At 38.7% G+C, this 144,179-nt stretch overlaps 1 protein-coding gene across 4 annotated transcripts; it reads right to left on the bottom strand.

The window, feature by feature from the left end:
• Positions 1-99,441: 99,441 nt before the first annotated feature.
• Positions 99,442-143,291, bottom strand: PPM1A (protein phosphatase, Mg2+/Mn2+ dependent 1A). 4 transcript variants are annotated; one of them, XM_029238916.1, is made up of 6 exons: positions 143,211-143,291; positions 109,497-110,350; positions 107,064-107,181; positions 102,771-102,879; positions 101,289-101,346; positions 99,442-100,338 (listed from the first exon to the last, which is right to left on the bottom strand). In XM_029238916.1, exons 2-6 carry the CDS (start codon positions 110,328-110,330, stop codon positions 100,309-100,311), a joined length of 1,149 nt encoding a protein of 382 aa, XP_029094749.1. In that variant the 5' UTR covers positions 110,331-110,350; positions 143,211-143,291; the 3' UTR covers positions 99,442-100,308. The 4 variants fall into 4 exon arrangements, with proteins under 4 accessions (XP_029094749.1, XP_029094748.1, XP_029094747.1 ...); XM_029238915.1 differs by having other exon boundaries at positions 143,182-143,211; XM_029238914.1 differs by lacking the exon at positions 143,211-143,291 and adding an exon at positions 142,397-142,707.
• Positions 143,292-144,179: the final 888 nt, after the last annotated feature.

Genomic DNA, 144,179 nt, shown 5'->3' with positions numbered 1-144,179 from the left:
AATGTGTTTTTTATAAGATTACCCCTCAGAGATGTTCCATGAAAAAAAAAAGACTTCTGTGGTCAGATAAGCTTGGGAAACATATATCTTTCCTCAGAGATTAAAAATGCATATTAGACTATAAAAGATTTTAAGATGTCCCAGAGTAAGGAACTTATATTTTAAAATATAAGTTTAATCTAGCACTTCTGAAACAATTTAGACTACATTATTTAGCTCATATTAACATCCCAAGGAACTAGTGTTCTATAAAACACATTCTGGAAAATGTTATACTAAGTTGTTTAGTTAGTCATTTCCAGACAGTTTCTCTCAATTTACATTCCTTGTGTCCTAAAAATTGTTTTAAAATCCAAAAGGGTTTCTTGGATTTCTGAATAATCTAATTCTACAATGGAGAAGAGTGAAATAATTCTTCAGCTTCATATTTCTTTTTTTTATTGTGATAAAAAACATATAACAAAATTTAATGTCTTAAACATTTTTAAGTGCACAGTTCAGTAGTGTCAAGTATATTCACATTTTTGTGAAACAGGTCTCCAGAACTTTCTCATCTTGCAAATATGAAACACTATACCCATTAAACAAGAGCTCCCCTTCCCCACCCCACCCAGCCCCTGGTAACCATAATTCTACTTTTTGTTTCTATGATTTTGACTTCTTTAGACACCATATATAATTGGAATCATACAGTATTTCTTTTTGTGACTGGTTTATTTCGCTTAGCATGATGTCTTCAAGGTTCATGCATGTTGTAGCATATGACAGGATTTCCTTCATTTTTCAAGATGAATAATATCCCATTGTATGTATGTATCACATTTTGTTTATCCACTGAGGTTGATTCCACCTCTTGGCTATTGTGAATGGTGCTATGAACATGGGTGTGCAAATATCTCTTTAAAGCCCTGCTTTCAGTTCTTTTGGATATAAACCCAAAAGTGTGATTTTTCAATCGTAAGATAGTTCTATTCTTAATTTTTTGAAGTACTATAGTGGTTGTGCTATTCTATATTCCCACCGATAGTGCACAAGGGTTCCAATTTTTCCATATCCTCACTAACACTTGTTAATTTTCTGGGTTGTTGGTTTTGTTTTTTGGGTTTTTTTGATAGTAGCTGTCCATCAGAGTACCATGTACTGGTTACCAATCCCAGGTGAGAACTCTAAACACTTCTCCCTATTGCATCTAGGTATCAGAGACACCACAGAAAACAACACAGTAAAGCGATGGATGGAACAACACTTTACTTACATAGAGGAGAGATGGAGCAAGACTAGCTTCAGTAGTGGACATTGGTCCCCCATGGCCAGCAGGTCTTTCCTGGCAGCCCACACAAGGCAGTTTGCCTACATGGACCCCTCTCATGTTGGCAGAAAGGACCCTGACCCTTCCCATGTGAAGTCTGAAATACTATATAAAAGCTGGGGGTGAGCCTGAGGGCCTTTGACATACAATTAAGCAAAACAAAAGCATACTTGACTGAGTACGAAACAGAGAAAGATATTCTCGCACAAGGTGATAAGCCCAGCACAGGCTGTGTGGGCTCTTTATCTCTTGGTTAAAAAGTGTTCTAGGTCCAGGTAATCCCCTTCAACTCTTCCACATAGCTCTAGTATTTACTTCCATATTTCTAAATAATGCTTATATTAGGCTGAATCATAAGAAATTGAGATTTTTGTAGGTGAAAAGTGGTTAACATCAACAATTTCAGATGGTTCAACTTAATACTAATATTTCTGGGGTTTACAGTTCTGAACATTGTCTACTGACTTTCCACTATGGAGAGAAAGGATTTAGATTTACTACAACACCCCCCCGCCACCACACACACACATGCTCACTTCTCCCCCATCCTTCCCATATAGTTATAGCACAACTGGTGGTTAAGAGTTCACATTATTACCCTATGTAAATATTACTCACGTTTGAGCCTTACACTGTACTGTGATTTCACTTCTTTTCTTGCTTAACTTTATTTTCCCCTGAAATTTAATTGCCTCATTTTAAACTTTGCTCAGTTTTCTATATACCTGTCATAATTCATCCACAAACTTCCTGATGTGATTCTTAAATTTCTCTCAGTAATGTAAGGTAATCTGTCAATTTTCTTTTGCTTGCATACCTGTCTAGAAACTCTCCATCTCTCTGATGTCATGAATGAATTTTTAGAAACGTTTTATTCTACTCCTGGTTGCTTATCTCTATTTTTTCTGAATTTCTTTTCTGTTTGCTTTGGTCTTTGTCTTCCATGTTAGAAGTCTTCCTCAGGGACTTCCCTGGTGGTCCAGTGGTAAAGAATCTGCCTTACAATGCAAGGGATTTGGGTTCAATCCCTGGTCAGGGAACTAAGATCCCACATGCCCCAGGGCAACTAAGCCCGCGCGCCACAACTGCTGAGCTCGTGCGCCTCAAGTAGAGCCTGCGTGCCACAAACTACAGAGCCCACGTGCCCTGCAGCCTGTGTGCCACAACTAGAGAAGGGGAAAAAAAAAACCCGCACGCCGCCACAGCTAGAGAGAAGCCTGTGCGCCACAACGAAAGATCCAGCATGCCTCAGTGAAGATCCCACGTGCCTCAGCTAAGCCCTGATGCAGCCAAAAAATAAACAAAATAAATAAATAATAATAAGTCTTTAAAAATAAATAACAGAAAGCCCAGAAATAGATAAAAATTGATTAAAAAATAAAAAAAGTCTTCCTCAAATGTCTAGCAACACTTAGCTGTCTTTTCCTAGTTAATAGCGAGGTACTGAAAAGCTAATTAGAAGGTTTAAGTGTCAGCTGTTGGGCCTCCCCATAGTGTGATTGAAGGAGACTGATGGTTTCACTGGAGCACTCAAATGTCAGCATTCATGAATGTTTTGCTTGGGTCAGTCAGTTTCCGCGGAGAGGATTCCTCCAATCTCCTCCCCGGGGGTCCAATCCTGGCTGCCAGCATTTAGAAACCTTTACACAAGGAAGGAAATGGAGGAATTCCAATGTTCAGAATAGAAATTTTCATGTAATTTATCTTTAAGGTATAGTTCTTCCCCCTGCTCTCAACCATACCTATTGTTTCTGAGCACAGGATGTCTCTGATTCATCGTTTCTCGAGAGTAAACCTCCTGCCTTCTGCTGGGATGGGGAAAGAGTAGTGGAAAAAAATCAGCTGGATGTGCAGGGTAGGAAAAAAGATCTGGAGACTAACTGCTCCTGATACAGATTTACAGTCAATCTGCTTCCAGCCACCCCCCACCCCCCGGCCATCAGAGGTACCCGGCACCTCTATGCCTTGACCTTGCCTGAGTGTTGCATTATGAATCAGCTTGCTTCTTATTACATTCCCACCCCACACTGGAAATTAGGCTTCAGTTTCTCCATTCACTAAGTACGTTGCTACTCATTTATCCTCCTTTCACCTTCTAAGTTCATCAATCGGTGAATATGAATAAATATTTATGGTGATAAGAAAAAGTGTTCTGGGCCCATGGCTCATTCTTATATGGCTGAGTGGGAGTCAAAAGACTACATGCACAAGACTGTCTTTTCCAACAGTAGCCACCCTGATGGATGTGAGGTGATATCTCATTGTGGTTTTGGTTTGCATTTCTCTGATGATTTGTAATGTTGAGCATCTTTTCGTGTATTTGTTGGCCATTTGTATATCATCTTTGAAGAAATGTCTATTCAAGTCCTTTTCCCATTTTTAAATTAGATTACTTGATTTTTGTTGTTGTTGAGTTGTAGGAATTCTTTATATTAACCATTTATCAGATATGTGATTTGAAAATATTTTCTCCCACTCCAATGTTGATTGTGTCCTTTGATATAAAAGGTATTAAGTTTGATGTACTACCATTTGTCTAATTTTGCTTTTGTTTTCTGCTTTTGGTGTCATGTCCAAGAAATCCATTGTCATAAATCTTTTCTGCTAGGTTTTCTTTTAGGAGTTTTATAGTTTTGAGTCTTACATTTAGGTCTTTAATTTGTTTTGAGTTAATATTTGTATATGATATAAGATAAAGGTCCAGCTTTATGTTTTTCAGTGAATATCCAGTTTTCCTGACACCATTTTTTGAAGAGACTGTCCTTTACTCATTGAGTAGTCTTGGCACTCTTGTCAAGGATCATTTGACCATATTCACGAGAGTTTATATTGGGGCTATTCTATTCCATAGGTCTATTTGTGTATCTTTATGTCAGTATCATACTTTTGAATACTGTAGTTTTGTAATATGTTTTGAAATCTGAAAGTGTGAGTCCTCCAATATTGTTCTTTTTCAAAATTGTTTTGGCTATTCAGGGTCCCTTGCGATTCCATATGAGTTTTAGGATGAATTTTTCTATTTCTACAACAATTAGGATTTTGATGGGGAGTGAGTTGAATCTGTAGACTGCTTTGGGTATTATGGGTATTTTAATAATATTGTCTTCCAATCCATGAACATGGGGTATCTTTCCATTTATTTGTGTCTTTAATTTCTTTCATCAATAATTTGTAGTTTTCAGTATACAAGTCTTTTGACTCTTTGGTTAGGTTTATTCCTAAGTATTTTATTCATTTTGATGCTATTATAAATGGAATTATTTTTTAAATTTCCCTTTTGGATTATTCATTCTCGATTAGAAAACAACTGACTTTTGTGTATTTATTTTCTATCCTGCATTCCTTTATTCTAAAAGTTTCTGTGGCTTCTATAGGTTTTTCTACATATAAATTCATGTCCTATATGAACAGAGATAATTTTGCTGCTTCCTTTCCAATTTGAATGTCTTTTACTTCTTTCTCTTGCCTAATTACTCTGGCTGGGACTTCCAATGCTATACTGAATAAAAGTGGCAAGAGCAGTTCTCCTTATTACTGATTTTAGAGGAAAAGATTTCAGTTTTTCACCATTGCGTTTGATGTTAGTTGTGGGCTTTTCATATACAGCTTTTCTTATGTTGAAGTAATTTCCTTGTATTCCTAGTTTTGGTGAGTGTTTTTATCATAAAAGGGTGTTGAATTTTGTCAAATACTTTTTCTGCATCACTTGAAATGATCATGTGCTTTTTATCCTTCATTCTATCCATGTGCTGTGTCACATTTATTGATTTGTGGGTGTTGAACCATCCTTGCATTTCACAAATAAATTCCACTTGGTCGTGGTATAGAATCCTAATGTGCTGTTAAATTCAGATTGTTAGTATTTTGTTGAGGATTTTTGCATAAATAGTCAGCAGGGAATTGGTATGTAGTTTTCTTTTCTTGAAGTGGAAAGGTACCAGGCTAATGCTGGCCTCATAAAATGAGTCTGAAAATATTTCCTCTTCTTCAGTTTTTTGGAAGAGTTTCAGGATTGGTGTTAATTTTTCTTTAAATGTTTGGTAAAATTCTACAGGGAAGTCATCAGGTCCTGGAATTTTCTTTCTTGAGAGGTTTTTGACTACTGATTCAATCTCCTTACTAGTTATTAGTCTGTTCAGATTTTCTATGTCTTCATGATTCTGTCTTGGCAGAATTTTTTTCTTAATCTAACTAAGGGCTTATCAATTTTGTTTAACTTTTCAAAAAAACAATTATTAGTTTCATTGACTTTTTTCCTATTGTTTTTCTGTTCTCTGTTTCATTGCTCTCTGCTCTAATCTTTAATATTTCCTTCTTTCTGCTTGCTTGGGGGCCTTTAGTTTGTTCTTTTTCTAGTTTCTTGACTTGTAATATTGGGTTGTTCATTTGAGATCTTTCTTCTTTTTTATTATTTATTTTTTACTGAGTTATAATTAACATACAATATTATATTAGTTTGAGTTGCACAACGTAGTTATTTGATATGTTTATACATTTTGAAATGATCACCACAATAAGACCAGTTACCATCTGCCACCATACAAAGCTGTTACAGTATTATTGACTATATTTCCTATGTGTACATTATATCCCTGTGACTTATTTATTTTATAGGTGGAAGTTTGTACTTCTTAATCCCCTTTGCCTATTTTGTCCATTTCCTTTACCCCCTCCCTTCTGACAACCACCAGTTTGGATCTATAAGTCTGTTTCTGGTTTGTTTTGTTTGTTTATTTTTTTTAGCTTCCACATAGAAGTGAAATCATACAGTATTTTTTTTCTCTGTCTGACTTATTTCACTAAGCATAATATCCTCCAGGTTCATCCATGTTGCCACAAATGTCAAGATTCCATTCTTTTTCATGGCTGAATAATATTCCTGTGTATGTGTGTATCTATCTATCTATCTACCATCATCTATCTATCTATCTATACCACATCTTCATCATAGATTCATGGACACTTGGGTTGCTTCCATATCTTGGCTATTGTAAATAGTGCTGCAATGAACATAGGAGTACATATATCTTTCCAAATTAGTATTTTCATTTTCTTTGGATGAATATCCAGAGGTGGAATTGCTGGATTTTGTGGTAGTTCTATTTTTAGCTTTTTGAGGATTTTTATTCTTTTCTAAAGTAGGCATTTACAGCTATAAATTTCCATCTTAGCACTGCTTTTGCTGAATTTCATAAGTTTTGTATGTTGTGTGTTTTTGTTTTCATTTGTCTCAAGGTTTTTTCTAATTTCTCTTGTGACTTCTTCTTTGACTCATTGGTTTTTTAAGAGTATGTTGTTTAATTTCCACATATTTCTGGATTTTTCTGTTTTCCTTCTGCTATCAATTTCTAGTTTTATTCCATTGCGATCAGAAGATACTTTGTTTGATTTCAGTCTTTTTGAATTGTTAAGACATGTTTTGTGGCTTAAAATGTGGACTATCCTAGAGAGTGTTCCATGTGTACTTGAGAAAAACATGTATTCTGCTATTGTTGGGCGAAGTGTTCTATATGTGTCTGTTAGGTCCAGTTGGTCTGTAGTATTGTTCAAGGCCTCTATTTCCTTATTTATCTTCAATCTGGTTGTTCTATCCTTTATTGAAAATGGGGTATTGAAGTCTCCTACTGTTATTGTGTTGCTGTCTATTTCTTCTTTCAGTTTTGTCAAAGTTTGATGTTTAAACTGGCCAGTTAGGAATCATATTATTAACATAATATGAAACCATATATAATCTATTAAAGTATTAAAAAACAGAAACATCTTAGAAACATTTCCCTCCACTCTTCTGTAGCTTTTTGAAAGAGATTGCCTTGCTTAAGTTAAAGTCACAGTGATTTTTCAGGGCCTTAAATACAGCAGTAGAACCTGGTCTTAAAGATAATTTCTAAATTTTACCTCCTTTATATCATTTTTCTGGATCAACCTGGTCATTTATGATGGCTCAGTCCAGAGGTAAATTTATGGAGAAACTACTGAAGCTTAAGCATTCTTTGACCCCTTCTGATGTGTTCACATAGTTATGCTTTTGTAAAATTTGTAAGATTGAGGCATTTTAACTGTAATCAGTTAAGGCCACTTTTGTGAGGTGGTTTGGAGTAGCCAGTGGCACTTTTAGGATCCAGATGAGGGACAAGTGAGTTGGGGGCACACTTTCTTTGAGTTTAATGGCATATATTTAGGTAGCTTGCAGTTACTTGTGTGTCTAGCTAAGGCATTGTTAGATATCAGAATGGTGTTGGAATGGCTTTCAATATGCTCCTGTGGCCCACTGTGCCTGCTCAGCCAGCAGTGTGACAGAAAAGTGTAAGTCCAGAGTCCACAGCACCAAATGAAGGTGTCCTATGGCACTGTGACAGGTAGTTCACAAGGATGCTGCCTCCTGGTATTATTAACTGAAAGGTAAATTTTTAGCACTAAATGAAAAACAGACTCTCTATGTTTGCTGCAAAATCAAAGATAATCAGCCACCAAATATCAAAGTTTATTAATGAACTTTATTTGATGATAATTTTCTCTAATTATATAAGCATGACAAACTAATATAATAATGGCTCCCCATACATAAATATAACTATTTGTTACATTTATTTAAAAATTCATTTAACCAAAAGGAAAAAATATACTTTTCATACTTTCAAGCTTTAACTTAAAATTTGAGCTTTTTATCCATTTTTAATTGTTACAACCACCTAAATATTAGAAAGACTAAATTTTTTTATTTTAAATATTTCAAAGTTTTAGCCACTTCTCTTGAGGAAAAGGCAATGGATAGAAAGACTCTAAAATTATTTTTGTTTTGTTCCATCTCATTATGGATATAAGGAAATTAAACCGACAGGTTATCATTGCTGGACTTACTTTACTCCATGATTATAAACCAACAACCAATCAAATCTTTAACACAGTTCACTGAAAAGCCAAGAATTTATTAAAAGGAGAAGTACAGGAATGAAAATGAGAAAATTAAAAGTCAAGTTTAAAGTAATCGTTCAAATTCACTTTAAAGAGTTAGATTTTAATCACTTGAAGAAAACTACTAGAGAAGAAAGACTTCTAGGGAACTAATGGTAGACACCAGCTTCTCCTTTTAATTATATTAATTTATTAATTCATTTGCTCACCAACTTATTGTTCAATAAGATACAATATGAAGACCTACTATGTACTGATCACTGTGCTAAATGCTGGGAATGTAGTGGTGAACCAGAAGATATGATCCCTGCCCTTATGGAGCTTTAGCCTCCAGGGATGCTTTATCTGGCAAACTAAGAAACATGCAATGGAGCCTCACAAATTGACTGCAGTTTTAAAGAGCATTTTATTATTTGTTTTTGGAGGAAAAATCTTAGTGTCAAAATGTGAAAGAAGTTCAATTAAGATCATCACTTTGCCTTTCTGAAAAACAAGAAGAGAAACAACTTATTGTTCTATCTACACCATACTTGAGTCAACAATAAGCAGCAGAGAGGCAGCGTGGAGCATGGGCTACAAGAAAATATACATGTGCTTCACTGCATTCCTGCTATTGACTCACTGAATCACCTTTGGCAGCTAAGTCGACAATCAGGCTTACATTTTCTCACTTATAAAATGGAATTATCTATGAAGACTTTTAAGATAGGTGAGATAACATAGGAGTGTTCAGATGAGCCACTTACTTCACACCATTATTGTACATTAGTTTATCATTGATGGTCAATAGGAAAGATAAGGAAACAATATCCTGAAATAAAGTCAAGTTCGATGTGTTGTGTAGGTTCTGGTGTTCTTCATAAGAGACTGGGACTTTTAGCTCACTCTCAGAATATCAGAAATAAAAGTTTTCTAGCTGCCCCATTGTGTTTGGTGGTGATAGGGGGCACTGATCTGAGCCCACTTTCCCCAACAATGGAATCACATCTCCATTATCACACATGCACAGACTTTCAGGCAGCCATATTTCATAGACATGTATTAGAGAGAGCCAAAAGCAAAGAATTAACACCTGCATAAAGGATGCAAACCAGGCCATCACATTAAAGAGTATAAATTGATCAAATGAAAATGTAGTAAATGACAGCCTAATGGTCCTCATTCTGGCTTCCTAATTCTCTGTGCACTAGATGCTTTTATGCACCACTGAAGTAGAGCCATCACAACCTTCAACTAGCCCCAGTTATTCTAATTACAGCCTAATGCTCTCCAAATATGTCTGGCATAAAAGCCTGCATAACTTTACTTTCCTTAATTTTCATGGGTCAGATTGAGCACTTTTAAGAATCTGAACTATGGCGTAAGCTTATAGTACACACAAAATATACATTCTTAAGGAAAATGTGCATTTAAACTGTTTTTGGTATGGTAACCTATCTCTGTATACAGATCAGAATTTGTGAAACTAGAGGAGTTTGAAGATTAATGAGAAAATGTGATTAAACTGTATGAAAACTCTAAGTAAAAGGTATTATTAATTTCCATGTCTTAATATTTTTATTCACCATGGACATGCAGTTTTGTCTTATTAAGACTTGGAAAAAAATGGTCAGATAGTTGTTTCAGTATATATCAGTATAATAATAACAATAGCTAATAAGCACTAATTGCTTTACCTGAGTTAACTCATTTAATCCTGTAACAACTCTAGTCAGAAGATACTTTTATTATCACTATTTTAGAGATGATGAAACCAAAGCATAGAGAAGTTGAGTAAATTGTCTCAGACCATACAACATGTAAGTGGTAGACCTGGGATTTGAACCAAGGCAGTCTGTCTTCAGGTCATATTTTTTAACTACTGTACTAACTGCCCCTATGGGGGATAGAAATGCAAGTCAAAGCCTATTGTACCAATAAGGTTCTTAGACTGTATCTTAGCTCGCAGAATGTCCATGAGGGTCAGAGAGCCAGGTGCGGGGCCATCCAGTCAGGAACAGCATTGAACATCATGCCACAGACCTGGTTCTGTAAAGCCACTTTGTTCTCCCTCGGGGCAGAACATCACACTTGAACTACTAACATCAGCCAAGCTGAATGCATGCTGCTGTTTGAATCTACTCTGGCATCCCCCAGACACTGGATGTAGCCACCACCTCACCAGAATTGATTCTGCCAAGTCCCTCCTTTTTTGCATCCCTAGCCTGCATCCAAGTCCAGCCTTTGTGGCTGATAATGATTACAGAAAATACATCCTGCAAAGACATTACAGGCAATGCATTTGTTTCAGGTGAAGCAATCATGTAAACCTTTGAGAAAGAAAGCAATTTTTGATGGTTGATTATGTGTCACCGCTGAGAGTAATTTAAAGTCACCAAGAACATCTCCATTAATTAGGCACAATCAAGCTGTAGAGATAATGGAAAACAGGAGTGTTTCTTCGAGAATGTATTTTCCATTCAGATCAGCAAAAAGTATATCTGAAAATCCTCAGAGGAAGTGAGTAATCACAGGCAATATCTACTGAGTCTACATCTTTCTTTGCACTATGTTTCCCTTCATATGACGCTAATGGAGAAAAAATAGTTTTTTGTTTAAGTGTAAAGACTAAATAATGATAAATTGGTTGCCTGAAGTGTGGTAAAAAAAAAAAGAAACAAATGGATGTGTGGCATTAACAGAGTTAATTATAGATGCAGATTAAAAGGCAAGATTAAGTAGTGGAAGAAAAGCAGAGAGTCACCTTCGGCCCAGACCCGCCAAGCAGCAGCGGTCAGTCACCTAGCAACAAGTTTCCTATCCCCGCTGTGCTCTTTAATTCAGCAAATCTGCTCAGGATGGCAGGCTGTTCTCCTGACAAAACGCATTATGTAGGAGACGGAGGGATACAAAAATCCACTGTACACAGCACTGTGCTCCCTATTGACCACTGATCCTTTCTCTCAATCCACAAAAGAGGCTCACATAATGCCCTGAAAGGAGAAGAGTCTCCACAGAGAAAACATTTGCTTGTAATTGAGATTGACTACATAATGAAAATGATGTTCTTTTTAAAATTCTGCTTGTTGAGGCCACACTTTTTGTCTCCTGGCACTCAAAACACATCCCCGCTGGGAAAAGGGGCAAACATTGTAAAAACTCAAAACTGTGATTTTTTTTCTTTGCATTGAAAACACCCATTCTATAACAAAATGGCCAGGTCTCTCTCCTTAGAACTTAAACAAGTGATAAGAAGGTAAACAGGAAAACTTCTTTTCAGAGTTTCTGTCACAAATGCTCGCTTTGCTGAAGGCACAGAGGCGATGCATGCTCATTCATTTGCGCAACTAGACAAAAATGGTAGATAGAATTTTGATTTCTTGATTGTGTCCTCTATGAAAAGACCATAAATTGCTGCTCAAAACTCAGTCACCATTGCAAATATGTGGGTTGAAGCACCTATTAAAATCTTAACCTGGCTCAGAGGGAGAGACAGAGACAAGGAGAGGGCAGAATAGCTCATTTCCTTAATCTAGAGGACACCATTAAAGTGACCTGTGTACGGCTTAAGTTGATTTCCTATAAAAAGATTATGTTGGGATCTTTGTGAAGACTGATCCAGCAAAATCAACTGTTTTAAAACTAGATCATTAAATCTATTAATTTTGAAATAATACTGAAATTATTTTTAAATGATTAGCAAACATTAATTTACATGTCTGGGTTCAAAGACTTTATTATACAAAATAAATGACTTTCACAAAAAACAAATGATTTCCCTACACATTATTAAAATTCTCTTACTGGAACATGCATTCAACAAACATTTACAAGGCACCTACCTGTGCCAGGCACTGTTCTAGATGCTGGGGATCCAAAGATGAAACATACAGAATCCCAGCACTCAACAGAAACTGAGGAATATCACACAACTACAGCATGGTGTGAAGGGCATTGGGATAGAGTTTGGCACAGGGTGTAAGGGAGCACCTAGAGTGTTATATGGCCCAGAATGTAGGGGGAGTGAAATGTAGGGGGATGTGTGGTTAGAGATTGTCCAAGTGAAAGAGAAGTTCTTGGCAGAGAGAACCTTGTACAAAGATTCTAAAAAGAGAAAGAGCATGGTGTTTTGAGTGACTGAGAGAAGTTCAATATGGGGGAGGCTGGAGGTGGAGAGGTATTCAAGGACAAGATCACATGTAGCCTCGTGAGCCAGGCTAAGGACTTTTCTTGAAAGGAGTGAGGAAATGTTGATAGATCTTACTCAGGGGTGATTAGATTTGCAGTGACATTCACAGGTAATTTTTTTTGAAGAATAGTTGATTTACAATATTGTGTTAGTTTTAGGTGTACAGCAAAGTGATTCAGATATATGCGTGTGTGTATACATATATGTGTGTCTGTGTGTATGTATATATATATTCTTTTTTTATTCTTTTCCAGTGTAGGTTATTACACAGGTGATTTTTATTTCTTCTTCCTGAGGAAAGCCCTCAGATAATAAAGGAATGCAAATTCCCCATTTTAAGTTACCATTTAGGTTAGATGATGGAGTTCAGATTTTGCTGAAAACTCTGATGGGAAAAGAGGATTGTTGGTTTTATTGAATGGTTGAAAGAGAAAAATAATACTTCAGTTTTCAGGGAATAGTGAGGTAGTGAGCCCTTGATGTTACTGAGGCTGCACCAAGTTGGCACAGAGTGAAACAAAGCAGAAAATACTTAAGGCATTTGTGCATCATTATTTTTTCTTTTTATACATTTATTTATTTATTTTTGGCTGTGCTGGGTCTTCGTTGTTACGTGCGGGCTTCCTCTAGTTGTGGTGAACGGGGCTACTCTCCATTGCGGTGTGCAGGCTTCTCATTGTGGTGGCTTCTCTTGTTGCGGAGCACCGGCTCTAGGCACGCGGGCTTCAGTACTTGTGGCATGCGGGCTCAGTACTTGTGGCTTGCGGGCTCAAGAGCACAGGCTCAGTAGTTGTGGTGCACGAGCTTAGTTGCTCTGTGGCATGTAGGATCTTCCCGGACCAGGGCTTGAACCAGTGTCCCCTGCATTGGCAGGCGGATTCTTAACCACTGCGCCACCAGAGAAGCCCCTGTGCATCATTATTATACTGACTAATACAACTGCATCAGTGACTAAATTAGAGTAACAAAATAGGTAATTTTCTGACTTTCTATCCTTGAAAGTGAAAGCTGTCATGCCCTATGGTAAAAAAATCAAGTGGTATTTTCTACTGTCTTAGTAAATGGACTGAATTGACGGGATGTGTGCACTACGCACCTGGGCTGAAAAGTGGAAGATCATGTAAAACACAAAACAAATCCCAAGAGAACAGTTTATTATCTATATGGAGACATGATTAAAAACATGTCAACACACAGCATAGCAATTGCCTAGTAGTTAGTTGTCATAGGAAGGCAGTACTGTACTGTCTGTAATCATGAGCATCTGCCTGCCCTTTCTACCACCCTCCCATCCTCTCTTCCCACGCTGTCAGGATGCAGTTCTGCCTAGACTAGGCACAAGAGGGCGAGTCCAGTATCCGTATCAGGACCAAAGATGAACCAGTTCTAAATGATGATTTCATATCTCTGCTAGGTGGCACATCCCCATATTTGCCACACTGCTGATGGCACCCAGTACAAGGCCCAGCACCAAGCAGTCCAGGCACAGCATTCCTCGCTTGGATGGTTAGCTAAATTTTTAAGAGGCACGTCAGAACTCAAGAGGTAAAAGATCATGAAGGGTGACAAAATTGAAATACTCAGTGCTATAAGGACAGGAGCCACATTAACAGCAGACCCCAGGCCCTTCCATAAGCAAAGTTGCAACTTTTCTTTGAGGGGATTTTTGGTATATTCTGTGGTATAATTGACCCAGACTTTTTAATTGGCCCTTCCACTATTATATTTCAGCAGAGAGGCTTCTGAGATTAAACAGTTTTCCCATTGGTACTATATATATTCCATTGTTTCAGTAGAAATAAGTAGTTTTGAATATCTACTCACTCATTAAAACTAGGACTAGTTTCTTGAATGGGAAGAGTTAATTTTTACCCTTTGTTGCAGTGAGCAGTGGCTAAACCAGTGCTGATGGGCTTAGCAAACTTCAGCAGTCCCTTCTTCCTCTACCCAAAGCATATCCTTGCAAAAATTTCCTAGTGGGTAATTTGTGAAGTAGCTTTCTTCTTTACCAGGAAGAATCCATTGGGAAAACAGGGCCTCAGCAATGCCCATCAGTTCCCCATAAAAGGTGAATTTAAACTCTCAAATGAAAATGGGTCATATCAAGTCCACATGATGAGCCACAGAGGATTTATGAAATAGAATTATGTCAGAGTCTGTGGAAATGTAAGTTAGGAAGGCTTACTCCAATAGTTTCTTTCAGAGAGTATGCTTAATAACTTTGCACATTTATGTCTAATCAGTTAAACCACATTATCCTCCCTCTTAGCTTTCTCATAGAAGATTATCTGACATTTAGCATTCACCAGTTTTTCTGAAAAGGTTAATAGTTCACCAGCCGAAGTTAGAGCTAAACAGAATTGATCATTCCTAAAACTCTTGGTTGAAATGTGAGGGCTTTGTGTTGACAGCCTAGGGGTTGTAATGAGTCTCCAGTACATTCTTAAGGCTTGTTTCTTTTGCCCTGTGAATGGAGAGAGTAAAATTATAGTCTCTAGGTGTTTTCCACGGTTCTTTCACATGTAGGCTTCCCGACACCAATTAAAGAGATTATGTCATCAAGTGAAAGGAAAGCTATAACTTGTATGTTAATGCTGTGATTACTTGAGACAGGGTCACAGGACCCAATAGCATAGCAGCTGACCTTCAAAAAATTAACTTTGAGCTCAATTCCTAATTAACCTTTTTCAATACAAGAAAGTATAATTTCAGGCCATTGGCCTCCCAAAATATTCACTTTTTCTTGTACTATAAATGTGTTAACGAAAATTAATTAGTAATTGTCAAGAGATTTTTTTTTCCCTTAACGATGTAATCTTTGAGGATGGATTTTTATTTCCACTTAAAGTATTCTATATTCTTAGTGAGCAAAACTGCAGGAAACACACTTATACCTACAATAAACATAGTGTTAAAATAAGTTCATGTTGGTGCACAAAAATGTCAAATAAATATTACATTTTGCCACTGAATAATCAACATTGTGAGATTATCGATCATGTGAACATATGGAAATATGTGTAAATTTTAAAAGATTATATTGAAATCCAAAAATTTCATCACTTTGATTTAATGTTCTCTGTAATTCTTAAAACTTTTCTCTGCTATATAATGGTGTCTTATTCCAGAAATTGCCCTCAGATAAAAGTGTTCTAATTATATTAGCTCTTATTTTAGTCAGACCTGAAATTGATAGCTGATGGACTTCACATTCTTATAATCTCTGATACCCTCTGGCTGAACAAAAGAGAAAGTAACTTTTAAAGTAGTTCTATATAATGAATGGCTGAAGGGTTTGGTACCCTTGGTACCAAAGGGGTATTCTTGGTTTGCCTCTGGAGATTATAAGGCTTCTCTGAATAAATGATTTTTACGTTATTTAGTAATCACTCTCATGACCTCCATATTAAAGTGACATTTATCAAATTTTAAATCAAAATTAGCATTTTTATGCCATAGATTTAGAAAATACTTAAATGCGACTTAAATGTAGGTTCTACTACTCACTCCTTTGGCTGCTTTGAATCCAAATTGTACATAACACAGGCCAAAATGTTGTTTTATTAACAAATTATTCAGAAACTATCCTAGCAACATTTGTATTTTTCTGTTTTACATTTTCCCCAGTTTTTCAATAGCAGCACTTTTTATTGTTAGTTTTGGATAATGCGGCACAAAATCCTGCAATATTTTAATGGAAAGAATTCATAATTATTACCCTTCTTGTTAAAATACCCCAATACTCAGGTCTGAAGTGTATCGTGGTAGAAATAGAGCAATAGCCTTTTTAAAAGAGCCCCACAAAATGCTCTGAAATACACTGGCAAATATGAATTTTTGGTATACTCTTTGCCTTGTGGACAGTGTACAGAGGAGCACACTGCTGTTTTGTTTATCAGTTGTATTTCTCTTGGAGCATTCATACATAGCAGGACTGAAGAGAAGAGCAGGGCCAGTAATGAGACACAATTAATGTCTTGCATAGGTTTCACTCAAATCAGAAAAATGACACCAAGGACACGGTAGTGAGCACAATAGAAAACAGTTGGAGCACAGCTGGAAAAGTTGCTTTGATATATAAGTATGCAATTGGCATTGATCCTTAGGCTTTTAGGATGAAGCAGGGAAAAAAATCTTCCAGCTCTCAATCCAATCTATAAAATAAAGAAACACATGATGTTGGAAAAGCAAACAAAAAGTGCACATTTTTAAAGCAAATTTTATGTAGGTTTAACATTGTTCCAAAAATAAAAAATAATCCTGGATAGGACAGTTCAGGGTCCTTGTAAAATTGTGTGTGTGTGTGTGTGTGTGTGTGTGTGTGTGTTTATGTATGTACTTGTCAGTGGGGGAATTGGGCACAGGAGGAGTTTAACATGGCTGTGAAATGGAATTTTCAATTTCGGGGAACGACAAAATGACTTCTGAAATCACCGTCAACACACTTGTCCCACTCCTGGTGGATTCTTTTGTACTGCTTGATTCCCTTGAATTCATTTTAAAAGGAACAGTGTTATGACAGGATTTGAGATATGCTAAATTAGTCCCATTCTTTACTTGGTGACTAGGGTGACTTAGAGAGAGAGCAAGTAGACAGCTAACACATTATTAACATTTACCCTTTTTTGGTCAGCTGAAATGCATATCAATGCACAAAAGATATTATGTAATTCTAGAAGGGTCAGTTATTAATACATTTTATTAAATCTCAGAAGTTAAATGTGTTAAAATATTTGTAATATAAATGAAATTATTATTGGACTTTAGTCCTCCCCTAGAATTGTCTCCTTGGTACACAAAGGAGATGAGATGCAGGGATTCCTGGGTTCTTTTCTCAGCTCTCATTGAACTCTATTCCACTCTCCAAAATGTCCTGGATTTGGGAGGAAGGCATTGCTCTCAAATTCCCAAAGAGAATGATTTCTTTAAAATATCCAGAAACAACCGCCACTCTCAGTAATTATGCATGCCAGCTGTAGAATGCCACTCCGCATAAACATATACATTTCCACCTTTCCCCATAACCATTCTACTTTCTTGATCCCTTTCACAGCTGCTCACCTATTCGTTAACACAGCTTAAAAGTTTCACTGAATTATTCTCCATCTTATTTAATTCACAAACATTTGATGAACACCTCCTATTCCAGTCCCTCTTCAATCTCTAGTTCGATTTATCCCTTTGAGCAAAGCCCATAACCATTCTGGGCCTCGATCTTTTCATCCTTAAAATAAAATGTTTAAAGTCCCTAGTGATTCTGTACAAACTCTCTTGTAACTCTGTCTTTTTGAAATCTTTTTTTGAAAAAGACAAAGCACACAAAAATAGATATTAACACATATATTTTCAATGTTTTTCTTTATTCACTAATGGATGCCTATGTTCATATAGCAAATCTCACATCAAAAAGGAAACTGCAGATAAAATATCTTCAGGTTTCTAAGTTATAAGTAATAGGAAGTAGATGGTATCACTTAATTCCTATTATTTATAACCTCGTTCCTTTCATTTAGTTAAAACGTATTTGAGGTATCAAAATCCAAGACAATATGGGGAGTTGGATAATCCAGTGAAATTCACTGTAATGAAATTTGATACTTTTACAAAGGTATGCAAAAACCTACACACATGCAAAGGCAAACGTGTGTATGTATGGAACTGAGAATGTGGATGGGTACAATACTTATATATGATTGTGTTTAAAGTAAAAATTGCTGGAAATGTCTGGATAGAAACCCCTTTTATTGGTGCATTATTATTGGTGCATGCCAAGAATGCGTGAAAACATCTGAAGAAAGCATTTAACAAAGGAGTTTGGGGAAAACTCCTTTTACAAATCTTTTAAATCATAGCACTATGAAGTAAGACACTGTGAAGGAGAGAAAGACTCTGGTGAGGAGTGGGGCTTCTATGGTTCGCCTCCGTGGTACACCTCAGGACACAGCCAGGACTGTAATGTCATTCCAGCAGTTCCTGTAGGCTAGCCTCCCAGAGCGCCAGGCTAGGAGCAGTTGGGAGACCAGGGCTCTACAGTGAACACTTAATGAAGACATTCCTGGACCTAGATAGAGCTGTACTGTTTTACAAAGATTTCCTTACAGAGAAAACAAACTCAAACGAGTATTAAGCCAGCACTTCTCTGCGACTCAGTAGCAGAGTAAGAGAAAAAGAGAGAACTGGAATTTTTTAAAACGGCTTTGCAATTATGTTACAATGCAAAGAAAAAAAAAAGGGGCCAGCACACCTTATAGTAAGCATTTAGCTTGACAGTGGGCTCAAGTCTTTCTGTTAAATATTATTGTTGCTGATATTTTTAAAACATCTTTATTGGAGTATAATTGCTTTACAATGGTGTGTTAGTTTCTGCTGTATAACAAAATGAATCAGCTATACGTATACATATATCCCCATATCTCCTCCCTCTTGCGTCTCCCTCCCCACCCTCCCTATCCCACCCCTCTAGGTGGTCACAAAGCACCGAGCTGATCTCCCTGTGCTATGCGGCTACTTCCCACTAGCTATCTATTTTACATTTGGTAGTGTACATATGTCCATGCCACTCTCTTACTTCGTCCCAGCTTACTCTACCCCCTCCTCATGTCCTCAAGTCCATTCTCTACGTCTGCATCTTTATTCCTGTCCTGCCCCTAGGCTCTTCAGAACCTTTTTTTTTTTTTTTAGATTCCATATATATGTGTTGTTGCTGACATCTTAATGAAACCTTGAATGCTAAGTTTATTTGAGCTGCTACTGATTTTTTTTTTCCAGCCGTTAATGTTCAAATAACAAACATCCCTGGGATAGATTTGGGAACAGGGTTTACTCCGCCACCTGCTGGTCATTTAAAAATACTGCTGCTCTCAGGAGCTCGCGGCTAGAACAGCGAGCCTCAGCCCTGGTTTGTGCAAATGCCACGCTGTACGGGAGAAGAATTCACCTGGCCTGGGTGGTGGTGGAAGTAGCACTGGATCTGGCATCAGAAAGCCTGGGGCAGAAGTCGCAGTTTTATCATTTCTTCTATATCCAGCTGCCCAAGCTCCTTCCATAACCAGAGTAGCTCTCCTTCCCTCACTGTGGACGGCTCTACCAAACCCTTAATTTTCTCCTCCCTACGATAGGTGTTGTAAGTCCTGCCTTACACATCTCAAGTGGGAAAATGCTTTTAAAACCGTAAGGCATTATATAATCAAATATATTGGTCAGAATTAGGCGTTGAATTAATATCATACTGCCTGCCATCTATTTCATGTGGGCATCGTCACAAAGCTTTCAAAGTCCAAAATCTAACTGGAGTCACCTTAAGTCACCTCAAGAAAGATGGAAAAATATAAATGCATGTACATATTTGCATGTATACTGAACCAGTTTCCAACTTCAGCAGATCCCCGACCTGTATCATCCTTCCATCTTCCAAAAATACCTATTCCAATTAAAAATGCTGAAAGGTTCCATAATTTGTGCTTTGAACAGAGAAAGTACCAGTAATCATAAAAACAAAATTACCTTCACGACCTTTTCTACTTTTGCTGAATAGTATTCAAAGTTAGCCTTAATGGAGCTCAGGGGAAAAAAACGGAAATACACAAAGCATAACAGCCAAAAGTGAATTGATTAAAATTGCCACACTGAACTCTTTTTTTCTAACAATTTCATGATTTCCTCTCTATGGACTATTATTCTGTTTTTAAAAACCCCAATAAAATTTCCACCATTCACGCTCGTGAGGGACTCTCGTTGAAATTTAATATAAATTCGCAGGTATTCACAAAAGACAGGTCAGGCAAAATCACATCCTCCCCAATTGCTTTATTTCTTCACAGAAATATCCCTTAAAATAGGCTTTTTCATGCTCCTGAGCTGCCCTGCAATCACTCTCACAAAACAAACATAGAATTCTGAACCTAAGCAAGCCACTAAGTCTGCTTCGGGGAGACAATGTCTTCCTTGTCATTGATTTTCCCTTTTTTTTAGAAGAGGAAAGTTTTTTTTTCCCCTCCTATTTGCAGACCACCCATGAACCTTTTTATTTTTCTCTTTTAATCTGAGAAAGGGGAGAAAAGGAGACTCCTTGCCCTTAGCAGTTCTTGGGATTTTCTCCCAAAAGGGTAAGTTAATTATTTTAACCTACTGATGAGGGGTGGCCAGGGCAGTCCGCATGGGTGGGAAGGGGAACAGGTGTTTCAAACACCTGCATTTCTAGGCTTAATTGCTCTGAAATCTTGTAGGCTCTCAACTGCATTCTCCTTTCTTTACAGAGGCTCGGGGGAGGGGTTCATTTGTGGAGTTCTTAACTAATTGTAGCATAAATATGCAACCACTTTGGGTTGAACAAATTATTTTCTTTAAAATGAACTCCAGGTAAATTTAATTAGGAAAAAAGTGATTGACAGGTATTACTCTGAATGCAAGGATTAAAAGCCCTACTGTTGTTAAAAGAAAAAGGCAGAGTCAATTGTCAGCCATGTTCTAGTTGTTATCTTCTCACACCAACAGTTCAGGTAAAGAAAACCCAGATCAATGATTCTGGAATTCTTCATGTTGTGTGACATATCTACCACAATTCCAAAAAGTAAATGTTCTTTTCAGCAGAGTGCATGGAAAAATATGCTTTTAAAAGATGTTGCGATAACCTGTGTACCAAAATGAGTATTTAATGTGGTGTTTTATTTTCAGCTTAAGTGTTTTCATAAACATAACTTGTAATAATTGAATGCCAGGCATACCTTATATATCTTCTCATTTAATCCTCACTCCAGGCCTGTGAGATATTTCCTATTGTGAGCCTCCTTTCACATGTGAAGAAGCTGAAGCATAAGGAGACTAATTAATTTATCCAAGGCCAGTGGTTTGTAGGGATTCCTACTTACGCAGCAAGGCCTAGAGTCTATGACTCCCATTCGTATCATTCATTCACTAGAAGTCAGTCTCCCTACACTGAATAGTTGGTTCTCCAGGAACATTCCCTGTTGATTTCTGAGGGTGGTAAAGATAAGACAGGGATTAGAATTTCAGTGCTGAGCAAAAAGCCCCAAGAGTTCTGTTTTCTAGTCCTGAGTTGTGAGAACAACCCTGGGTCATGCACAATATTATTTTAAAATTGATTTGGAAAGATTCTAAGAAAAGCACAGGACTCCAGGGTGTACCAGGCCTGGAGCCAGGAAATCTTAATTGCAATTCTGACTTGGAAAACCAATTATTTTGGAACTAATCCCCCTGCTCAATGAATAAGTAATCTGTGGTCCAGAGAAATTAAGGGAGATTTGGTCAAACTTTCACAGTGGGGTCAGCGTCAGGTGCAAGATTACAATCCAGAAATACTGCTTCACAGCCTGTGCCTTTTCACCCCCAGTAACCAATTTTTCTTCCTTAGATGAGGATGATTAGACTAATCAATTAGGCCAACAATTTAATGACCTTGCCGTATGACTGACTTCTTGTGTATTGGTGAAAAGGGCACTGAAATGGAAATACAATCTGTTACTGACGTGATGATTCTCATCAGGCAGCAGCTAACACATGCTCACTTGACACAGAAAATCAGGTGTCAACACCGGCTGACTCTGGCAAGTAAACATTCTGGCCTCAGACAAGGGAATCTTAGTTCTTGCTTCCACTTTCCTTTCTGCCTGCCCATTTTCACCTGTATTTTCAGGGTGTGAGGGTATGGAAATAGGAAAGGGGGGATTCCCCACTGGAAACTGCCTGGAACTTCCCTCTTCCTCCTGATGGATCCCAGCCTTACATTAGGCCTGGCTCTACCACCATTTCCCTCCTTGCAGCCTGTTCCCAGTCTCCTTTATGACAATAAAGTCACCTTGGAATGGAGGTCAATAAGCCATTTTAGAATTATGAAAAGGGAGGGGTGCACAACTGCAGCATGGGTAATGTGTCCAAGATTCCTTTTGGACACACTAGGTCTTAAAGCAGGAGGTTATAATGCAGGTTAAATGGGAAATTTCAGAGAAAGCCCTATGTTGCAGGGAAAGGAAACTTATGTGATTGGTTTTATCTCAGGTGAAGGTTAGGTATGTAGAAGGTTGGTGCATAACAAAATTTGAGCATAGAAAATCTCATCCCAACAGCTCCCGGGTTAGTCTTGGAAGGTCCATCCAGGTATTTTGAGTTTCTTAGATCAATAGTCCTTATCACAAGACAGAGTTGTCACCTAATTACCTTTCCCCACACTTGTATTATCTATAGTACTGAGTATTGGATAGCAGCGCTTCTCAAACTTCAGAAGTACACACAAGCCATCTGGGGATCTTGTTAAAGATTCTGATGTAGGATGTTTCAAGGGGGCCTGAGAGTTTGCATTTCTAAGCAATTCTTAGGTGATGGTCTATTGATCTTACTTTGAGTAGCAAGGTGATAGAGTAAATTCAGCTGATTTAAGGAGACAATTCTCTTCTACTTTTAATGAATAAATTTAGGGAAGTCTTAGGGAAGGATTTAAAAAAATATTAATTACACTTTTGTATACCAATGTGTTCTGCTAACATTGTGTGGCTTGACTTGTATTTTTTGAATGTGCACTAGCTGAGAGAATGTGAACTGCAAAATTGGTAAGTCTAACTCACATGCTTAGGAAGTTCTTGTTGACTTCAATGTATAAGTCTGCATTTTAGATGTCTGAAGTGTTTGAGAGAATCAGACATGCTGAATTTATAACTGTAGTTTGAAGCAGCAGAGGGAATTTGAATAACTATGTAAGTGGCATAAAACTTTAGGGGAATTTGATCTTTTAAATTTTAATTAAATATTAGTCAAAGAACTAGACAAAAAAAGAAACATACTTAAATAATTCATAGAGCAAACAAAAATTATAATGAAAATGGGAAAAATATAAAGAATGGAATGAAAACAAAATACTACATATCAGAACTTGTGGGATAAAGCTAAATCGAGAGTTATAAAAAAATTCAGTTTTTAATACTTATGTTAGAACAGACGAAAGGCTGAACATTAGACGTTAGAAAAAGAATAACAGGATAAATTGAGAAAGAAAATAATAATAAAGAGCATAACTTTGTGAAATAGAAAACAAAGAGAATCAACAAAGTCCCAAACTGGCTATTTGAAAAGATGTAAATTACAAATTTCAATAAAGACTGATCAAGTAAAAGATAGAGGATACATATCAATATAAGCAAAATCAGGACTGAAAAGGAAGTACAACCAATGACGCTGCAGAGAGTTATTTTTTAATTATGAGGATATTATGAACTGTTGCAAATACATTTGAAAACCTAGGAGAAATGGACAGATTCTTTAAAAAGCATATATATCATAAAACTGACTCAAGAAAAAATAGAAAACCTGAAAGGTTCTACAAGCATTAAAGAAATTGAATTTAGTGGTTAAAAAGTTCCACAGAGATTATACACCAGACTCCTTCAATTTTAACAGTTTACCAAACATGAAAGGAGTACAGAAAAAAAAGAGGACACTCCCAAACACATATCTAGATGGAAATTCCAGGTGGATTAGAGACTTCAGTGTGAAAGGCAAATCTATAAAGCTTTTAGAAGATGGACATCTTTATGGCATGAGGAACTATTTTTTAAACAAGACACTAACTGCACAGACTGTGGAGGAAAAGATGGGCAAAAAAAGTCAAAATACCATAAGGAGAAAATTTGAGATAACATTTCACACTCCCCAAGTTGGCAAAAATTTAAAAGTATGACCAAACCAAGTGTCTGCAAGAATGTGGAGGAACAGAAACTTCTATATACTGCTTGTGGCAGTGTAGATTGTTAGAACCACTTGGGAAAACAATTTAGCCTTATCTAAAAAAAATTGAAGACATGCATGCCATATGACCCAGCCATTAGATATATACACAAAGGAAAATGGTACATATGTACCAGGAAACATGTACAAGAAAATTTATAGCAGCAAAATCCATAATGGTAAAAAACCTGGAAATAATCCAAATGTTCATCCATAGAGAAAGATATTGTGACATTAGTCATACAGCGGAATATTATACAATATTGAAAATGAATGGACACAACAACATAGATGAATGTCAGGAACACAATGTCACAGAGGAATATAAGGCAGCAGGAAACTTTGTACACACTCCTGTGCCTGGCACTCATCATAGCGGTCCATAATCCGTAAGGCCCGTTTAATCTACCCAGGCTCATATCCTTCCTCACACCACAGTCATCGAATCTGCTAGGCACTGCCTTTTTCATAGTTGCTCCTATGTACCGATCTGTCCTTCTCCCTTGACTTCCCTGGGATCGTCACCTCTCCCGGAGTAGACGCTGCTCTTCAGCCTCAAGGAACCAGCCAAGGTCTCCCAAGCCAGAAATCCGACCCCACAGGAAGCCATTTGTGGCTGCCCCACGTGTCTCCTCGGAAGGTCCACGGAATTTACTGTCAGGACCGTGATGTTTTGTAATGAATCATTCTCCAGGTAACTTTCATCTAGCAGGTACATAGTGAGCTCCCCTTATGTGAGTGAGCCTGTGGGAGGTGCTGCAAAGGCGCAGAGATGAACGTGAAATAGTTCCCAGCCTCCAGTTCTAAACAGTAAGCTATCAAAACCGGGTGGGAAATTAGGCAAAGCTTTGTGGCTGCTCTTAAAATAGACGTAAAGCACCAGGTGGTGAAGTGGTTTGGAATTCACAGACCTGACTTCTAGTCCTGGGTCCATCCCACACACCAGCGGTGTGACCTGGGCCAAGTCATTTTACTTTTCTATGCTTTAGATTCCCTATCTGTAAAGGTATGGTGGTACTACCCGCTTCGTGGGTTGTGGTGGGGACTACACCAGATGATGCAGGATCGTGTGCTGAGGGCACTGTCTGGCACATAGTAAGCATAGGGGCAAACCTATGCTTACTATGTGCCTAGTAGCAGTGAAGACGGCTAGGATTTTAACATGTGGAGATGGTGTAGGCAGGGAAAGTTGCCTCCCTTGAATAGTCCAGTTTGCTGGAGCACAGAGTTGAGGCAAGAGGAGATTGGGGAAGGGGAGTGGCTGGATCTGCTGTGGAGAAAGAGGCTGCATCTGACAAGTGTGTACTTAATCCTGTGGAAGAGGGTATTGGGCAAGGTGACCAACAGGACCATGCTTGGCTCTAAGAAGGCCCTGTGGAGAGAGAGTAGAAGCTGGGAATCTGATTAAAACCATTGAAAATTGTACTCTTTTGGCTGTAGTACAAAAATAATAATGCCCTTAATCATTGAAAATTGTAATAATATTATGTTTATATTTTGCTTCTATAGAAACATAAAAAAGTAAATAAAAATTGATATGAACTTATACTCTATAGCATTAATTGCTATCTAAATAATTCCATTAGTAGTCAAAACTTCCAATAATGTTGATAATCATTTTTATTGCCAAAACTGTATAAGCAAATATTAGAAAATTTTATCACCTAGGAAGCTGTGAGGGTGACTCAGTGCTGTCGGTGACAGACCTGGTTAGCATTTCCCTGACTTTCTTCTCTATTCTGGGAGGTAGGCAGGGGGCTGGTGGATGTTTAAAACAAGGACTTACCATGCTACTTTGAATTGGAAATGCTTTCTTGGTTTTATTTTTAAATTATCATGCAAATAGTAATCATGTAACAAGTTATAGTTATCGTCTAATAGAAACATAGGCACATTGACTTGCTTCATAGTCTTTGCAACATCTTTGAAAACTGTAATGCTCACCCAATCCACTTCAGTGCCCATGCTGGACTAGAAAACCCATGAAAGAGCCTCTAAGCTTTATCAGTCAAAGAAGTAGACAAAGGATCTTCTTCCATCCCATGTACTTTACTCTGGGCCTTTGAGTCTCTTTGTGACCCTGCCAAAAATAAAAATAAGATAAAATAAATATTATGAAATTTGTTCTCTTTGTGATTTTTCTGGCAATTAACACGGAGTCCTCTAGAGTTTAGATGAGATGGGTGGTAGATTCTGTGACTGACAGATTCTCTATGCCATGAATATAGACAACGAAGTTGGAAGATTTCTCTTTCATAACTAAGAAATAAAAAGCCTTTCCTCCCCTTTTCTAAATACCTGACTTTTCCTCCCCAAAATTCTCAAAATTATAGTTAAGTCTCACTCACTGAATTCACAAGTCAATAAACTTAGAAAATGAATTGAATTATTCATTATGATATAACCCACTTAAAAATTAATCATAAGAGAGTAAGTCTTCCCATAAGAAAGCCAATGTTTTTCTTGCATTCTACTTCTGTGGACTACTAAAAATAAATCTGCTTATATGACTCAACTGTAAATTTGTTTTGAAAATCTGAAAGACTGAATTTTGCTAAGTACAGATCTTGCTTATTTCATTTCCTGGGTGTTACCCAGAGAATGTACAAAGAAATATTTGTAACCTACCAGTAAATGCTAGAGAATATGCCAGGAAGTTTGCAATCATATAAGGTATGACAAAGAAAAATATCCCTTCTTAAAAGTGACTTTCAAAAAGAGTTCTTACTTTTACAATGCACTGTGATGCTACAAAAATAAATAAATAATCACCATGGTTTCCTTTCTTTAAAAGAAATAATGTATAGGTATTTCAATTTCCACCATCAAATGCCACAGCTTATGAGATAGTTCAAAATGCAATGCAATTACCTGACTTCCACAAATGCTCCTTTGAAATGGAAATAATGGGAGTTGATCACATTTCCTACTGAGGCAGGATTCCCAATGCTCTATTAATGATAGAAGACCTATTTGTTGCTCTAACTTAAAAACACACACGCAGAGTACAAGAATATGGAAGTGTTATAAACTATGTACAGTCACTGAACAACAATGGGGAATATTTATTGAGGGCGTGCCGTGTGCCTGGCACTGTTCTGAGTACTTCATGTATAAGAACTTCTCTCATTTAATCATAACAACCTGATGAAGTTGGTACTATTATCATCATCTCCATTTTACAGACAAGGAAACTGAGGCGTATGCAAGACAAGTGTTCCAGGTCACAATTCTCTGAGACCCAAACTGCTAACTACTGTGCAGCCCCACATCCCAGAAAGCTCAGGTACAGTGACCAATGTTATTGCCAAATGCTGACCTGGAGTGGACCTTTGCCCAGAGTGGTAATCAATGTCAGTGCTGGCAGAGCAGGAAGAGCTCATTCCATCCTGCCCCTCTTTCTAGACACGTGAGACTCGGAAAGGTGGAGTGAAGGAGCTGGGGCTCCATCTCCTTTCCTCTCGGCCACTCTTTGCTCTACGCCGTACTTCTCTCTGCTTTTTACAAATGTGCTGATTTTATTGGCAGCTACTCTCACAGCTGTGGTTTTGGCAAAGCTAATGGAAGGGGAGCTTTACTATTAAGTCAAAGTTGCAAACTAAGGGTTTCCTAAGTTCAAGTTCCCTATGTCAGGCATTAGTTATCACAGCAGGATCATCGCAGCATGACTGAGCGGCTGCCAGACCTTCTGTTTTGGAGAGTAAGATTGCATCATCAGTTTCTCTGTCCTGGGTATTATTGCATTTAAGATGAGTCAAAACGTTTCCTAAGATGGTCTAAAGCATCTGATTGGCTGTACCACAATTTGGTCTTTTTGTTCATCTGAACATGGCTTAGACCAAAAGAATATATCCTGCCCAATAGCTATTTCTCTCCTCTTTACCATGTGACACAAAAAGTTTCTGGAGAGTGGAGCTAAGCCACCCTCCATTCCTGCATTCAGTTAACAAGTGCTCATGACATCTCTGTTGAACATTAGGCAAGGACTGGCTTTTGACAGTTATGATCCCCACTTTCACAGGATTAAATCTTCCAGGGGAGAGAAACAATCAAACCAGCAAGTACTATAAAGTGTAGTCATAAGAAAGGAAAGTTGAAGGGTTTATGTGAGACCTGAGGAAGGGCATCCAGTTCAGAAGTGGGGGCCAGGGGTTGATGAAGTCTTCTCTGAGGAAAGACCTGAGGCCTGAAGGAAGAATAAGAATTACTCAGAGTGAATGGCCTAAGGAAGGAAAGAGAAAGGTAAGACAGGTAGAGGGAATAGCATGGGAAAGGCTCTGAGGTGAGAGAGAGTATGGCACACCCATGGACCTGGAAGGGGTCCCCAGAGCTATCTGTATTCACTGATTTACATGAAAAAGATTTTATCTTTGTCCAGCTGGGGTTTGGAAATATACAGCCATAATCAAAACCAAGTTACAGGAAACGCTTGCAGGAGATGTGGTAGGAGTCCCCTCTGTTTGTATTACGTTCTGTGAGAGGTGGGGCTCTGTGTGCACAGGAAGGACCATAACACTTTAGGGCTCAAGCAACCTCCAGCTGAGTGCAGCTTAGACATTCTTCTCACTCTCCCTGAGTGATGACTAGCATCTCTTGCCTTAGGTGCAGCCTCTGGCAGTCTCAGAGCGGCCACAGCCTCGTCTGCTGGCCAAGGAGGGTTTCCTGCTCTGTGCATATCTGGGCAGTGGTGACAGCAGTGATTGGAGTGAGAATAAGGTAACACTCAGGTAGCACTTCTGTGGAAATCTAGAGGCTGGAGGCAACAGAGTCCTGGCTCAGGTGGCAAGAGAAAGAGGGTATCACTCCGTTCATGTTATTTGGGAGCTCAAGAGCTTGCTGTGAGACCCCCAAATGGGCAAAAGTAAAAGTAGATTCTCCTCTCTTTATGAGAATAATGGAATAGGGGCATAGCACGTCTTCAGCCCTGCTGGCACCCTGACGCTAGCAGTGGCACCATGGGCAGATGCCAGCCTAGAGGGAGACCTCCGTGGATTTGTTGGATCCTAAGACTGAGTTGTATTTGACTACCAGCAGCAGCAAGGGACCAATGGGACTACTTTGTGGATACCTGTAAGGACCCTGGGATTCTTAGAGGGGACTATGTCAAAGAAGGGTTTTCTATGACCAAGTAGGGAGAAAGGGTCTTGGAGCCACTGAAATTTGGGCACAAATGGGTTTACATCCCTCCTCACCAGCTGGGGAAGGCGGAGATGTGAGTCACATCCAGAAGCCACCACCAGCATGGCTAAACATGATAAACTCTTGGAGATTAGAGGTGGTGTGTGGTTGAATCCTCTGTAGTAATTATTACATGTCTTCCACAAAATTAAGTTTTATAAGTATTTGACAATTTAATGACTGACTGCATGTCTTTCTGTTTGATCTTTCTGGAAGGAAAACCTTGAACCACGAAGGCATGAGAATTATGGTGACACAGAATGAGGTATGCATACCCCTGGGCATGTGTTTGGAGGGAAACTCCCTGGGGCATTAATTTCTCTTAAATATTTTTTGGACAAAAACTAAACATTTGAAGTGATCTGGTAAGTAATTTAAAACATTTTGATTAGAACAGGCATGACTGTATTAAGGAATAGCATATTAAAAAGCACATTGAATCTATTCATACTGTGTAAGTGATATGTGAAACTAAATATAAAACAAAGGTAAAACAAGTGAAAAAAAGATAAAACAAGTGATTTCAAATATCAGACTTACACTAGGACACTTAGAACCTTCACCTCCCCTCCCTCCTCCTGGGGTCTGCATCTTCACTGCCTTTGGCCAATAGAGATACTTGAGTGGAAGAGTCTGAAAAAGCACTGGTGGAGCAGGGAAGAGGGGTCAGGAGATACAAGTTCTAACTTTCTACTTTAATCGTCATCATCATCCATCTTCTCCTTATTAATAAGGATAGTAGCAGCAACAAAAACAACAGCTAGTTTCATCAAATGCTTACTAAGTGCTAAATACTTTTAATTTAAGCTCCAGTTCTACACACACATACATCTTTTGAGGTGTATACTATCAATGTGTCATTTTATCCATTTACCAATGGGACACTGATGCACAGACAGCTGAAGTTACATAAGGACTATGGGATGGAGCTGACTCAAATCCCTGCAGTCTGGCTTCAGACTCCACATTGAGCAATAGGACCTTAAGATGCCGACGAGCTCTGCTGCCCCCTGCTGGGGAAATAGGCTGTTGGTCCTAAGCCAAAGCAATCAGCTTTGGACTGCACCATTGCGGTAGCGGGCAAAAAAACCCAGCCTTAATGGCATCCTTTATACTGGCGATGTCCAATGATCCCATTAGTATTTTCTTGCGGAAAGTGTGAATGTAATACAGTCAGAAATAGGGTAGAAGAGGCAGAGGCAATGAGGAAACAGTTTGAGGGGAAGCAAAGCAGGAAAAAAGAGGCAGTGGGTGATGCGGTCAGAAGTGTCCCCAATGCCCGTGAGCCCCTAGGAGAGATGACCTGGTGGCTGAGTCCCTTGAGAGCTCACACTTGCTCAATCTGCAGCTGTAGCAACGTGCTCTGCTTCTCTGTTAGACCTGGCTGGGCCACCCCTGATACGTCTCCTAGGTTTCCTCACCTCCCGTTCAGTCATCTCTCAGCATGCGAGGTCGTCTGAGGCTCTCTACTTTTTTTCTTTTTTTAACATTTATTTATTTATCCATTTATTTATTTTTGGCTGTGTTGGGTCTTCATCGCTGTGCACACGGGCTTTCTGTAGTTGCGGTGAGCGGGGGCTACTCTTTGTTGCGGTGCACGGGCTTCTCATTGCGGTGGCTTCTCTTTGTTGCGGAGCACGGGCTTTAGGTGCATGGGCGTGCGGGCTTCAGTAGTTGTGGCACGCGGTCTCAGTAGTTGTGGCTGGCGGGGTCTAGAGTGCAGGCTCAGTAGTTGTGGCACAGGGGCTTAGTTGCTCCGTGGCATTTGGGATCCTCCTGGACCAGGGCTCGAACCCGGGTGCCCTGCATTGGCAGGCAGATTCTTAACCACTGCGCCACCAGGGAAGTCCCAGCTCTCTTCTTTTCAGTCTGGAAACCCGACACAATACCAGTTGGGTGTAGGTCCTTGGGCAAATCACTTCCTTCTGGGTCTCAGGTTTCTCTTCAGTAAGTAAGGCAGTTGTGTTTTCAAGCCAGTGTGCTACTGCCCCACTGAGGGCAGTTGGAATGTGCATATGTGCAGGGAAGGGGGCAGGTTGATTGTCACAAAGACTTAGAGGGAGTTCACTGGCATTTAGCACCAGGAACCAGCCATGCTAAACATCTTGCTAAGGCCGTTAGTACCCCTGAGGAACACGGCATGATTCAGAGTCTATATGATTGTTTCTTCTTATAAAAATGCAAGTAAATCCATTTTAAGTTTTGAAGTTCTGTTAAATTATCTTCTTTAGAGTTGAAGGTTAAAATGTTCAAGGGAAGTGAAAAATAGCTTGTGATTTATACAGAACTTTCCAAACAGGAATTTAAATCCTGGGTGATTTCTAAAGGAAACAGCTTTTCTGTGACTGGAGGATTTCTGGCATGTTTCTAATGCCTTCAAGCTCTAAAGATCTAAAACCACGATCACATTAAACACAGATGTCCTGTGAGCCGGAAAGTGTTCTGCTGATAAAACTGTATGGCATAGTTTTCTTGAGTTGTGGGAAAAAGTTTTTTTCTCAAGTCATGGGTACCTGATTTTATTTATCTGCTAGTGAAGACGAATGGAATGTTTGGCAGACTCAGACTGCAGCAGACTACGTTAAGGGCCCTTTCTGCAGGGCCAGCTGCAGTTGCCTTTTTTGGTCTTCCTGGATCATCTGTGAACCTATGACTTAACTGTTAGGTGTTCCTTATTGCCTATGTTATTTTTGTCATATCTGGGTACCATGTGCATTATAATTATCTTAATATTTTTCATCAACTCACTTTTTAAAATCTTGTTTGCCTCCTAAGTATTTTCTGTGAAATGGTGGTTTGATAGGTGATTTATATTTTTCAAATATACTTTAAAATATATGCGTAACTATTAAAAAATTTTAAAATTCATCCATATATTACCTTAAATCATCTTGAATAAGTGTAACCATAATCTATAGCAATAATAAAGAGGAGTTTTTAAAATCCAGATTCTATATAGAAAACATAGGGATTAAAAGAGAATAAATAAACCCGTGTTTGTAAAATGGGTATGTATAAGTTTATGACAGAGTTGACTTAAGCATAAAAGTGAGTGTGTGTGTGTGTGTGTGCGCGTGTGCACGCGCGCGCAATTACATCTAATATTGTGGCCTGATGTGACATTCTGGTACTAACTTCCAAATACTTCTTAATAAGCGGTGAGATACTCAGCCAGCATCACCGCAATGAATTACTTTTGCTATGGCCAAAAGCAAAGAAATTTGACATGTGAGTTAGTTTATTCTGGCTTTTCTAGGGTGGATATATGATTTCTTTTAGGCTGTGGAAACCACTGAAACAGATCCTGTGACAGAGGCAAGGGAATAATTATAATGCTTGGCCATGGACTTGAAGGTGAGGAAGGAGAGAAGTGAGGACATGAGGGGGGTGAGGACGGTTAAACAGGGTTAATAGATTGTGGTCCCAGTGAAGGTGAGTACCAGAGGCCCTGCCTTTTCTGTCTGACCTAAGCGTTTCCAGGAATGGAGACATGAAGTCCAAGTTCCTTTAAGCCTCGCAGTCAAACTCCTATTCTATCCACAGACCCACATTACCGAAAAGAGATTCGCATGTGGCCAAAGACCCCTCCACCAGATAAAGTCATAAGAAGAACTTAGACCTTTCTTCTATTCTTTCAAACATATGGGTTCCTCCATCAGCTATGCCTTCTTCTTCATTACTGAATACAATAATAGCTTCACATGTTGGGAGGACCCTCAGTGAGTCAGAATTCTTAAGTCAAAAGGAAGGATCCAATTTACAGGAAACTAGTGCCAGCTCATCTTCAGGTTGACACTGTCCATAGAGTTTATCGATTTCTCTTGCTTCTTGCAAGTGCCAAGGGGACGGGGATTCTCACCTGCTTTGCTCAGAGTTTGAGCACCAGGGTTTAGCACATAGAAGGTTCTTAATAAGCATTTTTTGAATGAATGAATGAACCTTAGCCTTTCAGTGAAAAGCTTCAGTGAAAAGTGTTGCAAGACAACTGAGAAGAAAATAAGGAAGGCTGGGTCCCTGACATTTGTTGATGGAGAGGCTAGAAGCCCATGAAGGGTGGGGTCAGGAGGCTTTTTCGTGGACTCTGCCACACAGGCCAGAGTGAACCCCATGATATGCACCACGACCCCCTGTGGCCATTCTTGCAGCCCGTTTCAGAGACCTAGAACCTTAGCCCGAGACTGCAGACGCAGTTCCTCTGCCCCTGGTCCTGTAGTTCCCACTGATTTAGACATAAACTGTCTGATGTATAGTTTGTCTGGTCTTCAATCTTAAATGGTCTTTGCAGTTTGAAAATTATAGTGATACCTGGCTATTCAGTGCTCAGACTTCCAGATCCCCTCCCTTTTGCCCCAGGAGCAGCCACAGCTCAGAAACCTAACTCCGTCACCCTGTCTTTCAGGAAGAGTACCCCACTGGTAGTGCTGTCCAATATCATTTTAGTATTTCAATTAAAGTAATTTTTAAAATTTATCTCTAAGAGCGACTTAACTTTTCTAGCCCTGTAAGATTTTCCCCATTTGAAAAAATGTCTAAATCGTAGGAAAAAAGTCGTTTGACAGATATCAAAAGGTAGTGTGTGGATGATTGATTTAGGGTTTGTTAAATAGGCTTACCGCATGGAAATCATGGCCGGGACCCATTTCACACAAAATTAACCAGCAGACGTGGTTCGGTGTCATCCTTAGTGTGTGTGTGCCAACCACTTCTCTAGCCACACAGGGACTTTTTATGGTTGACGACGGGAGAGCGCGTCTCAACTCATCAGCGCACACCTACTGGGCGCGGAGCATCGCAGGCCGGGATAAGTACTTGCGCGATCGTCAACAAGCCCCTGGGAGCCGGCGGCGCGGGATCCACGTCCGCCCCGAGCGTCACGGGGGGCTGGGTGCCAGCAGGTGCGGGGTCAGGTGAAGCCACCGGGAGCCCGCCTGCCCGGCCCGGGAGTTGGATCAGCCGCGGCCATCCAGGCGTCCGGAGCCCTGCTCGCCGCGGGGCCTGGGCGCGGGCAGGCGGCGAACCCCGCACTCCCCGGGCCTCGCGGGCGGGCAGCCTCCTCCCCGTCCTCGAGCCGGGCGGGCAGCTGCGCCCACGCTCGCCGCCTCTCTCGCGCACCCCCGAGCGCCAGGGGCCGCCCGGGGGATTTGTCATCGCGCCCTATATAGCCGCAGACAGCTGCCATCTGTTATGTTTAGTAACAACCCCGCGCCGCTCCCTCTTCCGGTGAATAAGCCTGCCTCGGTCATTAAGCCAGGAAGTTATTTTTTTAAGGACTCTCACTCCCTCTCTCAAGCAGGCTTTGACCCTTACGCAGCGGCTGAGACTTCAGCGTCGAATCCTCCTTTCTCCCTGCCTCCCTGCTGGGAGCAGGAGGCTGGATTCACTGCTGGCCTGGGCGTATCGGCAGGTGCTTCAACAAAAAAGCTGAGAGAGCTCCTCGCTCCATGGGTTCAGTGAAGAGAAAAATCTGTGATGTGTGCACCATTTTAATGCATCACATTTCAGTTCTGCAAATGCGAAGTGTAAATTGGGTTAGAATATGATTGTGAATCAGACCAGACGTCATAATTAATTTATCACCGTGCTCCAGATACATCAGCTAAAATAATATGAATTTAAAGTAACGGTTCCTCTTGCCCTTGTGTTTGTTGGTGAACTCTTAAAGAATATATCCTGGAGAAATAAAGGAACTAAGATTCCAGTCTCTTCTTGTGTTGTCAAAGCATAAATGTAATTAAACATTCTCAACCAAGTTCCTTCCACCAACTGAAATAGAATTTGCCCACTGACACTTTATATCAGCCTATGTCCCACTCTCGTTGACACATCCTGAGCCGCTGATAAACATTGGAGATGAGCTTTTTCATATTTCAGGCATATTTGAGATGCCTAAAGTTCCGGTCCCTCAACTGACTGATTGTTAGAATTTACAAGGGCATTGTCACTCAAAGTGTGGTCTGGGAAGCAACCGCACAGCATCACTTTCAAGATCACTTAGAAATGCAGAATCTCAGGCCCCACCGCAGACCTATGGAATGGGAATCTAAATTTTTAGCAAGACCTCCGCATTAAAGTTTGAGAGGAACTGTTCTTTTTTAAAACCACAAATACCTTTGCCCAAATGTCTATATGTGTTTAGTAAGCAGCAGAGGTGATTCTTATAAGTTGAGTAGTTAGGTTTGGAGGTCACTGGTCTCTAAGGCCTAAGGTTCAGGTGACTTTTATGCTTGTGACATCAGCCAAATTTTTGAATCAGTAAAACTGTTTAAAAGTTTGATACAGGTGAGTTTATCTGTTTGGTTGTCCGTGAATTACAGATACAAGAAGGTTTATGAATTATTTGGTTAAATAACAACACATTTATTGCTCCATTAGGGAAGCTCAAAACTGGGAAGGTGGATTTTCTCCTAGTATAACTGGCTCATTCACTCCCAGACTGAGTGTAGGCATGAGAGAATCTTTTGCTTGGCCATTAAAGCTGCTCCCTTCCCCCACCTCCTATTCAAATGGTCTGACTTTATATATAAAACAGTACCTTTCATTCAGAAGAACACAAAAGTCCTTTATGCTGATGCTCAGCACTGTTTAGGGCTGTGTTAGAGGACTAGGTCTAGTTCTGGACTTCACAATAAAAGAGGGATGTGGAGACCTTGGCAAAGTTTCAGGAGAAATTCCTAAAGGTTATTTTTACAATTCAAAGTGAATCTTCAAATTGTGCGGCATTATCTAGAAAATGGCCATCTGTCCATTGACATAAACAACATGAAATGAGCCTTCACTGCAGCTTGAGAGATTTTTCAGTTTTAGAGAAATAAATATTGTAGGAATGCGTTAGAGAAAAGAATGTCTCTGGACCGCAAGTTCTCAACCTTGGTTACACATTGCAATCAGCTGGGGAGGTTTAAACAATCCCAAAGCCATTTATGCTGGGATCCTTTGGGCGGGACCCAGGCATCAGTATTTATTAAAGCTCCCCAGGTGATTCTGATGTGCAGCCGGGGATGAAAACAGTGCTCCTCCAACTGTAGTGTGCATTGGCACCATCTGGGGATCTTGTTAAACTGCAGATTCTGATTCAATAGGTCTGGGGTCAGCCCAGCTCTTCTGCAATTCTAGCCAGTGCTCAGGTAATGTCCAAGCTTGGTCCATGTGCCAGGCTTTGAGTAGCAAGAAGCTAGAGGCCTTTGAAATTAGACTAAACTCTCTCCCAGGAAGAGTCCATACTCTTATTTTTAGGCCATCTCAGAGTCCCTATGGCTTTATGATATTTGTCAACATGCAAAAGCGATAAGTTCAAGTAGTATATAAACTGATGAAAAGAAAACCAATATCAAGAACACTGCTTTGGATGAAAATCTTTAACAATGATCAGTATCTCCTTGAATGGAAAACTAACGACAGAACTTAAAGGACGGAAATGTTCCTAGCTTTCCTGGACAGCACCACCATGCCTCTTCTCATGTTACGATTTCCTCAAGATGGCTTTGGTAGTAGCAGAGTTGTCATAATGATATCTGGTTGAGTACAGGGGCAGCTGGGGTGCTGGCTTTGCTGTATCTGTGCTGGTAACATCTGGTCCAAAGTAGAGCCATCTCAGAACCTAGAGGTTTCTCTGAGTTCTGGGCATAGGATACCCAGCCATTTTGTCAAAGAGATCCTATTCGGGCTTCCCTGGTGGCACAGTGGTTGAGAGTCCGCCTGCCGATGCAGGGGACACGGGTTTGTGCCCCATTCTGGGAAGATCCCACATGCCGTGGAGCGGCTAGGCCCGTGAGCCATGGCCGCTGAGCCTGCGCGTCCGGGGCCTGTGCTCCTCAACGGGAGAGGCCACAACAGTGAGAGGCCCGCGTACCACAAAAAAAAAAAAAAAAAAAAAAAAAAGAGATCCTATTCAACTGTCAACATGATAGGGCCAGTAAGTAGAGCTAAATTTTAAATTTAAAAAATGTAAACACGTCCAAGTGATATTAATAGCTAACCTAAATGACAGGGCTTTACATGTACTATCTCATTTAGTCCTCTCAACAACCCCTATTTACAAATAAGACAACAGAGCTTGGAGAAGAGCAGACACTTGCCTGAGGCCACACGACTCAAAAGCAGCAGAGACAGTATTGGAACCCACTTCTGCTTGACTCCAGAACCCTCCACATTGAGTTCATCCACGATAACAGATCTAGCTTGCTGTTTGGAATTTTCTATTGGATATTTCTGCCGCTATAAGCAGTGTGTTCATATTTTCCCTAGGCTGTGGACTAAATATTTTTTAAAAGCAGCCTTTTAATTTTTTAATTAGCCTGGTTCCCCAAAGATAAAGCTCTTTAAAGGACAGATATTAATTTAATCCTCTCTGGGTTATTGCTGAAAAAGATCAGTCCAATTGACCCTGACAAAAACTACCTCAGAGGCCTGGAGACAGACAGGCTCTTCGATATCAGTGAGCACAGACAACCGCTGTTACGGGAAGGGGCGTTTTCTTTGCCTTTGATAGCAGGCAGATTTGTTTTTCTTGACAAGACCCTGAGTAAAAAGACTTAATACCCATCTTCAATGTGAATCGAATCGTGTCCTACTGACATTAGATCCTCAGCCCTGGGGAACACCGGGCTGGCCGCTGGGGGGCTGCGTTAGGCAGACTCAATGACCATGAGAGGAAACGGAGCGTGACATCGCCAGAAAGGGCAGGCTCGTCACACGCTCACTGGCCTGCCTCCACCACAGAGCCTCACCAAGGACAAAGTCAGTAAAGGCCCACAGTTCAGATGACGCTTTCCTAAGGACAGTCAGAGTTTCCAAGATATCAACCTAAAACGCAGATTTTGCCTGAGAAGAACAAAAATCTGTCAGCTTTGCGTCAACATGGTAGCAAACAACTTTATACATGACCAACACAACAAAGTATTACTGTCCCGGGCCCGGGCCAAGACAAAGATGGGGGCCTGTTGGCCCACCCCTGGGCCTGCCACCTCCCCCACATGGCTGGAATGGGGACAGCGATGACCACCGTCAGCTGAGTTGGATGTGTGGCCCCAGCTGGGCCAATCAGAGTCCTTCCCTGGAATTTTTTTTAATTAATTAATTTATTTTTGGCTGCATTGGGTCTTCGCCTCTGCTCGTGGGCCCCCTCTAGCTGCGGCGAGCGGGGGCCACTCTTGATTGTGGTGCGCTGGCTTCTCATTGCGGCAGCCCCAGGACCCCCCACCCCCCCGCCGCCGCGGAGCAAGGGCTCCAGACGCGCAGGCCTCAGCAGCTGCGGCACGTGGGCTCTAGAGCACAGGCTCTGTGGTTGTGGCACACGGGCCCAGTCACAACGCGGCATGTGGGATCCTCCCGGACCAGGGCTCGAACCCGTTTTCCCGAACCCGTTTTCCCCTGCGTTGGCAGGCAGGTTCTCAACCACTGCGCCACCAGGGAAGCCCCTGTGGAATTTTTTTTTAAATTTATTTATTTTTGTCTGCGTTGGGTCTTCGTTGCTGCACGTGGGCTTTCTCTAGTTTCGACGAGCGGGGGCTACTCTTCATTGTGGTGCGCAGGCTTCTTGTTATGGTGGCTTCTCTTGTTGCAGAGCACTGGCTCTAGGCACACGGGCTTCAGCAGTTGTAGCACACGGGATCAGTAGTTGTGGCACACGGGCGTAGTTGTTCCGCATGGCGTGTGAGATCTGCCTGGACCAGGGCTCGAACCTGCATCCCCTGCTTTGGCAGGCAGATTCTTAACCACTGCGCCACCAGGGAAGTCCCATTCCCTGGAGTTTTTAAAAGTGGATGCAGGGAAAGGAATCTCTGCCCTCCCAGTGACGAGGAGGGATTGAGACTTAGGAACTGTCAGCAGCGGCTTTGCCTCCCACAGGGAGGAATCTGGTCTGCCCAGCACAGAGGATAAGAAAGGCCAGGGAGAGGTGGGGAGAGTGCTCCTGTGGCCCAGCTACCTTCCTAACCAGCCACAATTTAATTGTTCAACCATAGTTGCCTAACCTAGTTTGGTTAAGTTTCTATCACTTGCCACCAAGAAAGTCCTGACTCATGCCGGGGAAGTGTGTGAAATGTGATGTTAGCCCTCCTCTTCATTTTCAGTGTCCTCTCCTCTAAAATGGACAAGCAGTTCCTTCCTGCAGGGGATACTGGTTTTTTTTTCCCTTCCAAAACCAGCCGGCTGACGGCTCCTTCCCCAAGGATCTGGCCCCCAGCTTTCTGCCATGTGGTTTTAAGAAAAAGGAGAGTTTCAACATTTCTCCTTTGGGGGAAATCTGCATTTTCTTTTTAAGAATGGAAAAAGGGATGCATTTCAGCTCAATAAGCTGATGACTGTAGGTACTTTAGGAGAGAGCAAGCCTTCCAGCTGTTGCTCCCATGACATCAGTGTTGACCCTAGAGGTTTAGTAATGGAAAGGGATGGCATTTATGGAATGTGCCTGACAATGTGTGAGGCACATTTTACAGAATACCCTTTTTCATTAATCCTCACAATCACAGATAAGAACTGCTAGTCCATTTTGTAATGTAGCTGAGAAATATTATGATTTTAACTATTTTCTAATCTTTTACCCATATCCTTTCTCTTACCATTCAGGTATCCATGGGGACTTTCTAAATGCCTTCCCCCTGGGGTGGGATCAGTATCCTAGAAGAAAGAGGGAAATTCTTGGTATTTGAGTTCAATGGTAGATTTTTAAAATCTATAGTAGATTTATCTGACTTTTAAATGTAAGAGCCAGGCACTTGAATAATTTTTCTTTTTTTAATTCTAAAAGCTTGTTTCTCAATACTAAGGGCCAAAGACAAGAGGACCTAGAGTCCAGACTTTAATCTATAAACAGAGTCAGCAAGTTACAGCCTGCAGGGGTAAAGCTTTTGTAAATAAAGTTTTATTGGAACACAGTCACTCCCATTTGTTTATGTATTGTCCATAGCTACTTTTGCACTAGAATAGCAGAGGTGAATGGTTGCAACAGAGACTGTATGGACTGCTAAGCCTAAAATATTCACTCTCTGGTCCTTTTTGGAAAGTTTGCTGACCTCTGCATAAACGATAGAAAAGAGGAAGAACACAAGAAGAAGTGGTGTCTTCTCCCCCAAAAAGAGATAAGGGTTTGACTTGCAGGAGGAAGGAAGAAATTTAAGGATGGGTGACTAGAGCTTAGAGCCTTCTGAGCTCTGGAGAATGGACACAGAGACTACCATCCTAAGCCAAGTCCAAAAGGGGGAGAGATAAAAACCACAGATCAACTTGGAGGAAATTGGAGATCTGGGAACCTTTGCCTGCAGGTGACCACATGAGGGGTCTTGGGGCAGCCTCAACACAGAGTGGTCTACAGAAGCATCTGGAAGTTTCCTACATGTCCCAAAAAGGGCTGGAGGTGACTGAGAGGGCTGGTAGCCTGGATGAAGCCTCTCAGCTTTGACGTGGGAATGCTGTCAACAAATGGAACATACATGTTGGAGACCCCAGCAGGACAAAGGCATCAGCAGAGACAGAGCCAATATCCAAATGCCATCAAGGTCAGAGGCTGTCACATGTCCTGGATGCCCCACTCTGAATGCCAGGATAATTTGGGGGGCCCCTATTTCACCCTTGGAACTCAAACTACTCCTGGAGAGGAGATAGAGAATGGAGTCTTTGACTAAGTGGTTTCCAAAAAGTGCTGAGTGAGCTGTCTGGAGGGTTTATATTTACCTCATTGCTAACAGTATCTTTTAGCTCATCCTTCAGAAGTTCCGACCCAGTGAAATGTCATCAGCAGGGCAATAACACTAACTCATCTCACTCTTGACACTCTTTAGCTGCTGTTGTCTGTATTGCGCTCGTGGTATTTGGTTGCAGTACATCTCTACATACATGACCCCAGGGATATCTTGGGAGAGGGGCAGATCAAGATTGTGAGGGTTGTGGAGGGTATATATGGGTGGAGTGTATGGTCAGGGCATCAGGATGGCAGTTCTCTTGCTCTCAGTGCATCCCCTGCTTGACTAGTCCCTGCTTCACTTATATCCTACTCACCTGACTGACCTTCCCTCTTAATTATAGAGCCTAATCGGTAACTGCCTGTGTGTTTGCCCCTGGCCCCAGCTAGTGATTGTTCTAAGTGTTAGAGGAGAAAGGCTCCACCATGCTAGATTATCAAAGGGAAACATCTGCTCCAGTGAGAATCGTTAACCCAAGTTGCTGTGAGGGATGTGCTCTGCTGGTTTCCCTGGTAACTGATGAGCCAACCTGATGTCAATTCCCCCTATAAATGGTAAGCTTCTACTCCACTACCCTCCCCTCACCAGGAATGCCACGTCCTGCATGCTGTCCGCCATACTCAGTGGGGTGTCGTTCCAGGACTTTGCTTCACGCTTGTAAGATTCCCTATCCAATAAACCATTGATGTCTCTGTCACCATCTCCAGGCACTTTCTTCAGTCTCTCGGCTGGGCAATTACAAGGCTTGCAGGTCTGTGAGGCGCAGCCCAATACTGCTGTAATGGAAATGTTCTATATCTGCAGTGTCAGGCGTGGTTGCTACTCACCACATGCACTTGAACTATGGCTGTGCAACTGAAGAATTGAACTTTTAATTTTATTTCACCTTTATTAAAGTTATAATTTAAATAGCCACAGTACAGGTCTAAGAGATTAAATTATTTCCAGGTATCAAATGTATTAATACCACTTTAAAATTAAAAGGAGTAACTGAAGAAGCCCAGTTTGAGGGTTAGTGGACATGGTGACCTCTGTTTTCTAGTCCCTTCCATCTTTTCTCTGGAGTAAATTCCTGGAGTGTTCCTGGCAGATTCTCCCATGTAATACAGATCAGAGAACCCAAATGAAGAAGCAAAACACAGATTGTTTGACATGAGGATGCCCTAAGAGCTTTTATTTTGATCCTCACAGGCCATCTGGTGCTGGTATAGGAAGATGGACAAAGAGATCTGAGATGAGGAAAAACACATATCAAAAAAGAAACCCAAGGTAAGGAGCAAAGGGTGGAAGGACAGGGTTGGGGCGGGAGGTGATATAACCTCCCCAGCTGCCTGGCTTCCCACTGCCTGGCCCTCGCAGACCCGTCCTGATCAGCCTCCCACACCCCGCTGTACTCGTCTGCCCTCATCCCTTCTTTCCTCCGAGACCGAGCCTGTAATTACTGACACCGGGTGCACGGCTTCCACTCATCTCCTGTGACTGCATCATTCAGGGAGCTATGAGGGGTAATTTGCCAACCTCCATGGAAGCTTCCTTTTAAAAGCAGGATACGCTGGGTGTAATGTTACATCACTAAGAATCCTTGGACAATAGAAAAGGAAATGGAATTTACCCAGGGAACAAAGGAGTCTGCAGCTCACTTTTCTTTAGCCCTAGATAGCCATGTGGAATTGACTGCAGGGCTTTGGGGTACAAAGGCTGTGCCCAGAAGGGGGAAGTGTCTTGTTGCAGAAGTTTGTGGGGTTGGTAGCCCCAAGTGGGGCATTTGCTCCAGTGTGAAACTGAGATTAAGGCAAGGAAAGAAAAGGCTGTGGTTCATGCACTCAGAAGATTGCCCGTGGGGACCACAGAGTGGTTAGGAGCCTTGAAGGCAGACTTCCTGGGTTCATTCTCTGGCTTAACCAGTTAGTAGTAGGGCACCTGCACAGGGCAGGCTCCTTCTCTAAGCCTCAGTTTTTCATCTGAGCAATAGGACGATTGCCATGCTTATGTGATGGTATTATTTTCAGGATTTAAGTGAGATGCTGCAGGCGACGCACTTAGGGTACTACCTGGCTCAGGGCAGGCATACAGTGTCAACCGTTAGGTGGTGCTGGTCTGATTGGCTTTGCCTGGCCCTCTGTGAAATTGTTGTGGGAGAGAGTAGCCATGTTCTTCGGGGCATATCCTTCTAAAACTGTCCTGTTCTGTATCCTGAAGGAGGGAATGATGCATCTGAAGCTGGTTTTATGCATCTCTTGTTTCTGTGGGCCTCCATACAAGTCTCTTTCCTTAGGAAGGTGGCTGAAAAAGACTACTCCCTCCTTTCACATCTTCACATGGTCACAGGGCTGGGATAATGAGGTACAAATCCCAAGGGTCCCTGGCGGGTTCTCTGGTCTTTTCAAGACCAATGCATTTTCCAAAGAGTCAATTCTGGAGGATTCAACAATCCCATTTTATTCATTTATTTTTATTGAAGAATAGTTGATTTACAATATTAGTTTCAGGTGTACAGCATAGTGATTCAGTATTTTTACAGCTTATACTCAATTAAAAGTTATTACAGGGCTTCCCTTGTGGCGCAGTGGTTGAGAGTCCGCCTGCCGATGCAGGGGACACGGGTTCGTGCCCTGGTCCGGGAAGATCCCACATGCCGCGGAGCTGCTGGGCCCGTGAGCCATGGCTGCTGAGCCTGCGCGTCCAGAGCCTGTGCTCCACAACGGGAGTGGCCACAACAGGGAGAGGCCTGCGTACCGCAAAAAAAAAAAAAAAAAGAAAAAAATAATAAGTTATTACAAAATAATGGCTCTAATTCCCTGTGCTATACAATATATCCTTGTTGCTTATCTATTTTATACAGAGTAGTTTGGATCTGTTATTCCCAGGCCTCTAATTTGCTCTTCCCCCTTCTCTCTCCCCTTTTGTAACCATGAGCTTGTTTTCTATGGCTGTGAGACTTAATAATCCTATTTGAGAACTCAGGTCTCCCTGCCACCCAACCCCACCCACCCCTCTGTGGCCTGTGTTGACTTTGAGGAGTTTGTGGGAATGCCAGTTCCCTGGCCATGTTCCTTCTTCTGAAAGGGACTTAGGAAGGATTTAGCTAGTCAAGGACTCAGGACTAAAATGGAGTGGTGGTGTGGGCCTCTGGGAGAAGAGGATGAGAGGGAGCATCAGACACCTGCCCTCAGATGAAAAGGGTGATGATCAGCCACAACCCATCTTCCCTAACTAGCCTGTGAGACTTCACCTAAGCCCCTGGCGACAGATGAAAGCACTACCTACCCTCCACTTAAAAAAGCAAAAATCATGGTCTACAAATTAGAAATTAGACCAAGTTTAGTCATACAGATACAACCCATTCATAGCCCTTGAAAAGTCCCCCTGGCAGGGAGGGGCAGTCACTGCGGATGGCCTTTGCCCCTCTTCCGTTGCTCCTAGTTCCATCCGGGTGAGACCACAGTGCTGGCTTTCGTGCTCCCAAAGGCTGAGAGCCTGACGGAATACACTTCAAAGGCGATTTTTCAAAAGTCTTGCTTATGTGGTGATCTTGAGGTTCTGTGGTGGAAATATTATTTGGCCAATTTGAACTTAAAACCTGAATGGACTTTCCAAGCAGTGTCTGCTTTAAACTGGTACATAAACTATTCCTTGTTATCCATTCAACTCGGCTCACCCTGACCTGGGAAGCATACACCTGAGGCTGAGGGCTCACCCTGCCTGCCTAGCAGTGGGTGGGAGCCCCCATGTGAACCTTCCTCCTGCCATGGGGACCATGAGACTGGCTGTTAAGGCTGGGGACACCCAGGGAAACAGCCACTTGCTGTTCAGGAGGAACCTCCAGCTAACCACTGTGGCTTATGGCTTTGAAGAAGTTGAAGGTGCCACAAAGAACATAGTAAGAGAAGTTCATCTGAATCTACATATTCCAAGACAGACATTGGAGATAGGCCCATGAAAGGGTGGTGTCAGCTGACTTGCTAACAAGCCAGGGATGATGAGGTGATTGGAGAGCTGAGAGCACTCACAGCTTCCTCAAGTCCCAGGTGAGATTCCCGTTAGCCCAGCCAAAGTACTCACCTGGGCTCAGGGCAGCCCTGGGGGAAGAGTTAGCAGCTGTTTGAAGACAGTGGCAGCCTCTGGACGCTGCACCTGCCCTTCTGTCTTCCATTTGCAAAAGCAGCTGCACCTCCACAGACTGGCTGTGCCTGCTCCCCAACCTTTCTTGGTCCAGCAGAACTGGGTGGGACATAAGAATATGCCTGGGAGGCTCCAGTATAGGGCTTTATCTGCTGTTTCCATAGTAACAGCTATCACTTACTGAGCTCTCATTAGGGAGAAGACCCTAATTAAGCAATTGACCTGCATGCTTGACTGAGGGCAGAACTAAAATTCAGCATCAAGTGGACACTGTCACTCTTCACTCCCCTACTCCTCATAACCATGTGCAACATCAGAATGTCAGGAATCAAGTCTTTTCCACATCTTTATCTCCTACACAGATTAGCTCAGGGGCTTGCTTATACTGTTGAAAATGTTAAGTAAAATCCTCCACTAACATGCTGGATATGATCTGAGTCCCTGCCACACTTGCAGATGATCTTGACTTACCCACATGACCTTGCCACCCTAGGTCAGAGGTTGGCACCTGAATCTAAGGCAGCTATCACACAGCCCAACAAGACTCTTGAGAATGGCCACCCAATCAGGTTCTCTCTCTTGGGGAATTTGGATTACAGGTATGTGGAGGGAGTTCATCAGTTGGTAGCAGCACAGTTGTAGAAACAAGTAGAATCACAAATGTGGTGGAATCTTGAAAGTAAACAGCGGTGACTGCCTGTGAGTAAGAGGCTGGAGCTCTTCTGTTCTTGAGTGATGTAACCCTGAGGCTTTATTTGTCTACCGTAAATTACATGCTATATTTAGGAGCATGTTTACTCTTCTGTAACCATCATCCAAATGTATAAATACTCTTAAGAGTTTGGGAACATAAACTAAAATGAAAAACAGCCTAACAGATAGTCTCTTTAAAGAGATAGTCTCTTTGCTGAGCCTGTTGTTTTGAAATTCGGGACAAAGCCAAACACTCCAATACCTGCACCTTTCACCTCCCTTCCCTTCCTCACCCAATTCCATGGTCTCATGTGGTTGACCGGAGTGGGATCTCTGGCCATCCAGGCTGCTACACCTAGACCAGAGGCCACTACCTTGTTCCCCAGACAGGCTGTGGGTTGAGAAACCAAGCTATTTGGATAAGTTGTGTGTCTGGCCAAGGAGGAGCATTCCCAGGTTGCAGTAGATACAGCATGGGGTCTACTGTTTCCCTGTTGTGCCAAACAATAGATGCCATCTAATGTGTAAATGCTTTTGTCACTTCCTAGGTATTTAATTTTTTCCAAATGTGCATTTTTTGGGGTATCATTATAGTTTACTTGTTTTCAGATAATTGGGAATTGAGTATGATCAGTAAATCTACATACATCCATATAAAATGCAAACATGTTTACATGATAGGCATTGTCAAAAAATGTGACATGATAACCAACAATGACTATATTCTAGAAAATAAAGGCTTGGGTTCAGCTAGTAACATGACCAGCTAACAACATAACATGATTTTTGTAGTTACACAAAATCTTTTTCCCTAAATAATTGTGGATTTCAGGATATCCAACCTGGATACAGTTAGAAGAAATAAGATGTCGTGGAGTTTCTGTTAGGATATTTTTATATAAATGTTGCCCAGAAGATACAGTGGTTCCTGAAAATTCTGATCACTGGTTGGTGCATCTGGGTAGGACTTAAAAGTGTGGGGTTGTCAAGAAGCAAGGGATTTCAGAGTCCAGTCAAGATGGAGTATCAGGGACCAGATTTTTCCTTCTACATGAAGGAGTGATGGTGTTTCAGACATTGGACAAGCAGGCAGCAAAGCACAGGAATCCCTGAGAGAAGGGAAATGTAAAACATGAGCCCTGTGAATTCTCCAGCTTCCTGCCTGGGGAGAGACTATGGTGCAGGGAAGGGGAACGAGGTGGTGCCTGGTGACCCCCGCTGTGTTGAGCAGACAGAGTTGGGAGTCCAGGGAAACCAAGGTCACTAGAATTCTCAGGAGAAAGTCTCTGAGAAAACTGAAGAGGAAAAGAGCTCTAGAGATCTGCAGAGGTTCCTGCAAGTCTTTAGCTGAGTTCAAATCAGCAGCACATACCTGTTAGGAAACTATGGGAGGGGACAGAAACCACCCAGCACTGAATATTCAGTAGCACAATTTATGTGACTTCAGTTTGAGGAATTTAAAAAGTATCATTTGGAGGAGGGGTGCTGGGTGGGGAGATACATACCCAGGTGTTTGCAGTGGAAGTGGGAAACCTGTAGGTTATGGTCCAGCTGTGCTGCACCAAGGTGAGCAGGAGCAGGGAACAGCTCCTAAATATAGTAGCTGAGATACATGGAGGTGGAGACTGGTGGAGACAAGATGCTGGAGTAGAAGGACTTGAGCTCAACTCCTCTCATGAAAACACCAAAATCACAACTAACTGCTGAACAACCATTGACAAAAAAACAAACAAAAAACTGGAATCTACCAAAAAAGATATTCTACCTCCAAAGACAAAGAAGAAGACACAACTAGATGATAGGAGGGGCACATTCACGATATAATCAAATCCCATACCTGCCAGGTGGGTGACCCACAAACTGGAAAATAATTATATCGCAGAGGTTCTCTCACAGGAGGGAGAGTTCTGAGCCACACATCAGGCTCCCCAGCCTGGGGGTCTGGCATCGGGAAAAGGAGCCCCAAGAGCATTTGGCTTTGCAGGCCAGAGGGGCTTGAGTGCAAGAGCTCCACAGGGCTGAGGGAAACAGAGACTCCACTCTCAGAGGGCACACACAAGTTTTCATATGCATTAGGACCCAGGGCAAAGCAGTGACTTCATAGGAGCCTGGGCCAGACCTACCTGCGTTTCTTGAAGGGCCTCCTGAAGAAGGCGGGGATCGACTGTGGCTCACTGTGGGGTCAAGGAACTGGTGACAGAGTTCATTGACGTGAGGTCTCCTGGAAGTTGCCATTATGGCACCAAGACCTGGCCCCACCCAACAGCTTGCAGGCTCCAGTACTGGGACACCTCAGGCCAATAACCAACAGGGTGGGAACGCAGCCCCACCCATCAGCAGACAGGCTGCCTAAAGTCATAATGAGCACACAGTTGCCTCTAAACACACCCCTTGATATGGCCCTACCACCAGAGGGCAGGCACCAGAGCCTGCCACCAGGAAGCATGTACAAGCCCCTGGACCAACCTCACCCACAAGGGGCAGACACCAGAAGCAAGAGGAACTACAAACCTGCAGCCTTACAAACACAGAAAGTTAGACAAAATGAGATTGCAGAGAAATATGTTCCAGATGAAGGAACAAGATAAAACCCCAGAAGAACAACTAAGTGAAGTGCAGATAGGCAATCTGCCTGAGAAAGAATTCAGAATAATGATAGTAAAGATGATCAAAATTTTGGAAAAAGAATGGAGGAAAAAAAAAAAAAAAGAATGGAGGCACAGACCGAGAAGATACAAGAAATGTTTAACAAAGAGCTAGAAGAATTAAAGAACAAACAGAGATGAACAATACAATAACTGAGATGAAAAATACACTAGAAGGAATCAATAGCTGAATAAATGAGGCAGAAGAACGAATAAGTGAGCTGGAAGACAGAGTGGTGGAAATCACGGCCACAGAACAAAATAAAGAAAAAGAATAAAAAGAAATAAGGACAGTCTGAGAGACCACTGGGACAACATGAAACGCACCAACATTCACATTATAGGGGGTCCCAGAAGGAGAAGAGAGAAAGGACCTGACAAAACATTTGGAGAGATAATAGCTGAAAACATCCCTAAAATGGGAAAGGAAAAAACACTTAAGTCCAGGAAGCACTGAGTACCATACAGGATAAACCCAAGGAGGAACACACCGAGACACATATTAATCAAGTTGACAAAAATTAAAGACAAAGAGAAAATATTAAAAGCAACAAGGGAAAAGCAACAAATAACATACAGCGGAATCCCCATACAGTTATCAGCTGATTTTTCAGCAGAAACTCTGCAGCCCAGAAGGGAGTGGCATGATGTGTTCAAAGTGATGAAAGCGGAAAACCTACAACCAAGAATACTCTACCCGACAAGGCTCTTGTTCAGATTTGACAGAGAAATCAAAAGCTTTACAGACAAGCAAAAGTTAAGAGAATTCAGCACCACCAGACCAGCTTTGCAACAAATGCTAAAGGACCTTCTCTAAGCAGAAAAGAAAAGGCCACTACTAGAAACAAAATATTACAAATGGAAAAGCTCACCAGTAAAGGCAAACATAAAGCAAAGGTAGGAAATCATCTGCACACAAATATCATATCAAAACCAGCAATCATGAGAAGAGGAGACTACAAATGCAGGATATTGGAAATACATTTGAAATTAAGAGACCAGCAACTTAAAACAATCTTGTTATGTGTAGACGGCTGTATCAAAACTTCATGGTAACTACAAACCAAAACCCTACAATAGATACACACACAAAAAAGAAAAAGCAATCCAAACACAACTCTAAAGATAGTTATCAAATCACAAGAGAAAAGAACAAAAGAGGAAGAGAAGAAAAAAGACCTACAAAAACAAATTCTAAACAATTAACAAAATGGCAGTAAGTACATACATATTGACAATTACCTTAAATGTAAATGGATTAAATGCTCCAGCCAAAAGACCTACACTGGCTGAGTGGATTAAAAAAGAAGACCCATATATATGCTGTCTACAAGAGACCCACTTCAGATCTACAGACACATTACAGACTGAAAGTGAGGGGATGGAAAAAGGTATTTCATGCAAATGGAAATCAAAAGAAAGCTGGAGTAGCAATACTCATATCAGACAAAATAGACTTTAAAATAAAGACTGTTACAAGACACAAATAAGGACAGTACATAATGATCAAGGGATCAGTCTAAGAAGTTATAAGAATCATCAATATATATGCACCCAATATAGGAGTGTCTCAATATGTAAGGCAAATGCTAACAACCATAAAAGAAGAAATCGACAGTAACACAATAATACTGGGGGACTTTAACACCCCCACTTACATCAATGGACAGATCATCCAGACAGAAAATCAATAAGGAAACACAGGCCTTCAATGACACATTAGACCAGATGCACTTAATTGATATTTATAGAACATTCCATCCAAAAGTAGCAGAATACACATTCTTCTTAAGTGCACATGGAACATTCTCCAGGATAGATCACATGCTGGGCCACAAAGCAAATCTCAGTAAATTTAAGAAAATTGAAATCATATCAAGCATCTTTTCCAACCACAATGCTGTGAGATTAGAAATCAAGTACAAGGAAAAAAACTGTGGAAAACACACACACGTGGAGGCTTAACAATACGCTACTAAACAAATGATGGATCACTGAAGAAATCAAAGTGGAAATCAAAAAATACCTAGAGACAAATGACAATGAAAACATGGTGATCCAAAACCTATGGGAGGCAGCAAAAGCCGTTCTAAGACGGAAGTTTATAGCAATACAATCCTCCCTCAAGAAACAAGAAAAATCTCTAATAGACAATCTAACCTTACACTTAAAGGAACTAGAGAAAGAAGAACAAACAAAACCCAAAGTTAGTAGAAGGAAGGAAATCATAGAGACAGCAGAAGCAAGAAGAACTACAACCCTGCAGCCTGTGGAACGAAAACCACATTCACAGAAAGATAAACAAAATGAAAAGACAGATGACTATGTAGGAACAAGAACCAGATGAAGGAACAAGATAAAACCCCAGAAAGTCAATTAAATGAAATGGAGATAGGCAACATTTCAGAAAAAGAATTCAGAATAATGGTAGTGAAGATGATCCAGGACTTCGGAAAAAGAATGGAGGCAAAGATCAAGAAGATGCAAGAAATGTTTAACAAAGACCTAGAAGAATTAAAGAACAAACAGAGATGAATAATACAATAACTGAGATGAAAAATACACTAGAAGGAATCAATAGCAGAATAACTGAGGCAGAAGAATGGATAAGTGACCTGGAAGACAAAATGGTGGAAATCACTGCTGTGGAACAGAATAAAGAAAAAAGAATGAAAAGAAATGAAGACAGTCTAAGAGACCTCTGGGAAAACATTAAATGCACTAACATTCACATTATAGGGGTCCCAGAAGGAGAAAAGAGAGAGAAAGGACCTGAGAAAATATTTGAAGCCATTATAGTCGAAAACTTCCCTAACATGGGAAATGAAATAGCCACCCAAGTCCATGAAGCACAGAGAGTCCCAGGTAGGATAAACCCAAGGAGAAACACACCAAGACACATAGTAATCAAATTGAAAAACTTCAAGACAAAGAAAAATTATTAAAAGCAAGGGAAAACCCACAAATAACATACAAGAGAACTCCCATAAGGTTAACAGCTGATTTCTCAGCAGAAACTCTACAAGCCAGAAGGGAGTGGCACGATATATTTAAAGTGATGAAAGGGAAGAGCCTGCAACCAAGATTACTCTACTTGGCAAGGATCTTATCCAAATTCGACAGAGAAATCAAAAGATTTACAGACAAGCAAAAGCTAAGAGAATTCAGCACCACCAGAGCAGCTCTACAACAAATGGTAAAGGAACTTCTTTAAGTGGGATATACAAGAGAAGAAAAGGACCTACAAAAACAAACCCAAAACAATTAAGAAAATGGTAATAGGAACATACATATCGATAATTACTTTAAATGTGAATGGATTAAACGCTCCAACCAAAATACACAGGCTTGGGCTTCCCTGGTGGCGCAGTTGGGGGTCCACCTGCTGATGCAGGGGACGCGGGTTCGTGCCCCAGTCCGGGAGGATCCCACGTGCCATGGAGTGGCTGGGCCCATGGGCCATGGCCGCTGAGCCTGCGCGTCTGGAGCCTGTGCTCCGCAACGGGAGGGGCCGCAGCAGTGAGAGGCCCGCGTACCACAAAAAAATTTAAAAAAATAAAAAAATACACAGGCTTGCTGAATGGATACAAAAACAAGACCCATATATACGCTGTCTACAAGAGACCCCCTTCAGACCTTGGGACACATACAGACTGAAATAAATCAAAAGAAATCAAAAGAAAGCTGGAGTAGCAATAGTCATATCAGATAAAATAGAATGTAAAATAAAGAATGTTACAAGAGACAAGGAAAGACACTACATAACGATCAAGGAATCAATCCAAGAAGAAGGTATAACAATTATAAACATATATGCCCCCAACATAGGAGCACCTCAATACATAAGGCAAATGCTAACAGCTATAAAAGAGGAAATCAACGGTAGCACAATAATAGTGGGGGACTTTAACAGCTCACTTACACCAAAGGACAGATCATCCAGACAGAAAATTAATAAGGAAACAAAAGCTTTAAATGACACAATAAACCAGATAGATTTAATGGATATTTATAGGACATTCCATCCAAAAACAGCAGATTACACTTTCTTCTCAAGTGCGCATGGAACATTCTCCAGGATAGATCACATCTTGGGCCACAAATCAAACCTCAGTAAGTTTAAGAAAATTGAAATCACTATCAAGCATCTTTTCTGACCACAATGCTATGAGATTAAAAATCAGTTACAGGGAAAAAAGTAAAAAACACAAACACATGAAGGCTAAACAATACATTACTAAATAAGCAAGAGATCACTGAAGAAATCAAAGAGGAAATCAAAAAATACCTAGAGACAAATGACAACAAAAACATGATGATCCAAAACCTATGGGATGCAGCAAAAGCAGTTCTAAGAGGGAAGTTTATATCAAAAGCAATCCTACCTCAAGAAACAAGAAAAACCTCAAATAAACAAACTAACCTTACACCTAAAGGAACTAGAGAAAGCAGAACAAACAAAACACAAATTTAGTAGAAGGAAGGAAATCATAAAGATCAGAGCAGAAATAAATGAAATAGAAACAAAGAAAACAATAGCAAAGATCAATAAAACTAAAAGCTGGTTCTTTGGGAAGACAAAATTGATTAACCTTTAGCCAGACTCATCAAGAAAAAGAGGGAGAGGGTGCAAATCAATAAAATTAGAAATGAAAAAGGAGAAGTTACAGTGGACATCACAGAAATACAAAGTATCATAAGAGACTACTACAAGCAACTATATGCCAATAAAATGGACAACCTGGAGGAAATGGACAAATTCTTACAAAGGTGCAACCTTCCAAGATTGAACCAGGAAGAAATCAAAAAGATGAACAGACTGATCACAAGTACTGAAATTGAAACTGTGATTTAAAAACTTCCAACAAACAAAAGTTCAGGACCAGATGGCTTCACAGGTGAAATCTATCAAACATTTAGAGAAGAGTTAACACCTCTCCTTCTGAAACTCTTCCAAAAAATTTCAGAGGAAGGAACACTCCCAAGCTCATTCTGCAAGGCCACCATCACCCTGATAACAAAACTAGACAAAGGTACCACAAAAAAAGAAAATTACACTTTTCTTTTCATCAGCCAATATCAATGATGAGCATAGATGCAAAAAACCTCAACAAAATACTAACAGACCAAATTCAACAATACATTAAAAGGATCATACACCATGGTCAAGTGGGATTTATCCCAGGAGTGCAAGGATTTTCAACATCTGCAAATCAACCAATGTGATACACCATATTAACCAACTGAAGAATAAAAACCATACGATCATCTCAGTAGATGCAGAAAAAGCTTTTGACAAAATTCAACAGCAATTTATGATAAAAACTCTCCAAAAACTGGGCATAGAGGGAACCTACTTCAACATAATAAAGGCCATATATGACAAACCCACAGCTAACATCATATCCAAAGCTGAAAGCATTTCCTCTAAGATCAAGAACAAGACAAGGATGTCCACTCTCGCCACTTTTATTTAACATAGTTTTGGAAGTCCAAAGCCACAGGTTTGTCATATGTGGCCTTTATTATGTTGAGGTAAGTTACCTCTATGCACACTTTCTGGAGAGTTTTTATCATAAATGGATGTTGAATTTTGTAAAAAGATTTTTCTGCATCTATTGAGATGATCATATAGTTTTTATTCTTCAATTTGTTAATGTAGTGTGTCATATTGATTTTGTGAATACTGAAAAATTCTTGCATCCCTGTAATAAATCCCACTTGACCATGGTGTATGATTCCTTTAATGTATTGTTATATTTGGTTGCTTATATTTTGTTGAGGACTTTTGTTTTTATATTCATCGAAGATACTGGCCTGTAATTTTCATTTTTTGTAGTGTCTTTATCTGGTTTTGCTATCAGGGTGATGGTGGCTTCATAAAATGGATTTGGGAGTGTTCCCTCCTCTTGAATTTTTTGTAATAATTTGAGAAGGATAGGTATAAGTCCTTCTTTGTATGTTTGGTAGAATTCCCCAATGAAGTTGTTTGGTCCAGAACTTTTGTTTGGAGGAAATTTTCTAAATTATTTTTTATTGGAGTATAATTGATTTACAATGTTGTGTTTCTGCTGTACAGCAAAGTGAATCAGTTATACATATATCCACTCTTTTTAGGATTCTATTCCCATATAGGTCATTACAGAGTACTGAGTAGTGTTCCCCGTGCTATACAAAACGTTCTTATTAGTTATCTATTTTATATACAATAGTGTGTATATGTCCCAATCTCCCAATTTATCCCCACCCTGACTTTCCCCCTTGGTAACCATAAGTGTGTTTTCTACATCTGTGACTCTATTTCTGTTTTGTAAATAGGTTCATTTGTACCATTTTTTAGATTCCACATGTAAGCGATATCATATGTTTTTCTTTCTCTGTCTGACTTACTTCACTCATTATGACAATCTCTAGGTCATCCATGTTGCTTCAAATGGCATTATTTTGTTCTTTTTTATGACTAAGTAATATTCCATTGTATATATATACACATCTTTATCCATTCCTCCGTCAATGGACATTTAGGTTGCTTCCATGTCCTGACTATTGTAAACAGCTCCGCAATGAACATTGGGGTGCATGTATCTTTTCGAATTATGGTTTTCACTGGATATATGCCCAGGAGTGGGATTGCTGGATCATATCGTAGCTCTATTTTTAGTTTTTTAAGGAACCTCTATACTGTTCTCCTTAGTGGCTGTACCAATTTACATTCCCACCAACAGTATAGGAGGGTTCCCTTTTGGAGGGCATTTTTAAATTACAGATTCTATTTCACTTCTAGTGATTAGCCTGTTCAAATTATGTTTCTTCTTGACTGTTTTGGTAGGATGTAAGTTTCTAGAAACTTGTCCATTTCTTCTAGTTGTCCAATTTGTTTGCATGTAACTGTTCATAGTGTTCTCTTACGATTTTTTAAAATTTCTCTGTTATTGGTTATTTCTCCTCCTCCATTTCATATTTTGTTTATTTGGATCCCCTCTCTTTTCTTCTTGGTGAGCGTGGCTAGAGGTTTGTTGAGTTTTCTTTATCTTTTCAAAAAACCAGCTCTTGGTTTTATTGATCTTTTCTATTGTTTTTTAAAAATTTATATTTTAGTTCCTCTCTGATCTTTATTTCCTTCCTTCTGCTGACTTTTTTTTTTTAACATCTTTGCTGAAGTACAATTGCTTCACACCATCGTGCCAGTTTCCGCTGCACAACAAAGTGAATCAGCCATATGCACACACATATCCCCACATCCCCTCCCTCTTGCGTAGCCCTCCCACCCTCCCTATTCCACCCCTCTAGGTGGTCACAAAGCATTGAGCTGATCTCCCTGTCCTTCTGCTGACTTTGGGTTTTCTTTGTTCATATTTTTCTAATTCTTTTAGGTGGTAGGTTAGGTTGTTTGTTTGAGATTTTTCTTGTTTCTTGAGGTAGGCCTGTATTGCTATGAACTTCCCTCTTAGAACTGCTTTTGCTTCACCCCGTAGATTTTGTAAGGTCATGTTTTCATTGTCATTTGTCTCAAGGTATTTTTTATTTCTTTGATTTCATTGTTGACCCATTGGTTTTTTAGTAGCATGTTATTTAGTCTCTGTGTCTTGGTTCTTTTCCTGTTTTTCTTTCTGTGGGTGAGTTCTAGTTTCATACCATTGTGGTCAAAAAAAGATGCTTGAAATAATTTCTATCTCCTTGAACTTGTTGATTCTTGTTTTGTGGATTAGCATGTGGTATGTCCTACAGAACGTTCCATGAGCACTTGAAAAGAATATGTATTGGTCCTGTAGATACCAATTAAGTCCAACTGGTGTATTTGTGTCATTTAGGACCTCTGTTGCCTTATTGCTTTTCTATCTGGATGATCTCTCCATTGATGTCAGTGGGGTATTTAAAGTCTCCTAATATTATTTTATCAGTTTATCCCTATATGTCTGTTAGAATTTGTTTTGTATATTTAGGTGCTCCTATGTTGTGTGCATATATGTTATTGAGTATAATACCCACTTCTTGTATTGATCCCTTTATCATTATATAATGACTTCTTTATCTTTATGGCCTTTGTTTTAAAGTCTATTTTGTCTGATTATGAGTATTGGTTTCCTTGATTTCTTATCATTTCCACTTGTACAAAATATCTTTTTCCAGCCCCTCACTTTCAGATGGTGTGTGCCTTTTGCCCTGAAGTGAGTCTCTTGTAGGCAGCATATTGTAGGTCCTTGGTGTTTGTTTGTTTTTGAGTTTATTGTTTTTTTTTTTAATCTAACCTGTCCAATCTGCCACACTGTGTCTTTGGATTGGAGCATTCAGACCATTGACATTTAAAGTAATTAGTGATAGGTGTATACTTATTGCCATTTTAATCCATGTTTTCCCATTCTTTGTACTTATTCTTTGTTCATTTCTTTTTTTAACATTTTATTGGAGTATAATTGCTTTACAATGGTGTGTTCGTTTCTGCTTTATAATAAAGTGATTCAGCTATACATATACATATATCCCCATATCTCCTCCCTCTTGCGTCTCCCTCCCCACCCTCCCTATCCCACCCCTCTAGGTGGAAACAAAGAACTGAGCTGATCTCCCTGTGCTATGTGGCTGCTTCCCACTAGCTATCTATTTTACATTTGGTAGTGTATATATGTCCATGCCACTATCTTACTTCATCCCAGCTTACCCTACCCACCCCCCCCCGCCCAAGTCCTCAAGTCCATTCTCTATGTCTGTGTCTTTATTCCTGTCCTGCCCCTAGGTTCTTCAGAACCATTTTATTTTTTTAGATTCCATATATATGGGTTAGCATACTGTATTTGTTTTTCTCTTTCTGACTTACTCCATTCTGTATGACAGTCTCTAGGTCCATCCACCTCACTACAAATAACTCAATTTCATTTCCTTTTATGGCTGAGTAACATTCCATTGTATATATGTGCCACATCTTCTTTATCCATTCATCTGTCGATGGACACAGGTTGCTTCCATGTCCTGGGTATTGTAAATAGGGCTGCAGTGAACATTGTGGTACATGACTTTTTGAATTATGGTTTTCTCAGGGTATATGCCCAGTAGTGGGATTGCTGGGTCATATGGTAGCCCTATTTTAGGTTTTTAAGGAACCTCCATACTGTTCTCCATAGTGGCTATATCAATTTACATTCCCACCAACAGTGCAAGAGGGTTCCAATTTCTCCACATCCTCTCCAGAATTTATTGTTTGTAGATTTTTTCATGATAACCATTCTGACCGGTGTGAGGTGATACCTCATTGTACTTTTGATTTGTATTTCTCTAATGATTAGTGATATTGAGCATACTTTCATATGTTTGTTGGCAATCTGTATACCTTCTTTGGAGAAATGTCTATTTAGGTCCTCTGCCCATTTTTGGATTGGGTTGTTTTATTTTGATATTGAGCTGCATGAGCTGCTTCTATATTTTGAAGATTAATCCTTTGTCCATTGCTTCATTAGCAAATATTTTCTCCCATTCTGAGGGTTGTTCATTGTCTTGTTTATGGTTTCCTATGCTGAGCAAAAGCTTTTAAGTTTCATTAGGTCCCATTTGTTTATTTTTGTTTTTATTTCCCTTTCTCTAGGAGATGGGTCAAAAAGGATCGAGCTGTGATTTATGTCACAGAGTGTTCTGCCTATGTTTTCCTCTAAGAGTTTTATAGTGTCTGGCCTTACATTTACGTATTTAATCCATTTTGAGTTTATTTTTGTGTATGGTGTTAAGGAATGTTCTAATTTCATTCTTTTACATGTAGCTGTCCAGTTTTCCCAGCACCACTTATTGAAGGGGCTGTCTTTTCTCCATTGTATATTCTTACCTCCTTTATCAAAGATAAGGTGACCACATTGTGTGAGTTATCGCTGGGCTTTCTGTCCTGTTCATTGATCTATATTTCTGTTTTTGTGCCAGTACCATAGTGTCTTGATTACTGTAGCGTTGTAGTAGAGTTTGAAGTTAGGGAGCCTGATTCCCCCATCTCCGCTTTTCTTTCTCAAGATTGCTTTGGCTATTTGAGGTCTTTTGTGGTTCCATACAAATTGTGAATTCTTTTGTTCTAGTTCTGTGAAAAATACCATTGGTAGTTTGATAGGGATTGCACTGAATCTGTAGATTGCTTTGGGTAGTATAGTCAGTTTCACAATGTTGATTCTTCCAATCCAAGAACATGGTACAACTCTACATCTGTTTGTATCATCTTTAATTTCTTTCATCAGTGTCTGATAGATTTCTGCATACAGTTCTTTTACCTCCTTAGGTAGATTTATTCCTAGGTTTTTTATTCTTTTTGTTGCAATGGTAAATTGGAGTGTTTCCTTAATTTCTGTTTCAGATTTTTCATCATAAATGTACAGAAATGCAAGAGATTTCTGTGCATTAATTTTGTATACTGCTACTTTACCAAATTCATTGATTAGTCCTAGTAGTTTTATGGTACCATCTTTAGGATTCTATGTATAGTATCATGTCATCTGCAAACACTGACATTTCTCTTCTTCTTTTCCAATTTGGATTCCTTTTATTTCTTTTTCTTCTCTGATTGCAGTACCTAAAACTTCCAAAACTATGTTGAATAATAGTGGTGAGATTGGGCAACATTGTCTTGTTCCTGATCTTAGTGGAAATGTTTTCAGTTTTTCACCATTGAGAATGATGTTGGTTGGGGGTTTGTCATATATGGCCTTTATTATGTTGAGGTAAGCTCCCTCTATGCCTACTTTCTGGGAAGTTTTTATCATAAATCGGTGTTGAATTTTGTCTAAAGCTCTTTCTGCATCTATAGAGATGATCATATGATTTTTATCTTTCAGTTTGTTAATATGGTGTATCACATTGATTGATTTGTGTAAACTGAAGAATCCTAGCATTCCTGGGATAAACCCCACTTGATCATGGTGTATGAGCCTTTTAATGTGTTGTTGAATTCTGTTTGCTAGTATTTTGTTGAGGATTTCTACATCTTTGTTCATCAGTGTTATTAGCCAGTAGTTTTGTTTTCTTGTGACATGTTTGTTTGGTTTTGGAATCAAGGTGATCGTGGCCTTGTAGAATGAGTTTGGGAGTGTTCCTCCCTCTGCTATATTTTGGAACAGTTTGAGAAGGATAGGTGATAGCTCTTCTCTAAATGTTTGGTAGAATTCGCCTGTGAATACATCTGATCATGGGCTTTTGTTTGTTGGAAGATTTTTAATCACAGTTTCAATTTCAGTGCTTGTGATTGGTCTGTTTATATTTTCTATTTCTTCCTGGTTCAGTCTCGGAAGGTTGTGCTTTTCTAAGAATTTGTCCATTTCTTCCAGGTTGTCCATGTTATTGGCACACAGTTTCTTGTAGTAATCTCTCATGATCTTTTGTATTTCTGCAGTGTCAGTTTTTACTTCTCCTTTTTCTTTTTCTTTTTTTATATTTATTGGAGTATAATTGCTTTACAATGGTGTGTTAGTTTTTGTTTTATAACAAAGTGAATCAGTTATACATACATATATATGTTCCCATATCTCTTCCCTCTTGCGTCTCCCTCCCTCCCACCCTCCCTATCCCACCCCGCCAGGTGGTCACAAAGCACCGAGCTGATCTCCCTGTGCTATGCAGCTGCTTCCCACTAGCTATCTACCTTACGTTTGGTAGTGTATATATGTCCATGCATCTCTCTCGCTTTGTCACAGCTCACCCTTCCCCCTCCCCATATCCTCAAGTCCGTTCTCTAGTAAGTCTGTGTCTTTATTCTTGTCTTACCCCTGGGTTCTTCATGACATTTTTTTCCCCGTAAATTCCATATATATGTGTTAGCATATGATATTTGTCTTTCTCTTTCTGACTTACTTCATTCTGTATGACAGACTCTAGGTCTATCCACCTCATTACAAATAGCTCAATTTCGTTTCTTTTTATGGCTGAGTAATATTTCATTGTATATATGTGCCACATCTTCTTTATCCATTCATCCGATGATGGGCATTTAGGTTGTTTCCATCTCCGGGCTATTGTAAATAGAGCTGCAATGAACATTTTGTTACATGACTCTTTTCGAATTATGGTTTGCTCAGGGTATATGCCCAGTAGTGGGATTGCTGGGTCATATGGTAGTTCTATTTATAGTTTTTTAAATGAACCTCCATACTGTTCTCCACAGTGGCTGTATCAATTTACTTTCCCACCAGCAGTGCAAAAGGGTTCCTTTTGTCCACACCTTCTCCAGCATTTATTGTTTCTAGATTTTTTGATGATGGTCATTCTGATTGGTGTGAGATGATATCTCATTGTAGTTTTGATTCGCATTTCTCTAACAATTAATGAAGTTGAGCTTTCTTTCATGTGTTTGTTGGCAATCTGTATATCTTCTTTGGAGAAATGTCTATTTAGGTCTTCTGCCCATTTTTAGATTGCGTTGTTTGTTTTTCTGTTATCGGGCTGCATGAGCTGCTTAAAAATTTTGGAGATTAATCCTTTGTCCGTTGCTTCATTTGCAAATATTTCCTCCCATTCTAAGGGTTATCTTTTGGTCTTGTTTATGGTTTCCTTTGCTGTGCAAAAGCGTTGAAGTTTCATTAGGTCCCATTTGTTTATTTTTGTTTTTATTTCCATTTCTCTAGGAGGTGGGTCAAAAAGGATCTTGCTGTGATTTATGTCATAGAGTGTTCTGCCTATGTTTTCCTCTAAGAGTTTGATAGTTTCTGGCCTTACATTTAGGTCTTTAATCCATTTTGAGCTTATTTTTGTGTATGGTGTTAGGGAGTGATCTAATCTCATACTTTTAAATGTACCTCTCCAGTTTTTCCAGTGCCACTTATTGAAGAGGCTGTCCTTTCTCCACTGTACATTCCTGCCTCCTTTATCAAAGATAAGGTGACCAGGGCTCCCCTGGTAGTGCAGTGGTTGAGAGTCTGCCTGACAATTCAGGGGAGACGGGTTCGTGCCCCAGTCCGAGAAGATCTCAAATGCCATGGAGCGCCTGGGCCCATGATCCATGGCCGTTGACCCTGTGCGTCCAGAGCATGGGCTCCGCAACAGGAGAGGCCACAACAGTGAGAGGCCCGCATACCGCAAAAAAAAAAAAAAGATAAGGTGACAATATATTCGTGGGTTTATCTCTGGGCTTTCTATCCTGTTCCATTGATCTATATTTCTGTTTTTGTGCCAGTACCATACTGTCTTGATTACTGTAGCTTTGTAGTATAGTCTGAAGTCAGGGAGCCTGATTCCTCCAGCTCCATTTTTCGTTCTTAAGATTGCTTTGGCTATTCAGGGTCTTTTGTGTTTCCATACAAATTGTGAAATTTTTTGTTCTAGTTCTGTGAAAAATGCCAGTGGTAGTTTGATAGGGATTACATTGAATCTGTAGATTGCTTTGGGTATTAGGGTTATTTTCACAATGTTGATTCTTCCAATCCAAGAACATGGTATATCTCTCCATCTATTTGTATCATCTTTAATTTCTTTCATCAGTGTCTTATAATTTTCTGCATACAGGTCTTTTTTCTGCTTATGTAGGTTTATTCCTAGATATTTTATTCTTTTTGTTGCAATGGTAAATTGGAGTGTTTCTTGATTTTACTTTAAGATTTTTCATCATTAGTGTATAGGAATGCCACAGATTTCTGTGCATTAATTTTGTATCCTGCTACTTTATCAAATTCATTGATTAGCTCTAGTAGTTTTCTGGTGGCATCTTTAGGATTCTCTATGTATAGTATCATGTCATCTGCAAAGAGTGACAGCTTTACTTCTTCTTTTCTGATTTGGATTCCTTTTATTTCCTTTTCTTCTCTGATTGCTGTGGCTAAAACTTCCAAAACTATATTGAATAAGAGTGGTGAGAGTGGGCAATCTTGTCTTGTTCCTGATCTTAGTGGAAATGCTTTCAGTTTTTCACCATTGAGGACGATGTTGGCTGTGGGTTTGTCATATATGGCCTTTATTATGTTGAGGAAAGTTCCCTCTATGCCTACTTTCTGGAGGCTTTTTATCGTGGGTGTTGAATTTTGTCAAAAGCTTTCTCTGCATCTATTGAGATGATCATATGGTTTTTCTCCTTCAATTTGCTTATACGGTTTATCACATTGATTGTTTTGTGTATATTGAAGAATCCTTACATTCCTGGAATAAACCCCACTTGATCATGGTGTATGATCCCTTTAATGTGCTGTTGGATTCTGTTTGCTACTATTTTGTTGAGGATTTTTGCATCTATGTTCATCAGTGATACTGGCCTGTAGTTTTCTTTCTTTGTGACATCCTTGTCTGGGTTTGGTATCAAGGTGATGGTGGCCTCGTAGAATGAGTTTGGGAGTGTCCTCCCTCTGATATATTTTGGAAGTTTGAGAAGGATAGGTGTTAGCTCTTCTCTAAATGTTTGATAGAATTCGCCTGTGAAGCCATCTGGTCCTGGGCTTTTGTTTGTTGGAAGATTTTTAATCACAGTTTCAATTTCAGTGCTTTTGATTGGTCTGTTCATATTTTCTATTTCTTCCTGAATAAGTCTTGGCAGGTTGTGCATTTCTAAGAATTTGTCCATTTCTTCCAGGTTGTCCATTTTATTGGCATAGAGTTGCTCGTAGTAATCTCTCATGATCTTTTGTATTTCTGCAGTGTCAGTTTTTACTTCTCCTTTTTCATTTCTAATTCTATTGACTTGAGTCTTCTCCCTTCTTTTCTCGATGAATCTGGCTAATGGTTTTTCAATTTTGTTTATCTTCTCAAAGAAGGATCTTTTAGTTTTATTGATCTTTGCTATTGTTTCCTTCATTTTTTTTTTGCATTTATTTCTGATCTGATTTTTATGATTTCTTTTCTTCTGCTAAGTTTGGGGTTTTTTTGTTCTTCTTTCTCTAATTGCTTTAGGTGTAAGGTTAGGTTTTTATTTGAGATGTTTCTTGAGGTAGTATTGTATCGCTATAAACTTACCTCAGAACTGCTTTTGCTACTTCCCATAGGTTTTGGGTCGTGTAGCTTTCATTGTCATTTGTTTCTAGGTATTTTTTCATTTCTTCAATGATCCCTTGGTTATTTAGTAGTGTATTGTTTAGCCTCCACGTGTTTGTATTTTTTACAGTATTTTTCTTGTAATTGATATCTAGTCTCATACTGTTATGTTCAGAGAAGATATTTGATCCTATTTCAATTTTCTTAAATTTACCAAGGCTTGATTTGTGCCCCAACATACGATCTATCCTGGAGAATGTTCCATGAGCACTTTGGAAGAATGTGTATTCTGTTGTTATAGGATGGAGTGTCCTATAAATATCAATTAAGTCCATCTTGTTTAATGTATCATTTAAAGCAGTGTTTCCTTATTTATTTTCATTTTGGATGATCTGTTCAATGGTGAAAGTAGCGTGTTAGAGTCCCCTACTATTATTGTGTTACTGTTGATTTTCCCTTTTATGGCTGTTAGCATGTGCCTTATGTATTGTGGTGCTCCTATGTTGGTGCATATATATTTACAATTGTTATATCTTCTTGGATCGATCCCTTGATCATTATGTAGTGTCCTTCTTTGTCTCTTGTAATAGTTTTTTATTTTAAAGTCTATTGTGTCTGATATGAGAATTGCTACTCCAGCTTTGTTTTTTTTTACATCTTTATTGGGGTATAATTGATTTACAATGGTGTGTTTGTTTCTGCTTTATAACAAAGTGAATCAGTTATACATATACATATGTTCCCATATCTCTTCCCTCTTGCATCTCCCTCCCTCCCACCCTCCCTATCCCACCCCTCTAGGTGGTCACAAAGCACTGAGCTGATATCCCTGTGCCATGCGGCTGCTTCCCACTAGCTATCTACCTTACGTTTGGTAGTGTATATATGTCCATGCATCTCTCTCGCTTTGTCACAGCTCACCCTTCCCCCTCCCCATATCCTCAAGTCCGTTCTTCAGTAGGTCTGTGTCTTTATTCCTGTCTTACCCCTAGGTTTTTCATGACAATTTTTTCCCCTTAAATTCCATATATATGTGTTAGCGTATGGTATTTGTCTTTCTCTTTATGACTTACTTCACTCTGTATGACAGACTCTAGGTCTATCCACCTCATTACAAATAGCTCAATTTCGTTTTTTTTTACGGCTGAGCAATATTCCATTGTATATATGTGCAACATCTTCTTTATCCATTCATCCAATGATGGGCACTTAAGTTGTCTCCATATCCGGGCTGTCGTAGATAGATCTGCAATGAACATTTTGTTACATGACTCTTTCAGAATTATGGTTTTCTCAGAGTATATGCCCAGTAGTGGGATTGCTGGGTCATATGGTAGTTCTATTTGTAGTTTTTTAAGGAACCTCCATACTGTTCTCCATAGTGGCTGTACCAATTCACATTCCCACCAGCAGTGCAGGAGTGTTCCCTTTTGTCCACACCTTCTCCAGCATTTATTGTTTCTAGATTTTTTGATGATGGACATTCTGACTGGTGTGAGATGATATCTCATTGTAGTTTTGATTTGCATTTCTCTAATGATTAATGATGTTGAGTATTCATTCATGTGTTTGTTGGCAGTCGGTATATCTTCTCTGGAAAAATGTCTATTTAGGTCTTCTGCCCATTTTTAGATTGCGTTGTTTGTTTTTTGTTATTGAGCTGCATGAGCTGCTTGTAAATTTTGAAAATTAATCCTTTGTCAGTTGCTTCATTTGAAAATATTTTCTCCCATTCTGAGGATTGTCTTTTGGTCTTCTTTATGGTTTCCTTTGCTGTGCAAAAGCGTTGAAGTTTCATTAGGTCCCATTTGTTTATTTTTGTTTTTATTTCCATTTCTCTAGGAGGTGGGTCAAAAAGGATCTTGCTGTGATTTATGTCATAGAGTGTTCTGCCTATGTTTTCCTCTAAGAGTTTGATAGTTTCTGGCCTTACATTTAGGTCTTTAATCCATTTTGAGCTTATTTTTGTGTATGGTGTTAGGGAGTGATCTAATCTCAAACTTCTACATGTACCTGTCCAGTTTTCCCAGCACCACTTATTGAAGAGGCTGTCCTTTCTCCACTGTACATACCTGCCTCCTTTATCAAAGATAAAGTGACCATATACATGTGGGTTTATCTCTGGGCTTTCTATCCTGTTCCATTGATCTATATTTCTGTTTTTGTGCCAGTACCATACTGTCTTGATTACTGTAGCTTTGTAGTATAGTCTGAAGTCAGGGAGCCTGATTCCTCCAGCTCCATTTTTCGTTCTCAAGATTGCTTTTGCTATTCGGGGTCCTTTGTGTTTCCATACAAATTGTGAAATTTTTTGTTCTAGTTCTGTGAAAAATGTCAGTGGTAGTTTGATAGGGATTGCATTGAATCTGTAGATTGCTTTGGGTAGTAGAGTCATTTTCACAATGTTGATTCTTCAAATCCAGGAACAAGGTATATCTCTCCATCTATTTGTATCATCTTTAATTTCTTTCATCAGTGTCTTATAATTTTCTGCATACAGGTCTTTTTTCTGCTTATGTAGGTTTATTCCTAGATATTTTATTCTTTTTGTTGCAATGGTAAATGGGAGTGTATTTTTGATTTCACTTTCAGATTTTTCATCATTAGTGTATAGTAATGCCACAGATTTCTGTGCATTAATTTTGTATCCTGCAGCTTTACCAAATTCATTGATTAGCTCTAGTAGTTTTCTGGTAGCATCTTCAGGATTCTCTATGTATAGTATCATGTCATCTGCAAAGAGTGACAGCTTTACTTCTTCTTTTCTGATTTGGATTCCTTTTATTTCCTTTTCTTCTCTGACTGCTGTGGCTAAAACTTCCAAAACTATGTTGAATAAGAGTGGTGAGAGTGGGCAACCTTGTGTTGTCCCTCATCTTAGTGGAAATGCTTTCAGTTTTTCACCATTGAGGATGATGTTGGCTGTGGGCTTGTCATATATGGCCCTTATTATGTTGAGGAAAGTTCCCTCTATGCCTACTTTCTGGAGGCTTTTTATCATAAATGGGTGTTGAATTTTGTCAAAAGCTTTCTCTGCATCTATTGAGACGATCATATGGTTTTTCTCCTTCAATTTGTTAATATGGTTTGTCACGTAAATTGATTTGCGTATATTGAAGAATCCTTGCATTCCTGGAATAAACCCCACTTGATCATTGTGTATGATCCTTTTAATGTGCTGTTGGATTCTGTTTCCTAGTATTTTGTTGAGGATTTTTGCATCTATGTTCATCAGTGATACTGGCCTGTAGTTTTCTTTCTTTGTGACATCCTTGTCTGGGTTTGGTATCAAGGTGATGGTGGCCTCGTAGAATGAATTTGGGAGTGTTCCTCCCTCTGATATATTTTGGAAGAATTTGAGAAGGATAGGTGTTCGTTCTTCTCTAAATGTTTGATAGAATTCGCCTGTGAAGCCATCTGGTCCTGGGCTTTTGTTTGTTGGAAGATTTTTAATCACAGTTTCAATTTCAGTGCTTTTGATTGGTCTGTTCATATTTTCTATTTCTTCCTGATTCAGTCTTGGCAAGTTGTGCATTTCTAAGAATTTGTCCATTTCTTCCAGGTTGTCCATTTTATTGGCATAGAGTTGCTCGTAGTAATCTCTCATGATCTTTTGTATTTCTGCAGTGTCAGTTTTTACTTCTCCTTTTTCATTTCTAATTCTATTGATTTGAGTCTTCTCCCTTTTTTTCGTGATGAGTCTGGCTAATGGTTTATCTATTTTGTTTATCTTCTCAAAGAACCAGCTTTTAGTTTTATTGATCTTTGCTATCATTTCCTTAATTTCTTTTCATTTATTTCTGATCTGATTTTTATGATTTCTTTCCTTCTGCTAACTTTGGGGTTTTTTTGTTCTTTTTTCTCTAATTGCTTTAGGTGCAAGTTTAGGTTTTTTATTCAAGATGTTTCCTGTTTCTTAAGGTGGGCTTGTATTGCTATAAACTTCCCTCGTATTACTGCTTTTGCTGCATCCCATAGGTTTTGCGTCGTCATGTCTCCATTGTCATTTGTTTCTAGGTATTTTTTTATTTCCTCTTTGATTTCTTCAGTGATCACTTCGTTATTAAATAGTGTATTGTTTAGCCTCCATGTTTTTGTATTTTTTACAGATCTTTTCCTGTAATTGACATCTAGTCTCATAGTGTTGTGGTTGGAAAAGATACTTTATACAATTTCAATTTTCTTAAATTTACCAAGGCTTGATTTGTGACCCAAGATATGACCTATCCTGGAGCATGTTCCATGAGCACTTGAGAAAAATGTGTGTTTTTTTGTTTTTGGATGGAATGTCATATAAATATCAATTAAGTCCATCTTGTTTAATGTATCATTTAAAGCTTGTGTTTCCTTATTTATTCTCATTTTGGATGATCTGTCCATTGGTGAAAGTGGGGTGTTAAAGTCCCCTACTATGAATGTGTTACTGTCGATTTCCCCTTTTATGGCTGTTAGTATTTGCCTTATGTATTGAGGTGCTCCTATGTTGGGTGCATAAATATTTACAATTGTTATATCTTCTTCTTGGAGCAATCCCTTGATCAGTATGTAGTGTCCTTCTTTGTCTCTTGTAATAGTCTTTATTTTAAAGTCTATTTTGTCTGATATGAGAATTGCTACTCCAGCTTTCTTTTGGTTTCCATTTGCATGGAATATCTTTTTCCATCCCCTTACTTTCAGTCTGTATGTGTCTCTAGGTCTTAAGTGGGTCTCTTGTAGACAGCATATATATAGGTCTTGTTTTTGTATCCATTCATCCAATCTGTGTCTTTTGGTGGGAGCATTTAGTCCATTTACATTTAAGGTAATTATCGATATGTATGTTCCTATTCCCATTTTCTAAATTGTTCTGGGTTCGTTATTGTAGGTCTTTTCCTTCTCTTGTGTTTCTTGCCTAGAGAAGTTCCTTTAGCGTTTGTTGTAAAGCTGGTTTGGTGGTGCTGAACTCTTTCAACTTTTGTTTGTCTGTAAAGGTTTTAATTTCTCCATCAAATCTGAATGAGATCCTTGCTGGGTAGAGTAATCTTGGTTGCAGGTTTTTCTCCTTCATCACTTTAAATGTGTCCTGCCAGTCCCTTCTGGCTTGCAGAGTTTCTGCTGAAAGATCAGCTGTTAACCTTATGGGGATTCCCTTGTGTGTTATTTGTTGTTTTTCCCTTGCTGCTTTTAATATGTTTTCTTTGTATATAATTTTTGACAGTGAGTAGTATGTGTCTTGGCGTATTTCTCCTTGGATTTATCCTGTATGGGACTCTCTGTGCTTCCTGGACTTGATTAACTATTTCCTTTCCCATATTAGGGAAGTTTTCAACTATAATCTCTTCAAATATCTTCTCGGTCCCTTTCTTTTTCTCTTATTCTTCTGGAACCCCTATAATTCGAATTTGGTGTGTTTAATGGTGTCCCAGAGGTCTCTGAGACTGTCCTCGGTTCTTTTCATTCTTTTTTGTTTATTCTGCTCTGCAGTAGTTATTTCCACTATTTTATCTTCCAGGTCACTTATCCGTTCTTCTGTCTCAGTTATTCTGCTATTGATCCCATCTAGAGTATTTTTCATTTCATTTTTTTTGTTGTTCATCATTGTTTGTTTCATCTTTAGTTCTTCTAGGTCCTTTTTAAATGTTTCTTGCATTTTGTCTATTCTATTTCCAAGATTTTGGATCTCTTTACTATCATTATTCTGAATTCTTTTTCAGGTAGACTGCCTATTTCCTCTTCATTTGTTAGGTCTGGTGGGTTTTTACCTTGCTCCTTCATCTGCTGTGTGTTTTTCTGTCTTCTCATTTTGCTTATCTTACTGTGTTTGGGGTCTCCTTTTTGCAGGCTACATGTTCGTAGTTCCCGTTGTTTTTGGTGTCTGTCCCCAGTGGCTAAGTTTGGTTCAGTGGGTTGTGTAGGCTTCCTGGTGGAGGGGACTCGTGCATGTGTTCGGTGGATGAGGCTGGATCTTGTCTCTCTGGTGGGCAGGTCCACATCTGGTGGTGTGTTTTGGGGTGTCTGTGGACTTATTATGAGTTTACACAGCCTCTCTGCTAATGGGTGGTGTTGTGTTCCTGTTTTGCTATTTGTTTGGCATAGGGTGTCCAGCACTGTAGCTTGCTGGTTGTTGAGTGAAGTTGGGTGCTGGCGTTGATATGGAGATCTCTGGGAAATGTTCGCCGTTTGATATTATGTGGAGCTGGGAGGTCACTTGTTGAGCAGTGTCCTGAAGTTGGCTCTCCCACCTCAGAGGCACAGTACTGACTCCTGGCTGCAGCACCAAGAGCCTTTCATCCACACGGCTCAGAATGAAAGGGAGAAAAAGTAGAGAGAAAGAATTAGTAGAAGTAGGAAGAAGGAAAGAAAGGAAGGAAGAAAGAAAGAAGGAAAGAAGGAAAGGAAGGAGGGAGGGAGGGAGGGAAGGAGGGACGGTGGGAGGAAGGAAGGAAAGAAGGAAGGAAAGAGGGAAGTAAGGAAAAAAGAAAGAAAGAAAGGAAGGAGGAAGGGAGGGAGGGATGGTGGGAGGAAGGAAGGAAAGAGGGAAGTAAGGAAGAAAGAAAGAAAGAAGATAAAGTAGAATAAAATAGAGTAAAATATAACAAAGTTATTAAATTAAAACATAATTATTAAGAAATAAAATTTTTTTTAAAAAATGGACAGATAGGACCTTAGGACAAATGGGGGAAGCAAAGCTATACAGACAAAATCTCATACAGAAGCATACACATACACACTCACAAAAAGAGGAAAAGGGGAAAAGATCATAAATGTTGCTCTCAAAGTCTACCTCCTCCATTTGGGATGACTCATTGTCTATTCATGTATTCCACAGATGCAGGGTACATCAAGTTGATTGTGGAGCTTTAATCTGCTGCTTCTGAGGCTGCTGGGAGAGATTTCCCTTTCTCTTCTTTGTTCTCACAGCTCCCAGGGCCTCAACTTTGGATTTGGCCCCGCCTCTGCGTGTAGGTCGCCGGAGGGCTTCGGTTTTTCCGCTCAGACAGGACGGGGTTAAAGGAGCAGCTGATTTGGGGGCTCTGGCTCACTCAGGCCGGAGGGAGGGAGGGGGACGGGGTGCGAGGCGAGCCTGCGGCGGCGGAGGCCGGCGTGCCGTTGCAGCAGCCTGAGGCTCGCCGTGCATTCTCCCGGGGAAGTTGTCCCTGGATCCCGGGAACCCGGCAGTGGCGGGCTGCACAGGCTCCCCAGAAAGGAAGTGTGGATAGCGACCTGTGCTCACACACAGGCTTCTTGATGGCGGCAGCAGCAGTCTTAGCATCTCCTGCCCGTCTCTGGGGTGTGCGTTAATTTTGTATCCTGCTACATTACCAAATTCATTGATTAGCTCTAGTAGTTTTCTGGTAGCATCTTTAGGATTCTCTATGTATAGTATCATGTCATCTGCAAACAGTGACAGCTTTACTTCTTCTTTTCCGGTTTGGATTGCTTTTATTTCCTTTTCTTCTCTGACTGCTGTGGCTAAAACTTTCAAAACTATGTTGAATAAGAGTGGTGAGAGTGGGCAACCTTGTCTTGTTCCTGATCTTAGTGGAAATGCTTTCAGTTTTTCACCATTGAGGACGATGTTGGCAGTGGGTTTTCCATATATGGCCTTTATTATGTTGAGGAAAGTTCCCTCTATGCCTACTTTCTGCAGAGTTTTTATCATGAATTGGTGCTGAATTTTGTCGAAAGCTTTCTCTGCATCTATTGAGATGATCGTATGGTTTTTCTCCTCAATTTGTTAATATGATTTATCACATTGATTGATTTGCATATATTGAAGAATCCTTGCATTCCTGGAATAAACCCCACTTGATCATGGTGTATGATCCTTTTAATGTGCTGTTGGATTCTGTTTGCTACTATTTTGTTGAGGATTTTTGCATCTATGTTCATCAGTGATACTGGCCTGTAGTTTTCTTTCTTTGTGACATCCTTGTCTGGGTTTGGTATCAAGGTGATGGTGGCCTCGTAGAATGAATTTGGGAGTGTTCCTCCCTCTGCTATATTTTGGAAGAGTTTGAGAAGGATAGGTGTTAGGTCTTCTCTAAATGTTTGATAGAATTCGCCTGTGAAGCCATCTGGTCCTGGGCTTTTGTTTGTTGGAAGATTTTTAATCACAGTTTCAATTTCAGTGCTTTTGATTGGTCTGTTCATATTTTCTATTTCTTCCTGATTCAGTCTTGGTAAGTTGTGTATTTCTAAGAATTTGTCCATTTCTTCCAGGTTGTCCATTTTATTGGCATAGAGTTGCTTGTAGTAATCTCTCATGATCTTTTGTATTTCTGCAGTGTCACTTGTTACTTCTCCTTTTTCATTTCTAATTCTATTGATTTGAGTCTTCTCCCTTTTTTTCGTGATGAGTCTGGTTTATCTATTTTGTTTATCTTCTCAAAGAACCAGCTTTTAGTTTTATTGATCTTTGCTGTTGTTTCCTTAATTTCTTTTTCATTTATTTGTGATCTGATTTTTATGATTTCTTTCCTTCTTGTAACTTTGGGTTTTTTTTGTTCTTCTTTCTCTAATTGCTTTAGGTGCAAGTTTAGGTTGTTTATTCGAGATGTTTCCTTTTTCTTAAGGTGGGCTTGTATTGCTATAAACTTCCCTCTTAGAACTGCTTTTGCTGCATCCCATAGGTTTTGCGTCATCGTGTCTCCATTTCATTTGTTTCTAGGTATTTTTTAATTTCCTCTTTGATTTCTTCAGTGAGCACTTCGTTATTAAATAGTGTAATGTGTAGCCTCCATGTTTTTGTATTTTTTACAGATCTTTTCCTGTAATTGATGTCTAGTCTCATAGTGTTGTGGTCAGAAAAGATACTTGATACAATTTAAATTTTCTTAAATTTACCAAGGCTTGATTTGTGACCCAAGATATGATCTATCCTGGAGCATATTCCATGAGCACTTGAGAAAAATGTATATTCTTTTGTTTTTGGATGGAATGTCATATAAATATCAATTAAGTCCATCTTGTTTAATGTATCATTTAAACCTTGTGTTTCCTTATTTTCATTTTGGATGATCTGTCCATTGGTGAAAGTGGGGTATTAAAGTCCCCTACTATGAATTCATTACTGTCAATTTCCCCTTTTATGGCTGTTAGTATTTGCCTTATGTATTGAGCTGCTTCTATGTTGGGCGCATAAATATTTACAATTGTTATATCTTCTTGGATTGATCCCTTGATCATTATGTAGTGTCCTTCTTTGTCTCTTCTAATAGTCTTTATTTTAAAGTCTATTTTGTCTGATATGAGAATTGCTACTCCAGCTTTCTTTTGGTTTCCATTTGCATGGAATATCTTTTTCCATCCCCTTACTTTCAGTCTGTATGTGTCTCTAGGTCTGAAGTGGGTCTCTTGTAGACAGCATATATATGGGTCTTGTTTTTGTATCCATTCAGCCAATCTGTGTCTTTTGGTGGGAGTATTTAGTCCATTTACATCTAAGGTAATTGTCGATATGTATGTTCCTATTCCCATTTTCTAAATAGTTTTAGGTTTGTTATTGTAGGTCTTTTCCTTCTCTTTTGTTTCTTGCCTAGAGAAGTTCCTTTAGCATTTGTTGTAAAGCTGGTTTGGTGGTGCTGAACTCTCTCAACTTTTGCTTGTCTGTAAAGGTTTTAATTTCTCCATCAAATCTGAATGAGATCCTTGCTGGGTAGGGTAATCTTGGTTGCAGGTTTTTCTCCTTCATCGCTTTAAATATGTCCTGCCAGTCCCTTCTGGATTGCAGAGTTTCTGCTGAAAGATCAGCTGTTAACCTTATGGGGATTCCCTTGTGTGTTATTTGTTGTTTTTCCCTTGCTGCTTTTAATATGTTTTCTTTGTATTTAATTTTTGACAGTTTGATTAATATGTGTCTTGGCATATTTCTCCCTGGATTTATCTTGTATGGGACTCTCTGTGCTTCCTGGACTTGATTAACTATTTCCTTTCCCATATTAGGGAAGTTTTCAACTATAATCTCTTCAAATATCTTCTCAGTCCCTTTCTTTTTCTCTTATTCTTCTGGAACCCCTATAATTCGAATGTTGGTGCGTTTAATGTTGTCCCAGAGGTCTCTGAGACTGTCCTCGGTTCTTTTCATTCTTTTTTCTTTATTCTTCTCTGCAGTAGTTATTTCCACTATTTTATCTTCCAGGTCACTTATCCGTTCTTATGTCTCAGTTATTCTGCTATTGAGCCCATCTAGAGTATTTTTCATTTCATTTTTTGTGTTGTTCATCATTGTTTGTTTCATTTTTAGTTCTTCTAGGTCCTTGTTAAATGTTTCTTGCATTTTGTCTATTCTACTTCCAAGATTTTGGATCATCTTTACTATCATTATTCTGAATTCTTTTTCAGGTAGACTGCCTATTTCCTCTTCATTTGTTAGGTCTGGTGGGTTTTTACCTTGCTCCTTCATCTGCTGTGTGTTTTTCTGTCTTCTTATTTTGCTTATCTTACTGTGTTTGGGGTCTCCTTTTTGCAGGCTACATGTTCGTAGTTCCCGTTGTTTTTGGTGTCTGTCTCCAGTGGCTAAGTTTGGTTCAGTGGGTTGTGTAGGCTTCCTGGTGGAGGGGAGTAGTGCCTGTGTTCTGGTGGATGAGGCTGGATCTTGTCTTTCTGGTGGGCAGGTTCACGTCTGGTGATGTGTTTTGGGGTGTCTGTGGACTTATTATGATTTTAGGCAGCCTCTCTAGTAATGGGTGGGGTTGTTTTCCTGTCTTGTTAGTTGTTTGGCATAGGTTGTCCAGCACTGTAGCTTGCTGGTTGTTGAGTGAAGCTGGGTTGATATGGAGATCTCTGGGAGATTTTCGCCATTTGATATTATGTGGAGCTGGGTGGGGAGGTCTCTTGTTGACCAGTGTCCTGAAGTTGGCTCTCCCACCTCAGAGGCACAGCACTGACTCCTGGCTGCACCACCAAGAGCCCTTCATCCACACGGCTCAGAATAAAAGGGAGAAAAAGTAGAAAGATAGAAGTAGTAGAAGTAGAAAGGAAGGAAGGAGGGAAGGAAGGAAAGAAGAAAGCAAGAAAGAAAGAAAGAAGAAAAGAAGGAAAGGAGGGAGGGAGGGAGGAAAGAAAGAAGGAGGGAGGGAAGGACAGAAAAAAGAAAGAAAGAAGACAAAGTGAAATAAAATAAAGTAAAATATAATAAAGTTATTAAAATAAAAAAATAATTATTAAGGAAAAAAATTAAAAACAAAACCAAAAAAAAACGGACGGGTAGGACTCTAGGACAAATGGTGGAAGCAAAGCTATACAGACAAAATCTCATACAGAAGCATACACATACACACTCACAAAAAGAGGAAAAGGGGAAAAGATCATAAATGTTGCTCTCAAAGTCTACCTCCTCCATTTGGGATGATTCGTTGTCTATTCATGTATTCCACAGATGCAGGGTACATCAAGTTGATTGTGGAGTTTTAATCCGCTGCTTCTGAGGCTGCTGGGAGAGACTTCCCTTTCTCTTCTTTGTTCTCACAGCTCCCAGGGTCTCAGCTTTGGATTTGGCCCTGCCTCTGCATGTAGGTCGCCGGAGGGTGTCTGTTTTTCCGCTCAGACAGGACGGGGTTAAAGGAGCAGCTGATTCGGGGGCTCTGGCTCACTCAGGCTGGGGGTAGGGAGGGCGACGGGGCGTGAGGCAAGCCTGCGGCGGCAGAGGCCAGCGTGACGTTGCACCAGCCTGAGGCGCGCCGTGCGTTCTCCGGGGGAAGTTGTCCCTGGGTCCCGGGACCCTGGCAGTGGCGGGCTGCACAGGCTCCCAGGAGGGGAGGTGTGAATAGTGACCTGTGCTCGTACACAGGCTTCTTGGTGGCGGCAGCAGCAGCCTTAGCGTCTCATGCCCGTCTCTGGGGTCCGCGGTTTTAGCCGCGGCTCGCGCCAGTCTCTGGAGCTCCTTTAAGCAGCACTCTTAATCCCCTCTCATCGCGCACCAGGAAACAAAGAGGGAAGAAAAAGTCTCTTGCCTCTTCAGCAGGTCCAGACATTTTCCCGGACTCCCTCCCAGCCAGCCGTGGTGCACTAACCCCTTCAGGCTGTGTTCACGCAGCCAACCCCACTCCTCTCCCTGTGCTCCAACTGAAGCCCGAGCCTCAGCTCCGAGCCCCCGCCCACCCCGGCGGGTGAGCAGACAAGCCTCTTGGGCTGGTGAGTGCTGGTCAGCACCGATCCTCTGTGCGGGAATCTCTCCACTTTGCCCTCCACACCCCTGTCGCCGTGCTTTCCTCCATGGCTCCGAAGCTCCCCCCGCGCCCCGCCACCCACAGTCTCCGCCCGGGAAGGGGCTTCCTAGTGTGTGGAAACCTTTCCTCCTTCACAGCTCCCTCCCACTGGTGCAGGTCCCGTCCCTATTCTTTTGTCTCTGTTTTTTCATTTTTCTTTTGCCCTATCCAGGTACGTGGGGAGTTTCTTGCCTTTTGGGAGGTCTGAGGTCTTCTGCCAGCGTTCAGTAGGTGTTCTGTAGGAGTTGTTGCACGTGTAGATGTATTTCGGATGTATCTGTGGGGAGGAAGGTAATCTCCGCCTCTTACTCTTCCTCCATCTTCCCCTCGTCCTGGGACCCTTATAATGTGAATGTTGGTGCGTTTAATGTTGTCCCAGAGGTCTCTGAGAGTGTCCTCAATTCTTTTCATTCGTTTTTCTTTATTCTGCTCTGTGGTAGTTATTTCCACTATTTTATCTTCCAGGTCACTTATCCGTTCTTCCGCCTCAGTTATTCTGCTATTGATTCCTTCTAGAGAATTTAAAATTTCATTTATTGTATTGTTCATCATTGTTTGTTTGCTCTTTAGTTTTTCTAGGTCCTTGTTAAAACTTTCTTGTATTTTCTCCATTCTATTTCCAAGATTTAAGATCATCTTTACTATCATTATTCTGAATAGTTTTTCAGATAGACTGCCTATTTCCTCTTCATTTGTTCAGTCTGGTGGTTTTTTACTTTGCTCCTTCATGTGCTGCGTATTTCTTTGTCTTCTTGTTTAGCTTAACTTACTGTGTTTGGGGTCTCCCTTTCACAGGCTGTGGGGTCGTAGTTCCTATTGTTTTTGGTGTCTGCCCCCAGTGGGTAAGGTTGGGTCAGTGGGCTGTGTAGGCTTCCTGGTGGAGAGGACTGGTGCCTGTGTTCTAGTGGATGAGGCCAGGTCTTGTCTTTCTGGTGGGCAGGACTGCGTCTGATGTGTTTTGGGGTGTCTGTGAACTTATTATGATTTTAGGCAGGCTCTCTGCTAATGGGTGGGGTTGTGTTCCTGTTTTGCTAGTTGTTTGGCATGGGGTGTCCCGCACTGGAACTTGGTGGTCCTTGAGTGGAGCTGGGTCTTAGCATTGAGAGGGAGATCTCTGGGAGAGCTCTCTCCGATTGAGATTAAATGTGGCCAGGAGGTCTCTGGTGGACCAATGTCTTGAACTCGGCTCTCCCACCTCAGAGGCTCGGGTCTGACACCTGGCTGGAGCACCAAGACCCTGTCAGCCACATGGCTCGGAAGAAAAAAATGAAAGAGAAAAATAAAATAGAATAAAATAAAGCTATTAAAATTAAAAAAAAAGAGAGCAACGAAACCAATACACAGATCTACCAATGATAACAAGTGCTAAAATCTATACTAAAAAAAAAAAAAAGGACAGACAGAGCCTTACGACAAATGGTAAAAGCAAACCTATACAGACAAAATCACACAAAGAGGCATGCACATACACACTCACAAAAAGAGAAAACGGAAAGAAAATATATATATAAAAGGAAGAGAGCAACCAAATCAATAAACAAATCTATCAATGATAATAAACTCTTAAATACTAAACTAAGATAAACGTAAAACCAGAAACAAATTAGATGCAGAAAGCAAACCCCAAGTCTCCAGTTGCTCCCAAAGTCCACCACCTCAATTTTGGGATGATTCATTGTCTATTCAGGTGTTCCACAGCTGCAGGGTACATCAACTTGATTATAGAGACTTAATCTGCTGCCCCTGAGGCTGCTGGGAGAGATTTCCCTTTCTCTTCATTCACACAGCTCCTGGGGTTCAGCTTTGGATTTAGCCCTGCCTCAGCATGTAGGTTGCCCTCTGTTCTTTGCCCAGACAGGAGGGGGTTAAAGGAGAGGATGATTAAGGGGCTCTGGCTCACTCAGGCTGGGGGGAGGGAGTGGTATGGAATGGGGGGCGAGCCTGCGGTGGCAGAGGCCTGCGTGAGGTTGCACTAGCCTGAGGCGCACCGTGTGTTCTCCTGGGGAAGTTGTCCCTGGATCACGGGAACCTGGCCGTGGTGGGCTGCACAGGCTCCCAGGGGGGGAGTGTGGATAGTGATCTGTGCTTGCACACAGGATTCTTGGTGGCTGCAGCAGCAGCCTTAGCATTTCATGCCCGTCTCTGAGGTCTGCACTGATAGCTGTGGCTTGTGCCCATCTCTGGAGCTCATTTAGGCGGTGCTCTGAATCCCCTCTCCTCACGCACCCCAAAACAATGGTCTCTTGCCTCTTAGGCAGGTCCAGACTTTTTCCTGGACTCCTTCCAGCTATCTGTGGTGCACTAGCCCCCTTCAGTCTGTGTTCACGCAGCCAACCCCAGTCCTCTCTCTGGGATCTGATCTCCGAAGCCTGAGCCTGAGCTCCCAGCCCCCACCCTCCCTGGCGGGTGAGCAGAGAAGCCTCTCAGGCTGGTGAGTGCTGGTTGGCACTGATCCTCTGTGCAGGAATCTCTCCGTTTTGCCCTCCGCACCCCTGTTGCTGTGCTCTCCTCCATGGCTCTGAAGCTTCCCCCCCGCCCACCCCCTGTCTCCACCAGTGAAGGGGCTTCCTAGTACGTGAAAACTTTTCCTCCTTCACAACTCCCTCCCAGAAGTGCAGGTCCTGTCCCTATTCTTTTGTCTCTGTTTTTTCTTTTGCCCTACCCAGGTATGTGGGGTGTTTCTTGCCTTTTGGGAAGTCTGAGGTCTTCTGTCAGCATTCAGTAGGTGTTCTGTAGGGGTTGTTCCACATGTAGATGTATTTTTGATGTATTTGTGGGGAGGAAGCTGATCTCCACATCTTACTCCTCCGCCATCTTGAAGTTCCCCCCTCTTTCTTCATTTCTAATTCTTTTGTTTTTCCTTTTGTGGTTTGATGATTTTCTTTTGTAGTATGCTTGAGTTTGTTTCTTTTTGGTTTCTGTGAATCCATTGTATGTTTTTCATTTGTGATTACCATGGAGTTCAAGTATGTTGACCCATAGCTATGTCTACTTGCTTCAAACTGATAGTCATTGAAGTTCAAACATATTCTAAAAGATCTACGTTTTTTGTTTTTTTTTTGTGGTACACGGGCCTCTCACTGTTGTGGCCTCTCCCTTTGCGGAGCACAGGCTCTGGACGTGCAGGCTCAGCGGCCATGGCTCAATCACTGTGCCACCAGGGAAGCCCTAGATCTACGTTTTTATACTTCCCTCCTCCGCATGGGATTTTGATGTCCTATTTTACATCTTCATGCTTATCCTTTTACTGTTAATTGTAGTTATAATCACTTTTACACTTTGTTGATTGTTTTTTAATCTATGTATTGGCTGATTTAAGTGATCTTCAATCCTTTTCTATATTTGCTTTTCTTCTGTGATTTTCCCTTTCCTGTAGATTCTTGCTTCTTTTCTACCTAGAGAAGACTCTTCAACATTTCTTTTAGGGTAAGTTTAGTATTGCTGAATTCTTTTAGTTTTGTTTCCCTGAGAAATTCTTTATCTCTCCTTCCATTATTAATGATAATCTTGCTGGGCAGAGTATACTAGGTTTCAGGTTTTTCCCTTTCAGGACTTTGAATATATCATGCCACTCCCTTCTGGCCTACAAAGTTTCTGCAGAAAAATCAGCTGATAGCCTTAATGGGGTTCCCTTGTAACTGATTCTTTGTTTTTCTCTTGCTGCCTTTAGAATCCTCTATCTTTCACTTTTGCCATTTTAATTAGGTCTTGGTGTGGGTCTGTTTGGGTTTCTCTTGTTTGCGGCCCTCTGTGCTTCCTGTACGCAATACCAATTTCCTTCTTTAGGTTTGGGAAATTTTCAGCCATAATTTCTTCAAATACATTTTCAATGCCCTTCTTTTTATCTTCTCCTTCTGGAACCCCTATTATGCATAGGTTGGCATGCTTTTTATTATCCCATAGATCTCGTATGTTGCTTTCATTTTTTTGTCTTTCTGTCTGCCGTTCTGATTGGGTGATTTCCATTATTCTATCTTCTACATCACTCATTCGTTCTTCTGTGTCATTTAGTCTGCTATTCATTTCTTCTAGATTGGTTTTAATCTCAGCAATTGAATTGCCTGTTTTTGATTGGTTCATCTTTATAGTTTCAACTTTCTTGTTACAGTGATCTGCATTTCTATCAATAATCTTTCTTAATTCAGTTAACATTTTTGTTAGCTCCTTTTTGAGCTTGGGGTGTAATAGACTGGTGAGGTCTGTTTCATTATTCTTTCAGGAGATGTCTCTTGCTCTTGTTTAATTGGGAGTAGTTCCTCTGCCTTTTCGTTTTACTTTATCTCTGTGAATTTAGGAGAAACAGTTACCTACTGTGGTCTTGAAGGAGTGTTTTTATGGGGAGCGACTCTGTGTCAACTGCGTGTGTTCAATATTTTTTTGTGTAAGAGCTGGTTTCAGTATAGATGCCGGCCAGGTCTTTTCTCACAGTGTGCTGCCTATTATCCCCTTGATACAGGGTGTGATTGGTGTTGTATCTAGAGCCAGTGCTAGATGTGAGGTAGCACTTGCTCTCTTCTCCCTGGCTTTCACCACCCTGTTGGAGTAGGGTCTGCTGCCCAGCTGTTGGAGTAGAAGCCCTGAGGTTTGGGTTTGATCAGGCTCTGTTGCCCTTGAGTGCCCTGCCATAAAGGAGGTGATTGCTGAAGCAAGTGAGACCTGTGTGGGCCTCACAGAGGACCTATGTGCCACCTGTGCAGGCATGCAAGGTTTCACTCAGCAGGCCAAAGTCACGTCCCTTTCTCTGTTCTGTTCATCACAGATCTAGTGCAAGGCTGTGGTATGGAGTAGGCTGGGGCTGGGTATGGGGTCGGGGTGTTGTGGCTGCAGGAATTGAGGTAGCTGTGCTGCCGCCTGAGATCTGGGCTGCTTCTGTGGCAAGACTCCTCCCAGGACCTCTCTGCCCAGATCCAGTGCTAAGCTGCAGTGTGGAGTGGGCCAAGCTGCGCATTCTTGCTGGGAAATGAACTGCTGATACTCATGCCCGGATCCTGTCTGCCCAAGATTCAGCACTTAGCCACTGCATTCTTGTGGCACTGTTTGGTACGTGTGCTGCAGCCCCACTCACCACCCTGTGCACCTGCTGACAATGGGCTCCATGGCTCCACCTAGATCACACCCCAGGCGCTCCAGGCTGTCTCTGCGTAACTAGATCAAGACCTCCCCCAGATTATCTGCCCAAGATTTAGCACTTAGCCTCTGCACATTCTGTGGCACCACCCTGTACATGGGCTGACAATGGTCTTTGAGGCTCTGCTAGGTTTACACTCCAGGCACCTTGGTCTGTCTCTGCATAGCTAGACTGAATCTTTGCTGAGATCATGTGCCAGGCTGTGGTGTGGAGTGAGCAGGGCCAGGGTGTTTGCCCCTTCAGACTGGGAAGTGTGGCAAGGTGGCAGCACCAGCGCAACGCTCTCTCTGCCCTAATTGTTAGAAAGCTAGCATGGGTGCCCTCCTCAGGAGTCTAGTCTTCTCCAGCCCTCCTATCTGTCTCGCTGGATTTCCTAGGAGGCAAGGGGGGCTTGTCACCTCTGTGCAGGACCCCAGGACTGGGATGCCCAGATTGTGGCTAGACCTCCTCACTCCCCAGGGTGAGGGTCCACCAGTGTGGATCTTCTCTCTTTTACAGATCTCCCTCAGGGGCACAGGTCCCGACATGATGCCATTTTTTTCTGTCTTACCCAGTTATGTGTAGATCTCTCTTGCATCTTTGGTTATATAGGAGTTCTTCTGCCTGTTTCCAGTTAATTTTCCATGAGCGTTGTTCCACATATAGATGTTTTTGATGTGTTTGTGTGGGGAGGTGAGCTCCATGTCCTCCTACTCCACCATCTTGATCCCCCTCCTGCCCTTGGCATTTTGATAGAGAGTGCAGATTGCTGTACATTAATTTTGTATCCTGCAATTTTACCGAATTCAATGATGAGCTCTGGTAGTTTTTTGGGGTTTTTTTGTTTTTGGTGGCATCTTTAGGATCTTCTATATATAGTATCATGTCATCTGCAAATGGTGACAATTTTATTGCTTCCTTTCCATTTTGGATTTATTTCTTGTTCTTGTCTAACTGCTGTGGCTAGGAGTTCTAATACTGTGCTGAATAAAAGTGGCAAACATGGGCATCCTTGTCTTTTTCCTGATCTTAGAGGAAATGCTTTTAGGTTTGCCCCCTGCCCTCAGGACTCAGTAGGGCTAGTGGGTTTGGGGTATCTGAGCTCCACAGGGTTTTGGAGCAAGACTGTGCTCTCTGATAAATACCTGCTTTCACTTTATAGCATAAGAAGATAGGCTAGTACCCTTGGGACTAACTAGTTTTAACACATATCTACCACCCAGAAGGCATCTAGTCTTAGAGAACAGTAGACTGGCCTATTGAAGATCAGTCCCATGACCAGCTGGGAGGTAGCACCTTAATATGGGGTGCTACCACGTAGGATTCTTTTTATGTTCTGAGCCAGTGACAATATGGTGTTCTTTCTTCCAAAGCTAGGTATGAGGGTCTAGAACTGTGCTGTTTAATATAGTAGCCACTAGCACATGTGGCTCTTTAACCAAAATGAATCAAAATAAAAAATTCAGCTCCTCAGTCGCCCCACATGTAGTTAATGGTTACCGTATTGGATAGCAGTACAGAAAGTTCTGTTATGACAGCACTGGTCTATAACCAAAGTAAGAGAAGTAGATCGCCCACAAAAATTTTGCCTTCAGGTCTCATGACTGCTGGTTTAGGACTTTTGTTTTCAAAGGAGGAATGCTTATACCAAGGTACAAAACCATAGTCCCACTAAGCTGGAAACTGATGCTGCCACCTATTTGGAGCTTCTCATTCTAGTGGGCAAATAGACTTTTTAAAGGCTGGGGGAGAGGGATGTTATTGACTGATGTATTAGCTAGTAAAGACTAAATTATGCTCTGACTAGTGACTCCCAACTCTCAGTGGCTTATAACAACAAAGGTTTACTTTTCATTTGTATTATATGTCAATCATGGATCAATAGTTTTGCTTCTGCCCATGTCCTCTTCACTCTGGGACCAAGGATGATAGAATAGCCCCTATATGGGGCAGTGCCAAGCTCATGACAGAGGGAAAAGGGCAGAACCACATGATAAAATCTGCTTCATGGAAGTCCCTTAAGCTCACACTCAAGAGATGAAAGAAAACCACACGGCCAGCCTAATGGCAGTGGGATGGGGATGGGGGTGTATAATCTTCCCAATGGAGGGTCCCACAGGAAGTACCCTTTAGAGAGGGCCACAGAGTATTCTGAACAAAATACAACAGTGGGAATGATTCACACAGACCATTAAGAGGAAATAGTGTTGCTGATATAACAAATAGTGGTGTGTACTTATCTAAATGTTTCAGATAATTTATCTTATTCCTACCCCTACTTGCCCACAGAGTACTGTAAGTTGTTGGTTAAATTCACCATTTAATATGTAAGTTACTGAATGGCAAGATGGGACTGTGACAGGACTAAAGAGTAGACATCACAGCGATATCCTGGCCTTGGAACATTGACAACACTTTCTGTTGTCTCCCTCTGAGGAGAGATAATGCATTTTTGATAATTGCATTATGTGACGCAGGAGCATTTTGGGAAGTATATGAATGAAAAGCACGTGGATGTGGATACTGGGAAACCAACAAATTATTTATAGCAGACAGTTGCCGTAAATTGTTGCCCAGCATTCACTCCCTCTTCCTAACTGTGCTCTGATTTCCTTTGGGAAATCTCTTCTACAGCATTATGTATAGTCTTGGTGCATCACTAAATTTTGGTGTCTGCCCCATATGAAGCTATGAGGATAGATCCTTCCTCTAATTACCTTGGTTCCTACCCATTTCCAAGCCTGGTTTTCTAGACTTCTATAAGTCTGTGAGTTTGTAATGGCCTTTCTATATTTTTCACTTTTTGCTTAAGTTATCTAGAGCCAGGATCTGTTGCTTAGAAAGGAAGAGCCCTAAGGGATCCATCCACTGTGTGGTAGGCACTGTGCTAGGTTTTCGTATACATTGTCTCAGTAATTCTCACAGCCATCCACCAGTTTCATGGGGAAAACAATGGTAGCAAGAACTGCAGAACCTATTTGTCTTGGCTAATGGCGAATTTTAAATGGGAAGTGTAAGTACCTTTATTAAACTGTACAAATCAGGGTTGATCCTCACTAGCCAGGTGATAGGAGAAGAAGCAGTTTGCAAGCTGTCTGTGCCCATTGTCAGGTGAGGCAGGAAAAGAAAAGGAACAGCTCGATCTATCATTGTAAATAAAATTGGTAATCTTTTCAACAAAGATGCTGGGAAAACTATATCCACATGCAAAAGAACGAAGTTGGACACTTACCTTACACCATACATGAAAATTAAGTCAAAAAGTGGACCAAACACCTAAATTTAAGAACTATGTAACCCGTAGAATAAAATATAGGTGAAAATCTTCATGACCTTGAATTAGGCAGTGATTTCTTAGGTATTACACCAAAAGCACAGGCAATAAAAGAAAAAACTGGACTTCACCAAAATTAAAAATTTTGTGCATCAAAGGACTATCAACAGAGTAAGTCAACCCACAGAATGGGAGAAAATATTTGCAAATCATCTATCTGACAAGAAATTAATATTCAAAATTTATAAAGAACTACAACTCATCAAAAAAAAAACAACAACCCACAAAACAACCAAACAACCCAATTAAAAATTGGGCAAAGAACTTAAATATAAAATTTTCCAGGGACTTTCCTGGTGGCACAGTGGTTATGAATCCACCTGCCTATGCAGGGGACACAGGTTTGAGCCCTAGTCTGGGAAGATCCCACATGCCACGGAGCAACTAAGCCCGTGAGCCACAACTACTGAGCCTGTGCTCTAGAGCCTGTAAGCCACAACTACTGAGCCCACGTGCCACAACTACTGAAGCCTGCGTGCCTAGAGCCCATGCTCCACAACAAGAGAAGCCACTGCAATGAGAAGCCTGCACACTGCAATGAAGAGTAGCCCCCGCCTGCTGCAACTGGAGAAAGCCCGCAAGCAGCAATGAAGACCCAATGCAGCCAAAAATTAATAAATTTAAAAAATTATCCAAAGAAGATACATAAATAACGAATAAGCATGTGAAAAGATGCTCAAAATCTTTAGTCATCAGGGAAATGCAAATCAAAATCACAATGAGATACCACTGCACACCCCTTAGAACAGCTATTATTCAAACAGAAAGTAAGTGTTGGTGAGGATGTGGAGAAACTGGAACCCTCATGCATTGCTGGTGGGAATGCAAAATGGTGCAGCTGCTGTGGAAAAACAGTCTGGTAGTTCCTCAGTAAGTTGAATAAATAATTACAAAAGGATATGGCAATTCCACTCCTAGATATATACCCAAAAGAATTGAAAACAGGTACTCAAAGTTGTATGCCCATGTTCATAGCACTATTCACAAGAGCCAAAAGATGGGAAAAAAACCAAGTGTCCATCAGGGGATAAACAAACTGTGGTATCTACATCACTGGAATTATATTCATCCATAAAAAGGAAGAAGATTCCTATAAATACTATAATATGGATGAAACTTGAAAACATTATGCTAAGTGAAATAAGCCAGACACAAAAGGACAAATAGTGTATCATTTCACTTATATGAAATATCTAGAATAGGCAAATTCCTAGAGATGGAAAAGTATTGGGTTGGCCAAAAGGTTTGTTTGGTTTTTTTATGTAAGATGGCTCCAGTAGCACTTAGTTGTCTTTAACTTCATTCGAAACAATTTTGTTAGCTTGTATGTGACAGCTGTCATATCAGCATGAATTTTAAAAAAGACATCAAAATTGGTGAATTTTTGTGTAGCCATTTTAATATAGAAGATGGAAGAAAAAAAGCAATATTTTCGGCATATTATGCTTTATTATTTCAAGAAAGGTAAAAACGCAACTGAAATGCAAAAAAAAAGATTTGTGCAGTGTATGGAGAAGGTGCTGTGACTGATCGAACGTGTCAAAAGTGGTTTGTGAAGTTTCGTGGTGATTTCTCGCTGGACGATGCTCCACAGTCTGGTAGACCAGTCGAAGTTGATAGCGATCAAATTGAGACATTAATTGAGAACAATCAACGTTATACCACGCGGGAGATAGCCGACATACTCAAAATATACAAATCAAGCGCTGAAAATCATTTGCACCAGCTTGGTTATGTTCATCACTTTGATGTTTGGGTTCCACGTAAGTTAAGCGAAAAAAACCTTGACCATATCTCTACTTATACATACTGAAAACGTTCCGTTTTTAAAACAAATTGTGACGGGCGATGAAAAGTGGATACTGTACAATAATGTGGAAGAGAATAGATCGTGGGGCAAGAGAAATGAACCACTAACAACCACACCAAAGACTGGTCTTCATCCAAAGAAGGTGATGTTGTGTGTATGGTGGGATTGGAAGGGAGTCCTCTATTATGAGCTCCTTCCGGAAAACCAAACGATTAATTCCAACAAGTACAGCTCCCAATTATACCAACTGAAAGCAGCACTCGACGAAAAGCGTCCAGAATTAGTCAACAGAAAACTCATAATCTTCTGTCAGAAAACGCAAGACTGAATGTTTTTTTTGATGACCAGGCAAAAACTGTTACAGCTTGGCTGGGAAGTTCTGATTCATCCACCGTATTCACCAGACATTGCACCTTTGGATTTCCATTTATTTAGGTCTTTACAAAATTCTCTCAATGGAAAACATTTCAATTCCCTGGAAGACTGTAAAAGGCACCTGGAAGAGTTCTTTGCTCAGAAAGATAAAAAGTTTTGGGAAGATGTAATTATGAAGTTGTCTGAAAAACGGCAGAAGGTAGTGGAACAAAAGGGTGAATAAAGTTCTTGGTGAAAATGAAAAATGTGTCTTTTATTTTTACTTAAAAAACAGAAGGCACTTTTTGGCCAACCCAATAGAATAGGATGCCAAGGGCCAGGGGAAGGGGAGAATGGAGAGTTATTGCTTAATGGGTACAGTTTCTGTTTGCCATGATGAAAATGCTCTGGAAATAAATAGTGGTGACAGCTAAACAACATTGTGGATGTACTTAATGCCACTAAATATGGTTAAAATGCTAACTTTTGCTGTGTATTTTACAATAAAAAATTTGTTGAAAGATAATCAAGATGATGCAGTCTTCTCTGATAAGTTAATCCACGTGGCTAATATCGACCAAAGATGTTTGAAAAAATACTGGGTTTTTTCAGCTTAGGATTTTTTTTTTACAGGTTATTTTAAATCATGGTAGGAGATAAATCTACTATATTTTAATTATTAATATTCTTTAATTTATACAATAATCCATATACATTAGAATTTCTATTTGATTTGTCTTTTCCCTGCACCACGAGAAAATGACTGGAAAGACTGTCACCAAATCTGAAGGCTTAGGGTAGTCTAACTCAAAATACAAGTCTGTGGCAAACATAAAATACACTTCGGTGCTCCCAGAAGCACCTTGGATAGATGGGTCTCAGTCTCACCTCTAGATAATGATTCCCTAAGTATCTGCTGGTAAACAGGAACAAGCAGTAGAGACAGATGGTTTCCATGTTAACTGCCTCCCAAGTCACAGGTGTGGAAGCCAGTGGAGAGGGCTTTGACAGGAGGGTTAGTGTCGGCAGGGGTTTATTTAATATTGGGGAATAACTCTCCCCAGCAACACTGGGCAGGACAGCTGGAGCAGCAGGAAGATGAAGTATCCAGTAAGTGAGCAGAGCCCATGCTGTTAGGTTTTGCTTTTGTTTTTCTTGCTTACTACTTATATTCAGAGAATTTCTACTCCAAAGAATCAGACTAAGAAGGAAAATATATCACTATTTACCTCACGTCTTAGCCACAACTGGAAGCGACTGCAAGCAGAGCACCGTGGGGGAAGGGAAGCCTGAGAGAACAAAGCAGTGTTCACATACAAATGATCATAGTCACCATGAATTGACTTGGGTAAGAGCTTTAGAAGCAGCTCAAAAATATGCACATAATTATACAGCTTAAGGTAGTCACATCAGAAATAAGTTGCTGATAAACTGGAGACTGTTTTGTAATGTTTTTTGAATGATAAAATATACGTTGTCCATTGTAAAAACTTGGAGAATGGTAAGCTACCAGATGCTTGACTGCTTTTAGCGCCAAGTCCACCTTCTCGATGTCAGTGTTACTCTGTTAGGCTTGGCGGGTGGTGGTGGCAAATGGCAGCAGCAGCATAACTAGAGCAAACAGGGTCTCCAACAGCACTTCACGTGGTCCCCGCCTCCCTGCTCCCACGTGCTCGCCTCGAAGTGCACAGTTCAGATTAGACCACAGCTCCTAGCGCATGCTGGGCGGGCAGTAGCCAGGCCAGCTAAGGTTATAAAGAATGCCTTCTCCACAGATCCACAGGTCTGCCAGAACTACTGCCAAGGCTGTCCACAACCCATCTCTCTTCCAGACTCCAGAATACTCCATTTGGGTGGAGGGCATAACAAAATAGATTTTTCTGACTGGACAGTCAGCCAAAATTATTTAAAGACTGGGGTTTGGGGCAGCACTGCACTGGGTGGTATATGAGGGAAGGACAATTCCATGTGTTATTGAAATGCCACTGAGTAAAGCTGATTTGAGATAAGCAATGTTATTTTCATAACATAAACTTAGTGAAAGCTCTTTTCAAGAAGCAAAGGACATAAGCAGCTGGCTTTCTTAGTGATCTACCTTATCTAAAGCTCTCTTGTACCCCGTACCCCTTAGGGGGTGTGAGTGTGGGAAGTTCCCGATAAGACCAACATTCTCACAGGCCTCAGCTGCCCTCCCTACCTGATACTTCTTTTCCTTTGCTCACCTGTTTCCTCTGCTTGGAAAACTCTTCCTACTTAGCTCCGCCTATGGAAATCTAACCTCATCCTCTACACCATGTGTTCCAACTTCATACCGAAAGATGCAGTAGCACTGACCTCTTCCTTAAAAATTATGAGCACTTACAATATGACACTAGTATATGCCATGTGGTCCCAGCCATTCTGCTACCAGCACTCATCTCAAAGTGCACAGTTCAAAAGAGACCACATCTCCTAGAGCGTACATAACACCAATCTCATTTTCTGCAGGCACACACACATGAACAGGCTTATTCATCCATCAAATGCATATTGTGCCCCCATGTTAGTAAGTAGAGTTGCTCACGGATATTCTGGTTTGTTCCTTTTAGGTCCCCTTGGAGTTAGATGTGACTTGTTTTAGTCAATTAAACAATCCAGGTAGAGGGAACAGGTAGAAGCAAGTGTCTGTAAGACCCTAGGGTTTGAATGAGACAGGCATGCACTGGACCAGCCGGGAGACCAGTGTGGAAGCAGAATGTGTGAGAGGTCACACACAGATATGTGAGAGATGTGTGAGAGGGACAAGGTCATTTAGGGGGCTTTGTAGGGTGATCATATAAGGACTTTAACTTTTGCTGAGTGAAATGGGAGCCACTGCAGGGATCTGAACAGAGGACCTGGGGAGGAACCAGGGAGGCATTCGCTGGAGATGTTGCGGGGGTGGGGGTGGGGGTGGTTAACTTTAAGTGTGAACCTTTCAACCTAACCTTCACTGCTGAAGGATTTTTTCGAGCTTCCCAAGTCATTCTATCTTGCTAGCAGATTGAGAACCACTGCTTCAGAAAAGCCAGGGAACTGATAACAGAAGGAAAATCTGCAATCCTTATCTTAAACCTCATTTTAATTGCTTTCCTAATGGAACCTACAAGTGACAGTTGACAACTGAAGTTGGATCATCCCCTTCTTCCCCTAATACACGGCCTTTGGAGGGACTTAATGGAGGGAGAACAAAGAGACTTGACTAATCCATCAAACAGTAATGCATTATTGACTACTATAAAACAAAGATGATTTCTAGGGACTAAATTAATTCCATTTTGAATTTCAGAAAAACAGAATTTTCTTAACTTAAAAAAAGATATATATATATTTTTTTTTTTTAATTTTTTTTTTTTTTGCGGTACGCGGGCCTCTCACTGTTGTGGCCTCTCCCGTTGCGGAGCACAGGCTCCGGACGCGCAGGCTCAGCGGCCATGGCTCACGGGCCCAGCCGCTCCGCGGCACGTGGGATATTTCCGGACTGGGGCACGTACCCGTGTCCCCTGCATCGGCAGGCGGACTGTCAACCACTGCGCCACCAGGGAAGACCGAAAAAAGATACTTTTTTACTTTAAAACAACCTCTTCTTGCCCTTAGTATCTATCTCCTTTTCTTCCCCTCCTCCACATTCCCTTCTTCCTCCCGTGCCCAAAAGAAAAATGCCAACTGCCTTAAATGACTTCAGGTTAATGTCTAAGAAAAATCAGATTCTAAGATTAAAAAGTACAATTCTTTTTAGGTTAAGTATTCAAATTTTTATACCTGAACAAATGAGTTTTGAACAGAAGTGTTTGACTTTCAGTCCAAGAAACTAAAATATCAAGACAGTTCCAACAGATTTATAGCACCAACTATGTGATCTTCAAAAATTGCTACTGCATTCTTATCTCAAATTACAGAGACTTGCATACTAGGAAGTTTCCTTCTTGAAGCCCTGATCCTCCTGAGATGAAGCTTTTACTGACACTGTGGTCCTGTCAGATGCCAAGTCCATCTGGTGGTGAAGCAGGCAAACCTCTCTGAAGGTCAGGTTGAACAAGTAACAGTAGTGACAGGCACTGTGGAGCTGACCTTGAACAAGGATATTTGTATATGCATATATAATACACTTATAACCATACTGTCATTAAACAGTCCAGTCTATATGTTTTAAAAATCAGGACAGAGCACACGATAAACCTTTATGATATCCAAGGATATAGAATTCAACGCCTTAAGAGTTCTCTAAAAAATAATTACAGAAGTCCTAAAGCAGAACATAGGCTAGGAACTTAGATATTTAAGACAAAACCAAAGGAAAAAACAAGGCAATTATTCTGATTTCAGACAGAAAAGGAAATACTAAGGAAGGACAGCAAGTAAGCTCCCTTTCTGTGATCTAGGCACAGAAGCAGTTTTATTGCCCTTAATAAGACCCCTCTCTATTAAGGATCACTGCAGCAAAGAGTCTGTCAAAGAACATCAAAGAAGACAGTTATAAAAATTGAATTTACATCAGATACATAAATACTTTTATTTGCCTAATGCTAAGTTTAAAAAGTTACTTCCCATGTCCTTCTACTTCATCCAGTCACTAGAAAATTTTAGTTTTTGTTAGGAATGTTTTGGAGACTTTTAGTTTAAAAAACCTTTCAGTTTTGTTAGTAGGCAGTTAAAAGATCAATGGCTAAAATAATTGAGAATAACTCTGCTCTCATAATGACATATAGTTAAACTTTGTTTTCTTCATTAAATAGAATCAACTATACATTCAAAATGTTATATTGAGAATTTAAAAGACAATCCTGGAATGGTTTCAGGATGCTAATATAAGGTACGTACATAACACCTTAGACTTAGTCACAAACTCTTCTAGCAAACCCTTTGATTTTTAAATACTTGTTACCAAAACAAACACAAATAGCAAAATATAAAAGATCTTTAGGAAGGGCACAGCATGGATACAACCTAAGTCAGAGTTTGATCATCACTCAGAATGAAGTTAGAGCTTTCACCCACCTTTAACAAGGACTGAACTTAAGAGCATGATTCTCATCAACTTCAATGATGTCTCACAGTCACAGACTGAGTTGGATCCATACATCTTAACAGGCTTAATAAAATGTCTGAAAGGAACTCTTCACTCACCTCAATTATGTAATTAAAAATAAAACCATAAACATCATTTTCCCACCTTATTTTTATGCTTTATTATAATTCTGCCTGAACATTTAAATTCAATATTATTCCCTTTCTGAGTCACTGCTGGAATAACATTTCTCATACCAAATGTCTACGCAGCAAGTTGATCTATCCTAGAGCAACTATAGGGACACTGTGAAAAGTCGGAAAGACAAAGAATAAGTTAGTAATTTAAAATAAAAAGTTGTCTTACGAGCTTTCATTTAATTTCAAGGTAGGAATTACAAATTTGGTATTGTCCATTTACCGAACTTCATATTGGCAATTGTTTTCAAAGCTATAGCTTTTCTTTAAACTTGTCATCCAGTTCTAAGGATCAATCCTAAGGAGACATGATTTAATTGAAATATAAATACTGAGAAGTGCAGGTGGCCTCCGAACAACACAGGTTTATCTGCGCAGTCCACTTATAGGCAGTTTTTCCACTACATATGTACTACAGTACTACCCAATCCGTCGTTGGTTGAGTCTGCTGATGCCAAAACAAGGATTCAGAAGGCTGACTGTAAGGTTATACTTGGATTTTCAACTGTACAGAGGGTCGGCACTACTAACCACCGCACTGTTCAAGGGTCAATTGTACTGACTTGCAATCTGATCATTTAGTAACTTCAGAAACTATTAAATGGAACCAGATAAAAACTGCCATTTTGGTAGATCAAAAATGATCAAATATTGTCAATTTCACTAGGTCAAGTGTCTAGAAAAACATTTGTGTAGCTATAAGGAAAGCCATAGAGAAAATGATTTATCTGGAAGACCCAAGCTGGTACCCAAACTATAGCAGAGAATGACACTCATATAGTGTGTTTAGTTAATGCACTATTCAGGTAACAGTACAACTATTAACATGAAACACAATTTTATCAAAAGCTTTTTAGGTACTCTGAATCACCTTATATTAGGTATGAGAATAAATATGAATATCATGTAGACAACAGGCAGCAGCAGAACACAAATCTTTTACCAGTGGTTTTGTGCCAAGTTAACCAAGTCCTACAGAGGGCATGCAAGCCAAGTTTTTTGGGGTAGTTTATCTAAGAATAGACTTTTCAACTAGAATCAAAATTTCTGTGATTTGATGGGAATTTCAAGTCTGAGCTACTAAGTGATAACAACAAAAAAAAGGGTACCCCAATATCAGCTTCTCAGCATGTGATCAATTAAGGGAAAAAACTGAAACAATTTTTACTAAACAAAAACAAACCCCACAAAAAACCTACCTTCAACATTCAAAAGAATAACTACAAAAAAAACAAAACCAAAACTTCAGGACACAATTTGACCAGTGAACAGATACTAGTTATGCATAAGCCAAATGAATTCTTTTTTACTTCAACCTTACTTAGTTGTAAGACTTGCTACCTTTGGCTATGATGCCTCATTACTGTGTTTTCATTACACATTTTACAATGAACAAAATAAGCTCTTGCAGTTCACAGAACTTCACTTACATCATCAATTCAATGTACTCTAAAATCCCTCTAACTATGCAAGCCTATAAAATAAGTCACACTTTCAGACACGAATGAACACAGGACAGAGGTCGTACAACCAATTTTCAGAATGAGCAGAGGAAGTAAGCATCCTAAACACGTGTCTAATACGAAGCAGGCACTACACCAGGGATACTAGCTAGGTGGAGAAGTCCTTTTCCAGGCCACTCCCCATACAGTCTCAACTCTTTAAGGGAGTAAGAAATATACATCTATAAGACGACAAACGGTATGTTCTTGCCAAGGGGACAACTTATGGCTTTTTGGTTTCTGGGATGTTTCATGAAAATAATCATCAATCTGAACTTACTGGCTTTCAATCATCTTCCTAAAATCAGGGAGGGACAAGTCTAGTTCAAACTGTGACTATCAGATCTATCTTTTTAAGCAAATTAACCAAGTTCAGTTGAACAAAAATTTTCTTAAGGTCTCCTAATAAATAAATTCAAAATTTCCAGGTTTCTATGCAGAACAAAAACGCTGCCTGCAGTATCAAATAATCATAGATACACACACATTATGCAATTGCCTGTTTATTTAGTGGCACCAGTTTTGCGAGCTAGAATTATTTCTACTTTTCATTTCATACAATCTGCAACCACTCACAGATTGAATGCAATTTCTTCAGTGGACTTGAAAACAAAAAGTACATTCTTAAAGTTAGAACTGAATTCACATACTTTCTTTGGACAAGGAAATGATACATAATACAACATATACATTTATGCAATTTCTTTAAGAGTTTGGATCACATAAACTGCAAACAGTAAGTGAATTACTGTGGAGAATTTTGTTAAACACTGTGTTTAGGAAATACTTCTGTAATTGTATTAGTTTTACATGTATGGATTTTGAAAAATGGATATATAGTGCTTTTAACATGTAGATGATCTCTCCACTCATAACATTTATACAAATTAATTGAAATAAATCATTTCAAGAGTGAAACCAAGCAGTATTCAGGCATATTACTATAAATAAGATATTTTCCTGCAGATATGCTGTTGACTTAGTTCAGGGCTAACCAGGTAAGACAACAGTCTTTACATTTCAAAATTCCCACAAATGGGAATTAAATATGCTGTAACCGAACATCCAATTTTGGCAACAAATGCAACAAGCTAATCAATTTTTTCACGGTGGTTATGTTTAAGAGAAATCTCAGTCCTGTACATTGGTGACTGTATGTATGTTAGATCCTACTTTAACATTATGTATCAGTAAACACCAAATTCCTCTCATAATGTGAAGTGAACATTTAATAAACTCTGACACCAGGAAGCTCAAAATCTTAAAACCTGAGTGAGATCTGACAAGTCAAATGTGCTGTTTGTGAATATTAAATCTATACTATGCAGGTCAGAAATGTTCCATTAACATTTCCATTTTGCCTCTTTTTTTTTGAGATTCAAAAGTGGCAAACTTAGAAATGATGTTATCCTCCAAAACTAGTGCAAATACTAATCATTCTCTTTCCCCCCCCAAGATACGAATTTTAAAAAGGACATTTTAATATCAGATTCTACCTAGACACCCATCTACCTACTCTATCTTTAAAAAAAAAACCGATTCCTTAAAATAGACTCAAATTATTTTGACGTCCTTGATGTATTAATATCTTTTATGGGCTTTGATGGAAAAATGTTGATGCTCTGTTATGCTGTAGTATAGGATCTTAACCACGGGCCCATGAACCACTGCGGTACTGTTAACTCTGGGGAAGTATGTACATTATATGCATTTTCCTGGGTGCCAAATTCCTAGGATTATTCAGTCTCAAAGGCTCTGTGACCCTGAAAGGTTAAGAAGTATTGCTGCAATGAATTTGTGCCATTCATTATACCTAATTAAGATAGTACTGTGTTCTGCAGCTACCCAATCTCTTACACAAATCTAACTTCAAATAGTACCATAGAAATGCAAATGTTACTAAATGTCCTTTACTGGATCAGGAGGACAATGTAAAAAGAAAGAAAAATTCTAAATAATTTTTCTAAACATTTAATTCAACGAGAAGCCTATTATAGAAAACTGGGTTTTTGAAACAATGAAAAGAACTGAAGGATTGGGTTTTGTGGTGACGAAACATTGCATTTATTTTTCTCAGTTGTTTCTATGTTGGAGAAGCAGTAATTTTTTATCATTATCTGCCTTGCTGGGAAAATCAAATTATCTGCAGAAGCAAAGGCTGGTTCTTGCTGGTTTATGTGATGCAACAGTTCTTAATAATATACAGCTAGGTCCAAGGAAGACCTTCCTATGGCTTTTTAAATAATTAAGAGTAATCTTCCTCTGTCCTCCTCACTGGCATCTTCCCAACCCTTCATTTCCCACGTTTTCCTATTTTTGGCCCAGGTTTACATAGTATTAATTGGCCTTGGTGAGGTAATGCACTAAGCTTTCTTGCTCAAGAAAATGGAATTGGCCTGTTTTGGTTTGAAAAAAGAGAAGCCACCAAGAGGGTAGTAGAGGAAATGAAGCAACATTTCCTGCAGGATAAGGGAGAAAAAATGTCACTCTGTTGTTACATCAAGTTAAACAACCTTCCCCACCCCAGCCCCCCATCTTATAAAAGTATAAGTTGTTAACTACGATTTCAATTTTAATACATTTGAGTATTTCTAACTGGCACACTCCTACCCACTGGTAATATAATTAGGAAACCACAAGAGCAGAGGCCACTAAATATATAAAACAGGAAAAAGGGAAAGAATCTGTGTCATAGGAAACAAAAGTGGAACCAAATGCCTTTCATCATCTCTGTGTAGCATTCTATTAGTAATAACTGACACTTAACTGACATTTAACTATTCTGACCAACAAAACAACACAGTATTATACTCATAACGTTTAGAAATATATTCTTAAATCTTTCAAGCATATTCTGAAGTATTGTATATAAAATTTAAAACAAATACAACCCCAAATTCATAGCATGTTATAGAAAGAAGTTAAGTAAAATTAAGCTTCTAAAATTTTAAAGTATAAAGAAGTCTTTCTAACGCCTAAAAGAAAAACTTAATCAGAAGACTAGATCACTTAATTAAAAAACGGTCATCTCATCAGCAGTATTTGTAAGCAAAAGTATATGAAACTCTAGAAGTTTTCTTTGAAGAAAAAACTCAAATGAGAAACATTTATATACTGAAATATTTACATATTTTCTAATACCAAATCCTAACATAATACTGTACAAAAGGCAATCAAAACATTAAAGGTTTAAACCTCTCATTCAAACTTTATGAATTAAAAGTATACACCATGAAATTCAAAATTAAAACAAAATAAACCCCTGTAACCAGTTTCATCAGTTCTTTCAGAAACTGCAAACTGAATTTCCATATGAATTTGTCCAGTAAAGATGGTCAGTAAAATTATTAAAAAAAATTAAAACACAGTAATCACTTAGCTAAAATTGGATATTAACATTGGCATTGTTTTTTTCAAGAAAATACACACTTTTGGTTAAATAAGATAAATTTAGCTAGATACATTTTCTTTTTTTTATTTTTTGTCCACACCACGCAGCATGTGGGATCTTAGTTACCCAACCAGGGACTGAACCTGAGTCCCCTGCATTGGAAGTGCAGAGTTTTAACCACTGGACCGCCAGGGAAGTCCTAGATATATGTTTTTAAATGCGTTAAATTCCACCAGTATTTCCAGGGTTGGAGAATTCTAAGAAATATTCAATACATTACCTTATTTCTCTGATTTGCTGCTGTCAGCTGGAAGAATATAAGCCATTCGTGAAAGGCAATCAATCATACCGAACAGACTTAAGCCTCATCAGTCCAATTTTATTCTTATGCAAAGCAAAATTTTCTTCTGAATGCGATTTTTAACTTTGAGAAGAATAAAACAGAAGAAAGAGTTTTCAAGTGACTAAAGGAACTGCAAATGAGTTCTTTAGGGCAGAAACCTGCCTTGTTCAGGAAAGTATGGGGCAGACAGCAGGTGAGCAGTAACTTTTTTGGATGAGTGATCCAGTTATAATATTAACATACATTAGATTATAACTTCTATTCAAATGTAAACTCCTTGAGAGCAAGGACCTATTCATTTCTTTATAGTTCCAAGGTGCTTACCCTAAAACAGTGTTTTGTAATAACACTTTATATATTTTGTAGAAAAGGTGAGTTACTAGCTGGATTAATATATGGTCAAATGATCACTAAAAGTACTGCTATAATTCAGATTATTTGAATTACATAGTTGATTTATTCTTTACTCCAAATTTCTTAATTTTATGTAGTAAAAAAAAAAAAAGTGGCTGGGGGCTTCCCTGGTGGCGCAGTGATTGGGAGTCCGCCTGCCGATGCAGGGGACACGGGTTCGTGCCCTGGTCCGGGGGGATCCCACGTGCCGCGGAGCGGCTGGTCCCCTGAGCCATGGCCGCTGAGCCTGCGCGTCCGGAGGAGCCTGTGCTCTGCGGCGGGAGAGGCCACAGCAGTGAGAGGTCCGCAAAAAAAAAAAAAAAAAAAAAAGTGGCTGGAGCAGTACACTAATTGCATAGAACTCTAGAAACAAGTTAATGCATCATAATTAAAAATGTTTGAAACAGTTCTAAAGCTGAATAAGAAAAATACCACTTAAGATTTTTTAAAGTTAATGCTAATACTGAGAACTGTTTCTGTTATCTGTAAAAGTATATTCCCTAAGAAAGTGGAAATTAAGAGAGCTTACCTTGCTAAAACAATAAGAGATCAGTGAAATTGTTAGGGCAACAAGAATCTGCTATACAAAATGAATTTCCTATTAAAAGCAGCAAAGTGGGTTTATCCTGTTAAAACATTTAAATGAAAGTACATTTGAATAGTATGTTATCATCACACAAGAACTTTTATCCTCCAAAGAAAATAACATACAACATATCAAAAAATTGAGGCATTGCCCTGAGATGCTAATTAGCACACAAAATGGGGTGGGAGGTCAAGAATTTAAGTGGTACAAAAATGAAGTGCACAAGAGAGGTGCAAAAGTGCCTTTTAAAGTGTGGCTGGTTCCCCACCACCACCATTAGCCCCAGGAATCAAGAACACACATAGTTTGCCATTATAATGTATACGTCCTTCCTGTACTTTTATAATTAAAAATTCTATCTAGTATGGCAATGTTGACTCATGTGGAAAAGATTTAGTCTTCTTTGGTCACACTTAATACAGTTTTCTCTCACTTCCAGGCCTAATTTCAGTACTAATAATTTTAACATTTTAACAGAGGAATATTTTAACCTCCTCTTTTTTAAAGACCCTCAAATTAAAAAGTCTCTAAATATGCTACTATGGTTTGAAATATAGCTTTCCATCACATATTTTACTTACGATTTAAGATTTTGCATCTCAAAATCCAGTTCAAGTTTTTGAAATTTCCAGAACTAAAAACTTTAGTCTACTTAAAAAATTAAGGAATTATAATAGGAATTTAGTTTTCAGTACTGGTAATCTATACTAGAAGCACTGGTATTCATTAAATGTACATTTAGATGCTTACAGTCATAACTTAGAACATTATCATACTTCGCACTCTACCACAGATTTAGACATTAAGCATTTATTTGTAAGTTAAGTACGGAATTGGTTCTTTAATTCCAACTGTTATGAATTTCTAAATATAAATAGCACTTGTTTTTCTTCATGCCGGATTAAGATATAAATTAAATACAATTAAGTTACATTTAATCACCTCCCAAATAAGAGGGATAATGAAAAGATTTTGCTGGCATATAACTACTTAAGTCTGAGATATTTCACATTACTCTTCCCAATACTCCCCTAACTTTACATTAGTTTTAAGGCTATATATACAAATACGTATATTTCCAAGTTAGGGAAAAAACAAATATAACAAAATTATACTACCTTTTATACACAGTTTTGATTTTGTATTCAGTGTTGTATTTATATCTTACATTTTAATAGTTTTCTAGTGGGGAATCTGCTTACTGAATGATTAAATTACATGGTGATTAAATACAATATTCAACCTAAAGAGACAAAAATACAGAAGGGCACAGAACAGTAGAGTCTTTTCAATGTGACAGATTTTAAAACTTACTTTCACATGCTTAATCAGAGGAATTTAAGCCTAAATTAAATTAGGTTATTTTTATATCTACAATTCTTTAAGCTTTTTAAAGTTATTTTTAAAGGCCGACAGCTAAATATTATCAACATGCTATATTTCAAATCACTAAATACATCTTAACTATTTGGATTCTAAAGACATGGGCTAATTAAAAATCACAGACACACACACACTCACAAACACACATACACCCCTACGATAGATTGTTAGATTGTCAAGCTTTGACAATTATTTTAACTAAACAGTGGGCAAATTCAGGCTGATAACACATCTAAATGAAAAAATAAGCAGCCTGAAAGAAACCCATTTAAAAATAGATCAAAGAACAACAGAGACTTAAATCTTTTATAGTCTTTCTAATGGAAGGGAAACAGTTCCATTTATGCCTTGAATTACAGTATTTTCCAATTAAAAGAGACTAACATCTTTCCCCATGAGAAAAATTCTCATTTACAATGGTATGGTGCTTTAAAATAAGGGCGGAGTAAAGGAGGAATTACACATACATGATTAAATTTCTTGTTTGTTAAATCAAGCTTTATTGATAAAATGGAATTCAGGATATCTTACTAGGAACAGCAGCAGGCCCAGCCAATCATGATAGCAAAAATGTGGCAGTCTCCTACTATTTGTAGGAAGCTGCTGCTTATCAATTAGTAATTAAATGTAAGGACTTGTAAAAGAGATGCAAAGAATCAAGGCATTTTAGCCCCAAGACTGATATTCTTATGAATATATTGTATTACCTGCAATACTCACGGCAACAAGGAGAGAACCTAGAACAGTTAAATGAAGGGACCAGCTTTATCGACAATGCCAATCCCACTGCCAAAAACATTAAACTAGTTTTCAATTAACTCCCTGGATATTCAGCTTTGTAAGATTTTGGAATAATTCTCCATAATCACGTGCACATTTGAGCGTCTAGCTGACATGGCTGCTGCTCTCCCTGTCCCAACCCCAAGTCCAAACACAGCATGACTTGAAAGGGCTATATATCTGTTGCGTCACACAACAAGCCAAACATTTCTTATAACTTTGATAGTGATTTAAAGCAGTTCATAATTAAATATGAGCATTTTATACAAGGACAATTATACTTTACAAAAAACAAAATCATACAACAAAAATTGCTGGAGTCTGATTTACAACATGAATTATGGTTTGAAATCACGTTTACATAAGTCTCAAATTTACAAAAAAAAAAAAAAATCAGTTCTGGGCTAGCTGTGGTACTGCTGAAGTTCTCTGGTGTAATCACTCTCACCCATGTCATACACGCCCTTCTTTAAAGTTGAAGATGGATGTTTAAAAGGTTCAAGGAAGTTGAGCTGTACTCTCCTTTGGAGGTGAAGGTAAACTCCATGGCTAGATGAGCAGTTTCACCACATATCATCAGTTGAAGTAGAGTCCTTTATAAAAGGAAACAAAGCAAAACAAGGAACGAAATTAAAACTTAGAGATGCATTATTTCCTGGGTAATGCAGAAAGATAAGGTTTTATAAAGCTGACCTTTAGAATATAAATGTTTTCTAAAATATATAATATGTGTACATGTGTTTATGAAATATCAATATTTAATCTGTTCAAAGAATTGTGAACCCTTTGTTTTGTTTTGGAATAAAATATTTGAAATATGATTTTACCATGAGGTTGACCAAATGTATTTCTAAACCAATCAACTACTAAAAAGAATTTTATTTTTCTCTTCAATAAACCCAATTTATTTTTAGAACACTACCTTTACAAATTTTTATTGCATAAAAACCTCAAGTAATAAGAGATTTGAGGAAGTTTCATAATGCAATATATAAAATATTTCAGAGCCAGGCCCAAATGATTTTAAGTTACCACTTTTCTGTAATCACCATACTACAACAGAATTGTAACAGGAAACTTAACTGGAGAATAGGGCATTCTAAATGTCTTTACATAAACAGAATTCTCTAGTATTTAAATGAGATATGCAGGGTTCTTGGCAAAGAATGGGCATTAATGGAGATGGGCATTCTGAAGCTCTGTTACAGCTGCTTACAAAACTCAGAATTAATTCAAGATTCTGAGCAGAGATATTCCCAACTTCAAAAAAACATTTAGTGGCGGAAAACTGAAGTTGATTGCTTGGAGAGGCTTAAAAAAACCAGAATAATTAAAAGGGACTTTCTTCTTCTTTGAGTTAAATGGCCACTCACCATGATTATATCCTCAAGCACTAGAACTGTGGTGCTGGCAGAGTTCAGAGCAGTCAGGGGTGTGTGTGTAAGAGAATGGGTGCAATGAACAGCTCTGCAAAAACAGGTAGGAAGGATATGCATTTAGAGTAGAGGGGAAGGGGAAGCAGAGGGAGCTCAATGCCACTTACAGTGTCATCATTTTTGTATGGATTCAGTCTATTGTAAACGGCTTCAATAACATTCCGCCTAAATTTAGAAAAAAATGCAGAAAGTTAATTCTTCAGAGCACAAAACTGCTTAGTAACTCATAGCCAGGTGTTCGTTAAAATGTCAAAGATACTCATACACTTAAATTATTTTAGTTCTATTTCTTACTGTCAATAAGTGAGCCATACTTTAAGATATTTGGGCCCCACTGTTAAAGTAGTGGTGAATTTATTCTAGAATGTAACACTCTACTAATGCAATTAATAGAAGACAAAATAGTCATGGCTTGGAAAAAAAATCAGTCTATATGGGCTACTTCTGTTTGAACTGGCATTTAGTGGTTATGAGTCAGAAATGACAATGCAGTTCTTAAGATATAATATTAATATATTCTGGTTAAGAGCTGAATGTTGTGAAGTAGAAATAACTTCAATATCTGTTATGGTAAAATAATTTAGGTATTTTACAATTAAATTTCTGCTTTTCATAATGCCCCTTTAAAAAAGCGCTATTAAAACTGAAATGTCAAATATGACATTTCCCTGGCAAGTCTAGGAATTACTTTTTGTATAATATTTTATTAAAAAATCAGTAGTGGTATTTATAAGTTATAAGCCTCCCTACTTACAAAACTGATTTGAAGCAATTTTATAGACAGTCATTTCACAGATCATATCGGAAGAAACAATTTCCAAAAAATAAAACCTTCAAACAGGAAGTTTTACAATTACATGAAATGATTAAAGAACATGGCTACACTTACAGCTCAAGTAGAGGATCAAGGAAATTAGTCAATATATCTTTGTAGGTCAATTACATGGATATCTGAGGTAAAAATGTTTTAAGCCTTGAATTATAAAATTGCTTAAAGTCTCTACTGTAGTTTATAAAGATGTAAGTTAGTATCTAACACATATTAGCCCACAGTTCTAGGAACTAAAGTGAAAAGAGAAAAAGAGCAAGAAATGCATCTACCTATCTTGCCTTACACCAAAACCCAACCAACCAGCATCAACAACCAAAAACACTAGGAAAATCAGAGATACAGAAAAATGGCCCAGATGGAAGAAGAGAAAAACGCTCATCCATGGGGTGTTCAGTTATCCAGGGATTAAGAAAATCAAATTATAATAGTAGGAATAATAATGACACTTAGAATTTTGTAGTACTATGTAATTTAGTTTAAAAATTTCTTTCACTGTATTATCTCATTTATGCTATATGAGGCAATCAGTGTAATCCAAGCCTCCACTGAAGACAGCCTTCAGTGTAATTAGTTACAATGATATTCTGATACCTATTCTAAGTAAGCACCATATATCATTAATACTGAAAAACACCGAACCACAGCTTAAACATTTTGAAGTCACTTTAGAAATTAGGTAAATACACATTTGATCAACGGACACCTAACATTTTCATGTACAGAGATAGATGGTAAGAGTACGCAGAATATAACTTACTTGCTTGCCAATTCACCCCCTGGTGGGAGGCTGGGGATGTTCTCACTCGCTAATGTACGCATCACATGGACTAAGTCAGGGACGCCTTCCCCCTGCTTCTTTATGATTTCTGGGAATCAGAAGTACTTTTTTTGTAAGTGTTATCCAAATTTAATAATAATTAAAAAAACTGAAACAAAGATAACTTAGGTTTTTAAAGATGGCATTTACCACATCTGAGATTTTCTAAACTATATAAAAAAATAAAAATCAAATTGACCTTTGAAAATTGATGACAAAGGGACGTACAAAATGATACAAGAGATACAATACTTTCCAGAAACTTCAAAGAATGAAAATAAACAAGATAAAAATGTGAAAAATTTTCATATTAAAATCAATGTATTACCATAATCAGGGATATGTGTGTACAAATGAGGATATTCCTCTTAAGATGCCAACTAATTACATCTGAGGAGATTAACTCCTCTCTTTAGACTGGAAACATGTTTCCTGAACTTTGCCCTGAAAGTACAGTACACAGATTTTTAAAAAAAAATAATTTCAAGATTTGAAAAAAGAAAAAAAAAAAACCTTTAAGTATGGGGGATTTACTGATTATATACTAACCCAAATCATATTTACATATGTTTATATTTGCAAAATGATACTTAAGTAGCATGTGCAGAACAGGTCATGTACTTGAACACCACTCTCAGCTTAACTTTTGTCTAAAATATCTTTAAGCAATAAATAGATATATACCATTTCCTTAGTTGATTGTTTGAACAAAGCCTACAGAATGGAAAAAGGCTAAATTTCAGGACAAAATTTTTAAAAAGAAAAAATTTGATAAACCATACAACTGTATTTAAAATGGTTAATTTCAAAACATTCAGTTATTAAATGGATAGAGTGATATGATCGGCAGTGTTGCCATGCAGATGCATATTGTTATTCATACCACAACATACCAACCATTACGCACAGACAACTTAAAGAGCTCTCAAACTATTCACTTTAAGTACAGGAAGTCTTTACCTGGAGTTTCAGCATATTTATTCTAAACGTAAGATCATGCCAAGGGTATTTGTAAGTTATATGTTCAATTTTTTGTTTTCCATTATTTACACTAAGAAATTTTCTTTGTCATCATTGTAGATCATTCTAGTTCTCAATTTGTAAATACCTTTGAAAATAACAATGCATGTAAAGACCTTTCATCCTTTGATCAAGCTTCAAAATATTAATTCATCATTAAAGCCACATATTAAAAGACAGACATTGCTACCCATACTTCTTTAAATGGCTCAAACTGTCCTTTGAGGATTAAGGCCAAATTTTACCATCTTTTATTTTTTGCTTTTTTTTAAACCAGTCTTTAATCTGAACAAAAAGCAAGGATCTCAGATTTGGTTTGCCAAGTTCCTTTATTGTATAATCTTTAACATCTAGTATATTTATTCTACATGATTCTAATGCTGGAAATTTGCTGTACAAAAATAAAGGAATTTGATGTTGACCTAAACTGCACAATTTCACAATCTAAAGCTGTAATACACTTAACATACAGTCTCTGCTAAGCCAATACAATTATTGGATAGATAACTAGATACAATATAAATGAACACTGATGATAAATTCAATCAATGATGGTTTCAGGTCTAAAAACATTACCTTGAATCATCTATATTTGATGTTTCATACATCTCCTTTGTTAAAATATAAAAATTAGGATATTTTAATTGTGAATAAAATTACAGGAAGACAAATTCTTTAAAAAAATAATATAAGACTTTAAAAACAGTTATATCTCCTATTCCACATGGGACAATACACTTAAACTATCTGACCATTAATACTACACTAGCCTTGATTCTTTGTGCTTTAAAAAATAAAGAAAAAGAAATTTTAAGAAATATTCCTTTAATTGCTCTTGGACTATACATTTTAATTAGAATTGTAAAAAGACTGAATGCTTTTATTAAGGAATATATATGTATAGAATATCTATGTTCCACATACTCATGTATAAACATATTCTGCCCCCCCCCCCCCCCGCCCCTCCACCAAGCCTGAGGGATTCTATCAGTTATCTCCAAATTAGCAACTTTAAAGCTTGGGCAGTCAGTAGCAAATAAAAATACATACATGACACAAGTATCCTCTTAAACTGGCTTAGAAGGACCACAACCTTAAGTGGTATGGTTTAAATCATGAGCTGAATCTTTTCACAACCCTAGAGAGTCAAGTATTTAGAATATCATAGGAGGAGAGCTAAAAAGCCTTTGTCCTTTTCTGTGGTGTGGACAGAGAAGCCAAAAGTATTCAAAGCAAATAAAATGAGGTTTAATAGGTCACAGCAATTTAGTGAAGGCATGTATTTAAAGAAAGAAAAAAAGAAAAAGGTATTCAGTGCCTGTTTTGGAAGCTGATTGCAGTATTTATCACTTTTTAAGATATATAACAACTTTTACAATGCAAATAGTTACATTCTTTCTATGTTTTACATTCTTTCTATTCTTTCTATGTTTTTAAATATAGTAGTGGTTTTTAATTACTGTAATATTTAACTAGATGCAGTCTCATCAAATCTACCTCAGTAAATAATACTGTATTTAATTTATGACATAATAATCTCCAGTTGAACAATACAAGTATAACAACACTTCAACATACCAAAAATATTGAGGATTAATGTAAAGTCTGTTCAGGTGGCAATTCTTGCTTGATAATAAGCAATATAAAACTTAATATTGTAACATAAAATTACTTATCTAAAGCAATTATTTAGAATTGCATCAAAAACTTAAGAGTGCACACTAAAGAGAAAAAATAGCAATTCATTTCTAAAATTTGACCCCATTTCACAGTAAATAAAACTAATTATTTCTTTAAATTGATAAGAAAACATGTACACTCAGGTTAAAGTGCCAATAAATTAAATATCAACATACCCCAATACATATTCTTCTTCAGGTTTCATATTTTTCCACTAACCAGCAGTTTGAACCAATGTGCTATGACTTGGTAGCATTCTAAATATTTTATCTCACTGATAACTTATATTGAAATGAACCACTTAAAACAAAAAATTTCCAAGACCCTTGGAAACAGTGAGGAAACAAACTCATTGAATAGTATGTCCAGTGAATGAAATACTAAATACTATATACACATACTAGATATATCACTATCAAGTAGGTGAGAGAAATAAAAACAAAATAGCAGCTCCAGACAGTACTGAAAAATCAAAACCAACCATAATTCTAATATCAGACTAATTATAATTGGTATCAAACAGCAAAAAGGGAGAAAACAAAATTAAAGTGCATATTAATTTTAATAATGCAGGCACAGCAGGATATAATAGTGTATCAATGTTTACATGCTATTAAAGGTCTTTAACGTGCAATGTAATGACATTAGGGGCCAAAAATGCATTTTAACACTATTATTGGCATGTCAAATTTTTCTCCTTAAAGAAACTGCATAATCTACGTGCTTATTGCATATATGCAGTAAACTGGAATTCTCTGGGGAGACTTAATAGTTATGGCAAATAGTAGCTGCATCAATGATCATTTAAAAGTTTTTCAAATATTTAAAGGCATTACACTTGAGCTACAAATACCTTTCTAATTGTCTCAAAGTAATTTGCAGAATTATGACAAATATACTTCTGTAATTCCCAACTTATTTCTTGATTTTATTCAGCATTTGTATTTCTGCCAGGTAGAGATATATGCCAGGTACGTCTTCTATTCAGGTTTATGTTGTCTAGGTGAGGCAGTTTATGGCTTAGGCAAGAAGCTTTGGAACAGTTTAAAATAAATTTTTAAAAGCTGTGGCACATGAAAGTTGTTAATAACCAGGCTATGATCTTCAAGTTATTTTTTTAAAGTCCCAAAGACCTTAAATTCATACACACAGCTTTACACAGAAAGATGGTATTCAAATTATCACCATCATAAAAAATCTGTTTATAATTAAATAAACCACAAATTAGACTTTCCTAGCATAAAATTATTCATGCCAATGAATTCATAAAGAATTTGAAAGCACACAACACTTTAGCCTTTTTAAACATAAGTATCCTGAACAGAATGTACTGGGCCATCCGAGTTGCTATTTCTAATATAACTGTGATAGGACAATAACAAATATCTAAACAGCTACTACAGAAATGCCCTTTCCCACTTTTGTACACTAAATGTCAAAGGCATGTAAAGATCTAAAAGCTAAAATGTTAAAGTTTGATTATGTTGAGGTTTTTCTTTAATAAAGCTACTTATTTTTTGTTAAATGATCCACCTTCTACTCTGCTTTCCAGGTACTTGTCCAACTCTGCCTCCTTCTTCACTGCTTCTGGCGATACTTTGGGTGCATTTGGAAAACAGATCAATATCACACTCATGTTGTCTCGACTTCCCTGGGAAGAAAAAAGTTTGAGAAAATATTGTTTTCTTTTTGCTCTTCAAAGCTTTGAGAACCTTTACAGTCATGCCAATTATACTTGTTCTAGTGAAAACATATATTGTTTTTAAGGAGAGAAAAATATACATGCACATGTGGAGCGGCACCCCCCAATACATATATTGTACATATGGTATACAGAATAACCAATACTCCAAAAGACAGGAGAGAAACACTACAGATTAAAAAAATGATTGTTGCAGTAGTAGTTTAAAGCTCTATAAAACAAATATTTCTGAACATTTACTGGTGGCCTACTTAACATGAAGTGATACCTAACACAAATACACATACATACATTCATTCAATTCAACAAGATAGAAAATTCTAGTGATATTCTTTACAACATGATTTGATCTGTAGTTACACATATACTTGAGAAATTTACTTTTTTTTGACAAGTTTACATTTAAAATAAATTATGGGGCTAATTAATTTGCTTCATAATAAGTAGAAATATGGAATTAGAAATAAAACTACATATATAAAGTTTATAAACCAGTTTTTAACTTTCATAATTTAAAAAAAAGGTTCAACTTTTAGGAAGTACATTTGTTTTTAAAGGCACCTAGATATTCAAAATGCTATAATTAAAATACTTGAATCAATTTTGGCCTCCCCAAAAATCAGACTTCCTCTTCCTATTAGTAATTGGAGTTCTAAAATTTGAAGTATTTAATTCCCCTATATGGGAAAATTGAAGTTATACCATTAATCTAAGCAAACAATACAAAGAATTTAATATTTAAAATATTGGGGGAAAATTATATAAAAATGAGGCAAATGATAAGATACTGAACAATTTTTAAAACAGAGCATAATGCAGAAGAGATAAAGTAGAATCTGAGTCATAATTTACTAATATCTGAATCTGAACAAGTCTCTCAAGAAAACAGCTTTTAATTTAGTTAACAAGTATTTAACTCTCAAGCGCTACAGAATAAACCTAACAAATGAATGCTACTTTTTCCCTTTTTTATACTAAAAGGGACAAAGAACATAAGCATCCTTGTTTGGTTCCCCCCAAATTCAGAAATTAACAACAATAGTGTGTACTACCAAGTTGTTGCTCTATTGATTTTTTTAACATATGTGTTGGATGTTACATAAACCTGATTTTTAATTAAGATTTTAAGTACAGCTGGCAGTTGTGCATATAAAACCAGAAAGAATATTATGTTGACTTTCTATTTCTGAGTTTTAAAAGGACATCAAATATACAGCCTCAGAAGAGTTTTATAAAATCACCATTTGTTAAACAAACAAACACAAAGAATTAGTTAATGAGCATTATTGACAAAATAGAACTGTGGTGTAAAGAACACTGCACCTAAGTCAAGCACTTGGATTCTAGTCTTAGCGCTGCAACTAAAGAAGTAAATTGTGTAACATTTTTAACTTTTCTAGAAAAGGGAGCAGCATGTATCAATCACACACTGCTAAAACTAGGTACTTCATATGTATACATGAGTTCATCAACAGTCTTATGAGTTAGATACTATTTTCTCCATTCAATAGCTGAGAGAGGTGGAACAATTTGTTCAAGACTATAGAGTACAAAAGTAACAGAGGTTAAGATTTGATTCTAGGTCTGACTCTTAAGTCCGCAGAGCCTTCTCTTGCTCATCTATATACGTGATCCCATTTGATCATTCCGACAACCCCATGAGACAGGGTAATAATATCTCTCTTTCTCTCTCTTTTTTATACAATTAAAGAAACTGATTTTCCAGACAATTTAAATAGCTTACCTGAAGTCATACACAGTCTCATACCAAGTTCTTCTGACTCCATGTCCAAGGCTATTTCTATTACATCACACCAAATGATCACTAAATCCTCTGTTGGTGCTACAGATTCATTAGACCATAGTGTCAAAGTATTTCCATAAATGTACTGAGATATCACATGGTAAAAATAAAATATTAAAATTCTAAAATGCTTTTCATATATAGACACTGAGGCTTAACCCTCCCCATTCCCTTTTTTAAAACATGATACAGTCTTTTACCTTTGATAAAATTCCACAATAGTAAAAAGCTCAAGTAGTCATGGTTACTAAAAATTCAGATTATAACCCTTGCATTTTTGGTAACCGTGTAATTTATTTCTAAGAAGTATTCCTATGTTATTTTCATAATTGATGAAAAGTATCCTGCAATTGTACCAAAAACTTATTTCTGAGTACTATAGGTTCTAAGATGATTATATACTAGAGTAGTAATTAAGATGACATAAAATCATTTCATCTAAAAAAAAAAGTCTAGCTACCTTATACAAACAGGTGTCGACTACTTCATTGCAAACTTTCTCAAGGTCATCAGTGACTTCAAGTCTGGATCTTACAAAATCACAGAGCTCTTCATTTCCCATGACATCCCAAATACCATCACATGCAAGAATAATGAACTGATCATCTTCTTCAGATCTTTCAATATCATGGACTTCAGGCTCTGGTGACACAAGCTGCTCTGTAGGACCTTTTCCATGGACACATTTGTAATCGAAGTCTCCAAGGGCCCTTGACACAGCCAGAGAGCCATTCACACGTTGAATCATTACAGAACCACCTGCATTCTGAATTCGTTCTTTTTCCAGAGGATTACTTGGTTTGTGATCTTGTGTGAAGAAGTAAACTTTCCTGTTCCTACAAAGTAAACCTCTTGAGTCTCCACAGTTAATGAAATAAGTATGTTGAGGAGAAATTAAGACACCCACAGCTGTTGACCCACTTCTATCAGCACCATGTTTCTTCTCTGACATAACTCTCATATGTTCATCAATCTCCAGAAAACCTGTTCTGATTCCATTCTTTACATTTTCCACAGAAGGTGCTCCTGTAGACCCTTTAAAATCCTGGTTATTGGTGATGTGATCTAACAAATGCTCACAGCAGTATTTGGCAACCTGAGAACCAGCATGCCCATCATACACAGCAAAGAATGACCATGTTTCAAGTCCACTTGGCAAACCGATCACAGCCGTATGTGCGTCCTCCATTTCAACTCGCCAGCCTTGCATGCTGCTTAGCCCATATCGCAACCCATTACCCTGCCCCTGGGCATTATGTTTTTCCATCTTTGGTTTGTCTAAAAATGCTCCCATTATGTCTTGATCCTCTAGGTCTGCAAAGGAAGAGAAACAGGAAAGTTAATAGCTATCTTATAAACAAACTACATATCCAACAACCTTTTTAAGAGAGAAGGAAATACCAAGAAAGCTTTAAATAAGAATTCACAACTCTTGTGATAAGCAGACACTCACTGCTGACTTGGAACCTGATGATTAACAAGGAAGAATTGGGGGAAAGGCTGTTCAGGCACAGCTCAGAATGTACAACAGGCAGAGAGAAGTAAGCATCATGATAAAAGTAGCTGATCTGACACTCTCCCCAAGGAACAAGTACTTGAAATAGAAAAGAGACTTGGCAGTGGCCATCAGCTTACATGAACCATGTCAAGTGGTTAAGGATGCATTGAATATGTGAATCTCTTAGGAAATCTCAGAACTAAGTTGTATGTATATATTAATCAAGAAAAAACAAATAAATGAATTCACAGGACATACCAAAAGCCTACTAATTCAAACATCTTAGTTGAACATTCAGGATTTTCCAAAGTTTGATTCCAAATATCTAGTTTTATTCCTACTACATCAACTCTCTGAAAAAGTAGAAAACGATCTATTCACAATGATTCAAATTTGCATGCTCCTTCCCTTAAGTCTTTCCTCCTTACTTATAGAAATAAGTATACCCATCTAACGTCTAGCTCAAATTCTACCTTTTCCATTGGTTTTTCAGTCTCTGAAAAGCCAATAAGTTATTAGATACCTGTAAGTGGTTCAGCCTCAATTTTCAAGTTGCAAAGCAATTATACATACATATAACAAAGACTGTCATATGTAGATATAATAAAATTCATCTACTGTAACCTAATCTAGTGGTAATAACACGTATCATCATATGGTACTCTATAACCATTTGGTATAAACAGAAAAGGAGATCAAAAGGTCTAGGACAGCACTGTGGACAAGCCTGAAAGCTTAGCTAATCTAATCCTTTCTCAATAATCAAAAGCTAAAACCCTTGGTCTGGAATGAGCTTACACAAGGCAGGAAGACAGTTGGCCTTTACTAGAGTAATGGCCTAGAATGTAGAGACTTGGGGTCCAAGTGATCAAATGAGCCACAATTTAATGCAATCTGAAAGAAGGATACAATGAGATTTAATGGAGGTTAAGGTGAGATGGGAAGGGGTGGGGAAAAGTACCCAGGTAAATCAGGATGCACTTAGGAGATTAGGGGATTGATGATGCTAAGCTCTGAGAAGAAGCTGGGAGAGAGAAAGGAAGAAGAAAAACAACTCAGAAAGGAAATAGTTTCCCAGCAACCTCTCCCTCCTTCTCTATCCTACAAGGGCCAAACTAATACACAGCAGAGAAGTCTGGCTGATTGGTATGATAAAATGATCTCCTGCCTACTTGTCTGTGTCCTATTACAATTCCACTAATGGAGGTTAAATAATGAAAACTAGCCATTATTCATTCCTTATGGTGGTATTCATCAAATTACCTTTCTGACACCAAGTTGATACATAATATGGCAAGGGTGAGTGTTTTGATTGGACAAAAGATACAATAGTAATGATACCTTAATAGCAGACAATGTTTAAGATGAATTCTAAATCACTGATAAGTGTTTTACAACTGTTACCTGAAGTCATTCTCAACAACACTCTAAAGTAGGTAATAATATTATCTTCAATTTATAGATGAACTTTAGTGTGACTAAAGAACTTGGCCAACGTCACTCATCAGACAAGTTGAGGGGAGTCAGGTCTCTAATTCAAGCCTGCCTGGCTCTAAAGCACCATTTACTACTACAGCAATGGTCTCAGTCATGGCTGTACAAAAGAATTATCTGTGGACCTTTTGAAAAGTTAAGATTAAAAAAACCAGAATTTCCACAGTAGGGTTGGAATCTAGGCATCTGTGTATCTGTTGTAAAGATTAGATGGAAAGCCTAGATAGATAGGTAGATAGAAGATGATGAAGCCATGGTGAGGTTAAGTCATCTGCTGAAGGTCAACAGCAAGTTGCCTCATCTCTGTACCTCAACTCCTTTAGCTAGGCTAAAGGGGAGGTGGGAGGTGTTACAGTCAGCCCTCCATATCTTCGGGTTTGGATATGGAGGGCCCACCATATTCACCGTACTATGCTATTTTATAGAAGGGACTTGAGCATCCACACATTCTGGTATCCATGGGGGCTCCTGGAACCAATCCCTGCAAATACTGAGGGACAACTGTATACTTAAGACACTTGATACCACCAATCTAGCATTCGTCATCTGTATAATGGGCATATATTAATACGTACTTCTGAATGTTGCTGCAAAGTTTAAATGAGGTAATGGCTGCAAAGTAGCCACATAGAGCAGAGCAAACATGAGGAACTCAGCAAATGGAAACTATTTAATTATGACTACATTCCCACATACACAACACATCTAGATTCTGATATTACCTAACAGGGATCTTACTCTCCCTCTCCCTTTTATAGAAAAGTCCAGTAGTTATTTTCCAGAGACATATCTATCTATCTATCTATCTATCTAGATATAGATAGATAGATATAGATATGAAACTACCAAACAAATAATTCTTTGAAGATAAACAGGGTATGCTTTCTAAAAAAAAACACCCCAACTTTTGAAAAATATATATTAGAAATATAAAAATGTAACAAACCAAGTCAATCATCTGATAAAATTTTAGGTCCAGCTCTACTGCAAATGCAAAAATATAGTCAAGGGCAAATAATTTTGTGTCTGGACTTTTACATACTGAAAATAGGTGATTCAGAAATCTTACCTCCTGGGATTCTGAATAATTTGTAGAAGCCTGGTGAAGCAGCCAACTACAGCTACAAAATACAGCAGATAGTTATGTAAAAATAATAGCTATCAGAAACTATTTACTTATAAATACTATGACATAGTACTTATAAATATGTCATACTTATAAGTACTATGACATACTGTAAGTACCTATAAGTAAATAATTTTTACTTTTAAAAAATACATAGTTAGTTTCCATAAGTGGACTACTAAAGAGTATTTTATTTAGTCAAGTTATTAAATTGGCATGTATCTACAAACAGTAAATCCCAAGGCGATTCAGTTTGCCCATGAAAGTTTAAGTTGGTTTCTGAGAGAAATTCTAGTTCTCACCTAGTGTTAAATCTACTCTGAGCACATGCTGGGTCTCACCACAACACTAGCATTATCAGAGAATCTGAACATTTCAATACAAAGTACTATGACAATCATAAGACTGAACTCATCTTTGATATAATCAGAAAATTTGGTGACCATTTTTGTCTTTTAAAACCCAACAAACTCCCAAATTGAAAAATCCTAAGGCTGAGTCAGGAAGTATTCATTAAAGTTCAGCGACTGCCTTTTATTAAGTAAAACCGATCTCACAATCATAATGAAGAGTCTTGAACCTGGTCATTTGGTTTAATCCACTCAGAATTATCCCAAGTTAAAAAAAAGCTCTATATATTCATTCCACTGTTAAGATCCCTAAGCACCATATTAGCCATGAAACAAGAGTTATTAAACTGACAATTCTGGCAGAGTCCTTTAGTAAAAAATTGAAGACTAAAACACTACAGGGTTCTTTTCTGTTTACCTATGGACACACAGTATAATACAGAATGCCCTGGTGCTCCATTAACAGAGGACAAAATAGACTATGTAAACAATGTTGAGAAAATTATATTCTCTTAGTAATTGATATCAGAATTGTTCTTACAGCAAGCCCTACTTTTTCTGAGAAACACTACTTTGATCAGATATGTAAGTAAGGGGTTAAGGATCAAAAGATATACTCAACATAACAAAAGATCACTGCTAAACAAGCATTTGAAGGAGGGTAGATGCTGCTAACTTTTGTTTGATGAGCACTGAGATAGGTTTGATTATAAAAACTGGGGAGGAAAATCTGGACTAGACCTCCATAAGAAATAAGAAATCTAAAGGTTGGGGGAAATCCAGAGGGAAGAAACTATATAGCAAGAGAGACTTGAAGCTTCTTGGGGGAAAAGGGAAAAAATGGAATACCAGTTAGCAGCACTGGTAGCAGTGTATAACATGGCAACATTGAAGTCATTTGCAGTGAGGAGTGAACTCTCTACTACTACCAAACCTTTGGTATAGCCTACATTGCCCACTAATGCTTATGTATGAATAGACTGTCAAAGATGAGAACAAATGGTCAGCTGACCTCTGGAATGCACACTTACTGAACAATAGAATACTAAGCAATTTATTGCATAGACGGGGTTCAGAGAAGATGCACAAAGTCCTTGTGGCCACATCTCTGTGCAAAGGATAATCTAGGCTACATAAACTACTTTTAACTTCCCAAGCTATGAAACATGGTAATTCATAAATTATATTTTGTAATCCAAGGCAACCATCTCAAAGTTATCTATGGTAATGATACATAAGCACATGAACAAAATTTAATACAATTTGAGGAGAAAAAAAAGATCAATCTTGGGTAATTTTTCTCCCATTTGGAGTCTGAAATTTCTAATCATTACAAAAATAGTCACACATTTATATGTACAAATTTGATTTTGATAACTTGTATAAATAATCAGAGCCAAAATGTAGAAATGATCTGTCTAAACCTATTTTACAAATGAGACGGTACAGAGAAACAGAATGACTTGCCCAAGGTCAAAAAGCTAGTTCAGCACTAAGCCTGAGAAAAGGACCTAGGTTTCTGGACTAACACTCTAATTCTCCTACACAAGCCATCCTGTGTATCTGCAAATGAAGTAATGGAAATCTAAAAATGTAGACTTTTAAAAAGACAACACACAAGGCAGAGAGGCATGGAAGATGGTCACCGAAGAAAGCAGAAACTTCTTTTAGTGTCATTTCTTCCTCTGCCTACTCTACATAATTTGTGTTCTAAACTACCAAAGGTGAATGACCAAAAAAAAGAGGAGGGAAGGAAAGGTAAAGAAGAAGAGAAAAGGAAGAAAAGCAAGAAATCCAACTTTTATTTTTTGTGCGAGACTCATAGAAAACAACAGTGAACTAACTGCAATTTCTGGCAATGCCAATTTCAAATACACGAGCTAAATAAAATATAATAATGAGCAGAGAAAACTAAGAGGATGTATTTTTAAAGATTCAGAAATTAAAGGTGGGGATTGGGGGTGGGTGGGTGAGCTCAGTATTCATTAGCTCCAAACTAGAAAACACCCATCAATTTATGAGATGACACTGAATGAATGAAACAACTGCAAGCTGTCAACCAAAGCAAAAACAAAAAAAGCAAACAAACCACTCTGAAAGTAGGTTCATGGAAATGAAAAACAATTACTGAACTAAAATTTTCAAAAGAGACAATGAATAGCCAAATAGATACCACAGTTAAAACAATAAACAAAACAAAACAATAAATGAGATCACTTTGAGGAATTCTTTTAGAACTCAGGTCTTTCCTCATCTTGATTCCAAACATACAAACCCACCCATGTTGGTACCCATCCTATCCTCATACCTTTCTGTTATAACAGAGTACTCTCTGTCCTCTCACTTAAGTTAAATCCCTCTGTTAGAGCTTTGGAGCCCATGCTTCAAAGGAATCTTACACAATTTATATGTCTTCCCAGGAATAATAACATTACTATCCTCTTTCACTCCTTTATATTCAACCTCCCCCTTTCTATTGGAGTACAACTTTTAAAGACACTCAAATGTCATCCATTAAAAATACGTCTTTAGGGCTTCCCTGGTGGCGCAGTGGTTGAGAGTCCGCCTGCCGATGCAGGAGACGCTGGTTCCTGCCCCGGTCCGGGAGGATCCCACATGCCGCGGAGCAGCTGGGCCCGTGAGCCATGGCCGCTGAGCCTGCGCGTACGGAGCCTGTGCTCCGCAACGGGAGAGGCCACAGCGGTGACAGGCCCGTGTACGGCAAAAAAAAAAAAAAAAAAAAGTCTTTAGGTGACTCATTCCCCTCTAGCTACCTCCTGCCTCTTTCTTTCCCCTACAGTTCAAAGTCTTTTAAAAAAAGTGTTAATGCTCCGAACTGTTGTCTGGCCATTCCATCAAAACAAGCTCGTCCAAGCTTAACCCAATGGACATTTTGGCCCTTGTCTGACTGACTGCTCAGAGCAGCACTCAACACAATACTCCTTGAAACACTCTTCCCATTGGCTTTTCAAGATGCTACACACTCCTAGCTTTCCTCCTACCCTAGCTTTTCCATCCTTGTCTTATTTGCAGGCCCATCCTCATCTCTCAAGCCATTAAATATTAGCATTCAAGGCTTAGACCTAGGCCCTCTTCTCACTCTATGCTAGCTCCCAAGGTACTCTTTCATATCGTTTTTTCTTCTTCTTTTTTTTTTTCTTTCATGGCTTTTGCCAGTGAATGGCACCATCATTCATCAAAGTGAATAGAAACCAAGGACATATCTTTGATACCTCTTTCTACTTTATCTCCCATCAGCCCAACATCAAGTTCCATGGATTCTACTTCTTAAGTATTCTCAAATCTGCCCAGTTTTTTCTCTAACACCACAGTCTTCAAGCTACCATCATCTTTCAATGCATTATTCTATACCAGCCTCCTATTTTGTCTCTTCACATGCATGCTGGCCTCCCTCCAATTCATTCTACAAACTGCAACCTTAGTAAACTTTTCAAAATACAAATATCAGTGATCATTTTGTAATCTACAGAAATATCAAGTCACTATGTTGTGCACCAGCAACTAACATAGTGTTGCAGATCAATTATACTTCAAAGAAAACAAAAAACCCAAAAAACAAACTCACAGAAAAAGAGATCAGATTTGTGGTTACCAGGGGTGGTGTGAAAGGGAATTAAATGAAGGTAGTTAAATGGTACAACCTTAACAGTTACAAGATAAATAAGTACTAGGGATGTAAGGTACAATGTGACTAATTAACACTGCTGTATGCTATATTTATGTTTTTAAGATAGTAAATCCTAAGAGTTCTCATCACAAGAAAAAAAATTTTTTTTGTACCTACATGAGATGACACATGTTCAACTAAATTTACTGTGGTAATCATTTCATGATGTATGTAGGTCAAATCATTATGCTGTATACCTTAAACTTACACAGTGCTGTATGTCAATTATATCTCAATAAAACCAGAAGAAAAAAGATAATATAATACAAATTTCACTGTATCACTTCTATACTAAAAGTCATTCAATGGCTTTCCTCTCTTTGGGGGGATAATGAACTGCTTAATATGGCTCACATGAAAGCCCTGAGTAGTCAGGCGCCCATCAAACTTCTCCAGACTTACCTTGCTTCATAATGTGCCGCCCCAATAACATTCTCTACTCCAACTGTAAGGGCTTTCTTACAGTACCTAGTACTTGTCATGTCCCCTTCCTCCAAATAACATAAACAAATGCCACTTCCTCTATAAAAAGCTATTCCTTCCTCTCTTACTCTACCCAATTCATACTCATTCTTCAGATTATTAACTCAAGTATCAGGTCTTCTGGAGAGCCTCCTTTGAATACTCGGGATTCCCCTAGCACAGCAGACCTTCAATAAACACTTGCTGAATGAATTAGCTTCAAAGAAAAAGCAGATGCAAGTATTAAAAATTTGGTAACAGAATGAGTACACCCAGGGAATAAATATAAACATAAAAAAATAAGACTTTCTGATGGACAAAACAGAGAAGCTATAATCAAAGAAAGAAATTTTTCCCTCAGTAGAAGTCTTCAAACTTACAAAGCTCACTGAATATCTAGGAGGATTAATTGCTAAAAACCCACCCCTATTCACCCACAACTGAAAAAATTCAAGGAAAAGAAAAAAAAAACCTATAACATAAGCTTCTAGGAAAATCTTGGGTAATCTTCAGAGGAAAGAGTATCAAATTAGTATCAGCCATTGCCAACTATAAAACTGACTACTAAAGTAGAGAATAAACAGAGTTCTAAGAGTTAAGATTAATTACATAATCATCCAAACTATTATTCATGTGTATAGGGGGAAAGACATTTTAAGATATATAAGGACTCAAAAAAAAAAAGATATATAAGGACTCAAAGCATATACTCATACTTTATGGAAAATTCAAGAAAAAATTCCAAACAAGCAAACATCTATTATGTTTTAAAACTATTAATTTCATCTCTAAGACTTGTCATTAGTTTAACTTTTTAATAACATTACAGAAAGATAACCTTCTTAAAAATACTGATCTAGAAAAACAAAATCCCAATATATAAAGTAAAAGAACTTGGGAAGTGGCCCAATTATCCAAGTTAACACTAGGGAGACACTCTCATGTCTTTAGAATTATTCTCACATCAACAGCAAAGCACATATAAATCAAAAAACAAACAAAAAATCTTTCATAAGACTTAAAAGTTACAGATCTATCCAATATGAGACTTTGGACAAGTCCTTTAGCTTAATATCTAACTTTCCTTACTGATAAATAATCAACCTTGATTAATTAACAAGGTAATTGTTCTGAGAAATGTGTAAGAAATTAAGTGAGAAGATTAAAATTTTAGGAATACCTATATAAATGACATTAGTAAATTAATACTTTAGTCTAAAATCATGCTAATGAATTCCCATTTAAAAACTTATTCTCAATACCAAGATGATGATTATTAGATAAATAAGATTATTTTACTACAGAAAAGTCAACTTTTAAAGAAGGAAAAAAGAAAAAAGCAGCTACCAACTAAGACTACAAATTGGTAGCCTGAATTTGACCTTCACATATATTGTTAGTTCCTCTCCCCAAGCAACATGCATTCTCCAGAGTCCCCACTACTCCTTACTGACCATATCTAGACCATTTCATCCACTTTTCCACCATGGCATCTGAGTTTGCATCATTTGGTAAAGAGGACAATACCTGTGATTGTAACAGCATACAATCCATGAGGATTTACTCTAATCTGATCTTTCACTAATGTGGCCACCTCATCCCAAAGTAGCAGTACCTGTAGTAGACTGAATAATGGCTCCCAAAGACATCAGGCCTTAATCACGTAAACATTACCTCATTTGGAAAAAAGAGGTCTGTGTAGATGTGATTAACTTAAGAAACTTCTGATTGGGGGGGTTGGTGGAGAATATCTGGGGTTATACTGGGGTCTCTAAATGCAATCACAAGTGTCATTATAGAGGCAGAAGAAAAGCTGACACACACAGAGGAGAAGGTGATGTGAAGACAGAGCAGAAAGAGATCTGAAGATGCTGGCCCTGAAGATTACAGTGATGTGGCTACAATCCAAAGAATGCTGACAGCCACCAGAAGCTGGAAAAGGAAGGGAATGCATTTTCCCCCTAAAGCCTCCAGATTGAGCACATTCCTGCAGGCTCAATGAAACTGATTTTGGACTTGTGACCTCCAGAACTATAAGAAAATAAGTGTGTAAGAAAAATCAGAAACTAGAATATAAAAAGTATTAACAGAGCTAAGGAATGAAATTTAAGAGATAAAACATTATTGTATTATTTTAAATAACATGAAAAGCAATAATGAGAAGTAAAGAACTTATAGAAAACAAGAAGTAAAAACCAAAATAAGAAAAATCATCCAGTATGCAGATAGTAAGAATAAAGAGGTAAAAGTGAGTAGATTAAAGACACACACACTGTAGATTCAACTGTTTATTAGTACACTGTAAAATGAAAATCAAATAATGGAAGAGAAATTAAACCTCAAAGAAAGAAGAAATTAATCCTAAACTGAGAGAAAATTTGAACTTGATGATTCAAGGCATTCATCAAGTACTAGATAATTTTAGTAGAAACTGACCAATACCACAGCATAATTTGGTGAAGATAATGAATTTCAAGAATATAAGAATTTAGGGGAGGGACAAATTGAAAGCTTGGGATGAACACACACACACACTACTAAATATAGATAACCAACAAGGACCTACTGTGTAGCATAGGGCACTCTACTCAATATTCTGTGATAACCTATATGAGAAAAGAATCTAAAACAGAATGACTATATGTATAACTAAATCACTCTGCTGTACACCTGAAACTAACACAACATTATAAATCAACTATACTCCAATAAAATTAAAATATTTTAAAAAATGAAAAAGAAAAAAAATATGAGAATTTAGACAAATAAAACATGCCAAAAAATAAAAACAAAAACAAACCAGGCTGGCCTCAAACTTCTTTGCAATGTCAGATGATAGGCAATAATGAACTAATACCTATAAATGTTGAGGGTAAAGGGGTATATTCCAAGAAATCTAGACCCAGCAATGTTGGCATTTATTATGAAGATAATAGAAAGATATTATCAAATATGCCAGCACTAAAGAGGTATATCATACATGTACCATTTCTGAAAAATCTGTTTAAAGACAGATTAATGCTATCAAGAGATTAATCAAAACAAGAAACTCAATAGTGGAGATGTCCTAGTATATAAGGCTTTGGGGTGGGCAAAATATACTAAGCAAATACAACCAAAAAGAAACCAAGGGTTGCAATTTTAATATCAAAGGCAAGCATAAGGAATAAAGCAATAACGAGGATGGGTATCTTTTTTAAATTGATATGGGTGTTGTCTAAAATTATAATTTAACTTACAAATTTTATGTGCTAAATAACTATTTTTATGCCAGATAATTCATAGCACACCTATCAAAAACACTATATGCTGAAATCAAAACTATGTATTGTGTTCAAACACACTTAAAAACACTAATTAAAACTCAAACATTTATTGGATTGTATATTGAAAAACAAAAGCTTTATAGCTTTTCCTAATGCACTCCCACCGATCTCACCCCGGGGACCAAATAAAAGAAAGAAAAAGAAAGGAAACAAATGATACCATATTATCTGACTTTAATACAACAAACAGTAGATACTGGTAACAATAAAGAAAACTTCAAACATCTGGAAATTGCTTTAAAAGGCATGCTTCTAATCAACTTTTCATTGAGTTTGTATATTTTTACAATTACAAAATATTTAGAAACAATAATAATAAGAAAAATCTCATATCAAATTCTAGGAGATGTAACCAAATCTTATTCATGGAAACTCATAGTTTCTTAGTAAAAAAGTGAAGGCCAGTATGCTAAATATTCAATTCAAGAAGTAAAAACAACAACCACACACATACACACAAAACCTAAGGAAAGCCAAAGGAATATGTTATGAAAAATTAAGGTAAATATGATAATTACACGAGAGAAAAATGATTAAAATAGGTAAACCACTAGTTAGCCTAATTGAGAAAAACTACAATTCAAACTTAGAAACCAAACAGGCTAAACTCACCTCACAGGTAGGTGTTTTTTGTTTTGTTTTTTTATAAAACATACTGTATAATTCTTTGTCAATAAATATGAAAATATGAAGGAAATTGACAATGCTCTAGGAAAACAAATTACCAATTTTCTTTTTCCCCCCAAGAAGTGACGGAATAAAGACCAGTAACTCTGGAACAAAATGAGAAAGTTATCAAAGAACTATCTTTAGAAAAAGCTCCAGGGCTCACAAGAAACAAAAAGCAAAAAGGCTGAAGAACAATTCGAGGTTAAAGACCGAAAAAATATGACAACCAAGTGGAATGTGTGATTGTGCGCTGGCTTATATGTATTTGTGTGAGCAAAGAGAATATGCATGTGTGCACATAGAGGGAAAAAAGAGTTTATAAAAAAATGTGGCAAAATGTTAACAACTGGTCATTTGGTAAATATGGAAGTTCACTGTATTCTTTTTTTTATATTTTCTGTAAGTCTGAATTGTTTTCAAAATGAGGTTATTAAAAATAAAAGTGCATTAGGCAAGACAATTTCACAACCAAGATGTTTTAAGCCTTAAAAGAACATGTAACTCCCAAATTACCTAAACTACCTAAAGAAGAGAGAAAAAAACTTATCACTTTTTATGAACATACACAATCCTGACGTAAAATTTGACAAAGATAGCACTAAAAAAATAAACCTATAGTCCAAACACATTCATTAATACAGATGCAAAAAACCCCAAGTAAAATATAACCATATATTACGGAATAAAGACAAGTAACGCTAGTTACTTACAAGTTACCAAGTAGGGTTCATTTTAGGAATTTAAATACATTCGGCAATCCATTAATTTAAGTCACCTCTTTAAAAGTTAAAAGGAGAAAAATCGGGCTTCCCTGGTGGCGCAGTGGTTGGGAGTCTGCCTGCCGATGCAGGGGACACGGGTTCGTGCCCCGGTCCGGGACGATCCCACGTGCCACGGAGCGGCTGGGCCCGTGAGCCATGGCTGCTGAGCCTGCGCGTCCGGAGCCTGTGCTCCGTGAAGGGAGAGGCCACGACGATGAGAGGCCCGCGTACCGCAAAGAAAAAAAAAAAAAAAGGAGAAAAACCATATGATCGTCTCTGCATAGGCTATGATATGATAATACATATTTCAAGCCAGAAGGGAAGCATAGTGATTAGAACAATTCCCAAGAAAGAAACAAGAACAAAGATACCTGCTCGTATCTCTATTATTTAGCAATGTCTAGAAATACTGATCAATGCAGTCACATTAAAAAAAAAAAAAAGCATAAAATTATGAGATCATATTATTACTTGCAGATAACGATTATGTGATGGCAAACTCAAAATCTAAAACACTGTTAGAAGAAAAAGTTCAAGAAGGCTATGTGACTACAGAAAATCATATAAGAAAACTATTAACAATAATAATCATTTAGAAAATAAATTAAAATGTCAGCAAAGGTATATCTGAATAATTAACAAGAAATATTCATGACCTTTAAGAGCCTCAGAATACAAGACATTCTTTTTTCTGAGATAGGAAGATTCAATATTGTAAAGACATTTTTCATCCCTTTATTAATAATAAATTCAATATAATCACAACTGGGTCTTTTTGTTCCCAGACCTTGATGAAATGATTCCAAAATTCATATGAAAGATTAAATGCATGAGAACAGCCAAAACATTCTAAAAACCATGAGAATTTGCCATACCTAATATTAAAACAATTTCAAATTATGGTATTTAAGAGGGAATACTACTGCAGGATAAACTGATCAGTGGAATAGAACCAAGACTCCAGAAAGAGCTGCAGGAACAAAAATTCAATAATTGGTGTTAGAACGGCTGGCCTATTCCACTCCTGCCCTCCCATGGAGGAAAGCTGAATCCCTATCCTGGATCTTAAAAAAACACCAGGTGATTAAAGATTTAAGTTTGAAATACTAACAATAAAATCATACAAGTACATCTAGGCAAATATTTCTATAATCTTATGGTAGGAAAGGACTTTCTAAGTATGCCACAATGGCAAAAAGGAAAAGACTGACAGACTCCAAAGGAATAAAAAGTAACTCCAGAGAAATAAAACTTCTGCACTATAAAACAAAGCTCATAAGCCTGAAAGGCAAATATACATGATAAAGTTAATATTCCCAAAATAACAAAAGTCTTATAAGACAACAAAATGAACACTTTAAAGGAGAAGAAATGGACAAAGAACACGAACAGACAATAAAATTCATAAAAGAATGCAAGTGGCCAATAATATATGGAGCAATGACGAATCTCACTAGCCATAAAATAAAGTTATTTTTCACACATTACTTTACCAAAGATCAAAAATTTATAACGTCCACTATTGGCAAAGGAGTAAAAAAAATATACTTCTCGTACATAGGAGAGCAAACTGGTACCTTTCTGAAGGCTATGTATGATATATAATACATTAATTTTAAATGATGATTTCCATTAAAATGGTTTTGTATATTCACACTTTGAAGTGTTCCTCTGTTCCAAATGTATTTTTAAAATACATTACTATAAAACAGAAAATTAAGAAGACCAAGCCACCTGCTAAAGATAAACTCCTGAAATACAAAGCACTTGGTGAAACTGAAACTGTGACTCGCCTGGGCTCAAGTAACAGAGATGCACAGAAGTCCACATCCTGTAGGGATAGTGACAGAACTAAAAATGCCCCCATGCAAGGCTGGGATAGAAACCAGCCTCACTGAGACGAATGCCTGTGGTGGAGGGGCTCTCATGCTTGTAAAAGGAGGAGGGAAAAGCTACTTACTAGCCATTGCCAGGGAATTTAGTTTAAATGAAATTACGTGCTCCTTCAACAGAAGCACACACCTTCTTTAAGTCTTTGTTTCTTGGAGAGATAAGCCTGATCCTGATGTTATCAAGAATCAGGGGAACCAAGCCTCCAATATAAGACATGGTTTCAGACTTGGCACCCCAGAGACAAGGTAAAGGCGCATGCAAAAAAACACTGGATAAGAAGGGTGAAAAAAAAGAAAACAAAAAAATTCTATCTAATATGAAACCAAACTCCAAAACACACCGGGACAACTAAACTAAGATGGACAGCCAACGAACATCAAAAATTGTAGGAATTCCATCTAGAAGAAAAAGTAGCAATCAGAAAATAACTTAAAATGTGTATGTTTAGGATCCTTCCAAAGCTAAAAAGAACAACAGACAAGAAGGGGGTAAAAGGATAATAGCAGGGCTTCCCTGGTGGCGCAGTGGTTGAGAGTCTGCCTGCCAGTGCAGGGGACGTGGGTTCGAGCCCTGGTCCGGAAAGATCCCACATGCCACGGAGCAACTAGGCCTGTGAGCCACAACTACTGAGCCTGCGCGTCTGGAGCCTGTGCCCTGCAACGAGAGGCCACGACAGTGAAAGGCCCACACACCGCAATGAAGAGTGGCCCCCGCCTGCTGCAACTAGAGAAAGCCCTTGCACAGAAACGAAGACCCAACACAGCCAAAAATAAATAAATAAATTTATAAAACAAACAAAAAAAAAGAATAGCAGAAGTCAAACCAGAATAGGTGGCAATAAGTGAGTGAGAGAACCTGAACATGAGAAAGTATTCACTGAGAAAAGCAACCGAGGCCACATAAAGTAGCTGAACAAAGTCAAAGTGTGAATTAGTAAATTGGAAAATGTACGTAGGAACTGCCTAGAACAAAACACAGAGATTAAGGATTACTAAAAAAGCAATATTCGAAGATATAAAGGCTAAGGAATTTCCTAGAACTGAACTTCAGATCAACAATCTATTTCAAAGAGTGCCTACAGATAACACAACATACACATACCTAGGCATACCATGGGAATGTGTTCAGAACATCAAATATGGTAAAACAAACAAATACTAACATTTATATCATACTTGAAATATGCAGGGCTCTAAATGCTTTACATCTATTAATGCAATCATCACAACAACCCCTATAATACAGATACTATTTCATTACCTCTGTTGAGAACTTGCCGAAGGTCACACAGTAAATACTGGTGACAGGATACGGAAAAGGAATCTTTTTAAAAACTACCAGAGGAAAAAATTACATACAAAGGCATAACAATTAGGTAGAGACCAGACTTCTCAGAGTTCCAAGTTTGCCAAGTTTCATAATACAATGAAATAATATCTTGAGGGTGCTGATAGGAAGCGGGAAAAAAACTATTAATCAAGAATTTTTATTTGCAAAAAAAAAAATGTACTGTGTAATAAAATATACTTTCAGACAAAAACTAAGGACATTTACAAGCCATACTCTGTTGCTAAAAAAATTACTAAAGGATATACTTTAGCAAGAAGAAAGGTGAATCCAAGAGTGAGATACAAGGAACAATAAGTTCAAAGACTGGTAAAATATAGTGGCCGATTAAATTAGGTATTAACTATAAACAAGGAAATGAAATTTATGCTACAAAAAGGGGAAATAAAATTGTAGGCAATTATACACATGATGGAGGAATGTTTGGTGTTTAATCAAATATAAGCTCATGAAAAAAATCAAATATACAAGGAAACAAGTTGCCATGAGTAGGAGTTAACATATAACAAATACTCCCTTGATGGTGTAGGAAAAATGGGGTGTGAGAAGATGGTCATGTCCCAGATCTTGAGTGAGTCCCTGGGACGGGCCACCAAGTGAGGGTCCTTGACTTTGCACAGGAAAGAATTCAAGAGTGAGCCTGAAAGCAGATTTATTTAGAGAGATACACACTCCATAGACAGAGTGTGGGCTGTCTTGGAGGGCGAAAGAGAGGCAGCCCCACGGCATGGGGTCCTCTAGGAAAGTGAGAGCTGTGCTGGGAGATACAAATTCCACAGAGAGAATGTGGTCCGTCTCAAAAGGTGAGAGGTGTGGGGGTGGCTAGTATTTATGGGTTGGGTAATTTCATAGGCTAACAGGTGGAAGGAATATCCTAACTATCTTGGACAAGGGGCAGATATTTCTAGGAATTGAGGCACCACCCACTTTTTGGCCTTTTATGGTCAGCCTGGGAACTGTCATGGCACCCGTGGGTGTGTCATTTAGCATGCTAATGTATTACCATGAGTGTATAATGAAGCTCAAGGTCTACTGGAAGTTGAATCTTCCACCATCTTGGGCCAACTAGGTTCTAACCAGTTTTTGTGGTACCCTGTTCTTAATGATTGTGCCCTGCCGCCTTCCTTCCTATCTCATTAGGACTTCAGATATTAGAATTAATGAATATAAGATATAAAATAACTATGTATGAAGTGTTTAATAAGGTTAAAAAAAACAGAAAAATGAGAAATAAGAAATTATTTAAAAATTACCAGGCAAACTGGGAAAGAATTAAATGTCACATTTGGAAATTTTAAAAAATTGTTTTTTTAATTGGGTGGAAATGTAAATTGGTGCAGCCACTATGGAAAACAGTATGGAGGTTCCTCAAAAAACTAAAAATAAAGTTGCCATATGATCCAGCAATTCCACTCCCAGGCATATACCCAGACAAAACTATAATTCGAAATGATACATGCACCCCTATGTTCATAGCAGCACTATGTACAATAGACAAGACAGGGAAACAACCTAAATGTCCATCAACAGATGAACAGATAAAGAAGATGTGGTATACTGTATACAATGGAATATTACTCAGCCATTAAAAAGAAATAATGCCATTTGCATTATTGCAAACATGGATGTGTTTACAAAAGATGGATGGACCCAGAGTTTATCATACTAAGCGAAAAGTCAGAAAGAGAAAGACAAATACCATATGATATCACTTATACGTGGAATCTAAACTATGACGTGAACATATCTACGAAACAGAAACAGACTCACAGCCATAGAGAACAGACTTGTGGTTGCCAAGGGGGAGGTGGGGTGGGGGTTGGGAAGGATTGGGAGATTGGGATTAGCAGATGCAAAATATTATATATAGGACGGATAAACAACAAGGTCCTACTGTATAGCACAGGGAACTATATTCAATATCCTTTGATAAACCATAATGGAAAAGAGTATGAAAAAGAATATATATGTACAACTGAGTCACTTTGCTGTATAGCAGAAATTAACACAACATTGTTAATCAACTATACTTCAATAAAATTAAAAAAAGAAATCAAAGTAAAAAATCGTTGATATTAAAAACCCAAAGGATGATTTAAACAGCAGATTATAAATAAATGCAGTAAATTAGCTCATTGAGTTGAGGAAATTTAAAAAATTACATTCACTTCAAAAAACCTACAACCAAAGTATGAGAGAAAGAGGAAGGTGAAAAAGAAAACTAAATTCTCCAACAACAGTAAGCAGCATAAACAGTCCACAGATGTAGGCGCTAAGAAATTTAAGACCTGGACATTGCAGTGCTCCTGGAAGCCCAGGAAATACTAACTAATCTCTGTTCATGTCAACTCCCTGGAACATAGAAGTTGTAGAGCTCTCTAGACCCTATTACCAACATCTATTCCACTGAGAATCAGAAGACACCAGCAAAATAATGGTACCTTACCCTATACAGTGAGGCTTAATTTCATTTGACAAATGCTCCTCTGGTATCTCATATTTTCTAAATATACTTAAATCATAGCAATCTTTAAATTTTCACATCTTTCTTTAGTTAGAGATAGAAGTTTCTTATATGGTCCATTAGTTTGCAGTTCACAGGGCCAAGAACATTCCTCTAGAACATTCCTCCAATCCTCCTCAAGACCAAAAATATTTTCACAGGTTTCTCTGGTTAAATATTCTTGTAATAAAGCTCAATCTTATAGATTAGTCAGTCAAATCAACAAGTACTCTTAAGCTTCTCTTTCCACAATATAAATAATCTAATAAACAGTCATAGATTATATATAGAGGAGTTCTTTTGTAAATAAAGGAATGCTTGTTATTAAAGCAAATTATACACATATTTCGTAAACTTGGTTTCCAATACTTAAAACATTCACTTAAATTAGATAACACATTTTACCTGTTAAATAATAAATCTCAGTTGTTCTAAAGAAAATGTAATCTATCTTCATCAGCTTTGCCTTAAAAATGTATATATAAAACATTGTAGGCATATTTCTGATAAGGAGCTGAATATCGGATTTTAAACATATCATCCAAGTGGTCAAATATAGGTCCTAACAGTTCCCATTAGTGTGCACTCCCCTCCCCTCAAATTTCCAGTTTGCTTATTATAGGACTTTACTGACTTTAAAAGCTATATGTGGGATTCAAGATCTCTGGGGACAATTTTACGGAGTATCCCTAAAATCTCACTAACAATTCTAATCCAACCAGAAGGCACCTCTAACAAATCAAGATTTTCTTTGGCAGCAGCAATTTCTCTATTAGTGCCATTCTCTGGCTAATTCTAGAACTCTGAAGCAGTCCAATATGGTAGCACCCAGAATAGGATTCTGCCCCTTCAGTTCAGAAAGCCCAGGGGCACAGTGCCATTTTTATTTTCTCTGGGATTTCTCTAAAGAATAGTCCCAAGGTGATAGGAGTTTCTGAGTCTGCACAGGTTCAAACCTGAGGATCTTCAAATAACCCAAAAGAAACATATGACTATGGCTCAGCTTCAAAATTCCTACAAATTTGTGAAAAGAAAATAAGGGCAATACACCTCACCAGAAAATGGATTCATCATTTGTGCTTCACAGACATATGACTAAAATTCAGAAGTGAAAATTTTCTATATTTCACTTATCTTCTTATCTTCCAATATATTATAACATTTTTGCCTTCTGCTTCTTCCCTCTAGGTCTTACTCTCTTCTAAGCAACCTCCAAGTTTTATTATTCTTCTGCCCACAAATTAAGTCTCTTTAAAAATTTTATACCATTTCTATTCTTGCTCTTTGTCCCTCCCTAGTCTGAGCAATCAATCTCTTCTGTTTTCCCTTTCTTGCTTTTAATTCGTCCTCATTCTTGTGTTTAGGGGAGAGTAAGAAGGCAGAGTTCAGGCAAGGAAAATATTTCAGTGAATTCATGCAAATCTGAGTTTGTTAAGTAGGAGAGAAATGGCTACTACATCAACAAAGCTGAGGGGCTACTGAGCAACCCACAGTGAAAAGCACTACTGGAGGTGAGGACTACATATTCCTTGAAGTTTATACTACTAGTGAAGAACCTGATTCTTGGTTTAAATTTGGATAGTATTTCCAATTACTAAATAATTTTTCCTGGTCACAGAGGAGGAAACAGCCATTATTTAAGCTATAAAAAGAGGCTAAATTATTCATAGCTGGCTATCTCATGAGATATACATGATGTTTATCAGGCTAGAAATCACTGATCAAAAAGTTATTTGGATCCCATTTATATGAAATATCCAAAAGGCAAACCTAGAGACAGAAAGTAGATAAATGGTTGACAAAGGATAGGGGAGAAGAGAATGCGGAGTGACTCTTAATGAGAACAAGATTTCTTTTGGGTGTGATGAAAATGTTCTAAAATTAAATTGTGGTAATGGTTGCACAATTCTGTTAATACACTGAAAACTACTGAGTGGTAAACTTCATATGGGTGAATTTCATGCTACTGTTATATCTTAATAAAGCCATTTTAAAAGATTACTATGGTTTTATATGGCTTTCTGTATCTATATTTTATTTTGCATAAAAAGGTTTAAAAAGATGACTATATATTATTTGTAGTAACATGAAAAATACTATATTAAAATTTTTTCACAGATTAAAATAAGTTACCTGAAAATTTCTCAGCTGCTCAGTATCTCTTCATCTTACAGCTTCAACTAAATATTTACTTCACTCTTTCAATTAAATATTTACTTAACCTCCTTCAACAAACCAAATTTCACTCACATGAATTCTAATGCAAAATACTGTTACTGAGTTAAATAATACCCTAAATTAAAACGTTAAAAATGAAATTTCAAAAAACAAAGTCAACCAATCAAACCAACGAAAATAAGTCAGATAAAGCTCTTTTATGCTAAATAGTATTTCCATAAAGCCCATGACACAAGTCATTTAGTACGCAAACTATAGTCAGTTTACACAGATATTAGCAGCAGTTTCAATTTCACAAAGTGTGTGTGAGACAGAGCTTGCCACTTTTGATGTTTCCTTCATGTTTCATGATTTTTTAATGTATCACCATCTTCTAGACATGTGCTGTTATCTGAATCACATACTCCATAAGGTAGTCTTCTTAAATTGCCACAAAGGTATGTACCGCACAATTTTTAAAAGTAAAATTTAGAAGTACACAATTGCCTGAAAAATACCTAACCTTAATTTAGTTGGAGGGTTCTAGTGACTATAAAATTAGATACTGACCTATTTTTACTAAACATTATAGTATAAGCAAAACATTAAAAGATTTAGATGGCATAGATTTAGTTTTTAAAGTTTCCTAAGACTGTTCTGGTATTCACAATCTCAATTTGCTTCATCTGTTAACTATTTCAAATTTCTCAGTTTTGGATAACTTATACACATTGAGAAGTCTACATATTGAGAAGTGGATTCAATTCCCAGTTTGCTGGTTTTTTTTTTTTTTGCGGTACGCGGGCCTCTCACTGCTGTGGCCTCTCCCACTGCGGAGCTACGGACGCGCAGGCTCAGCGGCCATGGCTCACGAGCCAAGCCGCTCCGTGGCATGTGGGATCTTCCCAGACCAGAGCACGAACTGTGTCCCCTGCATCGGCAGGCGGACTCTCAACCACTGCGTCACCAGGGAAGCCCCTGTTTTTTAATTCTTGCATATTTGAGGATTCAGACTCTGACTGACCCAGAAAACAATAACTGACCTCAGCCAATCCATCATTTTTAATTTTGCTTGAAAAAAAACAAAACCCCTCACAGAGAACATTTATAAGTGTTTGCTGATAACCCTGCGTACTTAAGTTGAAATAAGGGAAAAATAAAACTTATTAAATATTTAAGATGGTAAAAGGTTCATTCAAACACAAAATATGTGAAGATTCTAAATATTTTACACGTATGAATAAGGTCTCTGCTGGAAAAAAGGACCAAAAAGTATATGCCTTTAAAAGATAGACTTCTGTCCATAAAATCTAACATTCTTCAAAACAGAATAATTCACTGAGTCCATAAACTGCGATATGAGATGCTTTGTGTATATGGAAAAGGGTGCTGGAAAGTAAAAGAAAAAAGGGTTTTTTTGAAAGTGAAAATTCTTTCTCTCTCTATATATATCCAACCACCTCCTATACTTGATTAGCCATACCTCAAATGACGTGGCCTAAAATAAATTTCTCAACTCCCTACCACTTCTCCTCTGTCTCGGGAAGTAGATCTACCATTAGTCATGAGCTCACAGAATCCAGTGTTTCTCTTATCATAGCACAGAAGGCCCTGTGAATCTTTAGATTTTAAGATCCATGGGGGAAGGAATCATGTCTCTTCTGTTCAAAAGTACCTAGTACATAGTGACACTTGATTAATATATGGGACATCATCATGACTTCTCCCTTGTCAACAGAGTTAGGAATTGTTTTCTACCCAGGAAAAGGTATTCCCATAGAAGTTGAATTGTATCCTACCATTTCCACTTTGTTATTCTATAGAATACATAGTTCTAATTTTTTAAAATCTCTACAGAACACAATTGATTTCTACTATTAAAATATCAGACCCTGCAAAGCTGCAGGTTACCAGTCAAAAACTTGATTTTCAGATTACTGTTCATTAATGACTTTTAAAAGTTTCTCAACATCATTAGATACACATTCATTACTGAAAAATGCCACATGAGATATGCTGAAGGGGAGAAAAGAGAAAAGATGTAGTTTTGACTAGAATTTAGAGCCTATACATTCTCTTTCCCTGGGCTATTTACTTATTCATCTGCTCATTCATTTAACATTCATGAATGGGTACATTTTTTAAAGTCTTTTCTATGTAAGAAGCAAAGTATAAGGTAATTTAAATGCAAAGGAGTAATTACTGGGAGCTAGGAATCTACTTTCAATGTATTTTAGACAAAAATATCTTAAATTTAGTCTGGGAGTTTTACTGTATAAAATGAACAATCCCATTTGCACTTAAGGAGCTCCTGATTCTACTGACTGTAGCAAACCACTATAAGATCACTCTAGATGGTTGACTAGTTGTTAAAGTACTTGCTTGTAGTATCAGGAAGCATTTATAGAGAGAAAATGAAGACAGATATGGAGTAACGTAGGGTTAAACTGTGGGTTGACCACAAAAGCTGCCAATTCTAAGATCAGCCCCTTGACATCCAAACAAGGATGATATTCTACTGCTTTATGAAAAGTGAAAATTTTGTTTACTACCTATTTATATTCTGAAGTATGATGGAATATTGCAAAAATGTTTTTCTAAAGTCTGGTAAGTTTTGCAATTCTGTTTGTAAAACAAAACAAAAAATATATATATAGCCACTCCTTGCTTATCCTTATCGTTAACATTTTCATTACTAAATTTTGGTAACAAAGTAAGCAAACTGCATATCTCCTATAGACATAATATGAAATATGACACAATTTTCTACCACTCATACTAAAGACAAGGAGCAGGGCTAAGAAGTCAAGACATTCAAAGTTGGTAATGAATTATGTTCTTATTCTCTGAAGCAGTACAACAGTTCCTGAATAGCATATTTTTAAATAAAATAATTAAGCCACATACAGCAGGACTCAAAACAAAACAACCAACCAACCAAACAACGTGTTTATCTACACCCCTTCCTGAGACAGTCATATCACAAATGAATACAAAGCACCAGCCTAAATTTAAACTAGATTATCTGTGACCTATGCTCTCTCATAGTATGCTGTATTTCTGGCTCACATTCGATTTTCTTTGTCATGTGTTTATCAGAAAATGAGCAGGGAGACTACAAAGATTAAACAATCATATATTGAGCACTTATTTAAAATAAATGAAACCTGGTCCCTGCTTTCAAGGAATTTACTTTTAATAAATCTTAATATTGAAATGTTCCATTTATAGTATAATCTCTATTGTGAGACCAATTAGCTTGTATTTAAGACTCTCTTCCTAAACTCACTAAGAATTTCATTTGAATGAAGGACTGATGAAATCATTTATGTCAGTGGGAGGCATAGAAGTGAACATGAATAAAATAAGCCATAAGACAAAATTGTGTACGGTTTATAGTACTAGTTGTATTATAGCTTTAACTTACGTGCTTTTTATATTAAAAAATTTAATGGTTCTTCTTGGTGAAAAGTTCTAAAGGGAGCTGACATGACATGTGATACTGTACTTTTCAACTTTATGTATACTTCCACCTCAGATTGCAGCTCAATCACAAGATTCACTCTCTGGGTACAATGGAACTGTAGCCATACCCTTCATGTACAAAGATTTTCTAACCCATTACAATCGCCAGAAGAGTTACTTATAGCAGTAGCAATGAAACTGCAGTGACCCACATATATAATTATTTGAAAAGTCCAAGGACATGTGTTTGGCTTCTGTTACTAGCTGTGAAAATTAACCTCTGTCTTAATTTCCCGATCTTTTAAGATACAAGTAATAGTAGTATCTATCTCATACAGATAGATATAAAGATTTAATGAGCTAGTACTTGAAAATTTCTATGATAATGCCTGGCATATAAGTGGTCAATAATGTCAGTTATCGTTGTTACTAGCTAATGTTAAGGCTAGAAAAAGTTAAGAGCCACACAAAGAATCAAATTCATGATTCTGGTCTCATTAGTATCATACTCCAATAAATGGATCTAAGCAGCCACAGACAGCCTATATAAAATTATCCATTCAAAAAATTCAATAAAGGAAATTTTACTATTCATTGTCTAAATACTAGAAATAGCATAACAATTTGATATGGTTTAAAGTTTAGCTTAGAGATTTATATGAAAACAGACTATTCATATATCAGACATTTGTTTGACTCAAATTAAAAGTTGATAGTAGCCAAAGCGATCTTGAGGGGAAAAAAAGGAGATGGAGGAATCAGACTCCCTGACTTCAGACCATACTACAAAGCTACAGTAATCAAGACAATATGGTACTGGCAAAAAAACCCCAGAAATATAGATCAGTGGAACAGGACAGAAAGCCCAGAAATAAACCCATGCACCTATGGTCAACTAATCTATGAGAAAGGAGGCAAGGGTATACAATGGAGAAAAGACATTCTCTTCAATAAGAGTGCTGGGAAAACTGGATAGCTACATGTAAAAGAATGAAATTAGAACACTCCCTAACACCATACCCAAAAATAAACTCAAAATGGATTAAAGACCTAAATGTAAGACCAGACACTATAAAACTCTTTGAGGAAACCATAGGAAGAACACTCTTTGACATGAACCACAGCAAGATCTTTTTTGACCCACCTCCTACAGTAATGGAAATAAAAACAGAAATAAACAAATGGGACCTAATGAAACTTAAAATCTTTTGCACAGCAAAGGAAACTATAAACAAGACAAAATTACAGCCCTCAGAATGGGAGAAAATATTTGCAAATGAAGCAATGGACAAAGGATTAATCTCCAAAATATATAAACAGTTCATGCTGCTCAATATTAAAAAAACAAACCCAATAAAAAAATGGGCAGAAGACCTAAATAGACATTTCTCCAAAGAAGACATACAGATGGCCAAGAGGCACATGAAAAGCTGCTCAACATCACTAATTATTAGAGAAATGCAAATCAAAACTACAATGAGGGGGCTTCCCTGGTGGCGCAGTGGTTGAGAGTCCGCCTGCCGATGCAGGGGACGCAGGTTCGTGCCCCAGTCCGGGAAGATCCCACATGCCGCCGAGCGGCTGGGCCCGTGAGCCGTGGCCGGTAGGCCTGCGCGTCTGGAGCCTGTGCTCCACAACAGGAGAGGCCACAACACTGAGAGGCCCATGTACTGCAAAACAAAAACAAAAACAAAAACTACAATGAGGTACACCTCACACCAGTTAGAATGGGCATCAGAAAATCTACAAACAAATGCTGGAGAGGGTTTGGAGAAAAGGGAACCCTCTTGCACTGTTGGTGGGAATGTAAACTGATACAGCCACTATGGAGAACTGTATGGAGGTTCCTTAAAAAACTAAAAATAGAACTACCATATGACCCAGCAATACCACTACTGGGCATATACCCAGAGAAAACCATAATTCAAAAAGACGCATGCACCCCAATGTTCACTGCAGCACTATTTACAATAGCCAGGTCATGGAAGCAACCTAAATGCCCATCAACAAACGAATGGATAAAGAAGATGTGGTACATATATACAATGGAATATTACTCAGCCATAAAAAGGAACGAAATAGGGTCATTTGTAGAGACGTGGATGGACCTAGAGACTGTCATACAGAGTGAAATAAGTCAGAAAGAGAAAAACAAATATCGTATATTAATGCATATATGTGGAATCTAGAAAAATGATATAGATGAACTGGTTTGCAGGGCAGAAATAGAGACACATGTAGAGAACAAACATATGGACACCAAGGGGGGAAAGTGTGAGGGGGGTGGGGGGGTGGGATGAACTGGGAGATTGGGATTGACATATATACAGTAATATGTATAAGATAAATAATAAAAATCTGCTCTATAAAAAAATTTTTTTAAAAAGTTGATAGTTACCTCCGTTTTTTAACCAATACATTGTCTATTTCCTGTGATTCCGCAATTCCTTTCTGTTAAAAGGATGCCTACTTCATAATATTTGCAAATATAACTCTGGAAAGAGATGCATGATGGTCATGAATGTCCTGTTAACCCTCACAGCCAAAATATAAGAAGTTAAAATGAAATACTTAGGTCCAAAACCAGCCAACATAATTTTCTATACCAACATAACAACTCTGCCACCCTTCTGATCTGTATAATCTTCACACTTAAAATCTAGGTTCAGAGGAGTTCCCTGGCAGTCCAGTGGTTAAGACTCAGTGCTTTCACTGCCATGGCCCAGGTTCAATCCCTCGTGAGGGAACTAACACCCTGCAAGTCAAGTGGTGCGGCCAAAAAAAAAAAAAAAAAAAAAATTCAGGTTCAGCCAAAATAATATATAAGAAGAGAGTCAGAAATACCTGCCACCAGAAAGCTTTTAACTTCTTCCGCCACCTGCTACAGCAATCACTCCCATTCTCAGGTAGATTTTGCCTAATACTTACAAAATATCTGAATGTCCACTATCCACAGGCACTGTGCCAGGCTTTGGGTACAGTAAAGTTATTGCATTTTCCCCTTCTGAATTTTATAATTAAATTGAACACACAATTATACTTAAAACATAAACAGTAAAGTATATGATTAAAGCCATACAAATAATACAATCATAATGCTGTAGAAGTACAGAGAGAACAGAAATGAAACACTCTGGTGATCAGGAAAGGTTTTGTGGGGGAGAAAATAATAGAAATGAGCTTTGATAAAAAAAGAAAACAAAAGCTGGAGAAGGAGGGACAAGAATTCTGAACCATCAATTAGCATGAGCAAAGACCCACTGAGAGAGAGAAAAGTTCAGGGTGTGCTCCAGAGATGGCAAGAGGACCAGTTTGGTTGAAAATAGATAGTCCTGAGGTCCAATCATGGCAAGTGTCAAAGCCAAACCAAGAATTCTAAGCTTTATTCTAGAGGCAAAAGGGAGTCATTCAACATACTGAGCAGAGAAATAATGTGATGGAGGAGGGAGATGCAGTACAAGATGCTAGTAGAAAACAACAGTTGGAGTGTTAAAACATCGTTTGGGTATGAGGTAGTAAGACCTGAAATGTTCCAGTACAATTTTTCAACCTTATATAACCCAGGACCCACATACAAAGCCTTAATGCCTTTCATGAAGACTCCCTATTTTCTTTATTTGTTTCACAAGAAGAACTGAGTTAATTAGAATAATTTATTTTTCTTACTCTCTTTTGTATCTTTTCTGTAGCAATATCTTCTTGACCATTTCTAATCATGAAATTTTCTTTTTTTGTTTCACAAGAACTGAGTTAATTAGAATAAGTTATTTTTCTTACTCTCTTTTGTATCTTTTCTGTAGCAATATCTTCTTGATCATTTCTAATCATGAACCGTAACTCCTCTTCAAAACACCAACCTGTGTCCTTCCTCATTTACTGATCATTCTTGTCTGAACATTCACCTTTGCTTTATTACTTACTCTTTATCCTCTATTTAACCATCGACTCCCACCTAATCATTAACCTAATGACTTCTCTCCAGCTTCATACAGTCAAATAAATCTACTCATACTCAATTTTCTTTTCCATTACCTCTTAACTTTTAGTCTACTCATATACAAGTTCTATATGCCCACAACCTTTAGCACCTTTCTGAAGTCTCTACTCAATCTGAAGACTTATAGTTTGTCTTCCAGGCTCACTGCTAAAACTATACTGAAAGACAACCCTCTCATACTCACTAAGTTTCTATTCCCCTAAGTATTTCAAGATTTCATATACTCAATAATAGCAGCTACCATTTATTTGGTATTTCTTTACAGTAGAAAATACATCAAGTGCTTTACATGATTATTTCATTTAATATTCAAGATTACCTAATGAGAAAGGCTTTTCCATTTGACAGATAAAGAAAACTGAGGCTTAGAAAAATCAAGTAGCTTGCCCAAGATCACCCCACTAGGAAGTTTTACCATGTTCTCTGGAGCCTACAATGTGGCTCCACTGACTGTACATACTCAGAAACATTTCCCTAAGTCCTTCAATACAGACATCAACCATTTGAGAATTAATATTGATTCCATTTCTCGATCTGAACAATGATAGCCAAACATATAAAACTGTTTATCTCTGTTGACTTCTGAAACTTTGGGAATGAAAAAATGATTTTAAGTTCTTAAATCTTTACTGAATGTTTTAGAAGGGAATCTTGCACTGCAAGACTTAACTACATAAATTTGTAAGGTCTCTTTTAATTCTAGGAATCTGTATCAGAAGTGTAACATTCAGCTTTTCAAATTTTGATTCCTAGGAACAACAATCTAATTGGGAAAAGTCTACTCAAGAGTATTCTGAAAATAATTCTGTATTTACAGCTCTGATTCTGGCACATTACTTAGACTCTCTAAGCCTACATTTCTTCATCTGTACACAGAGATAACATCATATGCTTTAGAAGGTTGTGGTGAAAATTAAAGGCTGATGCTTTATTTTCAATAAATTATGGCTTTTATTATTCACTTTCTTTTGTATCTAGAAGTTTAGTTTCATAGGATTTTAATTCAAATCATATCAGCCACAAAAAAATCTAGTGACTTTCAATCCAGATCCTAAACACGAATACTACATAAACTAAGTCAATGGGATCCAGATAAACATATTAAGAATTATATTAAAAACTCAAACTCCCTTCTTTATCACATTTACTCAAGGAATGTTTAAAACATCTCTAATTTTATAAACACAGTACCAACAATCTATTAACACACATTAACATCCAGTACCTTTCCCTCAGTTTCTTAGAAAAATTCTAAAGTCTATTACATTTTAGATAAAGGTATACATAAGCTCCCCTCTCTTAATTACTTTCTCTAGCTCCTCCTACCTGCCTCAGCAAAAGAAAAGCTAGGTAAAGAGCTTATCTAGGTAGTACACAGATATCTAGGACATATAAAGGTCAAAATCATCAAGAAATATATTCTGGAGACTCAATAAAATATAAAATTGTTACTTGTGTAATACGGAGCACATTAGACACTGGAAAAAACAAAAGAAGAAAAAATAGAGGTAATCAACCTTTTGATCTTGATATAATTTAACCCAAGCTACTTTCATATAAGAGTAGTTAATAATCCCAGGTGGAAATCCAGAGAATTTCCTGGGTAATAGTGAAATAATAAATGAAGCAACTCAATTTTTAAAAATTTGTCACCAACGTAATATGAGATGGAAGACAGAACATATTCTGGCATAAAGTTACTACCCAGGGTACAGGAAGGCACAGAGTTTTACCTAGTTGCCTCACAACACCTTTCCCGTCCCCCAAGGTCCATATATTTCACAGGGCCATACCTTGTTTTATCGTGTTTAACTTACAGGACACCACTTGCGCTGATTTTCTTACAGGGCTGCCTCCTTCCTCTGATTTGATTAAGGATGGAAAGTAGTCAGGAGTACCACTCAGAGTCAGATGCCCAGACAAGAGTCAGTCATTCAGGGGATCATCGAAATTATCATCTTATAATTAGTTGTTTCTACATGATCACAACCTCACATCTTAAGAAATTAATCCAGCTCTCATGCATGAGCATTTCAGGGATAACAAGCTCCCTATGGACATATGTCAGTCTTTAGTATTAAATTTTTAAATAAATAAGCATTTACAGCTAAACCAGAATCAGCTACACATGCTATTAGCTATTATAATAAACAGTCTAGGTGTTATGGGAACAAATTCAAAGACTGTAGGTTTTTACTAACTGCTTAGCAATATTTACCATGTGACAATACGATGTACTATTAATTTCTTTGAAAAAAATTGGGTATTAGAGAACAAATTTTCAAATGAAGGTTTCTTAACAAGTCAAGATAAGCAAGACTCAGCTTGAACTGACAGAAAAACCTTAACAATGTGTTCTTAAAATGCCCTCCACATAAAATTACCAAGGGTCGTGTGCTTGTTCAAACCTGTAGTCTCAACCACCCTTTGTCTCTTGTGGAATCTCCATCTGCCTTCCTCCCAAGAGTTTTTCTAGACTTCTCAATCCCAACAGAAAAATCAATAAAAGCTACCTACAGGAATATCTTTCCTAAATAACAATCAACAACTTTAAATTCTTTTAAATAAGAGACAACCCAGAAAGAAAATCAGCTTCAGAATGCTGAAACATCTAAGTGCCTGGCACATAACAGGCATTTAGTCAAAGCATATTAAATAGACAATGTTGAGAATAAAAAAATATAACAACTGGACAGTACATTTGATAATATAATCTACCCCTTTGGCTTTGCTGATTATTTTGGAGCACAGTCATGACCAAACAATTATTGTCTCCTAGTGCAGTGTTCCCTTCAACAGTTTACATTGTAATTATGGGCATCACTTTTGCTCTTCAAACTAAAATATAAACCACTTTTATATTATATGTTAAAATACACACACACACCACATAAAAAGAATTTTTGATGACTCAATCATTCAACCATTTTATTTCTCAAATGTATACTGAGGTAGCTAGCCAAACTTTACCAGTCTTAATATACCTCTCCCATAATATAATTACTTCACTGATGTGAAAAATATTTAGTGATATCTAATCAAAAATGTCTTAACTTCCATGCCTAGCTCATTATAGTTTCATGTGGTATTGCTATAACTTGCAGGTTAAAAGTAATCAGCCTTGCATGACTGAATGTTTAAACAGATATATGTGAGTTACACATAGGAACAGAACTAAAACATCAAACAAGGAATGTTATTTTGGGCTTCAAATTATTTATTGGCAAAAGAAACATTAAATCAATAAAGGGAACAGCTATATTTATAAAAGAGGCAGAGGCGTGGGTCACTATTGCCCTAGTCAGTTTCCTAATCTGCAGAGTTACAGAACTACACTCTGGAAAAGGCCCAATACGTAAAAAGATAAAAATATAAAAGTGAAGTTGTTCGAGTTAAAGAGCAGTTGGGGAGCAAGCCCTGCTGGACTCCTGAGAGCTCTGGAATCCCTAAGGCTCAGAAGAGCACTGTTAAAATAAATAAGCCCTCTGACTCTTCAGAGCTCTGTGCACCTAAAAAGTGATTGTGTTTAAAATTCCAGTGTGCAAATTTGAAAAGATTAAACCTTTTTCCTCAGAACAATTTTTTTTTAAATTCCTAACTTCCTTCAGTAATGTCAAAATCATTTACTCCGGGAAAATAATAACTACCTCCCATAGATTTTCACACCTCCCATGGTCTTCCAATCACTTCTTAAAATGCATTCGGCTCATTACTCCAATTAGCAGAAAATTTAGGGTTAGGGGCGGGGAGGCGAACAGATTTCTTGGCTTGGACAACTGAAGTATGACCTTTGTGGATTTTTAAGTACCATGCGGTGCTTGAGAAAAAAGAAATACCTCCGGTGATGAAATTTTCAAAACGTATCTAAAACTGCGGTTGGTAGAGGCACTCCACAGCCAGCTGTCCTTCAAGAAAATATTTAAAATGTACAAGCTGAACAGAACCACATCTCAACCAAACTCTAACATCAACAACTTTTACCCACACAATTTACACGGTTAAAAAAAGAAGAAATCAGTTCGATTTACTTCGGTGGATTCGTTCGATGCCTTAATAATGAATGAATTGGAAGCATCACTGCCGAGTTCTGAAAGAGCCTCACGCTCAGCTCCGCCCCCTATAAAACCTGAAGCTAATTCTCCAGAATTCAGTGTTTCGAGGCCAAGTCCGGTCCAAAGGAGGCCTCCCCCCTTCTTTCTCCCGGCCTCCCTCCAGGGGTTGGAGCCCAGGGTGGCCGGGCGGGTGCGGGTGCCGGACGCCCCCTCCCCGCTTGGGGAAAGTTCCGCCGGCCGCTCTCGGGACAGGCCGGTCCGCGGCCCTCGCCCGCGCCGCAGTCACAAACACCCCGCCCGGCCTCGGCGGCCGGAGGGTCGCGCCCCCTCCCCGCGCCGCCGCCGCCACAAACACCCCGCCCCCGCCTCCCCACCGCCTCCCTCGCGGAGCGTTAACCCCTCGCCGCCCGACGCCCGGCTCCGGGGAGGAGGCCGGACCAGGGGGTGGAGTTGTCGCGTCTCCTCCCGGGAGCGCCCGGGCAGACGCCCGGCTTGTTTACAGGCCCTAGGCCTGGTCGCCGCCGCGCAGGCCCGCGCCGCCCGCCCGCCCTCGGCCCGAGCGTCGCGCTTACCCGGAGCAGCAGAGGGCGGGCAGGTCCCTGGTCCGCCGAGGCGGCGGCGGCGACGCCAGCCGGGGAGGGGGCGGGAAGAGGGTCACCGCGGCGGCGGCCGTCCAGGTCAGACCGGGGAGGGGGCGGAGGAGGGGAGGAGCCGGGCTGCGTCCGGGACCCCGGCTCTCGGCGCCCTCGCGGCTCAGATCATCCGGGCGTTGGAGCGGGAGGCGGAGAGCGGGTCCCAGAGGACGAGGAAGAGCCGAAGATTCATAGCTTTCGCGCCCCACCTGCTTGGGGCCCCCCCCCCCCCCCCCCCAGCCACCAGTTCCCGAGCTGCAGCCGCCCGAGCACCCGAAGCTGCGGGCCGGGCTGGCTCAGAGATCACAGCTCCCTCGCTCCCGCGCGCGCTCCCGCCCTTAGCGCCGCCGCCGCCTCGAGCGCGTCCCCGCGCAGGCGCGCTCACGTCGGCGCTGTGCTGCCCCTCCCCCACGCCTCCGCCCGCCCCGCCCCGCCCCGCCCCGCCCCGCCGGCTCAGCCCCAACTACAGCCGCGGCGCGGTGGAGCAGCTGGAGAGACCCGGATGTCGTTGGGCCGGAACTGCAGCGCGGGCCGGCGAGCGGGGGAGGGGCGGACGCAGATGACGTCACTGTCCTACCCGGCTTCTCTCGCCGCAATCGCCTCGCGGCCCCGGCCTCAGGCCCAAGCTGAAGGGAGCATCCGAATCCCGGATCGGAACTGAGGTGCCCCAGGCACACACCTCCCGTCCCTAAGGGCAACAACCCACACACTCTACTACCACCCACCCACACGCTGGTGCAGCCTATACACGCACGAGGCACATGCTCTGAGTTTCTGGCAGGTTTTCCGTCCGTAGCTCATGGGGTTTCACATCGTATTTATTTGTACTTGGTAGACAGTCACGTGATTCTGCTTCTGGGGACTTCCATCGACCTCCAGTGAGGTTAAAGGAACGAAGGATTTTTAAAAATCCGGAAGATAATCAAAAACGTAACAGCTCCTTCTATTAAAAGTTAGAGATCTGCTAAACCTGATTGAAACTGCACGTGCAGGCGGCCAAAATCCAGTTTAGCTGGCTAGACTACGGAAAACCGGACCCACGCCGGACGCACGCTGTTTGCGGACGCCGCAGCGGATAGAATGACAAACCCTAGGCGGCCAATGAATCAGAACTGGGGAACAGTACATCACCAGCCAGGTCTCCTATTGGCTGGGGTGCTTTATCCCTCTCTTGTCAGAGACTTAACCTGTTCATGGATTTGACCTACACCACATTTGCAGGAACAGAAGTTTAATAGAAAAATCCGTGTTTTAAAGAGATGCTCTGGTATATACAAAGAAAAACCAAACACTGTATTATTAGAGGCAGGTACTTTAAAAAGAACTGCTACTTTGTATCTCCTAAAGCCACTTTGTTGTTCCAACTCTTAGGTCAAAAGCAACCTATTTATTCTGTCTCTTGTCATTTAGCAAACATTTAGCTACTTTTAAAGCTGTAAAAGCTGTCTCCAGTTTTTTCAACATGTCTTTTTGGGAAGATTCTGTTCCTTTCACTTTTAGGCCTGGGATCTAACAACAGTATGAAACAATATCACCTAATGATCACTGGCAGGCCACTTCTTCAAGGAACCCCAAAATTACTCTACCCGATATCTTTGGGGTTAGAATTTCTTAGCATAAGATGAAGATGGATCATTTCCAGGTATGGAAAGTAAAAATAAAGTTCATTTATGCATTTGGTCCCAGTATTATCTGAGGACATATTTCCTAATTACTTTTCCCC

The sequence above is a fragment of the Monodon monoceros genome, unplaced genomic scaffold, assembly GCF_005190385.1.
Source record: "Monodon monoceros isolate NGI ecotype Baffin Bay Population unplaced genomic scaffold, NGI_Narwhal_1 Super_Scaffold_21, whole genome shotgun sequence".
Lineage (NCBI taxonomy): Eukaryota > Metazoa > Chordata > Mammalia > Artiodactyla > Monodontidae > Monodon > Monodon monoceros.
The sequence above is the reverse complement of the archived record's forward strand: the minus strand, read 5'-3'. Positions and strand labels throughout refer to the sequence as shown.

Coding starts and splice junctions, on each gene's coding strand:
- PPM1A (XM_029238916.1), bottom strand. CDS start 110,330: ATGGGAGCATTTTTAGACAAACCAAAGATGGAAAAACATAATGCCCAG. Junction 107,182..109,496: donor TCGACACCTGTTTGTATAAG/GTAGCTAGACTT, acceptor TTTTCTTCCCAG/GGAAGTCGAGACAACATGAG. Junction 100,339..101,288: donor CATACAAAAATGATGACACT/GTAAGTGGCATT, acceptor CCTTTTATAAAG/GACTCTACTTCAACTGATGA.